General features: G+C 46.0%; 1 protein-coding gene across 4 annotated transcripts; it reads left to right on the top strand.

Moving 5' to 3' along the window:
• Positions 1-14,712: 14,712 nt before the first annotated feature.
• Positions 14,713-74,783, top strand: LOC141272222 (ubiquitin-conjugating enzyme E2 variant 1). Of its 4 annotated transcripts, XM_073682701.1 has the most exons (8): positions 14,723-14,931; positions 23,898-24,017; positions 28,149-28,240; positions 28,588-28,732; positions 29,101-29,313; positions 66,433-66,581; positions 72,096-72,221; positions 73,981-74,783. In XM_073682701.1, exons 1-8 carry the CDS (start codon positions 14,769-14,771, stop codon positions 74,125-74,127), a joined length of 1,155 nt encoding a protein of 384 aa, XP_073538802.1. In that variant the 5' UTR covers positions 14,723-14,768; the 3' UTR covers positions 74,128-74,783. The 4 variants fall into 4 exon arrangements, with proteins under 4 accessions (XP_073538798.1, XP_073538802.1, XP_073538800.1 ...); XM_073682697.1 differs by lacking the exons at positions 66,433-66,581; positions 72,096-72,221; positions 73,981-74,783 and adding an exon at positions 30,350-34,253 and having other exon boundaries at positions 14,713-14,931; XM_073682699.1 differs by lacking the exons at positions 14,723-14,931; positions 23,898-24,017; positions 28,149-28,240; positions 28,588-28,732; positions 29,101-29,313 and adding an exon at positions 52,175-52,212.
• The last annotated feature ends 69,396 nt before the right edge of the window (positions 74,784-144,179 follow it).

Consider the following 144,179-nt stretch of genomic DNA (forward strand, 5'->3'; position numbering starts at 1 on the left):
TCCTCATGTGGCTGGAGAGTCTCCACTTGGCTTTAGGGAGGCACGGCCAGACTCTGCAGGAATTTAACCCGCTGTGTCCTGCAGAGTTTTGCTTCCCTGAACCAGAGGTTAATGGGGATTGTATGAAATCAGAAAAAATCTCTGCTTTCCTGCATAATAAGGTGTACTTGGGTTATATCTGGTACTGCCTCTAAGCTCTAGTGAGGTGCAAATCCACAACGAATTATGTGGAAATTGGGGCAGATTTGCCTCTGATTTTCATGTGAGTTATGAAAATGAAAATTTTGAAATCCACAGAAAAATATACAATACATTGTACTTAATACACATCAGCTGCTGCAGAACCTTATAATATACATCTCAGCTGCCACAGAAACTCATAATACACACCTAAGCTGCCACAGAAACTCATAATAAACACCTCAGCTGCTGCAGAACCTTCTAAAACACACCTCCGCTGCTGCAGAATCTCATAAAACACACCTCAGCTGCTGCAGACCCTTATAGTACACCCCAGCTGCTTCCAAACTTAATAATACACACCTCAGCTGCTGCAGACCCTCATAGTACACCCCAGCTGCTGCCGAACTTAGTAATACACACCTCAGCTGCTGCAGAAACTTGTAATGCACACCTCACCTGCTGCAGACCATCATAAAACACACCTCAGCTGCTGCAGACCCTCATAGTACACCCCAGCTGCTACCGAACTTAATAATACACACCTCAGCTGCTGCAGAAACTTGTAATGCACACCTCACCTGCTGCAGAACCTCATAATACACACCTCAGCTGTTGCAGAACCTCTTAATACAGACCTCAGCTCATGCAAAACCTCATAAAACACACCTAAGCTGCTGCAGAACCTCAAAATACACACCTCAGCTACTGCAGAACCTCATAATACACATCTCAGCTGTTGTAGAACCTCATAATACACACTTGAGCTGCTGCAGAACCTCATACTACACGCCTCAGCTAGTGCAGAACCTAATAATACACACCTTAGCTGCTGTAGAAACTCATAATACACGCCTCAGCTGCTGCAGAACCAAATAATACACCCCTCAGCTGCTGCAGAACCTTATAGTACACACCTCAGCTGCTGCAGAACCTCATAATACACACCTCAGCTGCTGCAGAACCTCATAATACACACCTCAGCTGCTGCAGAACCTCATAATACACACCAACTGCTGCAGAACCTCATAATACACATCTCAGCCACTGCAGAACCTCATAATACACACCTCAGCTGCTGCAGAACCTCATAATACACCTTATCTGCTGCAGAACCTAATAATACAAGCCTCAACTGCTGCTGAACCTCATAATACACACATCTGCTACAGAACCTCACAATAACCGCCTCATCTGCTGCAGAACCTTATAGTACACACCTCAGCTGCTGCAGAACCTTGTAATACAACTCAGCTGCTGCAGAACCTTGTAATACACCTCATCTGCTGCAGAACCTTATAGTACACACCTCAGCTGCTGCAGAACCTCATAATACACCTTATCTGCTGCAGAACCTAATAATACAAGCCTCAACTGCTGCTGAACCTCATAATACACACATCTGCTACAGAACCTCACAATAACCGCCTCATCAGCTGCAGAACCTTATAGTACACACCTCAGCTGCTGCAGAACCTTGTAATACAACTCAGCTGCTGCAGAACCTTGTAATACAACTCAGCTGCTGCAGAACCTTGTAATACACCTCAGCTGCTGCAGAACCTTATAGTACACACCTCAGCTGCTGCAGAACCTTGTAATACACATGACTCTCTCTACATCTAGAAATAGAGATTTATGAACCCCTTAAATGTAATTTAGTTGTTGCCGAAAGCAACAAATCTCAGCTCTGCTATCAATTTCTATAAAATTATAAGTAAACAAAGTCATATATAGTCGCTATAGGCAACAGTTTCCTTTGATATTATATTGTTATATGTCTCCCCCACACATATATTTTCCTCCCTCAGACCTTACATTGCTGGATGCCTGGTGTCTGGAAGCTGCTATAATTTACTGTGGCCACAAGATGGAGCCTCTGTATAAATGAACGCTCTCTATACCTCGCATTACCAGGCAGTGTCCCTTCCCTCCGATCTGGGGTCGTGGCTCCTCCTCCTGCAGCCATGTCCTCCCTCTTCTGCCTCCTCCGCGGTCTGGCTGCTACTGCGCGAAGATTCCGTTTATATTGTCACTAGTCGATTGTGACGTCAGCCCATGGGCGGGCAGGTAACTTTCAAAGGGGCGTGGTTTACGGACGAGCTGCTTATACTGTGCTAATACTGTTACTGTGCAGGGGAGGGCTGCAGTGTAATGGCTGCAGAAATTTTGGGCATAATCCTGTGTGCACCAGTCACAGCTCATCAGTCACTGTATATAGTGCTCATCAGTCACTGTATATAATGCTCATCAGTCACTGTATATAGTGCTCATCAGTCACAGTATATAGTGCTCATCAGTCACTGTATATAATGCTCATCAGTCAGTGTACATAGTTCTCATCAGTCAGTGTATATAGTTCTCATCAGTCAGTGTATATAGTGCTCATCAGTCACTGTATATAGTGCTCATCAGTCAGTGTATATAGTGCTCATCAGTCACAGTATATAGTGCTCATCAGTCACTGTATATAGTGCTCATCAGTCACTGTGTATAGTGCTCATCAGTCACTGTATATAGTGCTCATCAGTCACTGTATATAGTGCTCATCAGTCACAGTATACAGTGCTCATCAGTCACAGTATATAGTGCTCATCAGTCACTGTATATAGTGCTCATCAGTCACTGTGTATAGTGCTCATCAGTCACTGTATATAGTGCTCATCAGTCACTGTATATAGTGCTCATCAGTCACAGTATACAGTGCTCATCAGTCAGTGTATATAGTGCTCATCAGTCAGTGTATATAGTGCTCATCAGTCAGTGTATATAGTGCTCATCAGTCACAGTATATAGTGCTCATCAGTCACTGTATATAGTGCTCATCAGTCACTGTGTATAGTGCTCATCAGTCACTGTATATAGTGCTCATCAGTCACTGTGTATAGTGCTCATCAGTCACTGTGTATAGTGCTCATCAGTCACTGTATATAGTGCTCATCAGTCACTGTATATAGTGCTCATCAGTCACAGTATACAGTGCTCATCAGTCACAGTATATAGTGCTCATCAGTCACTGTATATAGTGCTCATCAGTCACTGTGTATAGTGCTCATCAGTCACTGTGTATAGTGCTCATCAGTCACTGTATATAATGCTCATCAGTCACTGTATATAGTGCTCATCTGTCACTGTATATAATGCTCATCAGTCACTGTATATAGTGCTCATCTGTCACTGTATATAATGCTCATCAGTCACTGTATATAGTGCTCATCAGTCACTGTATATAGTGCTCATTAGTCACAGTATATAGTGCTCATCAGTCACTGTATATAATGCTCATCAGTCACTGTATATAGTGCTCATCTGTCACTGTATATAATGCTCATCAGTCACTGTGTATAGTGCTCATCAGTCACTGTATATAGTGCCCATCAGTCACTGTATATAGTGCTCATCAGTCACAGTATATAGTGCTCATCAGTCACAGTATATAGTGCTCATCAGTCACTGTATATAATGCTCATCAGTCTCTGTATATAGTGCTCATCAGTCACTGTATATAGTGCTCATTAGTCACAGTATATAGTGCTCATCAGTCACTGTATATAGTGCTCATTAGTCACAGTATATAGTGCTCATCAGTCAGTGTATATAGTGCTCATCAGTCACTGTATGTAGTGCTCATCAGTCACTGTATATAATGCTCATCAGTCACTGTATATAGTGCTCATCAGTCACTGTATATAGTGCTCATTAGTCACTGTATATAGTGCTCATTAGTCACAGTATATAGTGCTCATCAGTCACTGTATATAATGCTCATCAGTCACAGTATATAGTGCTCATCAGTCACAGTATATAGTGCTCATCAGTCACTGTATATAGTGCTCATCAGTCACTGTATATAGTGCTCATCAGTCACAGTATATAGTGCTCATCAGTCACTGTATATAATGCTCAGCAGTCACAGTATATAGTGCTCATCAGTCAGTGTATATGACTCGCCCAGGGGGAGTATGGGGGAAACTCTATACCCGGGCCTGTACCTTCTTGGGATGTCACGGCAGTCGGCTCCCGGGCCCGTACCCTGGGGTCACTCTTTAAAAAGGGGTTTTAGTGTTGTTTAACAGTTTGTTTCGTGACGCCACCTGTGGTTTCCGGTAATAGTTACCGGCGCTGCTGCAGACCTCCGGGGGTGATGGAATGGCAGCCGGGATGTTTCTACTCCCCACAGGCAGAGCGGGCCCCCTGGGGCTGTGGTGATGGATGGGATTGCAGGGCGTTGTGGCGTAGAAGGGATGATGGCACGGCGGCAATAACCGACAGACGGTGGAGTGCAGTCATCCGATTTTACTCACAGTTCTTTTTAGATTCCTCAGGTACACCGTACAGGTTACCGCTTCCCGCGTCGCGCTGCGTTCACCAAGCAGGGGTTCAGAAGTCCCTCCGGCAATTCGAGAGTACTTATCGGGACCCCCTTTCTATATATTCCTTTCCTCAGCCGACTTTCCGCGCTGGGTCTCTCCCTCCTGCCCTGCGCCTCACAAACTGAGCCCCAAGATGGCGTCCTCGGATCCTTCAGGGACACCTGGAGTTACCTGGTCCTACACGGCTACCTTTCTTGGCTGCTAGAATGCGAGTATGGCAACTGCACCATAAAAGAATCAGAAGCCTCTGGTTTCCTAGCCGAGACTTGAAGTGACACGACTAGCCCAGGGACCGGTTCCCTTCTTGCGGCCAGGTCCCTCTGACACTTGACAGATTAGAGCGTACGGGTGGCTTCCTGCTCCTTCCGTACCCCTGGGACCCCTTCAATTACCGGAGCCTTCCTCCTCTGCTCCCCTCCTCTTTCTCTCTTCTGCTGGACCTCATTTACTAGGCCCACTCTGGAGCAGAGCTCCTGTAGAGCACCTGCTTCTCTCCTTCTTGCTTACTTTCTCTTTCTCACTCCCTCCTAACTAAGATGGCTCCCCCTTTTTATACTCCTAACAAATGCTCCCCTAAACTGCTTCCTCCACCCACACCCACTACTTGGTTCCCCCTCACTCTGGTTCCCCCCACTCCAGCCAGGGAGACGGCTCAGCAGAACACAGTGCATCTTGCCCTTCCAGCCGGCCTGGAGCAGTGTAGTGTTGGATGCAGGTGTCGGGGTCCCGGGCTGTACTCCTTTCCTTACCAGAGAGTGAGGCACCACCAGTTGTAGTACCCCTGTGGCGACTTAACCCTCAGGGGCGCCACATATATAGTGCTCATCAGTCACCGTATATAGTGCTCATTGGTCACTGTGTATAGTGCTCATCAGTCACTGTATATAATGCTCATCAGTCACAGTGTATAGTGCTCATCAGTCCACAGTATATAGTGCTCATCGGTCACTGTATTTATTGCTCACCGATCACAGTATATAGTGCTCATCAGTCGCTGTGTATAGGTCTCACCAGTCACTGTATATGGTGGTCACCAGTCGCTGTGTATAGTGCTCACCAGTCACTGTATATGGTGCTCCTCAGTCGCTGTATATAGTGCTTAGGGCTGCCACCAGGAATTTCAGGGCCCCATACTGGCAAAATTTTCGGGCCCCCTTGAGACTCCGCCCAGCCTCCACCCCAGCTCCGCCTCCACCCCTTGAACCTTCCACAATCCCACCGCCCACTCTTGGAAAAACTCCACTTCTGCACCACGTCACAGTTCCCATTGAACACCATATCACATACATAGCCAGCAGCTTTTGTTTTGGCCAAAAGATTTTTTAAGCCTCCAGCATGAAAAGAAGACTTTTGGTCGGTCCCTACTAGTGTTGAGCGAGTGTGTTCTGTTCCGAGTATGCTCGGGCGAGCACCGAGTATTTACAGCTGCTCGGTGATATGTTTGAATCGCTCCCGTGTGCATGATTTGCAACTGTTTGACAGCTTTATTACATGTGAGGAATGTGTAAGAAATAGACATTCCTCACATGTAATAAAACTGTCAGTCACAAATCATTAACACAGGAGCGATTCAAACATATCACCGAGCAGCTGTAAATACTCGGAGCTCGGCCCAAGCATACTCGCCGAAAGGGTTAATAGAACATACTCGCTCAACACTAGTCCCTACTCTACTCTAACCTATTAATATCCAACACTCTTTTTAGGTATATTTTTTATTTATTTTTCATTCAATGGGGAAAATAAGTATTTGATACACTGCTGGTTTTGCAAGTTTCCCCACCTACAAAGAATAGAGAGGTCTGTAATTTATATCGTAGGTGGATTCCACCTGAGAGAGACCGAATCTTATAAAAATCCAGAAAATCACATTGTATGATTTTTAAATAATTAATTTGCATTTTATTGCATGAAATAAGTATTTGATCACCTACCAACCAGCAAGAATTCTGGCTCTCACAGACCTGTTAGTTTTTCTTTCTTTAAGAAGCCCTCCTACTCTGCCCTCATTACCTGTATTACTGTATTTTTAGGACTATAAGACGCACTTTTTTCCCCAAAATTTTGGGGGGAAGTTGGGGTGCGTCTTATAGACCGAATGTAGCTTACCGCAGGGAAGGGGCAGCGGCAGGAGTCGAGACGAAATCTCAGTGCCGAGATCTCAATCTGCGCAGGCACCGCCTCCGGCAGCCATTTTCCGCATAGATAACATGGAAGTGCGGGGGCTCAGGACTCTCACAAAATGCCAGCGGAGCCCCCGCACAGCCGAGGACCATCAGACACCCCCTCTTACCACCCTGGGACATGCAGCGTCGCACCTCCAGACATCCCATCCCCCAAGCACAGGACCCACAGCATCGCCTGCAGAGCATCGCCCACAGTATCACCCAACTCCTGCCGCCAAGCAGCCCCTTCTTCCAGCTTGGGATGGGACTCCCAGCATTGCCCCACAGAGTTGCAGCTCCGAATACCTCCTGTGTCCACGCTCCATTACCGCCTCCGCTCCTCGCCGGTAAGCTGAATTCGGACTGTAAGACGGAATGCTATTTGATGCATTGAATTTTTTTCTTTATTTTTCTCCTGAAAATTTTGGGTGCGTCTTATGGTCCGGTGCGTCCTATAGTCTGAAAAATACGGTAGTTGCACCTGTTTGAACTTCTTTCCTGTATAAAAGACATCTGTCCACACACTCAATCAATCTTTCTCGAACCTCTTCACCTTGGCCAAGACCAAACAGCTGTCTAATGGCACCAGGGACAAAATTGTAGACCTGCACAAGGCTGGGATGGGCTACAGTACAATAGGCAAGCAGCTTGGTGAGAAGGCAACAACTGTTTACACCAGGGTCCTCAAACTTTTTAAACAGGGGGCCAGTTCACGGTCCCTCAGACCATTGGAGGGCCGGAATATGCACATATCTTATTTTGAAGTAAAAAAAACAATACAGGAACAAATACAATATTTAAAATGAAGAACAAGTAAAGTTAAATCAACTGGTATTTCAATAGGCAGCATAGGTCCCCAATAGGCAGGTAAATGTCTCCAATAGGCAGGTAAATGTCCCCAATAGGCAGGTAAATGTCCCGAATAGGCAGGTAAATGTCTCCAATAGGCAGCATAGGTCCCCAATAGGCAGGTAAATGTCCCCAATAGGCAGCATAGGTCCCCAATAGGCAGGTAAATGTCCCCAATAGGCAGGTAAATGTCCCCAATAGGCAGCATAGGTCCCCAATAGGCAGGTAAATGTCTCCAATAGGCAGCATAGCTCCCCAATAGGCAGGTAAATGTCACCAATAGGCAGCATAGGTCCTCAATGGGGAGGTAAATGTCCCTAATAGGCAGCATAGGTCCTCAATGGGCAGGTAAATGTCCCCAATAGGCAGCATAGGTCCTCAATAGGCAGGCTGTTTCCACCTTATAATGTCCTATGCAGGCTGTCCCCCCCCCCCTTATAATGCCCCATGCAGGATGTCACCCCCCATATAATGCCCCATGCAGGATGTCCCTTTCTCCCACCATATAATGCCCCATGCAAGATATCACTCTCCTGTCTTTATAATGCCCCATGCAGGATGTCACCCCCCATATAATGCCCCATGCAGGATGTCACCCCCCCCATAAAATGCCCCATGCAGGATATCACTCCCCTGTCTTTATAATGCCCCAATCAGGATGTCACCCCCCATATAATGCCCCATGCGGCATGTCACCCCCCCCATATAATGCCCCATTCAGGATGTCACCCCCCCCATATAATGCCCCATGCAGGATATCACTCCCCTGTCGTTATAATGCCCCATTCAGGATGTCACCCCCCCCCATATAATGCCCCATGCAAGATATCACTCCCCTGTTGTTATAATGCCCCATGCAGGATATCACTCCCCTGTCGTTATAATGCCCCATGCAGGATATCACTCCCCTGTCGTTATAATGCACCATGCAGGATATCACCCCCCTCTCTTTATAATGCCCCATGCAGCATGTCACTCCCCCATATAATGCCCCATGCAGGATGTCACCCCCCCCCCATATTATGCCCCATGCAGGATGTCACCCCTAATATTATGCCCCATGCCTCCATACATTAAAAAAAAAAAAAAAAAACCTCATTTCTCACCTGCTGCCGCTGCTCAGGTCCAGACTCCAGCGTCGCTGGCGTCTTCCCGCTCTGCGCTGCCTGTGACGGCTCAGGGGAGGGCGCGGTGGAAAGATGTCACTGCACCCTCTGACCTGAGACGTCACAGGGAGCGCACAGCAGGAAGACAGCGGATCTGCAGAGGCACGGGGAGAGGTAAGTATCCAGCTGCCGGGGCCCTGAGCAAGCGGGAGGGAGCTGGCGCTGACACTACTCTCCTCCGCCCACAGCCCAGCGGGCCGAATAAAAATCCTCCGCGGGCCGTATGTGGCCCGTAGTTTGAGGACCCCTGGTTTACACAATTATTAGAAAATGGAAGAAACACAAGCTGACTTTCAATCTTCGTCGGTCTGGGGCTCCATGCAATATCTCGCATTGTGGGGTAAGGATGATTCTGAGAAAGGTCATGGATCAGTCCAAAACTACACTGGAGGACTTGGTCAATGACCAGAATAAAGCTGGGACCACAGTCTCAAACATTACCATTAGTAACACACTACGCCGTCATGGATTAAAATCCTGCAGGGCTGTCCCGCACAGCGTGGGAAAGACTAAGTGCAACATGAAGGGATGAGGGGAAGGAAGCCCAGACACTAGGTTAAAGGGGAGTGGAGACCCCTAGGCCGATCTAATGACACCCTGCTGTCCCTATATTGGTTCCACACCAATCGCCGAGCAGGAAACCTAACCCCTGTATATCCCTAGAGCTAGGCCCTAGATAGGGAGGGGGGTGAGCACTGGTCATTCCCCACTATAAACTAAGGGGGAAAACTTAGCTTGAGCAGACACCAGAAAGATAACACCAAACGATCTCCAAGGGCACCAGAGAGGAAGCTAGCCGACTGCTGTAGCTCGAAGCCTTCACAAGGGAAAATGTGAATATCACCGGAAACTCCCTGAAGCAGACTGAGAGTTTTTAAACACCCAGACCAGGTGTGTCAATCAGAGCAGGAGGGAGGTTGCCGCTGGGTCCAAAAGTGAGAAGGATTTAGGAAGATGTCTGCAATGCCAAACGCAGTGACCTTCTGTAGCTAGATGCAGAGCGACTGTCTGTCACATCTGACACACCCGTGACAAGGGCACACAAGGTTTCCCTGCTAACGCCATCACATGTCCAGGCCCGTTTGAAGTCTGCCAGTGACCATCTGGATGATCCAGAGGAGACATGGAAGAAGATCATGTGGTCAGATGAGACCAAAATAAAACGTTTTGGTATCAACTCCACTCGCCATGTTTGGAGGAGGAAGAAGAATGACTACAACCCCAAGAACAACGTCCCAACCGTGAAGCATGGTGGGGGAAACATCATACTTTGGGGGTGTTTTTCTTCAAAGGGGACAGGACAACTTCACGGAATTGAAGGGAGGATGGATGGAGTTATGTATAGCGAGATTTTGGCCAACAACCTCCTTCCCTCAGTAAGAGCATTGAAGATGGGTCATGGTTGGGTCTTCCAGCATGATAATGACCCGAAGCAGACAGCCAGCGCAACTAAGGAGTGGCTCCATAAGAAACATTTTAAGGTCCTGGAATGGCCTAGCCAGTCTCCAGAAATGAAAGCCAATAGAAAATCTTTAGAGGGAGCTGAAACTCAATGTTGCCCAGTGACAAAAAGATCTGGAAAAGATCTGTATGGAGGAGTGGGCCAAAACCCCTGCTGCAGTGTGTGCAAACTTGGTCAAGAACTACAGGAAGCGTCTGACCCCCGTAATTGCAAACAAAGCTTTCTGTACCAAATATTATGTTCTGTTTTTCTATTGTATCAAATACTTATTTCATGCAATAAAATGCAAATTAATTATGTAAAAATCATACAATGTGATTTTCTGGATTTTTTTTAGATTCTGTCTCTCACAATTGAAGTGTACCTACGATAAAAATTACAGACCTCTCCATTCTTTGTAGGTGGGAAAACTTGTAAAATCGTCAGTGTATCAAATACTTATTTTCCCCACTGTACAAGGGACAAATACCACCACACCATGACCAGACCACATATTACCACGACATAGTTTGACCGAAAACTACAATACTAATCATTAATAAAAAAAAACAAAAACACAATACTAATATTACCATGAGTAATAGTAATCTGTACATAGTATACAGTGTATAGTGTCAGTGTACTGATAATATAGTGATTACCAGTGACTTTATACACAGGAGCTCTGTATACAGTGTATAGTATACAAGTAATACAGAGATCACCAGTGACATTATACACAGGAGCTCAGTATATATGTAATACTGTGATCACCCGTGACATTACACACAGGAGCTCTGTATATACTATATAGTGTGTAGGTAACACACTGGCTCATTAGTGACGTCTCTAGCTGAAGTCCTTCATCTTCGCTTTTCTTCTTCATCCAGCACAGATCGCCATCACGTCTTCCAGCCACGACTCGTCTCTGCATAAAATAACAATTATCTAGAGCAGTGTTCCCCAACTCCAGTCCTCAAGGCCCACCAACAGGTCATGTTTTCAGGATGTCCTTAGTATTGCACAAGTGATGGAAATATAGGGGTGAGGAACTTTTTTTTTGCCGCGTGCCATGTGGATATTCACACCGTCCTTCAGGGGGCATACAAATCCCGCTAATTCCGCCCTGACGATGACACTGTTGTCAGGACGTTGTTTCATTGCATGCAGGGGCCAGATAAAAGGTCATCGAGGGCCGTAAATGGCCCACGGGCCTGAGATTCCCCGCCCTGCCCTACAGTAATAATATTCCCCAACCTGGCCCCCTTATGTCTCACTCCTAGCCCCTTGTGTCTCATTCCTAACCCCAGCCATATGTTCTCCCATCCTGCCTCTATTCTGCCCCTTTATGTTCTCCCATCCTGCCGCATCTGACGTCTCCATCCGGCCCCATGTGTCCCAAAATCCTGCCCCATCTGTCCCATTATTCTTCCCCATGAACCTGCCCCATTTGTCTCCGTCCTGCCCGTGTCCTAAGATCCTGCCCCATGTGTCTTATGATCCTGCCCGATCTCTCTCGATCCTGTCCCAATATAAGTGAATAAATGTATTTTATTCACTTAAATAGCTCCATTCTGCAGCACTTTACAGACATTATCATCTGTCCCATTGGAGCTCACAATCTAAATTCCCTACAAGTATGCCTCTTTTCACTATAGATCAGAGCTGGACAATGTGCGCCGCCTGTGGGCTACATCCGGCCCTCTGGTTAAGTGTGGCATGCGGAAGAGCTGAAACAATAGCCCACGGGCCACGGCGTGCCCTGGTCCGTCTGTTATCATCACCACTATCTGCATTCTCGGGATGCATATAATACCTACAAGCAATTACACAACAACAGTTGAGGACAAAATATTATTTTTATTAAATCAATAAAAACATTAGACTAAAAATGTAAAGAAGCAAAAAGATCCTACAGGAGGAAAATTGTGCAAGGGATACAAACTAGTTACAAAAATATGCAAAGTGGTCACCTCCACTGCATATCATCACTATGTAGAAATAATGCATAAGGAGGGACTACATACAGCTCATAATAACAGCTCAGTACATGATAATTACCACATAGAAAAAATATATATATTATTATAATAAAGTGACAGTGCATATACTTAGTAAAAATTAATTAATAATTCTCTTGACTAAAACATGAAAAAATATTAAAGGTGAGCTAGATACAGTACCCATTAATACAAATAAAGTGACAGTGCGAAGTACAAAAAATAGTATCTCAACCTGGGTCAAGCAACCAGATCCTAAGTCTAGTAGGAGTAGTGGTGTCTTACATCATAAAGTGCCCATATGCACATGGTTAGCTCCATAGCCAGATAAAGAATGTCATAATAGATGTGGATCAAGGAATTACATACCACTAAGCAGAGAGTATCTCAAAGGAACACTTCCCGACGCGCGTTTCGCCTACTGCGGGCTTTGACGAGGGATGGTGAGTAATGGTGCGCATTGACCTTAAATGTGTGCCACGGCCAATGGCCGCATTGATTAGGATATCAGAGGGCAATAGGGAGCAGCTGAGGGTAGCCAGATGTAGCCATGCATGACTACCGGCGCCACCTCCAAGCCGCATGATTCGAGCGCGGAAGTGACGTCGGTATGCGTTCCACAGTGGAGTGCAAAGGGCAGAAGTGTCGTCAATCTGTGTTCCAAAGTGGAACGCAAAGGACCATAAATTTGTAAATCAGTGTATAGAATGCAATAATACAGCAAATAAGATAAATAAAAATGAATTGTAGAATAAATAAACAAAAAATCAAAAATGACACATTTATTTAGATATTATGAATCCTCGGGATGCAGACAGCAGTGAATACATTGGAGGACAGGGCTGCTGGCTCTTTGTTGCACCAATCAGCATGTGAGACAGCAGTCATGATGACGTCACTTCATCATGTCTGCTTCGCGGGGTAGTCAGTGCATCAGAGACCGGACTAGTATGCCGAGGTGAGTATGTGTTGGTTTCTTTTCTCATATGTACATGGGATGTTTGCATGTATATAGGGGGCTATGTGGGGGCTCATACTGCATTGCAGGTCAATACTGTATTTAAAATGCTATGTGGGGGCTCATACTGTATGTATATAGGAGGTTAAGTCGGGTCTCATACTGTATATATCGAGGCTATGTGGGGGCTCATACTGTATATAGGAGGCTACATGGGTGTTCACACTGTATATAGGGAGTTATGTAAGAGAAAATACTGTATTTAGGAGGCTATGTGGGGGCTCATACTGTATATAGCGAGGCTATGTGGGGGCTCATGCTGTATATAGCGAGGCTATGTGGGGGCTCATGCTGTATATGGGAGGCTACATGGAGGCTCATGCTGTATATTGAAGGCTATGTGAGGGTTCATACTGTATATAGTAGGCTATGTGATGGCTCATACTGTATATAGCGAAGCTATGTGGGGGCTCATGCTTTATATAGAGGGCTTTGTGGGGGCTCTTGCTTTATATAGACAGGCTATGTGAGGGCTCATACTGTATATAGGAAGCTACATGGGGGGTCATACTGTATATAGGAGGGCTATGTGAGGGCTCATACTGTATATAGTGAGGCTATGTGAGGGGTCATACTGTATATAGCAGGCTATGTGGATGCTCATTGTATACAGGGGGCTATGTGGGGCTCACACTGTATACAGGGGGCTATATAGGGGGATATCAACAGACTTAATTCTGCTCAATATTGAGTGGTATAATTAAAATTAATATATTAATATGGTGTAGACTTTCAGCCTATTGGTTCTGCCCTCCACAACAGTCACGGTCTCATGTGGCCCTTTGGGAAAATTAATTGCCCACCCCTAGATGATGATGATGTGCCACCCTGTTGCCCATAGTGTTACCAGCAGCTCCTTTACATTTGGGGCCGTATTTATTTAGGTCTCTGGGGTCCACAGCAGCCACCATCAGCTCCTGAGGCCTAAATAACCCCAGCAGTCACTGTAGAGTGGGAAGTTCTGAAGCTTTCTGCTTCAGTTCTCCGCCATTTTCACTATCTCTTCTTGCTGTCAGTGAATGGAAATAATCCTTGTTATATTCAGGCCTGACTGTGTGACACAGCTGCCACCCGCGCAGCCACCCCAGGCTCCGGCCGGATACAGCGACGAGCCCCATAGACTACAGCAGGACGCCACTGCCGATGGAGGTGTCAGCTCCTCGGTCCAGCCGCGCTCTTCTTTCTGCTCAGCCTCCGATGCTGTGACGTTTATGTGAGGAACGTGACATCTACCCACTCGCAGGGCGCGACATCATCCTCCACAGTGGCCAGGACTGGGTGGTGTCAGCGCGAGGATGGGACGTGGCCCCGATCACAGAGACACAACATATCCCACCCTTCGCGATCACGGGCAGCCGCCCACTGAGCAGTTCTCTGCGCCACCACCCTGCCTCAGGACCCTGCTGCCTTCCCATTGGTTAGATGTCACATGCATACCTTGCGTGGGAGCACCCTGATTGGCCGTAAATTCACGTTCCTTTCTCCCCGTTGGCGAGAGTTTCCCGCCCCTCTTCCGCTAACGCCAATCAGTAGACGAGCGAGTGACTGAGGCCACTGCGATTGGCTGGCTGGGAACATGGCGAGGACGGCGCACGGAGGAGCCGACAGTGACCCCCGGCTCTGCCCGATGGCCGAGGAGGGAGAGCTGCCGGAGAGCGGGCAGCAGGAACGGCCGGAGCCCCCGAGGTGGGGCCCTCAGCACGCCGGGGCCAGGGAGCTAGCGGAACTTTACTCACCAGGTGAGCAGCAGGCGAGAGCTACTACCCCGAGTGGGGCGGACACCCTGGGGCCGCTCACATTTCCGGGCCCCTCGTCCTCACCTCACACACCCTCAGTCTCCCCCCTGGCGGGCTGTATCCTCCGCCGGAAATCGTCCTGAGATGCCGGTGTCTGCCCTGAACATGGAGAACAGCTGCTGCAGAACCTCCTCACTGTCCCAGAGGCAGCGGCTGCCACGTGAGGGATTACAGTTTCCATAGCAACAGGTGTTTTGTCATAACTTGTCCCCCTTCCTCAACAAGACCCCAAGACGTGTGTGTGTGTGTGTGTGTCTCCCCTACGTCCATGGGACACGGCACCCTGTGTTTCCCCCCATCTCTTCCGGGGACATGTGTGTCCCCCTCCTCCTCCGTCCCCGGGACGCGGCACCGTGTGTGTGTCCCCCTCCTCCTCCGTCCCCGGGACGCGGCACCGTGTGTGTGTCCCCCTCCTCCTCCGTCCCCGGGACGCGGCACCGTGTGTGTGTCCCCCTCCTCCTCCGTCCCCGGGACGCGGCACCGTGTGTGTGTCCCCCTCCTCCTCCGTCCCCGGGACGCGGCACCGTGTGTGTGTCCCCCTCCTCCTCCGTCCCCGGGACGCGGCACCGTGTGTGTGTCCCCCTCCTCCTCCGTCCCCGGGACGCGGCACCGTGTGTGTGTCCCCCTCCTCCTCCGTCCCCGGGACGCGGCACCGTGTGTGTGTCCCCCTCCTCCTCCGTCCCCGGGACGCGGCACCGTGTGTGTGTCCCCCTCCTCCTCCGTCCCCGGGACGCGGCACCGTGTGTGTGTGTCCCCCTCCTCCTCCGTCCCCGGGACGCGGCACCGTGTGTGTGTGTCCCCCTCCTCCTCCGTCCCCGGGACGCGGCACCGTGTGTGTGTCCCCCTCCTCCTCCGTCCCCGGGACGCGGCACCGTGTGTGTGTCCCCCTCCTCCTCCGTCTCCGGGACGCGGCACCGTGTGTGTGTCCCCCTCCTCCTCCGTCCCCGGGACGCGGCACCGTGTGTGTGTCCCCCTCCTCCTCCGTCCCCGGGACGCGGCACCGTGTGTGTGTCCCCCTCCTCCTCCGTCCCCGGGACGCGGCACCGTGTGTGTGTCCCCCTCCTCCTCCGTCCCCGGGACGCGGCACCGTGTGTGTGTCCCCCTCCTCCTCCGTCCCCGGGACGCGGCACCGTGTGTGTGTCCCCCTCCTCCTCCGTCCCCGGGACGCGGCACCGTGTGTGTGTCCCCCTCCTCCTCCGTCCCCGGGACGCGGCACCGTGTGTGTGTCCCCCTCCTCCTCCGTCCCCGGGACGCGGCACCGTGTGTGTGTCCCCCTCCTCCTCCGTTCCTGGGACGCGGCACCGTGTGTGTCCCCCCCTCCTCCTCCCTCCTCCGTCCCCGGGACGCGGCACCGTGTGTGTGTCCCCCTCCTCCTCCGTCCCCGGGACGCGGCACCGTGTGTGTGTCCCCCTCCTCCTCCGTCCCCGGGGCACGGCACCGTGTGTGTGTCCCCCTCCTCGTCCGTCCCCGGGGCGCGGCACCGTGTGTGTGTGTGTGTCCCCCTCCTCCTACGTCCCCGGGACGCGGCACCGTGTGTGTGTCCCCCTCCTCCTACGTCCCCGGGACGCGGCACCGTGTGTGTGTCCCCCTCCTCCTCCGTCCCCGGGGCGCGGCACCGTGTGTGTGTCCCCCTCCTCCTCCGTCCCCGGGGCGCGGCACCGTGTGTGTGTCCCCCTCCTCCTCCGTCCCCGGGGCGCGGCACCGTGTGTGTGTCCCCCTCCTCCTCCGTCCCCGGGGCGCGGCACCGTGTGTGTGTCCCCCTCCTCCTCCGTCCCCGGGGCACGGCACCGTGTGTGTGTCCCCCTCCTCCTCCGTCCCCGGGGCGCGGCACCGTGTGTGTGTCCCCCTCCTCCTCCGTCCCCGGGGCGCGGCACCGTGTGTGTGTCCCCCTCCTCCTCCGTCCCCGGGACGCGGCACCGTGTGTGTGTCCCTCCTTCGTCCCCGGGACGCGGCACCGTGTGTGTGTCCCTCCTTCGTCCCCGGGACGCGGCACAGTGTGTCCCTCCTCCGTCCCTCCTTCGTCCCCGGGACTCGGCAACGTGTGTGTCCCTTCTCCGTCCCTCCTTCGTCCCCGGGACGTGGCACCATGTGTGTCCTCCATACCTGGCCATAACTTCTTTTTTTATTCTTCCATTGACTTAGACGTATCAGGATTTGTGTTTTGCAGGACAAGTTGTATTTTTAACGTCACCTTTTCATTTCACCATATAATGTAGTGCAAAATAGGGAAAAAGCTACTTGTTGGTTGTGAAATGTTGCAGAAAAACCTCAATACTGTCAATGTTGTCTGGTAAAAATGCCATTCACTTTTTTCTGCGGGTCAGCACTCAAATGGTGATAGCAAATTTATAGAAGTTTTTTTATTCTGATTTAATTTTATTAATTTTTTTTTTCTAATCTGCAGGCACCAGGTTATAGAGCAGGAGGAGATGATGAGATTAAGGGATATTTTTATAGAAATGTTTCAGTAAAACTTGCATTTTATTCATTGAAATCCCTGGTGTTTGTATTCATACGAGTCCAGTGGGCGGTCCTATTCAGTGACTGACAGTCTTCTCTTTATGACGGCATGCCGAGATAGCTGTCAGTCACAAATAGGACCGCCCACTGGACTCATGAGTAGGACCGCCCACTGGACTCATGAGTAGGACCGCCCACTGGACTCGTATGAATACAAACACCAGGGATTTCAATGAATAAAATACAAGTTATACTGAATCTTTTTCCACAAACCTATATATCATTCTGCTCAGCATCTCCTTCTGTATACCGTGCTGTCCACAGATCGGACTACACGTACCACATGTGACAGCTTCTCTCCAGATATAGTGACTGTGGAAATGCCACTCTGTTCTTGTCTTCTACTCCTGACACATCCAGAGCTGCAGTCACACGTCTGCTTCTTATCCTTGGACCGGTCATCTGACCCCACCATATGCTGCTCTTTGGTAACATGAAACAAGCAGAATTGTGAATGCTGCTCTGGGTGGGACTAGACTTGTTTCTAATTGAAAGGAAAGGTTCTGGATATAATGTGAAATTATGCAAAATGTTTAAAGGTGTTTTCCATTTTCAAGTGTCTCCAGCACATGGGGCTCCATTATTCCCAAATCATACCTTTATATACCTGTATGTATAGGAGAAAACTTATTTTGGGAATTGCTGTCTGCATCAGGGCATATTCCTGATCTAGGCGGTTGTCACCCGTACGTGTAGGAGGTACGTTCTGGAGGACATACAGCGCCTTCTCCTTATTTATAGTAGCATAAGGTATGTGTCTGGCTTTCCAGCTGCCCCTCTGACCCCCGTAGAGGTGCACAAGGCTTGTGGTTGGGCGTGGAAGCTCTTGAGTAGGTGACAAGTGGAGCAGCCGGTTTTGCAGTGAGCTTGCTGCTTTTTCGTGCCTCATGCAGGTGGAGTCCCCTGTAGTGCAGCGCTCTGTTTTTGTTTCTTGGAGAAGAGGTGCAGGTTGTTTGCACACTGGAGATCCTTGGATACAGGAGCAACACCTCCTCCTCCTCCTGATTCTCTCAGTACAGTTCAGTCTGTGGCCTCAGGGCCATTGTGTCATATATAACCTGACTGTACAACCACACATACATGACAGGCAGCATCTGGCCACTCTTCAAGAAATGCAAATCCTAAGTATTAGGCAACTTGTCTCAAGTCACCTTTAAATCTTCCTTTTGTGTCTTTACTGGAGCCCAGAAGTACTGCTATAATCAGGGGCTTACGGTGGTGATAGGCATCGGGGCTCCTGTACCGTGTGACTTCTCGTACCTCTCAATGTGACTATATGTAGAGAAGTGCCTCAGCCGAGGGGTTAAATAGTGATACCCGACCCATTAATAACAATAAAGTGGGAGTTAAGCAATCATACAGGACCTTTTAATAACTATGTAGTGCTGCAGCAGACAAGGGGTTAAGTGATGATACCAGACCCATTAATAACTATGCACTAGCACGTTACTTTCTTACATACAGGACAACAATTGTACAACATTCTGGTATTAATGTGCATTTAAATAACCGTATATGATTGATCTACTCTCTCTGGACATTGTTTGTTACCTTCCTGGGTGTGTGCCCATTGTTTTTATGGTTATTGGTTTGTTATCCATTTTTGTTATCACCTGATTGTCGATAAAATACAATTTTGATCCACAAGTTCTGATAGATTTGGGCATTTAGGGTCGTTGTTTTCCTTCTTCTTTTTCCCTGCCATTAATAACTATGTAGTGCTACAGCAGGCGAGGGGTTAAGTGGTGATGCTGGCTCCAGTACTGACTGTATGTAATGAAGTGCTGCAGCAGGCGAGGGGGTAACTTAGGATGCCAGATTAGTAATGAGAGGTTTGCACACTTGGATCATTTCACATCTGGCTCTAGGAGTCTTGCTGCAGACATGTTCAGGGGACAACTCCACTGGCGGGAGAGTAGACCCACAAAGTGTGAGGTGACGCTGCCATGAGGTCAGTGACAGCTACTCATGTCCTGGTGGCCAGACTGGTCCAGTCCTATTATGTATATTCCAGGGTGAAAGTCTCTGCAGACTGTTACATACAGTTGAAACCAGAAGTTTCCATACACTATATAAAAAGACACTTATGGATGTTTTTTCTCAATATCTAACATTAAATCAGAATAAACCTTTCCCATTTTAGGTCAATTAGGATTACCATAATGTTTAATATTTGCCAAATGTCAGAATAATATGAGAGAATGTTTTAAGGCATTTTTATTACTTTCTGCAAAGTCAAAAGTTTGCATACACTAAGATTACTATGCCTTTGAACAATTATGGACTGCCCATATGGTGATGTCATGTGTTTGGAAGCTTCTGATATATATATTTTTTTTAGTTAATTAGAGACACACCTGTGGATGTATTTTAATGCACACCTGAAACACACTGCTTCTTTGTGTAGCATCATGAAAAAGTCCAAACAAATCAGCCAAGATATCAGGAAGAGAATTGTGGACTTGCACAAGTCCGTGTCATCCTTGGGTACAATTTCAAGATACCTGAAGGTGCCTCGTTCATCTGTAAAAACTATTATACGCAAGTACAAAGAAAATGGGAATGTCCAGCCATCGTACCGCTCAGGAAGGAGACGGGTTCTGTGTCCCAGAGATGAACAGTACTTTGGTCTAATATGTGCATATCAACCCAAGGACAAAAGAAAAAGATCTTGTGGAGATGATGGAGGAAGCTGGTAAGATTGTGTCAATATCCACAGTGAAACAAGTACTGTATAAACATGAGCTGAAAGGCCACTCTGCCAGGAAGAAGCTATTACTCCAAAAGAAACATAAAAAAGGCAGATTAATGTTTGCAAATACACACAGGAACACAGACCTTAATTTTTGGAGACACGTCCTGTGGTCTGATGAAACTAAAATTTAACTTTTTAGGCATAATGACCATTGTTCTGTTTGGAGATAAAAGGGATAAGTTTGGAAGCCTAAGAACACCATCCCAACTGTGAAACATGGGGGTGGCAGCATCATGTTGTGGGGTTGTTTTGCTGCAGGAGGGACTGGTGCACTTCACAAAATAGATGGCATCATGAGAAAAGAAGATTACGTGGCAATACTGAAGCAACATCTCAAGACATCAGCCAGGAAGTTAAAGCTTGGGCGGAAATGGGTCTTCCAAATGGATAATGACCAGAAGTATTCTGCCGAAATGGTAACAAAGTGGCTTAAGGATAACAAAGTCAATGTTTTGGAGCGGCCATCACAAAGCCCTGATCTCAATCCTATTGAGAATTTATGGGCAAAGCTGAAAAGCCAGATGCGAGCACGGCGACCTACAAACCTGGATCAGTTACCCCAGTGTTGTCAGGAGGAATGGGCCCAAATTCCAACCAACTACTGTGAGAAGCTTGTGGAAGGATATCCCAAATGTTTGAGGGCGATGGGCAATGGTACCAAATACTAATGAAATGTATGTAAACTTTTGACTTTACAGTAAGTAATAAAAATGCCTTAAAACATTCTCTCTCATTATTCTGGCATTTGGCAAATATTAAAAGTTATGGTAATCCTAATTGACCTGAAACGGGAAAGGTTTATTCTGATTTTATGTCAGATATTGAGAAAAACATGAATGTGTCTTTTTATATAGTTTATGGAAACTACCGGTTTCAAGTTTCAACTGTAGGTTCAATTGTGTGGATCGGATGTGGAGGAGGTGACCGGCGCTGTTCACACTCATGTTAAAGTCCCTTAGAATCATAGAATGGTAGAGTTGGAAGGGACCTCCTGGGTCATCTGGTCCAACCCCCTGCTCAAAGCAGGATTCACTAGATCATCTCAGACAGATATCTGTCCAGCCTCTGTTTGAAGACGTCCATTGAAGGGGAACTCACCACCTCTCGTGGCAGCCTGTTCCACTCATTGATCACCCTAACTGTCAAAAAGTTTTTTCTAATATCTAATCTGTGTCTCCTCCCATTTAGTTTCATCCCATTGCTTCTAGTCTTTCCTTGTGCAAATGAGAATAAAGATGATCCTTCTACAATGTGACAGCCCTTGACATATTTGTAGACAGCTATTAAGTCTCCTCTCAGTCTTCTTTTTTGCAAGCTAAACATTCCCAAATCCTGCAACCTTCTGTCAGGTTTTAGTATCTTCTTACTTTCCTTATCCAGTAAACAACAGATCAGTCTGATGTTGAGGTAAAATGCATTTAGGTATCGCATCAGTCTGAGCAGAGCTGCAGTGTAAAGCACAAAGCAGCAGCCTCTGATGTGTAAACTGTTGGAAGATGCAGCTTACAGACCTGGACCAGTGGTCTGCTCCATGATAGATTTACCGCTGCCCCACAATGATTAGGAAAGCCATTTCCTGTATTCAGGACTAATGACCCTTTATGGGCATGTACATTACTAAACTAACAGTTCCCTAAAATAGTCCTGATAATTCATCCTGAGCGGCTGGGATTCCTCTCTGCTGCCTTGTGAATCCTCTCCTGGGTTGGCTGGGGAGGATGGAGTTGTACTTCCCTGTGTGTATGATCAGTAAGGTCCTGACTGTTAGGGAATTGCTATTTATGCTACGGACAGGCTCATTGGACTCGCTGAATGTGAGGGAGTTTTTCAGATGCCTGAGTACAGTGGGTTTTGTGGTGAAATGTCACCCGCCCTCGGCCATTAGTGCGGAGACTGGTTCCTGCAGGTCTGAGCTGTGACCTCCGAGCTCTGCATAGTCCGGTCCTGGCTGGAGCTGTGTATTGTCTTCTCTACCCGGAGCCATCAGATGTGAAGAGCCGCTGCACTGTGGTTTATAGCCACATATGCCCCATAGTGTGCCGACTGCTATCAGTTATTTTATAAGATGTTTTTTTTTATATTTTAGGCCCTGTGTCCTCCCACAGTTTCTTGCTCATCTTGACCCTTTTGCTTCATGTATAGAATGCCAAAGCTGCAGTAAAGACTGACACAGGCATAACTCTGCTTAATAACGCAGATTTATATACCGTCACGGCTCTTTGGAAACAGCGGAGTTAACGGTTTATTCCCCTCTTCATAAATGGGTATTGTCGGATAGTGCTTGTGAATACAAGCAATTTACTGCTTATTAAAATTTTCAGCCGTTCTTGAGATATTAACACTTTTCTTTACAGCTCGTTGCCTTGGAGATCGACCACCGCTGTTAAACAGCAGAACATGCGCAGTGCTTTCAAGCTTTTTTTTTTTTTTTTTTTTTTTTTTATTTATTGAGGGTGTAAGTGCTGTTTTTTTATGGCTGGCCAGAATCTCAGGAGCGTACTGCTATCTCCTAATCCCAGCCAGCTTCAGCGCAGTGCTTACAAGGTGGTCGGTCTCCCAGGCAGCAAGCTGTAAACAAAATAAAAGTCTTAATATCTTAAGGAAGGCTGCAAATTTTAGTAAGCAGTAAATGGCAAAAGTTCTTGTTTTTACCAGGGCTATCCGATACATTATCCATATAAGAAGATGGGAATAACCCTTTAAGGATTGCGCTGTGCTGTAGTGACACGACTCGCTGTCGCATTATCAGCTGAGATATTGGTCATGTTCTTCTGCTCGTGGCTTCAAGGTCGCTGTGTCCGCAACAGGCTGGATTACGAGATTAACAGGAAATGAGGCAGAAAAATAATGCAGAGTTCCTAGTAAATGTCCCCAGGGCTGTGACTAACTGTGGTAGAACTACAAATCCCAGACTGGCCATAGAAGCATTCCTCAGTACAATATAATGGCCCCGGCCCCGTCTCTTACCTATGTCACCTTGCCTTAGCTGCTGCACAAAATTGCACTACTACGGCACCAGAATGTACTTTTGTGGCTTTTGGAAGCCCATCATGTGCTCAGCATTGAAGTCCGGGGTCAGCGTGGGGACTTGGGACCGCTGTGGGGGTTCACATATTTTCTTACGTTAGTGCAGGATGGTATAAATAATATGTACAGGTCACAGACGTGAAACTCTGAGCAGGAAGTTTTGAAGGAAATAGAGGAAGCCCCCAAAGTGTCACTGGACTCACAGTGAATCCTGAATACGCCAGTGGTCATGGGGTCTCAGATGGGAGTTGCAGAAACAGCCAAGTAATCCCATTCCGTGTTTCAGGATCATTGGCCGGACCCCCACATCTACTGTTGGTGTCCATTATATATGCTCATAGAGCTGACGTATGGCAGCGAGCATCAGTGGATTGGGATGTTTTGGATGATGAATAAAGGGAAATCTTGGACACTTTTATATTAGTCAGAGCCTGTCCTTTAGGGTTAATCATGGATGAATCTCGTCATTTTGACAGTTCGGCTCCTGATGTTTATAATATGCAGGTTTACTGGCCGACGTATCAGACTAGTACAACATAACGTTCTAGGGGTCAGCCCTGTCATTGATCATCCTATAACCTCCGTTCTTTTTCTTTTTTCTCTGCAGGGAAGAGGTTACAAGAATGGGTTTCCGTCATCCTCTGCTTCCTCTTGATGTCCTTCAATTTCTGCAACTTGGTCCGTTATTTCAGCATTGAGCACACAGCCAGCATCGTCCTCAGTGTCGGTAAGTGAGGACGCTGATTGTGTCAGGAAGATGGTGAAAGATCCTAGATTGCACCCCCCCCCATCCTAAATATCACCTCTGTCTGCTGCCCAAACAGGCTCTGGGGGAAGGGTCAAAACTTCAGTGGTTCAATAGGTAATAAGGGGAGGCATCCCCCAATCCAGATTGTTGTAAGAATGCTACCTATCCTTGGGAACCATCCGAACAAACAATATGTACTGGTGTATATATACCTTTAGGGTTAGGGTTAAACCCCCTTTATTTGATGCCTCCTGTTTTCCCGTTCTTTCTTCTAGCGTTTTGCACATGGCCTCAGGGACACATGTCCATTTAGCTTCTGATCATTACAGAGCCGGGGCTCAGCTGTCATTGAGGTCACAGTGCTGATTTGAGGGGAGAGAGATGAAGTTTGAGCTTTGCCATTGGGAAGGACAAGACATAGGTACTGCTATCGGGGGTAAGAGGGAAAGGCATGAGGCCATGGTTCTGCTATCATGGGAGGTAAGAGGGAAAGGCATGAGGCCATGGCTCTTCTATCGGGGGGAGGTAAGAGGGAAAGGCATGAGGCCATGGCACTGCTATTGGGGTAAGGAATGAGGCCATGGCTCTGTCTTTACCTTGGGGGGGATAAGGTCAGGGCTGTGCTGTTGGGGATAGAAGGGGAAAATTGGATGAGTTTAGGGCTCTGCGTTGTCAATAAGGTCCTTTTGTGATTTTGGCCCAAACTGCAGCCATAAAATAAGAAGCTTCTAGTTCTCCAGCTATAGCTACACTTATTTTGGGATTAAGGGCCCAAATCTGGAGTTCAGACCTTGCTATTACTCCTCCTCCTCCAGACTGTACACATCTGGGCAGGAGACGTCACCAGCATTCGCCAAACCCGAATTCCTCCAATGTCTGCCTCCTCCCGAGTGTTTTCTTGGCTTATACTACTTTGCGTTGTGGCTTTGGAGGGCACCGGCTCTTCCAGGTGAGGGGGCAGGGATGTGATGTGCAGGAGTGGTGACAGTCTCCCAGCTCTCTGTCTGCGGATTCTGACCAATCGCAGGCGCTGACAGCTGCTGGGCATTCCTCACATTGTCACACACTCGTTACAGAAAATACCTGAGAAATGTCACCTGGTCACTAAGTAACCAAGAGCGAGACAACAGTAACGGCGACTAGGTGAAGAGATAATATGTTGCCACGCCTGGGAGCGATTACCTGAGCGCAGCACCTCCTCGCCCTGTAGCCTGGGGCATAGGAGAAGCATATAACATGCAGGTGGCATGCACGACGGGCTGCACCATGCAATGTGGGTGAGCGCAGCACTGGTGAAGTGACCCTGACCCCTCCACACCAGCTATATAGTATTGGCAGTGACACGCGGGGTAATCTCTCACTGGTGACACGTTGTCGTGATTAATTATTAACACTGGATGGAGCATGCGGAGCGGCCGCTGCAGCCTTCTGAGCATCCAAGTTCATTTCACACATGTGCTGAGTGAGATATGCGAATGTGGCTGAATGTGCAGACCGGGACCACTAGTCCGGGGATGGTCGTCCATAGCGATGTCCCACCCTGCCAAACTCTGCATTATAAGATGGTGACCTAAGAGGAACCGACCCCAGAAAGTGACCCCGGACCCATCATGTGCTACATTATATCCATTGTCACTTCCCTCTACATGTATGTGACACACTCCAGGGTGACCGTAACATACAACACGCATGTATTCCCCCCCCACCGCTGCCTGCATCTGGTCTTAAGGTAAAAGTTAAGTCCCCTCCGTGCAGTCCTGGGCTCGACCGTGTCCCTCTGTACTAGTAATGAATGAATTGGCTGACAGGAGTCCCTGGTGGGGCGTAATCTGCATCAGACGTTAACACAACTCCCCAAAGATCTGGCAGGAATTCTGCGATGATGCGTAATGCGAGCGCTCAGAGGGAGCAGGGAGGGTGCTCGCAAGCTTAACCCCTTCAATTCAAGCCTTACACAGTAATATCTGCTACATCTTTGTAAACCCTTTACTGATCCCCTAGCGTCTTAATGTGTCCTTTACTCCAGTCACCTCCAGAGCTGCACATGTGATCATGTTGGTGAACTCTACTGTGACCGAATCATGAGGCTCCAATGTCCTGTGGGATCCATATGTGGAAATATTGTAACAAACTTTCAGCTGTGAGAAGGATCAGGTCTGTACTTGTTCTCAAGTGCATAAACTGCTATTTCCATCTTTGTGGATGGATATTGTCAGATAGTGTTTTCAAACTCGAGCACTTTTGCACTTTACTGCTTATTAAAATTTGCAGCCGTTCTTGAGCTATTAACACTTCTCTTTTGTTTACAGCTCGTAGCCTAGGAGACTGACCACCGCTGCTGTAGTGCTGCACTGGAGATAGGAGGCAACGGCGCGCTCCAGCGATCCTGGTCGGCTTCAAAACTGTGCTTACAAGCTCAATATAAAAGAGCCTGTAAGCACTGCGCACAATCTGTGGTCGGTCTCCAAGATGATGAGCTGTAAAGAAAAGTGTTAATATCTCAAAAACGGCTGACAATTTTAATAAGCAGTAAATTGCGAACTTGTTTATTAACAAGCACTATCCGACAGTATCCATTTATGAAGGTAGGAATAACCCTTTAACTGCAAGCAGAGATTGCCTGACTATGGTGGAATGGTAGCGCATAGGAGGTTGCAGAAGATCTCTGAATGCAATGAGTAGGCATCATTTCTAGAAGGCAGGGTGGGCCGATATTTCCTGGTTTGTTTGTTTTTTCTATTTATTCAACTTTTTGCGGTCGTGGATGATACATAAGAGCTGAGTATTGTGGATGCATCACAGGACCTCGCCGCCCCATCAGCTGTATCTCTGCAGGAACAGCCATATAACTTCTTTATCTATTAATATGAACATTAGGCGCTTGTGCAACGTGCGGGACCGGACATGTCGCCTAATGAGAGGAAGAGAAGATGCGACCGATTTAAGATGAAGCGGCTTATCTTCAGGGACGAACTTTGCTGCCAAAGTGTAGATCAGTGTTCACATGGTTAAAATAATAGTGCACAAGAAGCTGATAACTTCTCAGACATTATACAGCGGGCAGTTGTCAGCGGTCATTTGGCTCCTGTTTTGTGGTTACAGGTCTCCATGTTAAATAGAGGTACAACGAAACCCTCGCCCTGAAACTAGCGCGTGTCAGGTGCCGACAGTACGGGAGCACGGTGTTTACTCTGTCTCCAGGACTGTGGTGTGCCGGGATGAGACACAGATCGCAGTGTTCATGAGATTATCTCCGGGGAAGCATTAGACTAGGCCGACAGTACAGATGTAATATTAATGAGCGCGGACCTCGGCCGAGCAGCTGCAGCGACGGATTTATTGTAATAATGCAGGATGATAGCGAGGACTATCGGGGTCCCTGACCATTACACTAATGCTGCATCCCACGATCTAGAATATCTTAAAAAAGAAAAAAAAAAAACCCTACGTGACCCAGAAGTGGCGGGAAAAGTAATCCGTGACGTCTCAAGTGAAAGTCGACATTCCCATGTTTGCTATCTACAATCTAACTTCCTACAATGCACCGCCAACTGCTGACGGGAGCAGTAGAATTATGAGTGCAGCTCTGGATGTGACTAGAGTACAGGACATGAGGCCGGATTACTGGATGGGAGCATTGTAATCCACTCCCTGATTATTACTCCCCTGCAGGCCTTCTACAGAGGAGGAGGATATCCCAGAGAGGATGTCACTGTTTGCTCTGGTTGTTCAGGGCTCCAGGTCCTTGTATATAACTCAATAGGTAAATAGTGAAATCGATATCTGTCCAAGAGATAAAATGTGCAGTGTAAACAGCGAAGTCCGATAAGAGGTGATAACCGGGTGTGAAGAGACTATAAAGCCATAAATGACATGCAGGAGATATGACAGCGGCTCATCCTTCTGGTACCAACCAGTAGTATGGCTGCCGCTAACCTCCCAAAAGGGTTGTCACACCGTTTTCCCAGACTCCTTGTTCAGACATTAATCTTCTTCGAATAGAACTAAAAAAAATAGTGCTGGTATTCTCATGATTTATTGATCGTCTTTCCGATAGTTAACCCTTTGTTTTATGCTCAGTTCTGTCCCTTACTTCGTTTCTCTCTTTAGTTGCAGGGATCATTACAGCTGATTTTGCCTCCGGGCTGGTGCATTGGGGAGCAGACACCTGGGGCTCCGTGGAGCTGCCGATCGTTGGAAAAGTGAGTGGTGCTTATAAAGCACGTGTTCTGTTGGTCCAGAACGTGTGACTTCCTTCTGACCCCAGGTTGTCTGGCCAGTGGAGATCTCTTTTCCGTTGCTCCCGGTTTCCCCTTTCCTGCCCAGAAAAACGGCTGATGACTGTGGGAGCAGGAAATACAAGCCATTTTCAGCAGGGGGTGTACTTACTAGTATTTTTCAATGAGATGAGTGACTGGTAATGTCTACGCTTCTTGGGAGGTCCGTGGGTCGTTCATGATTTTATTCACTATAGTTGATGCTTTACTCTGCAATCCATGCAGCTTCGCGCTGTTCTCCAATGTCATAATTTTTATTTCTCTCATTTCAGGCCTTTATCCGACCGTTTCGGGAGCATCATATCGACCCCACAGCTATCACCAGGCACGATTTTATAGAAACCAATGGCGATAACTGTATGCTGACCATCATTCCACTGGGCTGCATGGCCTACAAATTCCTCTTCCTTTCTCCAGGTACCGATGGCACACAGATTCTCATTTCAGGAGCAGATGTGAATATTCCTCACACAGCAAGACTTTTTAGTTCCTCTGTAGCCTCCTATGTTAAGTTCACCAGCGAGGCATGTACTGTGTTATTCCTTCACTGGTGTAATTTTGCATGATTTTTCCTTCTCCTCCAGAGCTGCATGCACAATTCTACATTTCTGTTAGCGAGTTCTTGAGGCTGCAATGTCTCACATGTCACTGGTCAGCAGTGCAGCCTATTAGGGGTTAATTCCAGAGCTCCCAAATTGTCACTGCATCTAAGGAGACTCCACCACCAGCACCATGATCTCATGTTCAGGCTTGGGCATCGTGTGACTCCTCTCTTACTTTCACAGATCTCCTCTACAGGACGTACGCCACCGAATGTTTCATCTTTGCTCTGGCGATGTTTGTGACCCTCACCAACCAGATTCACAAGTGGTCTCACACGTACTTTGGTCTTCCTTTTTGGGTAGTCTTCCTCCAAGACTGGCACATCATCTTACCACGCAAGCACCACCGTATCCACCATGTGTCTCCACACGAGACTTATTTTTGCATCACGACAGGTAAGGAATAAGGACCCCTCACACCATCTTTTCACCTGGAAGCGAGCAGAAAGGGGGCAGGGCACCAGTACCCTATATTAAAGGGTTTTTGTTCAGTTTCGGAAAACTCCCTTTTTCCCGGCTGCTGATAGTTAAAAAAAATAACTGGGCAGTGTGTGTAAAGCGCAGAGTCTCTCTTGCTGCTCTCGGTGCCGTTACGAGATGTCAGAGCTGCAAACGGAGAGGTCTAGGGCACCAGACGTCCTCCTTTTGGTAACATCATGAGTACAGAAATATCACATTTCAGCCACACAGGGCCTTTTTCAAGTCCTAAAAAGAGAGGTATGCATACGGCTTGAAAAAGACCTTGCATAGCTGAAACATTGTGATTTCTGTATTCTAATAAAGTTGCCAAAAGGAGGACGTCTGGTGCCCTGGTTCCTGGATTTCTTTGTACTGTTACAACCTTGTGGAGGGCTGCACCAAGTGAGCAGACAACAGAGTGGTCTCATCTATTGCTGCAAACGATCATTGAGATCAGTTATTTGCTGCAGTGCTGTCAGCTTGACGTCGGCACTGCAGACAATAACTACAGTAGTGGTGTAGACTCAGCGACGCACCCGGTGAGGGTAAGTATAGCTCAGTCTGCATCGCTGCTCCTGGTGTTATTGTCTACAGCGCTGCAGCCAATCAGTCAGATTAGCATCTCAGTTATTCGCTTCAGACATTAACAGGCATTTGGAGCAGCAGTATAAGCACAGTGATGGACCCGGGGTGAGTGTGTAAGGCACAGTTTGTTCTATAAAGCAAATTGTAGTGGGCGGAGAGGGGTTTTCATAAATTGGAAAAGTATGGTATTTAATACTGACCGCTCTTACACTCCATAGGGGACAGATTCAGGGGTGATCGTACCTTGCCACTGGCATTGGCTATCGGGTCAGATCCGGCACTGCACCCTGGTTTTCTGAATAAACTGTACATAGATGACAATAATATGCAAAGCTATGAATGTTCCGCCCTTTTCAGTGCTCAATGTCTGTGCGTTCGTCTCTCTAAGGTTGGCTGAACTACCCGCTAGAGAAGATCGGATTCTGGAAACGCCTAGAGGACCTCATCCAGGGCCTAACGGGCGAGAAGCCTCGATCAGACGACTTAAAGTGGGCTCAGAAAGTGAAGTAATCTCCAGCCAGCTCAGCCCATTCCTCTTAACAGTTGCCAACCTATAAAAGTGAAAACTAAAAGCCATTAGCCAAATATATAAAAAGACTCAAGTGGAATTAACGGACTAATAAGCACAAGAAGAGATTGTGCTAAACTCCATAAGACTCTAATCCAAGGACTCGCTCTCCGGGCGGCGCTCCCACCTCCCCCTCTTGAGCAGCTGACAGGACGCTCTGGGGTTTTTTCTGCTTTTCTTTTTTTCTCTTTTGCTGATGTCCTAGATGACCTTTCACCTTGCTGAGCATCATGTGGCCTCCACTTGAGCCAGAAAAGAGGAAGATTGTACTCTCTCTTGCACTATGGCGATGCATCAGTGAAGTCGATAACATTTGTTGTATCAACATGAAATCCGCTGTCGCAGGGGAAGCCTGAGACAAATATAAAAGTAGATTATTATTTTTTTTTTTATTATTATTTTTTGCTGTGCCGTTAATGAGTATATATTTTTTTTTCATGTGTGGAGAAGGGCTATATGTGCATGATACTGACAAAGAAACACTGCAGCCTCCAGATTGTCCGGCATGTCCATCACACCGCGCTGTTCTGCTCATCACTGACGCTAATCGGAAAGAAATCCTAATCTTACCTCCTGACTGCTCGTGACGAGGGAGCGAGGCTTCCGCAGAATAGGGACAGTACTTTTTGTTGTTTTTTTCAATTACTAAAACCAGGCAAAAAAACAAACCAATAAAAGTTGCAGCTGATAAGTGGCAGTGTTCCTGTACTTGTAAGAGGGCAGGGAGGCAGCAGAGGAGAAGCGAGTACAGGGGCTGCAGCTGATCTATAGGATGGGGCACGGTCACCCACAAACCCCCCAGTAAGCCTATAGGCAATCATTGCTGGTTTTAGGAGAATGCAAACCTCTCCTGTCTGTGGGCCGATTTAATGGTATTCTTATAGTTGAGACCCCCGCAATGTGCAGAGCAGGTAGGGAAATGTAGCATTATACAGCCTGGGGGGGATTGGTTGCTATAGAGGGTCTGGCTTCAGCTCTCCACCAGACCGGTGTGCTGGAGCCTGTACAGGTCCAGATTACCGCAAGGTGGTCTCCTTGAAATAATTCTTCCTTAGGAGTATGTTCCTTCTGAAATATGCATGTAAATAGGGATTCTGAAGCCCCATTCACAAGCATTAAATCCTCCTGCTGATTCAGCTCCTATGTCGATCAGTCCGGCTAATCTTCTGCTTTTCTGTCCTAAACTAGAGACGTGACACCCATTTCTGCAGCAGACTTTTTTTTTTTCTGCCACGAAAATGAGTCCTGTCATTTTGTTAAAGAAGCACTCCCATCAAAGTTTTTATCCTCTTTATTATATTGCAGTCATCATATTATATAGCACTGTGTACTTACAATTGCTCATTTTTGCCATTCTAGCCAGCTAATTCTTCTCTTTTCCATTAGGTCTATGACCTCATGTGATTAAAAACCGACTAGCTGAATCCTTCTAAGCTCTATGTAGAAACAGGAGGTCAATTTCCCCTGCATGAGTTATGAGTCACTGCAAAAGTCTATGGCAGGAGAGAGGGGGGAGCAGCTGGGTCAGGAGTTGGCGAGGGATGATACATACAGGGACTGGAGACTTCCTGTTACTACATAGAGCAGAGAAAAGAGAAGAATTAACTGGGTGGAAAGGCAAAATGAGCAATTGTAAGTACACTGTGCTATATAATATGATGACTGCAATATATTAAGAGAATATAAACTTTGATGGGCGGAGTGCTTTTTTAAGTATGGAAATGGAAAGCTTCGGATAATAATGGAGGCTATTCCTCCTATAAATCGGCTTAAGGAACCTAGAAATACAGCCTCTTATTTCCCTTACAGAAATACGTTTGATCACAAAAATATGCGTAAATTGTGTGTATTTTTGAGGCGTTTTTCTTTGAATTTTTTTGTTCCATTCATTTGAATGGGTGAAAAACTGAAAGAATTTAATGTGCTACAGATTTGATAAAAAAAAAAAGCTTTGATAGTTCAGACCTCCAAGGAAAAAATAATCAGTGTGTAGGAGATTTCAGAAGTCCTATTCACTTCACTGGTACTGTAAAATTGCGTTTTCGTCCTCCTAAAAAAACGTAACGTGTGAACAAGCTCTAATCCAGCACATGAACATACCCTTGTACTTATGTAGTGCATAATCTTCATTCCATGTGAATGAGTAAGGGTACGTTCCCAAGGTGCCAAAATACAATGGATTTGGATTTACGACTGCGGGTTTGCATGTGGACAATTACAGTAGCAACGTTATGGGATTTAAAAGAACAAAAAAATTAATTTATGCTGCAAAAAAAAAATATGCACTTTAAGTTAATTAGCGTTGTAGATTGAATAGTTACAGCATTTCTGCTGCGGATGACACTGTTGCAATACAAAACGTGATATGGGCGGCAAATATCTGTGGAAATTCTGCAGAGTATATGGCACATGGGAACGTACCTCGAAGCCTAAATATTAATGTAAAGCGCTATATTCCGGCCTTGTGCACATGAAGCTGAGCTAATGCCCTTGTATAATGTGCACCCACCGGAGAGGAGAAACCACCCCAGGCTTTCCTCCTCCTCCAGACTCCCATTCATATTCTAGGCTGAGAGATACATCTATAGAACGTAAAGAAAAACAGAGTTTATGAAGACGCTTTAGAAATCCTATTCCACATGTGACTTATGGGTTCCAATGTTTGATCTGTAGCGAGTGATCTTGGGGATTGCGTGGTCCCAAGTGCCAAATTGCTTCCTCTTTGCTCTGCTGTCCTGTGTTTCCAGAGATGGGAGAGATCCTTTAAACCCCCCAGAGTCGGCCCAGATTTTATTAACATATTAAACGAGATTATGATATTTTATTAACATATTAAATGCTAAAAGTTCTTATCCACATTCGTGAGTGACTCTGACCCCCTAATATAGTAGAAATCAGCGCAATATTGTAAATATGGACGCAGCCCCCTTACATAGTAATCAAGCACTTAGAAAGCTGAAATTCGGCCAAGCATCAGTTTAGTTTGGGCTGTCCCAGCCATTGCACTATGCAACTCTCCTGCTAGACCAGGACTCTGCCCTCATCCTCCTGACTATACACCTTCTATATGACGTTGCAGATGATCCTCAGACCTGTCCTGACTGTTGGGAGTTTAGCCACTTTCCGATATGCACTAGACCCTCCTCATTACTAGCACTGGGACACGTAGAAAAGAGTCGTACATGTTATTACGTTATGGCCGACGCTTTTCTCATGTGCCCAATCATGTTCTACACGACTTCCAGGGGTGACCATACGAGAGGGCTACTGACCCTCTCCTGCCTCTTGCGTGTCCGGTAACATGGTGGATATGTAGAATGCTGAGACGATTGGTTTTGGCTGTATGTCAGCTGTTTTAACCATTTCACTGTTGCTTGTGGCCTCGTCCCACAGAAGGCCGACTGTCAAACGTATCAGTCAGCACATAGTATCTCCTTTGAATTGCTTTCCTAAAAAACCTGCTCCATCTTGCGGCCAAGCGTGGCCAGCGACGTGAACTCCCGTGTGTGTGGTATAGATGGTGGTGAAGATTGATGGTCATGTTTAAGGTGCTTATTTCTTTCTTCTTTTTTTTTCCTCTTGTTTCTTATTTTTCTCCTTAATATGAAGCCTTAAAATCTTGACTTTTTCTGCGTAATGAGGAAGATTTTTAATTTCATGTTCTAAATGTAAATATATTTATAACAGAAAAAAAAATTAGACATTACTAACAGATTGTGGAAAACTTTTCTGTCTGGTGTTTTTATTTCGGTGGATGTGGGGGGGTCTTGGTGTAGTCCGTGGATTAGTGTGAGCGGATCCGGACCTGGAGAAGTCTATGGATTGCAGGGAAATCGCAAAGTAGAATAGCGGGGTCTCATTCACACAATGGCGTCCTGACCTGTCGATTCTCGCTGTGCCCCCATATTCTGTCTCCGAGTGGTAATGTGGTCTTGTGCATTAGGTCTCATTCACACCTCCAATTTTTCCAACTATGAGAAAAATGGACCGGTTATTTTGATCAGTGTCATCTTTTTCTTGTACGTGGCGAAACAACAACAAAAAAAATCTCCACCTTTTCCATACTGACCGTCTGTGAAAATTGGATTGAGTACGGTCATCCACAATCTAAATTGCACACCCGAGTACCGCCCACAATTATTTTTTTTGTTTTTTTTTCTTCTTTTTTGCTTCAAATTCTTCAAAATGGCGTATGTGTTTCATGCATTTTTAGCAAAATCAAAAAAGTATATATATATTTTTTACTTTGACACAGATTTTATAGTAAAGATTCTATTTCCATCATCCGCTAAAATGTTTGCAAAATTTGTACAAGATATTTCAGACGTATATAAAATCACTCCAGATGGTTGACCGGGACGATATTTGCGCACAAATTTCACGAGATTTTAAAAAGTTGCAATTGATGAATCGGCTGGAGAATGAAAACCATGGCCACAATGGCAAACATTTAAAAAAAAAGGCACAAATTGATAAGAGATCAAAAACACGCTAAAATCACCCACAAATGCAATAATGAATTGGGCCCCAACTATTTCAGCCCTTCTTCCATGAAGAGGGTCTTGACCCGTACAGCTGGCAGGAGACGGCCATGCTGCGCAGCTCTCCGTTGATTTGTAGCGGAGCTATGAAAATGGCCTATCCTTGAGTCACAGGGAGTCGCTCTTGAGCTTCAGACCTCACTGTCTGGTCTATGTAGCCACAGCGCATGCCATAGGGGCACATTTTGGAAGGGTGGAGCAGCAGTCATCAGGAGCGCACACATGAGCCGCAGCCTGTAGCCGCCGCCTCATGTGTGCGCCCCGATGTTGGAGGGAGGCCGGGCTCACAATCTCTGCTCTAGTTCATCCCAAGGTGTTGGATGGGGTGAGGTCAGGACTACTGCCGGTCATGTTCTTTCACACCAGAGTTCCTCAGCAGTGTCTTTACGGACCTTGCTTTGTGCACTGGGCACAGTCGGGGAACAGAAAAAGCCCTTCCCCAAACTGTTCCCACAAAGTTGGACGCTACAATTGACCAAAATGACAAGTATGCTGAAACATGAAGATTTCCTTTCATTGGAACTAAGGCCAAGGCCAACCCCGGAAAGTATGATCCATCACTGCACAGAACATGTTTCCACTACTCCTCCAGAGTGCAGTGGTGGCGGCTTTACACCACTCCATCCGATGTTTGGCATTGTGCTTGATGTAAGGCTGCATGCGGCTGCTCCCGGGGGCGCAGTGTTTGTACTGATGTTACTACCAGAGGAGGTCTGGACTCTGCAGTTATGGAGTCAGCAGAGCTCTGGTGTCTTTTCTGTTTTCAGAGTGACCCCGCTCTGTAACGTTACGTGTAGTGATAAGGTGTTATCCGACTATCTTGGGCATACTTGGATAATATGTTTGAGTTCCTGCGGTTACATGTTTTGCGGCAGTAGACATATACATCACATTTGGGGATTGCCTAACAAACAGATAATCCTTGCATGTGTTGCGTCTCTCCACCGCCACAAATTAGCAGAGCACGCTGAAGATACCTGGATAGGACCGAGCATGCTCGCTCATTACTAGTTACGGGGTCTCCACTTAGTGACTGAGTTGCTGCGGGTCCTTTCACTTCTCAGTAATATCATTCACAGGTGATGGGAGAACATGTAGGAGGGGAGAAATATAATGAACACCGGTGACTCCTATTACAGGACCGCGCTGGTATCAGGGAGCTCTGCACCGCCAGCCTTTCTGTCCCATGTTAGTAAAGGCAGATACATGGTGAGGGGTTGGAAGTTATACACTGGGGGCAAGGGGTCTGATGTTATACGCTGGGGAAAGCAAGGAGCCGCATGTTATACACCGGAGAGGGGAGGGGCCAGATATTATACACCAGGGAAGGGGGGGGTGAGGGGCCGGATGTTATACACTGGGGGGGCGAGGGGGCCGAATATTATACACCAGGAGGGAGCGGATTATCTATGCCGGGGGGAGCAAGGCGCCGCATGTTATACACTTGGGGGGTGGGGGAGGGGCCAGATATTATAAACCAGGGGGGCAGGGCGAGGGGGCCGAATATTATACACCAGGGGGGGAAAGAATGTTATACACCAGGGGAAATGGGACTGAATGAAAAAGCCGAATTCAATAATTAGGGATTTGTCCAAATACTTTTCTTTATAAAGTGGATGTAATGAGGGGGAGTCACGCGTCTTGTCCCCACAAGACAATCTACCCATGTGTCTAGTTGTGCTGTTTATTCTGTGCAGCATCATTGAATATTTTTATCTCCGTGCATTAGGGCACAGCCATGATCAATGACTCCAGCTCAGCTGTACTGACTATTGGATCCTGAAGTCGTCTGAAATACACCTCCTGTCCAATGAGTTGCTGAGGCTGCTGCTCTGCCCCATCTATGCTTTACACTGCAGCTTTGCTTATCCAGATTAACTGCTGTGTAAACACATTCCATGCAGGAACTCCGTATATCCTGATCTGATATTAGTTATGTTTCTGCACGGACAGAATCATTAAAACAGCAAGTGTGTTGCTTCTTGTGAGGAGGGATTAAATATCCTAAATTTGGGCCTTGGAGAATTGCTCATAATACAATTCCATAATATTAGTAACTCTGGTCTGAAGCTCCACTGTAATGTCACATTGTGCACATTTTATCGCCTTTTCTGCTCCATTTCTGGTGCTACTTTCCCCTTGTGAGGAACCGCAGAATGTGCAGAGCGCTGCTGCCAACTAGTGGAATATGAAGGGTAGTGCAAATCTCTTACATTTTACATTGTATAACACCCATTATCTCACTTTAGCCCTGCCCTTTGAAAAACACAGCTAGGCTATGTGCACAGGGAGTCTTTTTGCTTAGCTTTCAGACCAGAAACTGAGCAGAAACTCAATGTTTTTGAGGAGTTTTGAGATTTGGATGAGGATTTGAAGAATTTCTGCTTGGTTTCTGCTCCAAAATCTTCTAAAACAAACTCTGCATTCACGTAGCCTTAAGCTCTCAGCAGGACTGGACAGATTTATTATTGGGTTTCACCGTTTGACTTCATTAAAGGAGACCTCTAGAAACATTCCCTAAAACTGGTCAGCCATTACAGTGAGGCCAAGGTCCCCATCAGTCTGTACTTCCTGATCTCATCCCATGACCACTGAGGCAGGGTCATATACAGACCATATGGGTGGTTAAAGTCAATGCTTTATATACATTCAGCTCTGGCTCAGGATAGCACGCGTGCTGGGTCACGCGTGCAACAGACTTTAAATGCAATAGCTTAAACTGCGTTTAATAAGCAGTTATACAACGGCAGTTAGACAGGGCAGGAGACAGGTAAGGTGTATGTATAAGATATTAATACAAACATACTGCTTCTTGGTCAGTTCTATTGCGTTATGCATTGGTCATAGCAATCTGCTTCTTGTTTTAACTTCTGCTTTCTCACATCTCGTCTACCCTTTAACACATTCTGTGCACTCTTTCCATATCCACCCCTCCCTTCTCCCCTCTCCCATGTATAACTGAGGCTCTACTGACATTTCTCACCCACTCCAAACCATCCACTTCCTCCATACAGCACTCAAAACGTTCATACAAATCATTGCACCACCTGCTCTTTCTCCTTTTTCTCCTTCTAGTCGCTGGCGACATCTCCCCCAACCCTGGGCCTCCCTCCACTAGCATACACCTCTCTCCTCCAGCTGCATATAGAAACTCTGCTAATCTTATTAACATTCAGTGCATGCCCTCTCCTATTGCTTTCCATTGTGCTCTCTGGAACGCACGGTCTGTGTGTAACAAACTAACTTACAGTCACGATTTTTTCCTCTCTAATTCCCTTAACCTTCTGGCTATTACAGAAACCTGGATCCAGCAGTCAGACACCACTGCCTCTGCTGCTCTCTCATTTGGTGGGCTGAAATTTTCACATACCGCCAGACCTGGGAACAGGCAGGGTGGAGGTGTTGGTTTGCTCCTTTCACCACAATGTGCTTTCCAGGTCACCCCCCCCCCCCCCCCCCGGTTCCCTCACTTATGTTTCCTTCCTTTGAAGTGCACACCATCAGACTCTTTAAACCCTTCTCCCTGTGAGTGGCGGTTGTGTATCGCCCTCCAGGCTCCTCCCGCCAGTTCCTGGATCACTTTGCCACCTGGCTTCTTCACTTTCTATCCTGTGACATCCCCACCATCATCATGGGAGACTTTAATATCCCCATCGATGATCCCCTCTCCCAATCTGCCTCTCATCTACTTTCCCTAACCTCCTCATTCGGCCTCTCACAATTTACTAATTCTCCTACGCATGAAGACAGGAATACTCTGGACCTGGTTTTCTCCCGTCTCTGCTCGCTGCATGACTTTACTAACTCCCCTCTCCTGCTCTCGGACCACAACCTTCTTTCCTTCTCTGTCAAGAATTGTCTCCTCACCCGTGACACCCCCACACTTATAGGAATACACATACCATTAATACCCAGCAGCTTATGGACAATCTCCACACATCTTTAGCCCCCATCTCCTCCCTCTCCTGTCCAGACTTAGCATTGTCACACTACTATAATACACTGAAGCGCGCCCTTGATGAAGCAGCACCTTCTACAAACAGAAAGACCCGACACAGACAACGGCAGCCCTGGCACACAATGCAAACACTCTTTCTTCAGCGTTGCTCAAGGTGTGCTGAGCGTCAGTGGAGAAAATCTCTTTTAGCAGAGGATTGCATCCTCTATAAGTTTATGCTCAAAACCTATAACTCTGCCCTTCATCTGGCCAAACAATCCTATTTCACCACCCTCATCACTTCACTATCCAACAATCCAAAACGACTTTTTGAAACCTTAAACTCCCTCCTGAAACCTAAAGCACAGGCCCCGTCACCAACCTCAGCGGTGAGGATCTGGCCACTTATTTCCTAGAAAAAGTCAACCACATCCATCAGGACATCTCAGCCCAATCTCCTCAGTGCCTGGATCCCTTTCCCTGCCGCACTTCAAGCTCACTAGCCATCTTTGAGCCTGTTACAGAAGAAGTTACCCAGCTCCTCATTTATTCTCGACCTACAACCTGCAACAGTGACCCCATTCCTTCACATCTCCTGCAGTCTCTCTCACCGGTGGTCACCACTCACCTGACTAAAATATTTAACCTCTCTCTTTCTTCAGGTATCTTTCCCTCCTCACTTAAACATACCATCATAACCCCTTTACTTAAAAAGCCATCCCTGGACCAGAACTACACTGCTAACTACAGAACTGTCTCTAACCTTCCTTTCATCTCTAAACTCCTGGAACGCTTGGTCCACTCCTGTCTAATCTGCTATCTCTCAGATAACTCTCTCCTCGACCCTCTATAATCTGGTTTCCGCTCCTTATACTCCACTGAAACTGCCCACACTAAAGTCTCTAATGATCTACTAACAGCTAAATCCAAAGGTCACTGCTCCCTGCTGATTCTCCTGGATCGCTCCGCCGCATTTGACACTGTGGATCACCAGCTCCTCCTCACTATGCTCCACTCTATAGGCTTTAAGGAAACCGTTCTCTCCTGGTTCTCCTCCTACCTCTCTGACCGCTCCTTCACTGTATCTTTTTCCGGCTCCTCTTCCTCTCCTACTATCGGAGTTCCGCAGGGCTCAGTCCTAGGCCCCCTCTTCTTCGCTCTATACACTGCCCCTATTGGACAAACAATCAGCAGATTTGGGTTCCAGTATCATCTCTATGCTGACATCACCCCTACCCTAATACAAAATACCAAGGATTGTCTGTCTGCTGTCTCTAACATCATGTCCTCCCTCTATCTTAAACTGAATCTCTCTAAAACAACTTCTTGTGTTTCTCCCCTCTACTAACCCAACTCTACCTAACATCGAAATTACCTTGGAGGGTTCAACCATAACTCCCAAGCAGCACGCCCGCTGCCTTGGGGTCATATTCGACACTAACCTTTCCTTTACTCCCCATATCCGATCACTCAACTCGCTCTTGTCACCTGCATATTTAAAACATCTACAGAATCCGACCTTTTCTCACCTTTGAAACTGCTAAAACTCTGACTTTCGCTCTTATTCACTCTCGTCTGGACTACTGCAACTCTCTTCTGACCGGTCTCCCTCTAAGCAAACTCACTTCTCTCCAATCCTTCCTGAATGCGGCAGCCAGGGTCATATTTCTGTCCAGCCGCTTCACCGATGCCTCCATCTTGTGCCAGTCATTACACTGGTTGCCCATCCGCTACAGGGTCCAATATAATCTCATTCCTCTCACCCACAAAGCTCTCCACAGTTCTGCACCGCCTTATATCTCTGTCTATCGCCCTACACGTGCCCTCTGTTCTACAAACGACGTAAGACTAACATCCCCTATAATCCGAACCTCGCATCTCCGTCTCCAAGACTTCTCTCGTGCTGCGCCAGTTCTCTGGAATGCAATACCCCAGATGATCTGATTGATGCCTAGCCCCATGTCTTCAAGCGTGCTTTAAAAACCCATCTCTTTCAACAAGCCTACCTACCACCTTAACTACTCAGTAAATTAACTTTCCCCTGTTACCTCCTTCTAAATATCATTCAGAATCTGTTCCATACTCTTCATCTGTCTCCACACCCTCCATGCACAAGATAACTGCACTCGATAATTGAGTATTGCACTCAAACATACGGGCTGATGACCGGATCATACAGCTTTATATGAAAATCCGTATTTATTATAAATGCCAGACCTGAAATAACAAGCACTTTTCACCTATTGTGTCCCCACATTTCCTTTAGATTGTAATCTTGCGAGCAGGGACCTCACCCCTAATGTAACTGTTTAAACTGTCTTACCTTGTATTGAATTTATTGTCTGTACATGTCCCCGCTTAATTGTAAAGTGCTGCTGAATATGTTGGCGCTATATAAATAAAAATTATTATTATTATTGCTTTAGGTCTGCAATTAGGTGACTAATTTGGGTTTTTGCTAAATCTGAAGGGCTGTGCAAATTATCACCAGTCCTCCAGGTTGCAAAACTACCCTAGGTGATTGACAGCTCTTGCGTGCAGCCACCTTACCACAGTATATATCACCCAGGCACTGGTCATGGGGATGCCTCGTGTATAGTGCTGCCCTATAGTATTTGCCCTTTTCTGACGTTGCTCTGACTGTGCACACTTGCATAATAACTTTAAATGCGGTCACAGTTAGAGTCACACGCCATAACGGGTTTCTCGCCTCTGTAAGCGTGCACCTTGTAGCAACTTGTGAAAAATTAAAATCCATAAGACATCTCCAGATTTCACCCTCACATAGAAATCTTACACTTCAAACTTTTTGAAGCTGACCTCACACTAAACCTATAGGGAAGAAGGGAAAATTACATATAGCTAGGAAGTGAGAGACAGTAATTAAAACAAGGGAAATAGGGAGCGCGATAACGCTTTAACCTCTTGAAGCAAAGGATCCCTGCAGTATACAGGTAATTAAACAGGAAAGGTCTTCTCTGGGAAAATGACAACCAAGCTAAAATTTGTTTACCCTAGGAGGAGAATTGTGTTCCCCAGGATGAGCTTCCTTCTTGATGAAAGAAAACTGAACAATTATAGCTAGATAGCCGTCTTCGGGGTCCAGAAAGGAATATTGGGTTATGTATCGATAAGATATTTATGAGATATAGATTTTTGACATCTTGGATAACAGACGGATGTGACGCATTCACTCACGTCACTGTAGGGCCACTAGAAACCCTCCAACTGAATAACGAACCGATAGATGATGCTATACCTGTCATATTTGACCTCTGTATAATAGTAAAATCATGATAAAAAATATAAAGGCAATATCTAACCCCTGGGATCTTCAGAGGCAAAGATATCTTGTAAGTTGGGGATCTCATAAAATTCTGAAGGGCTGAGAACATCCCACAAAACGCCCCGCATGAGGTTATCAAGGGGAGGTGTGTGGGGGTGTAACTTAGAGCTAATAAAAAGCTGTATTTGTGTCTGAGTCAACTGTCAGTTCCTGGAAGGCACAGTTCACTGTAGGTTCTGGCTGTTTTACAATCGGAGTGCCTCCCTCAGCTAAGCTCTGAGCCATATCCGTGACATCAGGGTTAGTAAGTTTCTTTCATTATTTCTTTTTATTTTAAGTAATTTTGTATCTTATATTGTTTTGTTCCCATTTTGTATCATCTTGTATATTTTTTAAAAACACTGCCTACCTTTCTGAATTAAATATAAAATGTAATAGCTCTGTTCCTCTTGCTCTGTAAATCACACCCATGAAGCCATACCCTAACTGTAACAGGTGTGCAATCGGCCTGTATAAACAATTGGTAGTGGCAGCGAGTAGTTTCTTTGTTTATTGTGGTGTTGACAGTGATCATACCGGGTTATATACATATATTCCATGCGTTGGAATCGGAGGTGTATATACCATACATTCACTGTGAGTTCCCAAATAACCGGCCTAGTAGTGGAAGCAGCCACTGCCTCGTCCGTCACTCGTCAATCAATTGTGTAATTTTCCTGGCGATTAGAGGCAATGGAGTTGCGTTCCCTGACAAAACGGTAACAACGGTATATCTGCATGACCCACCCCTGGCTGTGAATCTTTGACAATTGGTGGCATCGGTGGAATCTGTTTGATCTCTCCGGTGGTATCTGTGATAAGTGGTAACAGTGCTGAGTTCAGCGTGATTCCCCGGCTGTGTATCTGTGACACAACTTAAAAGGGTTGTCTGGGCTAAATGCAGACTTGATCCCTGGCCTGAATTGCATTTTGCCAGGACAACCTCTTGAAGCAGGAGTAGGGTCACTATGGAACCTGATGGTGAAAACTTCCCACAAGAGGTAGTGTGAGTCGATTCACTGGACTAGGTCCATCGACCATGTCAGCAATCTCTGGCTAATGGACAAGAGCCCTGAGAACTGCCTCTTACCTGATGGCATCTGCAGCTCCTCTTTCAATTAGCCGGCCTGGTGCGACATCATATGTGCTTGTGATGTCACATGTGCTCATGATGTCACACCAGGCCGGCTTATTAAAAGTGGATGCTGTAAGGTAGGAGGAGGTGTTTCGCAGAGCTGCCATCCAGTGTCCACAGATTACTGACATAGCTGCTGGATAGGGATCCTGCGAATCGACTGGCCCCATCTCTGCATCCCACTGGTATTGCGACCTGTAGATTATTCCAGTTTTCCAATCACTGCAGTCACTGGTTGACGTACATCAGTCTCTCCATTCTAAGCTGAGTTCAGACCGGACTATTTCATGGTCCATATATTATTATACTTTGCTTATATAGCGCCATCATATTCTACAGCGACATTATCATAACTGTCTCCAATATATGGACCCCAATGCCCGGACTGACCGCAGGTCAAAACTTACAGCCTCATGGACTTATGTGAGGCTGTAAGTTTGGGTCATGAGACCTGTGACCAGTCTGGGCATCACAGTCTGCATATAGACCATGAAGTACAGCTGCTTGTGCCCAGTCTGAGGGGCTTGTTGGAGGGGTGTATGTTAAGAAAAAAAATTTGATGGCGCTTCACAAAAAGTTGTAGTAATGCCAACTGGGCTCTTTTGGGGAGACATTCTCATAAATTTCGCCAACAAAATATGCTGCATGTAAATTCACACTGCGGAGGTAGATAAAGGCTATGTGCACACAGAGGTTTTTCAAGTAGAACAACATATTTTCTAGTGGAAAAAGCCTCAAGAAACTCTACTTCTCAGGAGAATTTTTGGAGGAGTTTTTAGTTACCTAAAGCGTTTTTTTTTTTTGCAGTCTTTTAATTGGATAGTGACTACTTGGAAGCAGATTCTATTAGGATCCGCTTCAAAGAAGTGACACGTTTTTGTTGTTTTTAAAACCTCTTCAGGATAAAAAAACACCTAAACATAAGACCAGCAGAGAGGTTTGACAATAGAAATGAATAGAAAGCGTCTTTTAAAAGTGTTTTTTGAACAACTTTTCAGACACTTTTTAGAGTGGACCCATTCCAAAAGACTCCTCAAAAACCTCCATGTGTTGAGGAGTGTTCACACTGCATCTTTTTGGATAGGAAACTCCGTTTTTTTTTTTGTGGAGTTTTGAGTTTTTGAGGACGAATTGAAGAGTTTCCTCTCAGTTTCTATGAGGGGACAGGCGAGGCATTTGCCCCTGGCACAGCCAGCAGGGGGGCTCTAATGGCAAAGAAATAGAAGTTTTATGGTGGGTGGGAGGGGGGTAAAATTGTAAGGGCACAGTATAGAGAGGGGTAAATATTGTGAGGGCACAGTATAGAGAGGGTGCAGCGTGAGACAGTATGCAGAGAGAAAAAAGTGGGGGGAGGGGCATGGTATAGAAACTGGACAATATAGGGGGGACAGCATAACATGAAAGTATGCAGGGGGGTGAAAGTGTGAGGAGGGGGAACAGTATGGAACAGGTCAGCAGGGGGGCACTTAAAATAGAGACAGTGTGGTGGCTATAGCTTTTCAGGGTGGACAGTGTGGAGGTTATAGCTAATAAGGGCGGACATTGTGGCAGTTATACCTAATAAGGACCGACAGTTTGGAGGTTACAGCTAATAAGGGCAAACAGTGTGGCAATTACAGCTGATAAGGCAGGACACTGTGTAGATTACAGCTGATAAGGCAGGTCAGTTTAGAAATTATAACTGATAAGGTGGGAGAGTGTGGCGGTTATAGTTAATAAGAGGGGATAGTGTGGTGATTATAGCAGATAAATTGGGACAGTGTAGCAATTATAGCTGACAAGGCGGACAGTATGGAGATTATAGTTGATAAGGAGGGACTGTGGCAATTATAGCTGATAAGGTGGGACAGTGTGGAGATCCTAGCTGATAAGGCGGGAGAGTGTGGCTGTTATAACTAGTAAGAGCGGATAGTGTGGCAGTTATACTTCAGAAGGGCGAACAGTGTTGATTATAATTTATAAGGGAGACAAGTGCGGCAGTTACAGTTTGTATAGTCCCCCCTATGTCCCCCCGGGTGTGCATGCAATATTTTATAGGAGAGGGCAATGTGGAGGCTATGTACCATAAGAGGGACAGTGTAGGGGTCATATATTGTGCAGGGAGCACAGTGAAAGGCAATTATTCAGGGGCACAGCATAGGGCAGATGGTGATTGTGATGCTGCATTTCTGTAGTGATGATGGTTCTTGTGATGCAATCATGTACCGATAGTGGTTCTGGTGATGTATTTCTGTATTGTTGGTGGTTCTGGTGAACTATTCATACACTGATGGTGCATATGGTGATGTATTTATGTACTGATTGTGCTTCTGTTGATGAGTTCATGCATTGATTGTGGTTTTGACAATGTATTTCTGTACTGATGGTGGTTCTGGTGATGCATTCATGTACTGATGGTGGTTATGGTGATGTATTTCTGTACTGTTGGTGGTTCTGGTGATCTATTTCTACACTGTTGTTGGATCTGGTGATGTATTTTTGTACTGTTGGTGCTTCTGGTAATGTAATTCTCTTCTGTTGGTGGCTCTGATGATGTACTCCTGTACTGATGGTGAATCTGGTAATGTATTTTTGTACTGATATTGGTTCTGGTAATGTGTTAATGTACTAATGGTGGTTCTGACTATGTATTTCTGTACTGATGGTGGTTCTGGTGATGCATTCATGTACTGATGGTGGTTCTGGTGATGTATTTCTGTACTGTTGGTGGTTCTGGTGATCTATTCCTGTACTGATGGTGGATCTGATGATGTATTTCTGTTCTGTTGGTGGTTTGGGTGATGTGTTCCTGTACTGATAGTGGAACTGGTGATGTATTTCTGTAGTGATGGGGGTTCTGGTGATGTGTTCATGTAATAATAATAATATTTTTCATTTATATAGTGCCAACATATTCCGCAGCACTTTACAATTAAATAGGGACATTTACAGACAATAAAAACAATACAATGTAACACATTTCAACAGTTACAGGAGGAATGATAGCCATGCTCGCAAGCTTACAATCTATAAATCTATGTATACAATCTATGTACTGATGATGGTTCTGACTATGTATTTCTTTACTGATGATGGTTCTGGTGATGTTTTCATGTACTGATGGTGGTTCTGAGAATGTATTTCTGTACTGATGGTGATTCTGGTGATATGTTCAAGTACCAATGGTGTTTTTGGTGATGTATTTCTGTACTGTTGTTGGTTCCGGTGATGTATTTATGTACTGTTGGTGGTTCTGGTGATGTATTCATGTACTGATGGTGGTTCTGAGAATGTATTTCTGTACTGATGATGATTCTGGTGATATTTTCAGGTACCAATGGTGGTTTTGGTGATGTATTTCTGTACTGTTGTCGGTTCCGGTAATGTATTTCTGTACTGATTGTGGTGTGGTGATGCGTTCAAGTAATAATGGTGGTTCTTGTGATGCATTTCTGTACTGTTGGTGTTTCTGATGATGTCTTCATGTGCTGATGGTGGATCTGGTGAACTATTTCTGTACTGAGGGTGGTTCTAGTGATGTGTTCATGTACTGATGAAGGTTCTTACAATGTACAGTACAGACCAAAAGTTTGGACACACCTTCTCATTTAAAGATTTTTCTGTATTTTCATGACTTTGAAAATTGTACATTCACACTGAAGGCATCAAAACTATGAATTAACACATGTGGAATTATATACTTAACAAAAAAGTGTGAAACAACTGAAAATATGTCTTATATTCTAGGTTCTTCAAAGTAGCCACCTTTTGCTTTGATGACTGCTTTGCACACTCTTGGCATTCTCTTGATGAGCTTCAAGATGTAGTCACCGGAAATGGTCTTCCAACAATCTTGAAGGAGTTCCCAGAGATGCTTAGCACTTATTGGCCCTTTTGCCTTCACTCTGCGGTCCAGCTCACCCCAAACCATCTCGATTGGGTTCAGGTCTGGTGACTGTGGAGGCCAGGTCATCTGGCGTAGCACCCCATCACTCTCCTGGTTGGTCAAATAGCCCTTACACAGCCTGGAGGTGTGTTTGGGGTCATTGTTCTGTTGAAAAATAAATGATGGTCCAACTAAACGCAAACCGGATGGAATAGCATGCCGCTGCAAGATGCTGTGGTAGCCATGCTGGTTCAGTATGCCTTCAGTTTTGAATAAATCCCCAACAGTGTCACCAGCAAAGCACCCCCACACTATCACACCTCCTCCTCCATGCTTCACGGTGGGAACCAGGCATGTAGAGTCCATCCGTTCACCTTTTCTGCGTCGCACAAAGACACGGTGGTTGGAACCAAAGATCTCAAATTTGGACTCATCAGACCAAAGCACAGATTTCCACTGGTCTAATGTCCATTCCTTGTGTTCTTTAGCCCAAACAAGTCTCTTCTGCTTGTTGCCTGTCCTTGCAGTGGTTTCCTGGCAGCTATTTTACCATGAAGGCCTGCTGCACAAAGTCTTCTCTTAACAGTTGTTGAAGAGATGTGTCTGCTGCTAGAACTCCGTGTGGCATTGACCTGGTCTCTAATCTGAGCTGCTGTTAACCTGCGATTTCTGAGGCTGGTGACTCGGATAAACCTATCCTCAGAAGCAGAGGTGACTCTTGGTCTTCCTTTCCCGGGGCGGTCCTCATGTGAGCCAGTTTCTTTGTAGCGCTTGATGGTTTTTGCAACTGCACTTGGGGACACATTCAAAGTTTGCCCAGTTTTTCAGACTGACTGACCTTCATTTCTTAAATTAATGATGGCCACTCGTTTTTCTTTACTTAGCTGTTTTTTCTTGCCATAATACAAATTCTAACAGTCTATTCAGTAGGACTATCAGCTGTGTATCCACATGACTTCTGCACAACACAACTGATGGTCCCAACCCCATTTATAAGGCAAGAAATCCCACTTATTAAACCTGACAGAGCACACCTGTGAAGTGAAGACCATTTCCGGTGACTACCTCTTGAAGCTCATCAAGAGAATGCCAAGAGTGTGCAAAGCAGTCATCAAAGCAAAAGGTGGCTACTTTGAAGAACCTAAAATATAAGACATATTTTCAGTTGTTTCACACTTTTTTGTTAAGTATATAATTCCATATGTGTTAATTCATAGTTTTGATGCCTTCAGTGTGAATGTACAATTTTCAAAGTCATGAAAATACAGAAAAATCTTTAAATGAGAAGGTGTGTCCAAACTTTTGGTCTGTACTGTATTTCTGTATTGATGGTGTTTCTGGTGATATATTTCTGTACTGTTGGTGGTTCTAGTGATGTATGCCTGGACTGATGGTAGTTCTGGTGATGTATTTCTGTACTGATAGTGGTTCTGGTGATGTGTTCATGTACCGTTATTGGTTCTGATCCTTTACACATATAACAATCCATAACTTGTCAGATAATGTACAATCTTGTGTCTCCAAACACAGACAGCCATCTCATGCCCTCTCCTGCTAACACTTTCTCTGCTCCTCCTCACTGCCAGCGATATCTCTCCAAATACTGGTCCTCCTCACCACATCCCTACAGTCACTTCTACCTCTCATCCACGATGTATCACAAATTTCCGTAACCGTTCTAACCTTATACCCATCCGCCAAGCCCCCGCTTCACCAGTCCCACTAACAGGAGCTCTATGGAACACTCGTTCTGTCTGCTACAAACTTTACGACATCCATGATTTTTTCATTACTAACAAACTTACCTTCCTCGGCATCACTCAAACCTGGCTCATCCCCTCAGACACAGCCTTTCCAGCTGCACTTTCTTATGGTGGATTCCACTGTACCGACACACCGTCCTCCCCGCCCAAGCGGCAAACATGGTGGAGAAGTTGTTTTTCTCCTGTCAGGTAACTGCTTCTTCACCCCAATTACACTGCCACCCTCCATTACCCTCCCTTCTTTTGAGGTGCACATCTACTCCCCCTTCAACCTCCAACTGGCTGTCATTTACCACCCCCCCAGCGTCAACCACCACCTTCTAGATCACTTCACCGCCTGGCTACTTCAATTCCTCTCCTCTGACATCCCCACTATCATCATGCGTGACTTCAACATCCCCATTGACAATTCCCTCTCAGCTGTCTCTAAACTTCTATCTCTCACTTCCTCCTTCGGCCTCGCTCAATGGTCTTCCGCAACCACTCAAAAAGAGGGCCACACACTGGACCTCATTTTCACCCGCCTCAGTTCCTTATCTAACCTCTCTAACTCACCTCTCCCTGTTTCTGACCACAACCTCCTTACATTCTCTACCCTCTCCTCTCCAGGTGCACAATCCCCACTCCACAAACGTGCACACCCTCGCAGAAATCTTAAACACCATGATCTACACTCACTCTCTGAATCCTTTCTCCCTCTTACAGACATAAGTTCCTTACATAATGCAGATGCTGCTGCCGCTTTATATAACACAATAGCTGCAGCTCTTGAATCGGACACCCCTCTCACACATACCAAAGTTCGCAAAATCAACAGGCAACCCTGGCACACCAGCCTGACTAAAAAACTGAGGTGGACTTCCACGGTTGCTGGGTAGAGATGGAAAAGATCCACTTCATCGTATTCAAACAGTCCCTCACTACTTTCAAGTCCGCTCTCACTGCAGCAAAACAAACCTACTTCTCATCTCTCATATCCTCCCTGTCGCAAAACCCTAAACAGCTATTCAACACTTTCAATTCTCTCCTCTGTCGCCCAGCACCTCCTCCCTCTCCACTCATCTCTGCTGAAGACTTTGCCTCATTCTTCAAGCAGACGATTGATAACATAAGAGAAAGCTTTGGCCTACAACCCCCACAGCCCCTCCTCATAACTACTCAACTCTCCTCCTCCAAAACCAGCTTCTGCACTATTACAGAAGATCAACTTTCCGCTCTACTCTCAAGATCACATCTCAACACCTGAGCACTCTACCCGATCCCGTCCCACCTCATCCCAAACCTCACCACAGTCTTCACCCCAACCCTAACCTATATCTTCAACCTATCACTAACAACTGGTGCTTCAAACATGCGTCAATCACACCCATCCTCAAAAAGCCCTTTCTTGATCCATCCTCTGTGTCCAGCTATCACCGCTTATCACTTCTCCCCTATGCCTCAAAGCTACTGGAACAACACGTCCATCTTGAACAGCCCTCCCACCTCTCCTCCTGCTCCCTCTTCGACCCGCTTACAATCTAGATTCTGACCGCATCACTCCACTGAAACTGCCCTGACTAAAGTCATCAATGACCTACTAACTGCCAAAGCCAAGCGACACTACTCTATCCTCCTCCTCCTGGACCAATCCTCTGCTTTTGACACAGTGGACCACTCCCTCTAACTAAAAATTCTCTCATCTCTTGGCATCACAGACTTGACCCTATCTTGGATCTCCTCATACCTAACAGACCGGACATTCAGCGTCTCCCACTCACACACCACCTCCTCACCTTGCCCCCTATCTGTCGGTGTCCCGCAAGGTTCAGTCCTAGGGTCCCTGCTCTTCTCCATCTACACCTTCGGCCTGGGACAGCTCATAGAGTCCCATGGCTTTCACTATCACCTCTATGCTGATGACACACAGATCTTCCTGTCTGAACCCGAAATCACCTCCCTACTAATCAGAATCCCACAATGTCTGTCTGCTATTTCATCTTTCTTCTCTGCTAGATTTCTAAAACTTAACATGGACAAAACAGAATTCATCATCTTTCCCCCATCTCACTCAACCCCCACCCCAACAGACCTATCCATTAAAGTAAACTCAAAAATATCTCCTGGAGCCACACATTCCCCAACGAAGAACCTGGAAAAACACTAGTGCATGCCCTCATCATCTCCCGCCTTGACTACTGCAACCTACTGCTCTGTGACCTTCATTCTAACACTCTTGCACCCCTCCAATCTATCCTAACTTTGCTGCTCGACTAATCCATCTGTCCCCCGCTCTCCCCTCTGTTCAGTTCAAAACCTTAACCATGATATACAAAGCCATCCACAACTGTCTTCTCCATACATCTGTGACCTAGTTTCCCGGTACTTCCTGCCGCAACCGCTGATCCTCACAAGATCTCCTTCTCTACTTCCCTCTTATCTCCTCTTCTCACAATCACATACAAGATTTCTCTTGTGCATCCCCCCCTACTTTGGAATGCTCTACCCCAACATATCAGACTCTCACCTACTGTGGAAACCTTCAAAAGGAACCTGAAGACCCACCTCTTCCAACAAGCCTACAACCTGCAGTAACCACCGCTCCACCACACCGCTGCACGACCTGCTCTACCTTCACCTACTGTATCCTCACCCATCCTTTGTAGACTGTGAGCCCTCGCAGGCAGGGTCCTCTCTCCTCCTGTACCAGTCGCTGACTTGTATTGTTTAAGATTATTGTACTTTTTTTTGCTATGTATACCACTTTTCACATGTATAGTGCCATGGAATAAATGGCGCTATAATAAAAAATAATAATGTGACACATGGCTATGTTCATAAAGTACTGTGCTGTCTGACAAGTTAATGAGTACTATGTCTGTATTTATGTAAGCAGCATTAATAATTATAACATTAAGCACTGTGGTATCTCAAATCCTAACAGCGTGTCATTTATTCATTGTCAGGATTTGGCTCTGCGTGACGATTCCAGCGGTCATCACATGATTGATCGCTCATTTGCAATTTTCATTCTTACGATCATGTGCCGACTAGCATTTCTTCCTGGTTGTCTCAAGGACTGTCATTTTTCACTCAACAGTGAGAAAATGGAAAAGAGCATCTCATCTTCACGTGACTGTGAGTACGCAAATCACATATGAGAGGTCACATGACAACTACGCCAACCGCATGAGCTGTGCACAGGATGGGCGGCCAACCTGAATGTTTCCCCATGTGCAGGAAAGCCTAGATCTGCTTCTAGTTTCCGAAAAAAACTCCGTGTGAACACACCCTAAAAATGCTCCAAAGAATGAACATTCGCATGTAAAAACAACTCGCAGTTCCTATTTTCAGTCTTTTGAATGTATTTTAACTGCTTCAGTCTTCCAAAGATGCCGAGTGGCTAAAAGGAGTGACCCGATTGTTCTTCAGGCGTCTTCCAAGCTGCTCCATATTTACAATGCAAGTCGATCGGAAGGATAATAATAATAATAATTTTATTTAATAATAATAATTATAATAAATGGGGGGGGGGGGACACCATAATGGCACCTGGGCGTCTATTTTGAGCATTTTGTGTTTTTGTCTCAAAAAATGCTACCGTTTTATTCATTGATTAATGTATTTAAAATAAAAACATCCAAAAATCGCCCCCTCCCCCCAAACCGACGCTTAAAAAAAAATATACAGAAAATATGACAGAAAAATGTTAATAAAACGCTTCAGGATAAGAAAACACAGGCTGTTTCCACCTGGGGTTAAAAAAAGGTGTGAACGCAGCCTTGTGTTGGGTATGTCAGCAGATGTTATCCTATCCATTTGCAGCTGTGACAATGTGTTGTCCACTGTCCAGCACCACTGTGGCTGTTGAGTGATTGTGGTGAATTTCCCCACTCATCAGTCCTTCACTGATAAACTACAATCCCCAGCATGCCTTGCCGGTGAATTGTATGGTTGATGCCGCATGGCATACTGGGATTTGTAGTTGAGCGCCTGATAGTATTGGCCAGCTGCCCTGCCCTCTTCCAAAATGGCTTCCATCGTCGGGTGACGCTCTATCTCTCTCGCGGCTGCTCTCTATGGTTTCGTCAGCTATGGCGCCAGCCCCACCCCCCTCTCCCCTGTGACAGCCGGCCTGTCGTGACATCACCGAGAGGCCGGCTCCGGAGCACAGCGAGCGCAAGATGGCGGCCACCACGGGCTCAAGTGAGTCGGGCGACGGGGGAAAGCGGGGAGGAAACGGCCTGTGAGGAGAGGACTGGGTCCCGGGAGGGAGCAGCGGCCGGCAGAGGAGGATGGGGCCCGCTCGGCCGCGGAGGGGAGCTGTGTGGCGGCTCGGGGAGGCTGAGGCCTGGTCTCCTCACAACGCAGGATTGTGCTCTGTCAGGAGCCGGGCCCGGGGGCCGCTGCTGACTGCGGAGGGTTACTGGGGGCCACACATCCAGTGTTCTCTGTGCCTCAGCGCCCTGTGGGTGTGGTGAGGGGCCCTGCGGGGGCCCCCGGGGGCCTCCCCTGTTCTACAACCGGAGAGTCCCCCGGGGGCCTCCCCTGTTCTACAACCGGATGAGGGGCCTAGTCTGTGAGCCAGAAAGGTGGGGCCCCCAGGGGCCAGGTGTCTGTATGCAGAGCCCCTGGTGCTGTGCCACAATCCTGTGTCCTGGAGGAAAGAGAAAGTGGGGATCCAGCCTGCGGAGGGCGTCGTGTCCGGTATTACATGGGACTGATCCTCCTGCAGAGCTCCTAGTCACAGATGTACGCCAGGACGACTCTGGCTCGGCTGCCGAGCACTGGCTGCACCACACACTGGAAACGCCCTGATGGACCCCCGGTTGTAAAAGCAGGGGTCCCGAGTACATGGGGCTCTGCAGGGAGATCCAGGGGTAAGATTCTGTAACCATCAGTGGAAGGGCCACGAATCGGGGGTCACTGTAGGACGATGTGATATATGGAGTGGCCCCAAGGGCTTAAAGCAGATTTCCATCCCTAAACAGATGTAGGTGCCGCCTCCAGGAGCCTCGAAAATGAGCCTGCACCTGTCACACAACCACGTGCTGAGGACATGATGTAAATGTTTAAGATGAGGACCCCTTTAATAACACAACATGAGCTGGTTCTAAATCTCAGAGGAAAGAAAACAACTGACCGAAACGTATAAATTCATAGTAAAAATGTAGGCAGATGACCTCCGATCTGTTTTGTGTATACAGCTTGTGTGCAGACGTGTGTCACCATGGTAACAGACTACAAACAAACCTTGTGTAGTCTGATCCTGCAGTTGTGGTTAGGCCGGGCTCAGACTGAATACACACCGCAATGCCCGGCTGACCGCGAGTCTCCTGACCTGAAGCCACAGCCTAATGAATGACTATCATACTGTAGGTCCGGGGTATTGCCGTCTGTATACGGACTCTGAAATGCGGGCTTAGGCTTTCCATTTCTAGGAATATAAGAGCAGCAGAATTAAAGAGCTTGTCCTCTACTCACACTATTTCTGAATCCCTGTTTCCTCCTAGTAAAATAATAACACTTAGGGCTCTTTCAGATGTCTGTGATCATCTGTCTGATCGCAATGGCTGGACTGACTGTGCGTCTCCCAAGCATGACAGCTTCATGTATTTCTATGAGGTGCTCAGGGACGGCAGATGCACGACCAGTATTGTGATCCGACCGATCATCATTGATGTCTGTTATGCTCGCCTCCGGTACCATTCCAGCTGTGTCGGTACTGTCTTTTTAAGACAGTCCCATCAATGGGCTTGTTCACATGTACGTGATTTGTTATGGAAAACTTGTGTTTTTTTGCACTTTCTTAGAATGAAAAAATGCTGCAAAAAACACTGAAAGAATTGACATGCTGCAGTTTTCCAATTCAGTCAGGTTAAAAAAAAAAAAAAGAAAGAAGCGCCCATGAGATTTCAGCAATCTCACAGCTTATCTGGTACTGTAAAAAGCAGTTTTAATTTGCATAAAAGCCTAAGGATGCAAAAAATGTGCCTATGTTCACACGCAGCGTTTTTGCTACAGAAAAGAAGCTACGTTTTACATCACCAGCAAAAGCTGAGATTTCAGAAATCTCATGTATGCTTGTTTTTTTCTTTGACTTAATTTGAGAATTGCAGCGTATTTGTAATGTGTGGATGTAGCCTTATTTATTTTTCCTACAGAATTCAGAATCTTTTATAAAAATCATAACCACAAAATATTCACCTCTTGTGCTGCTTTCTCGGGTGGTGTTGGTGCATCTTGGCCTCCGGTGTCTTCCCTTTTGTCCCACATGAGACAATAGCAGTGGCATAGGGCAAGACATTACTACAGAAGGCCGGGATGGAAACACTGCAGAGAAATCGGCAGTAGGTGTGAGCATTGTGTATTGGTTTTTTAAAAAATATTTAAGGGGATTTTCATTTTATTGTGGACTTTTTACTGCAAACCTGCTGGTAATACGCAACAAAAACAAAATCTGCAAAAAAAAAAAAAAAAAAAGTTTAATTGCATGTCCTGACTTCTGCAATGAAACCGCAACAAAAATGAACATAACTGTGGCCGAAAAAATCCACCTGGAAAATACCCAGATCAGAATTTAATTGCTCATCCACTTTGCTGCTGCTCTCAAACATTGTGGATTCTCCACTCAAAACTGAGAGTAAGAAGGCCACAATTCCGGTACAAATTGACTTACCCTATCGGTTTTGGGCTAGCAGAAATCCATGCGCTTGCCACTGAAACATCCTCATTCCTGTGTTTTCAGTTGTAGAAACTACTGCAATAAATCTGTCATGTACACATCTGGGGCACTGACAGTGTACAGCCGTGTGAATCTGTACGCCAAAATTAGGAGTGGAACCTACACTGAGAAAGAATAGTGGAAAGTTTGGGACCTCTTCTGTTTTGGCCCCACTTCTGGGTTTGGTTTATGAATACTACTAATACTTTGACGATGACCTAAGGCTATGTTCACACGCTGCTTTTTTTTTTTCTGAAGGCACAAATGATTCTCTTGGCAGTAAAGAAGCTGCTTACAAAAAGCAAATCCTGGTGCTGATTATATGTCATTTGTCTAAGCACATGTTTAATAAAGTTCGTTTTATTTACCAAAAAGGCAGCAAAATTTCATGGTTGGTTTTCTTTGCAGTGTTTTGGTACTTCATCATTGTTTTCTATGGTGAAAGAATTGACATGCTGCAGACTTAGGAAATGCTGCAGACTTAGGAAATGCTGCAGACTTAGGAAATGCTGCAGTTTTCCAATTTAGTCAGGAGAACAAAAAACAATCATGTGCATGAGATTTCTGAAATCTCATAGCTTTTGCTTGTATTGTAAAAAGCAGCTTTCTATTTCCGTAAAAAAACGCAGGAAAAAGCCACTACAAAAACGCAACGTGTGAGCATAGCCTTTGGATCTTCCATAAGAACGTGTTGATGCACGGAAGTGAATACAAGCACTTCCTGTCGATCTTTAGTCTGTCCTTTGTTTTTACACCCCTTTTATTAAGCCCTTCCTAGAGAAAAAAAAAACAAACAAATTTTGTGCATCGGTTTTTTTAAAGGGGTTGTCCGGCCTTAGGCTACAAGTCTGCAGTCTCTCTCTGTGACTGCAGACTTGTGTATCTTCTCAGTGCGCACACTGAGGTCAGTGAGGATTTGCCAGTAGTGGGTGTGTGACTGCAAGTACACAATTTCCATACATGCGGTCACGTGCCGACTAGACGTGCACGTCCTCGCTCAGTGCAAGTGTTATTGAGTGAGGCCGGACATGTCTAGTCGGAATGTGTCTTGAAATATGCAAATCACATACATGTGGTCAGGCGCTCGCCTCTCCCGGTACCGGAGAATCCTCACAGTGAGGATAGACAAAGTTTACGTAGTGAATGCAGACTTTTACCACAATGCTGGATAACCTCTTTAAGAAAATGAGTGCCGTGTATTTTACACAGAGGCTGATTTTAAACTTCTTTGACTAAAACAATCTTGTCTGAGGTTTTTTTTTTTGCAATTCCATCAAGATCAGATAACGCCCAAATAGCTGCCGCCGACCTGTAAGGTCGTATGTATATGGGTGCCATAGTCCGCAGCGATGGAGCGAGTTGCAGATCCAGTGTCACTAGTCCTGTGTTTTGGGATGTCTGTCACAGTTCAGAGGCAATGTAATAGGAAACTGCAGAAATGGCAGATTTCAGATTAGCCCCAGTGGCTCCATGTCAGTATAACATGAGAGAGGCTTGCGTTCATCCAGAGCTTCTGGTCCGGTGTTATGGGATTGTTATTTATGCATTTGTCTATTCTTTACCCTTTCTAGTGTTTTTTATACGTTGTAGAAATTGCAGGAAATCCAAGAAGCCAATGATGTCGTCTTGTTTGTTGATCCTGTGTTCCCCTCCCCCCTCCGTACTTGACATGTATGGAGATTCTCTGGATGCCAGTGACTTCAGCATCTGCCACCGCCCCCTGATAAATGACGCCGTCCTTGTGTAACTGTGGTTTCCTGTACTACACATACCTCTCGTCTGAGGCTCCATGTAACACCTGTGTATGCACACAGGACATGCAGTATATGCATGTAATTACACCTCTATAGGCACAGGACAGCTCCTGGCTCTGTTTCTGGGTCACGCAGAAGAATAGTGAGTGCAGCTCTGAAGTATAATGCAGAATGTTATTAAGGATAAGTAATGTGTTCGTCGTGAGACTTCACTATTTGGACTATGGGCAGGCTAAGCTTACAGTTCTGTAGCTTAGAGAGCCACCTTGACTTGTACATGGCTGACAGTAAGACATGTCGTGTACGGTAGGACACTGCCTGGCTCACTTGCTCCATAGTTTCCGGTGATGTTGCAGAGTACTGGGAATGTTGCTCTTCCTGCCACTTGGGTGTTAGTCCTCTGAATCCCTCTTTGTTCTTGGTGATGATGATACTTCAGGAGCTGAGTCAGTCACGATGAGTGGTGGTTGACTGGGAGTAAGTGGACAAGTTTACTGGTGACTAATGGTTCATCCTGTGCTGCATTGTTGTCTTTATTTTGCTACTGTCTCCCCGCCTTGTGTCACCTGGTGCTCATCATTCACCTGTCAGTCTCCATATACTGTCAGTAGCTGTCGGCCAACACCTTTTCCTCTGGATTCCATTGACATGTGTTATCAATGGGGATAAAGGAGTAAGCTACTGCCGCAAACCTCTGGTGGCGGCTCATCCTGATGGAGAACAAAAGGATGGGTATGTAATTGTAATGAGTGCAGCTCTGGAGAATGATACAGGATGTAACTAAGGTTCTGTACAGGATAAGTAATGTAATGTATGTACAGCGACAACTAAAAGTTTAGCATTTTTTTAAAAGTGTGATTACTTCTGTTTGCTTGTTGTGATGCCATTTTCCTGGTGATGTATTGAAAGTGCATGAAGTTGTCATCATACATGACCTTAATTTTAACCAAAATGCTTTTGAATATAGTCATGGTCATTTAATTAAAGAAAACTGACGACCAAAAGTTTTGCATATACTATTTATTGATCACAACATAGAGAGTAATTCATTGTTTACAATGCCATAACTTAGTACTTGTAGCATAACCTCTTGAATTAATTACTGCACTACACCGCCGTAGCATTGAAGCCACTGGGGTATTCAAGACATCTTGAGGGATCTTGCTCCATTCCATTTGCAAATCTGCAAACAATTCATCTTTATTGCTATGTGTACAGGCCCCAACTCATGGCCCTAACTCATCCCAGTTGCTCTATAGGGTGTAAATCAGGTGATTGGCTTGGCCACTGCAACAGACGAACATTTTGTTTTGCGAACCAGTTTTTGACTACAGCCCAGCATCCACCGCGGGGACCACGTCACTGATGTCACGCCTCACTTGACGTGACATCAGTGGGGTGGGGGTGGGGGGGGAGTCATGTGATGCCTGTGAGCGGCCAACGATAGCGCCGCTCACAATCAAGAAGGACACAGCAAGGTATTTACAAAAGTCTTATAATCACAGGGTTAATATATTGGGGAACTCTTAAAAAGTAGTGGACAACTTCTTTGTTTTCTAATTGGGCGGTATATATAGTGCTTGCCATCACTACCAAACAGATTGTACTTGGATTCATCTGACCACAACACCTTAGACCAATCTCTCTTTCCATTGGCTGTGTTCTTTGGCAAACTCAAGTCAGAGCTTCCGGTTCCTTGCAGAGATGAAAGTCGTCTTGACCGGAACTCGTGCATTCAACCCTACTGATCTTAGCCATCGCACCACAGTTTGGCGACTCACTTCGTTCATTTCATGCGATATCTATACAGCACTTTTATGGACATCAGATACTGACGTTTTCTTAATAATGTGATCAACTCTGGAGGAAGTTTTCTGTGGTCGTCCACTTCTAGGTTTGTCAGCTGCCCCATAACTTTTTTCTTTCTTTAATATACCTGACACTTGACTATGAGAACAGTTGAATTCCAAATCTACCTCTTTTTGGCTTTTGCCTGACTTCACTCTCAGAATAATAAGCTTCTTGACATTTGGTGATAAATTTGTCTTTGTCATGTTTTAACCTAAAAACACACACATTAAAAAAAAAAAAATTATGTCAAATTCGACTACCCATAACAAAATGTGCAAAACATTTGGCCAAGGAAATGTTGAAAACGAACACATAAAGGGATAAAACAATGTCAAACACAATTTTCGTCCTTATAGCTGACAACCATTTGATTACGGTTTACTAAAATCACCAGGAAAATGGCATCACCACAACCAGACTGAAGTAATCACACTAAAAACAAAAAATGCAAAACTTGTGGTCGCCACTGTATGTACACAGTGACTGCACCAACAGACTAGTGAGTGCAGCAGCTCTAGAGTATAAGGGTATGTGAACACAGTCAGGAGACACTACGTGCTTATCCAGCGTTCAGATGTTACAGCATAGTGGATGGGATTTGTAGAAATCCCATGTCCACTATGCATCTCTGAACCTGCGGATCACTCGCGGAAACTGACATGCAGCGCGTCTTTCCAGACTGCAACATGTCAATTTCTCCGGCGGGTCTGCATGCGGGCTTTCCCCATAGACTTAACCTCTATGAGGAAAGTCCGCATGTGAAAAAAACAAATTGCTCCGCTCAATTGCATAAAATGAGCAGAAGCCGCCGGCGGCTATTCCGGTGCGTTGGGTCCACAGGCTGCTCTGGACAGTGTGCACATAACCTACTACAGGATTTAACCCATGATAAGTACAGGATAAGTAATGTAATGTATGCACACAGTGACTCCACCAGCAGAATGAGTGCAGCTCTGGAGTATAATACAGGATGTAACTCAGGATCAGTACAGGATAAGTAATGTAATGTATTTACACAGTGACTCCACCAGCAGAATAGTGAGTGCAGCTCTGGAGTATAATACAGGATGTAACTCAAGATCAGTACAGGATAAGTAATGTATGTACACAGTGACTGCACCAGCAGAATAGAGAGTGCAGCTCTGGAGTATAATACAGGATGTAACTCAGGATCAGTACAGGATAAGTAATGTATGTACACAGTGACTCCACCAGCAGAATAGTGAGTGCAGCTCTGGAATATAATACAGGATGTAACCCAGGATCAGTACAGGATAAGTAATGTAATGTATGTACACAGTGACTCCACCAGCATAATAGTGAGTGCAGCTCTAGAGTACAATACAGGATGTAACTCAGGATCAGTACAGGATAAGTAATGTATGTACACAGAGACTGCATCAGCAGAATAGTGAGTGCAGCTCTGGAGTATAATACAGGATGTAACTCAGGATCAGTACAGGATAAGTACACTGTGTGCAGAATTATTAGGCAAATGCGTATTTTGATCACTTTGATATTTTTTATACATGTTGTCCTACTCCAAGCTGCATAGGCTTGAGAGCCAACCACCAATTAAGTAAATCTTGTGATGTGCATCTCTGTAATGAGGAGGGGTGTTGACTAATGACATCAACACCCTATATAAGGTGTGCTTAATTATTAGGCAACTTACTTTCCTTTGGCAAAATGGGTCAGAAGAGAGATTTGACGGGCTCTGAAAAGTCCAAAATTGTGAGATGTCTTGCAGAGGGAGGCAGCAGTCTTGAAATTTCCAAACTTTTGAAGCGTGATCACCGAACAATCAAGTGTTTCATGGCAAATAGCCAACAGGGTCGCAAGAAGCTTGTTGGCCAAAAAAGGCGCAAAATAACTGCCCATGAATTGAGGAAAATCACGCGTGAAGCTGCCAAGATGCCATTTGCCACCAGTTTTGCCATATTTCAGAGCTGCAACGTTACTGGAGTATCAAAAAGCCCAAGGTGTGCGATACTCAGGGACCTTTGAACAGGAAACCTAAGATAAAACGTCAAGAATGGGCCAAGAAATATCTAAGACTGATTTTTCAAAGGTTTTATGGACTGATGAAATGAGAGTGACTCTTGATGGGCCAGATGGATGGGCCAGAGGCTGGATCAGTAAAGGGCAGAGAGCTCCACTCCGACTCAGACGCCAGCAAGATGGAGGTGGGGTACTGGTATGGGCTGGTATAATCAAAGATGAACTTGTGGGACCTTTTTGGGTTGAGGATGGAGTGAAGCTCAACTCCCAGACCTACTGCCAGTTTCTGGAAGACAACTTCTTCAAGCAGTGGTACAGGAAGAAGTCGGTATCATTCAAGAAAAACATGATTTTCATGCAGGACAATGCTCCATCACATGCATCCAACTACTCCACAGCGTGGCTGGCCAGTAAAGGTCTAAAAGAAGAAAAAATAATGACATGGCGCCCTTGTTCACCTGATCTGAACCCCATAGAGAACCTGTGGTCCATCATAAAATGTGAGATCTACAGGGAGGGAAAACAGTACACCTCTCGGAACAGTGTCTGGGAGGCTGTGGTGACTGCTGCACGCAATGTTGATCGAAAACAGATCAAGCAACCGACAGAATCTATGGATGGAAGGCTGTTGAGTGTCATCGTAAAGAAAGGTGTCTATATTCATCACTAATTTTTTGGTTTTTGTTTTTGCATGTCAGAAATGTTTATTTCTAAATTTTGTGCACTGATATTGGTTTACCTGGTGAAAATAAACAAGTGAGATGGGATTATATTTGGTTTTTATTAAGTTGCCTAATAATTCTGCACAGTAATAGTTACCTGCACAAACAGATATCCTCCTAAGATAGCCAAATCGAAAAAAAGCCCACTCCAACTTCCAAAAATATTAAGCTTGGATATTTATGAGTCTTTTGGGTTGATTGAGAACATAGTTGTTGATCAATAATAAAAATAATCCTCTAAAATACAACTTGCCTAATAATTCTGCACACAGTGTAATGTATATACACAGTGACTTCACCAGAAGAATAGGGAGTGCAGCTCTGGAGTATAATACAGGATGTGATTTCACAGCAGAAAAATTACCATAAATAAAAAAATAAAAGTTTAATTTAAAAACTTACATTTACTAATATTTTATTTAGTAGAAAAGTGACACATTCCCTTTAAAGCAGCGGTCACAACCTTTTTTTTTAGTCTGAGGGCCACATTGTCATGTTTTTGTACTTTAAGGGTCCGCAGTGAGCCTCATGTACAGTTTCGCATACGTCTCCCATGTTACACATGCAGCGCAGCTTATATTTTAGTCACACTGCACAGATGTTGGTACAATGCCCACACCCATTTGCATGGCCCTTGCCACATCACTAAGCTCCAGCTTCTTCTCTTGACTGAAATACAGTTTGTAGTAAATTAATTTCCCTTTTTCTTCATTCTTAAGAGGAATGAGATGGCTGTATGGAGGCTGTGTGCAGGAGGAACACCTCACCGTCCTGCTGTAGACATTGAGATGAGAATAGTGAGTGAGCTGCTTCTTGCACAGCAAGGGTAGGACTGTGTGATAGGAACCGCTCATTAACGAATGAGCACTTGGTTACTGCCAGGGAGAGCCCACATTAGTCAGTTCTGCCTCCTGTTATGAATAAAATATGAATACAGCTGTCCAGTAGAGAAACCTCTCTCTTGTCCACAGCAACCAATCAGAGCCCGGCTTTTATTTTTATAAACTGCTCTGGAGAAATGAAAGTTGCGCTATGATTGGTTATGGGAAATGAAGTTTAGAGTGATCACATGGGCAGCAGAGAAGGACCCGCTGCCCACAGAGCAGTGAGTCACAAATATGGAGGAGCTGGACCCTGAAAGAGATGTCAGAAATAAGCCGAAGAGAGGTTATAAGGCTACAGGGAGTTTAAAGATTAATTAAAATAACATTTTCTGTGATAATACCTTTAAGTTTTCTGAAATGTACCTGCAGGGCCCTGTATATACACCCCTGTACCAGATATACTAAGGACACCTGCATTGGTGACAATCCTTCATTCTGTACACTGCAGGCTCTATTCTGTTAAATGATTCCGCCTAGACATAGGGTTTTTATTATGAAGTGTCTGAACAGCTTCATGGATACAGTGGTTTACGCCCCCTTTACATTTGGTGCCCTGGTAGTTGGCGACAGTTCGACTGCGATATGCTCCACTTCTTGTTGTACTGTACACAGGGGTGAGGCACCATAGCTGGAGCTCCTTGGACATTGCACCTGACTCTTCTATGCATGTTATCACTTTCTGCTTCAGTTCTCCTTGTTTCACTTCCTTATTTTGTGGTTTGGGTCTCGTTTCCTTCCCTGTGAGGCTCCATTACATTCATGCTATGTGTAACACATATGATGAGATTAAGCGGAGTGTATCCACTGCAAGGTCCGGGGTTGGCTCTGCAGAATGGGACAGAAGGAAACCCGCTTGAAACAAGACCTACTAACACACATGGAAATAAACAAATCCTGACTGTGCCTCCCCCATCTCCAAGAATGAACCAATTGCCTACCAGCCTATTCTCTGCAGCTGATCAGACTGCAGCCATCTACTCTGTTCTTATCCTGTACTGATCCCGAGTTACATCCTGTATTATACTCCGGAACTGCACTCACTTTTCTGCTGATGCAGTCACTGTGTACATACATTACATTACTTATCCTGTATTATACTCCAGAGCTGCACTCACTATTATGCTGGTGCAGTCACTGTGTACATACATTACATTACTTATCCTGTACTGATCCCGAGTTACATCCTGTATTATACTCCAGAGCTGCACTCACTATTATGCTGGTGCAGTCACTGTGTAGATACATTACATTACTTATCCTGTACTGATCCCGAGTTACATCCTGTTATTATACTCGAGAGCTGCACTCACTATTCTGCTGGTGCAGTCACTGTGTACATGCAATACATTACTGATCCTGTACTGATCCTGAGTTACATCCTGTATTATACTCCAGAGCTGCACTCACTATTGTGCTGGTGCAGTCACTGTGTACATACATTACATTACTTATCCTGTACTGATCCCGAGTTACATCCTGTATTATACTCCGGAACTGCACTCACTATTCTACTGGTGGAGTCACTGTGTACATACATTACATTACTTATCCTGTACTGATCCTGAGTTACATCCTGTATTATACTCCAGAGCTGCGCTCACTATTCTGCTGGTGGAGTCACTGTGTACATACAATACATTACTTATCCTGTACTGATCCTGAGTTACATCCTGTATTATACTCCAGAGCTGCACTCACTATTCTGCTGGAGGAGTCACTGTGTACATACAATACATTACTTATCCTGTACTGATCCTGAGTTACATCCTGTATTATATTCCAGAGCTGCACTCACTATTCTGCTGGTGGAGTCACTGTGTACATACATTACATTACTTATCCTGTACTGACCCTGAGTTACATCCTGTATTATACTCCAGAGCTGCACTTACTATTCTGCTGATGCAGTCACTGTGTAGATACATTTTTTATTTAGTATTATACTCCAGAGCTGCTTATTACGGTGACACTGTTGTATGTGGATATTACCTCTGTATAGGATCTGTACAATGGGATTGACACTTCCGACATTCATGTCTGAGTACGGACTGCGATGTCTGGACCAGCCGCGGGTCTCCTGACATGAATTCAGCAGTTGCATTTATGAAGCTGTTGAGTTTGGGTCAAGAGACCCACAGCTGGTCCAGACATCGCAGTCCATACTCGGCAGGGCTGTGTAGTCGGTAAGCCAAACCTGCGACTCCGACGCCTCAATTTCCCTTACACCGACTCCGACTCCCACATATATTGCTTATATTTAAGTGAAAAATTTATTGTAGTACAATGTGAACATCAGACATTTAATCATTTTTATGATACAATAATCAAGATATTTAGATAGAATATAATGATGGATAGCTGGAGGGATGGAGTGTGATAGACAGATGACCGCTACAGATAGCAAATAGTACATTGCACATATCGCACATATAGTTCACACACATTGTACAGAGAGCACATAATAATCACCTACAATATTAGCATTAGTTACCTTCCTGTGACAGAGATGAGCAGTAGTACTTTCACTTTCTCCAGCTCGGGGCCCAGGAATCGGATCCTATGCAGGGCAGGCACCCCTCCCCCTCCTCTCTCTGCTGAAGACGGCAGAAGACTGGACAGAGGAGGGGAGATTGCCCCCTGCAGTCTGGAGCCAGTGCAGGTCGGAAGCACTGCAGTATACAAGTGAGTTTTGATAGGTGCGTGCCCCTGCTTCTGGGGTGGTGGGCAGCTGCCCCTCTCTGGCTACGGCCATGATTCACACACAGCATTTTTGCGGATCCGTTTTTTGCAGTAAAATGCAGTGTCTCTGGGCATCCCAGCAAAGTCAATGGGTTTCAAGATATGACATTCAGACACATCGTTTTGTGAGGATCAGTTTTTGGGCTCAAAAAACGCAGCAAAAACGCTGTGTGTGAATGTAGCCTTAGATCAGGAATAGAACAACCATTTATAGGACATTTCATAACTTTCCCAAATTCCTATGAAAAAATATTCCCCACAAACTGCATTGAACTACTGTGCCCAATTTATTATATATTTTAGGAGTCGGTCCATTTTATACCGACTCTACCAAAATGAGCACCAACTCCGACTCCACAGCCCTTGACATGAATGTCAGATGTATGAAACCGGCTTTAGTGCGTTCAAAGAGCACCACACGAAGTCCGGCGGCAACGTTGTGTAATAAACCTAGAGTTGTTTCTATCTTTTTTCTGAGAGGTCAGACTGGACGCTGTGATGTGCATTGTATTGTGTGTTAGATGGGGTGGGTCTCCAGGCAAATAACTTATGAGTATGAAGCTAATGTCCCTGATGATGACGCGTCTCTCCATGTGACTATATCACCTCTTACGTCCCTCATAAAGTGGCAGAGCCTGGTCAGCAGAGGGCGTCGCTCTGATCTTATCTTTCTCTTTTTTTAGGCGTCAAAGTTCCTCGTAATTTTCGACTTCTGGAAGAACTTGAAGAAGGTCAGAAAGGAGTTGGTGATGGGACAGTTAGCTGGGGTCTGGTAGACGATGAAGACATGACACTCACAAGATGGACTGGTATGATTATTGGACCACCTAGAGTAAGTATAAGTCCCTCTATGCTGTCATGTCCACGTCCTACTGTGAAGATACATGGCTGTGTGCAGGAGCCAGTGTGGCTGTACATGGAGCTGGAGGGACTGTGCTGCCATACGGTGCTCCATGCCTCATGTGGGGGATCTTTCCCTCATGCCTCATGTGGGGGGGATCTTTCCCTCATGCCTCATGTGGGGGGGATCTTTCCCTCATGCCTCATGTGGGGGGGGATCTTTCCCTCATGCCTCATGTGGGGGGGGATCTTTCCCTCATGCCTCATGTGGGGGGGGATCTTTCCCTCATGCCTCATATGGGGGGGGGATCTTTCCCTCATGCCTCATGTGGGGGGGGGATCTTTCCCTCATGCCTCATGTGGGGGGGGGATCTTTCCCTCATGCCTCATGTGGGGGGGGGATCTTTCCCTCATGCCTCATGTGGGGGGGGGGATCTTTCCCTCATGCCTCATGTGGGGGGGGGGATCTTTCCCTCATGCCTCATGTGGGGGGGGGATCTTTCCCTCATGCCTCATGTGGGGGGGGGATCTTTCCCTCATGCCTCATGTGGGGGGGGGATCTTTCCCTCATGCCTCATGTGGGGGGGGGATCTTTCCCTCATGCCTCATGTGGGGGGGGGATCTTTCCCTCATGCCTCATGTGGGGGGGGGGATCTTTCCCTCATGCCTCATGTGGGGGGGGGATCTTTCCCTCATGCCTCATGTGGGGGGGGGATCTTTCCCTCATGCCTCATGTGGGGGGGGGATCTTTCCCTCATGCCTCATGTGGGGGGGGGATCTTTCCCTCATGCCTCATGTGGGGGGGGGATCTTTCCCTCATGCCTCATGTGGGGGGGGGATCTTTCCCTCATGCCTCATGTGGGGGGGGGATCTTTCCCTCATGCCTCATGTGGGGGGGGGATCTTTCCCTCATGCCTCATGTGGGGGGGGGATCTTTCCCTCATGCCTCATGTGGGGGGGGGATCTTTCCCTCATGCCTCATGTGGGGGGGGGATCTTTCCCTCATGCCTCATGTGGGGGGGGGATCTTTCCCTCATGCCTCATGTGGGGGGGGGATCTTTCCCTCATGCCTCATGTGGGGGGGGATCTTTCCCTCATGCCTCATGTGGGGGGGGGATCTTTCCCTCATGCCTCATGTGGGGGGGGGATCTTTCCCTCATGCCTCATGTGGGGGGGGGATCTTTCCCTCATGCCTCATGTGGGGGGGGGATCTTTCCCTCATGCCTCATGTGGGGGGGGGATCTTTCCCTCATGCCTCATGTGGGGGGGGGATCTTTCCCTCATGCCTCATGTGGGGGGGGGATCTTTCCCTCATGCCTCATGTGGGGGGGGGATCTTTCCCTCATGCCTCATGTGGGGGGGGGATCTTTCCCTCATGCCTCATGTGGGGGGGGGATCTTTCCCTCATGCCTCATGTGGGGGGGGGATCTTTCCCTCATGCCTCATGTGGGGGGGGGATCTTTCCCTCATGCCTCATGTGGGGGGGGGATCTTTCCCTCATGCCTCATGTGGGGGGGGGATCTTTCCCTCATGCCTCATGTGGGGGGGGGGATCTTTCCCTCATGCCTCATGTGGGGGGGGGGATCTTTCCCTCATGCCTCATGTGGGGGGGGGATCTTTCCCTCATGCCTCATGTGGGGGGGGGATCTTTCCCTCATGCCTCATGTGGGGGGGGGATCTTTCCCTCATGCCTCATGTGGGGGGGGGATCTTTCCCTCATGCCTCATGTGGGGGGGGGATCTTTCCCTCATGCCTCATGTGGGGGGGGATCTTTCCCTCATGCCTCATGTGGGGGGGGATCTTTCCCTCATGCCTCATGTGGGGGGGGGATCTTTCCCTCATGCCTCATGTGGGGGGGGGATCTTTCCCTCATGCCTCATGTGGGGGGGGGATCTTTCCCTCATGTGGGGGGGGGATCTTTCCCTCATGCCTCATGTGGGGGGGGGATCTTTCCCTCATGCCTCATGTGGGGGGGGGATCTTTCCCTCATGCCTCATGTGGGGGGGGGATCTTTCCCTCATGCCTCATGTGGGGGGGGGATCTTTCCCTCATGCCTCATGTGGGGGGGGGATCTTTCCCTCATGCCTCATGTGGGGGGGGGATCTTTCCCTCATGCCTCATGTGGGGGGGGGATCTTTCCCTCATGCCTCATGTGGGGGGGGGATCTTTCCCTCATGCCTCATGTGGGGGGGGGATCTTTCCCTCATGCCTCATGTGGGGGGGGGATCTTTCCCTCATGCCTCATGTGGGGGGGGATCTTTCCCTCATGCCTCATGTGGGGGGGGGATCTTTCCCTCATGCCTCATGTGGGGGGGGGATCTTTCCCTCATGCCTCATGTGGGGGGGGGATCTTTCCCTCATGCCTCATGTGGGGGGGGATCTTTCCCTCATGCGGGGGGGGATCTTTCCCTCATGCCTCATGTGGGGGGGATCTTTCCCTAGAGAAGCAACGGTTCTAGGGGAGAATCGTTCTTTAATGTGGCATCCAGTGAAGTAAACATACAATAATTTTTTTTGATTATAAGAAGCACTTTTTTCCCCCCAATATTTGGGTGCGGAATTGGGATGTATCTTATAATCCGAATGTAGCTTATTGACCGAGGAGGAGCGGGATCTCAGGGGTGCAACTGCAGGAATCTTCTGGCGGCAGGAGTGAGGCAGTGCTGCGGGTCCCAGGCTGGTAAGAGGGGGTGTTCGGCAGTGTGGGGGCTCTGTCGACATTTTGTGAAAGCCTGGAGCCCCTGCACTTTCCATGCTTTTCAATGCTGTGGACTTCAAGAAAATGTCCGCCACTAGAGGTGCCCATTTTCCTGGAGTTCACCACATTGAATAGCATGATAAGTGCGAGGGCTCCAGGCTTTCACAAAGTGTCGGCAAAGCCCCCACACCACCGAACATCCCCTCTTATCAGTCTGGGACCCGCAGCATTGCCCCACTCCCGCCGCCAGCTTCCTGCAGCAGCGACCCTGCTATTTGGGACACTGCTCCACCTCTGCCGCTGCACCTAAGGTAAGCTACCGTAAAAGCGGATTATAAGACCCACAGCCATTTTATTAAAACATTTTTTTTTCTATTTTCCTCTACAAAATTTTGTGTTGCATAATTTGGGTCGTCTTATAGTCTGCAAAATACGGTATATATGAAATCAGATGCTCCAGTGGAGCCTCATAGGAATCTATATGAGTCTTTACAAATCCTGGGATGGACAGTACTGACACATATTTGCACTCCAGATCTAGGCCAACGCATTTGCTTCCACCATAAGGATCCGTATGAAAATATATATAATAGTACATCCTGATATAAACCTGTCAAAGACTTCACAATAGAATCCACAAAAGAATTGACTATCTAATGTGGTGACGAAAAAACTAAACCCTAGCTGCACATTCTTGGAGTGGTGTAAACTGGATATACCGGTTCTTGCTTTTAGGAATTCAAGATTATATATCTCTTTTTTTCACATTCAGATCCAGAGCTGTACTCACAAATTTGTTGACTCTTATTGGAAACAGTCAGTTTGTCTCCCACCCTGCTGTCAGTCATGAGAACGAATAGCTCAGCTCTGTGAATGCAGCACTGTGTGATTGGGTAGAAGATAAGTAAAGGACTGACAGTCACTAATTATTCGGCCCTGCGCTTGTCGCCTATACTTTTGATGCTTTGCACAAAAAAATCTCTTATTGGTATATGTCATGGTATATTGTTTTCCAAGTGTCATATTTGCAGGAATAACTCTCCCTACCCCTCCCTTCACCCCATCCCACCCATAAAGCTCTATAATCTTGTTTGTTTTAAACCCAAATTTAAGGGGTTAAAACGTATGCGATTACCAAATGTGTGGTTAAACATTGAGGGGTATGTTACTAATTGTGATGATCGAGCACTAAAATGTTTGAGTGCTTGTTACTCGAATCGAGCAACTCGGATGGGCTTGAGGAACGAGTATAATGGAAGTCGAACTTGAGCATTTTTCCGGCAGACCCTAACAGGAGGGCTGGGGAGGGACAGGAAAATCGCTGAAATAGATGGAAACAGCGCTGAAATATAATGGGAACAGCATGGGAAGACGCCTGGACGCTTCTCTGACTCCCATGTCGCTGCTGAGAACTAAATTAATTAAAAAAACAACGTATTTTTCATTACCAGCCAAGGTAAAGCAGACAGCTGTGGGCTTATATTATCAGGCTAGGAAGGTCTCTTGGCCCCTTCCAAGCTTAAAAATACAAGCCTGCTGCCACCCCGAAATTGGCGCATCCATTAGCACCCAATTACCCTGGTGCGGTGGCAATCTGGGTACTATTTTTTGGGGTTGATGTACAGGTGATAGAAATGGAGAGGTGTCTATCAGACCAGCTGTAAGTCATCAGTCAGTATATAAATGTAGGTCTATATCCCTGTAGAAGCCTTACAATGATGGTGTCAGCAGTACAGCATCTCACATTGTTACTGGGTAGGCCTGTCATTGATTGTGTGACCTAAATAACCTGTAAGGAGCAGATCCGTTTTAGTGACTAGACCACCCCCCCCCACCACTGGTGATATTAACCTCTGCATTTCCTTATACCACCAGGGAAGTTGTAATTGGTGTAAAATATATATTTTTTTATCTCGTCTAAACCTGAGGTGCATCTTTTGCTCTGGAAAAACACGGGAATTCTTCTTAAGAGTTCTGTGCCGTTTTGTTCTTTTATGAAGCCATGCAGCTCCCCTGCTTCTTTTTCGCTACACTAACCGCTCAGAGACACTGATTGGCTGCAGTGGTGTAGACAAGAACATTTACCAGGAGTAGCACTGAGATCTTGGTACTGGATCCGGGGAGGGGGAGTAAAGTGCATTTTTTTTTAAACAAACTGCAGTTGAGTAAAGGGGTTTTCTGAAACAAAAAAACCCCCAGTAATTCCAGTTTCACACATCTCTTACACTGTTCTGTGTATGGACCACCATGTACTGACTGTCAGCGGTCTCCAGTACTTAACAGCCTAAATAATATAGTCGCAAATGGGGGAACTTGTGGCAAGAGACTTCTGTCCGGAACCGCCAACAAGCCCCATTGCACAGGCTCTAGTTTCCTTACTGTTCATGACATGCACAAGCCCATAGGATAATAGTATATGTCTAGTGGGTGTCAGATGGACGTTTCGTCACTTGCTTCTCCAGCCAGGGCCATAGCTTTCACAGGGCAGATATGGAGGCCGGGGGACACTGCTTCACATGGCAAAAAGAAAGCAGATCGTCTAAAGATAATTTAATAGCAAGTTGCATATTTTGAGGATTGAAACCCATTTGGTAACATCCTACCTAACTGGTCGGCGCCATTATATTAGATGGATACCAGCCGTATACATGGACCCTGCCTCTTCTTGGACCCTCGTCTACGGTGTTATAAATGGTCTATATTACAGTTTTCCCTGCCGGCGTTTGTCACTTCCTTCTTCTGACGTAGTACATGCGTATGTGATTTACCGGTCTTTCTGATAATGTGTTTTTCTTTTTTCCCTCCTAGACAATCTATGAAAACAGGATATACAGCCTTAAAATAGAGTGTGGTCCTAAATACCCAGAATCCCCTCCGTTCGCCAAATTTGTAACAAAAATTAATATGAATGGCGTGAATAATTCTAATGGTGTGGTGAGTAGGACGCTTGTCTTCTGTTCCTTCACGTAAGGGCGGCATACATTACAGAAAGGGTACGATGATTTGTGGCTCCAGATGACCGGGTCCTACATAAATAGTGGTAGTCATACGTGTGCACAGAACTGCTCCGCTCCCTTGTAACACACATATATCACATAGGCTAGTGGTGTGTGCAACATACATCTCTGCTGTCCCTGTGAGCATCGTCTCGTTCGTACCGACATCCTGGTTCATATTATCCTCTGCCCCATGACGGCATAGACAGATATTAATCACTGCTGGCTGCAGTCACTGGGACTGAAGATAGTGATGTTTGTGTATAAATGATGACTTTACATAAGATAAAGAACATTAATGAGAAAACAGGACCGGACACTGATGCACCAGTTGTATATAGATACTTATTAAAGGGGAAGACTGCTTTTTACACTCCATAATATTTATTACAGTAAAAATGAATTCAGCCTCTCACCGAAGAGACTTAAAAGGAATCTTGTCAGAAGGTTTTGCTATGTAATCTGAGAGCAGCATAATGTAGAGGCAGAGACCCTGATTCAAGCGATGTCACGGAACTGTTTTTTTGCTGTTTAAATAAAATCAGTGTTTTATCAGCAGGAGATTATCACTACAGGACTAGGTGTCTCCTGCCTACTGGTCCAGCCACGCCCCCACCACTGATTGGCAGCTTTCTTACAGTATACACGTGGAGCTGCCAATCAGTGCTGTGGGCGAGGTTATACAGGGCTCTGCTAGATCTGCAGCAGAGAAACTGATTCTATCATAACTGCTGCAACCAGTAAATTAAGAAACACATTGCTGGAATCAGGGTCTCCGTCCCTATGCTGCTGTCAGATTACATTTAGCATTGTTAGGATGAGATCTATATCTGATGAGTAACTGCGCAGAACAGGCGATATGCCTTTCACCCCTTAGTGACTGCCATTGCACGCTTTACATGGGCCGCTAAGGAGCATTAGTCCGCTGCATCCACACAACAGAATGGCTGACATCGGAGGACCCTCATATTCCCAGCCATTTAGCTCTTAGAGCAGTCTCCCTCTATCTATAAACCCCGGCATCTATCTGTAATCCCAAGGATTCCTAGGTCACCCCCTAATGGAGGTCGTCAGGTCTGTCACTTTGCACTCCTATTGGGCCCAGCTTCTGGCAGTTTTACATTGATAGGCATTATGTATTGCAATACAGAGTATTGAAACATATTTTACAAGTGATGAAACGAATACTTGCTCGGTGCATAAAAGAAAAGGAGGGGGCTAAAATAACAACCAGAAATAAAAATATTATTAAATACAAATCACCCCCCCCCCTTCTCAGCTTAAAAAATAAATAAAAAAAATAAGCTTATTTGGTATCGCTTCATCCACAAACATCCGATCAAACTATAAAAGTAATCTACTTTATAGACCAAATTAGTGAAGACTCTGATTTTGTTTTGCAAATAATAAAATAAAGGAAATATTGATCCCACCAAAGGCTATAATGTTGAAAAATAAGACTTGTGAATGTGGCCTGAATACAGCACTATCTCATGCAGACGACTATGGGGTTGTCCTGTGGTGGCCATTAGCAGTCAGAATAACTCAGGAACGTCTCGTGTCATAGTTGGAACTTTTAGAGGCTTTTCAAGGGTCAGTGAGAAGAAGAGCGGAAAATAAATAGCGTAAAGGAATTGGAGACTGAGTTTCAAGCTCTGACCTCTTCTCTTGTACCCCTTCCTTCTTTTTTGCTTTAGGTGGATCCCAGAGCCATATCCGTTCTAGCAAAATGGCAGAATTCCTATAGCATCAAAGTCATCCTGCAAGAACTGCGGCGTCTAATGATGTCCAAAGAAAATATGAAACTTCCGCAGCCCCCCGAAGGACAATGTTACAGCAATTGAGAAACAAAACAAACAAAAAAAAATTAAATGAAACAAAACAAAAAAAAAAAAAAACGAGAAAAGAGAAAAATTGTTCATGCCCAATTAAAAAGGAATTTAAGCTCTCGTCATTTTCCACAGTAGTAAAAATTTTTAGATACATCTTGTAGACCTCAGACGTACTGGAAGTTTTCCCAAGATAACGCCAGTTTATCTTGAGATTCTGTAAATTATACTAATATTTTTTTCCCCCTCTCCCCTTTCATTTTTAAAAGAGAAATCTTAAGTTTGTGCTATAACGATAATTATGTCTGCATAGTCGACGTTCCGGTGTCAAGAGAAAAAAAAAAAAAAATCTATTTAAATTCTTCCTGTTTGCGAGCAGCGTGGCACATTATCTGACTGTGAAGCCTGTATCACACAATCACATTATTGCTGCAGTTTATTTTTTACGATTTTCTTTTCCTCGCTATAGACTTTTTAGTTTCGAGCTGTTCAAGTCCATCGAGGCGTCGATTGTTTCCTCATTTCAGATTTTTTTTTCTGCTATATTTTTTATTTTTATTTTGTGTCCAGTTTTCAGACTGGGTTTCATGGACTACTAATGAGAATGCGTGCTAACTTGGGTCATCCCTACCCTCCCTTTGTGTCGTCTCTAATAAATGCTGGATGTGGCAGATTGTGAGTGTGGTAATTTCATTAAACATTGCGGCTCCTGATGGGTGGCAACATTGATCTTGCACTGGTCTGAGCATATGCGATGACTTATGGGGAAACCTACCTTAAAGGGGTCTTTCAGGCTTGGGGGTTCAAGTCTATGGTCACCTTTATGTGCAGTGTGCTCGTTGTCAGGATTCTCCAGGAGCCGTCAAACACACATGGTCACATGCCGACTAGATGTGCACAGCCTCTCTCAATACAAGTGAATTGAACGAGGCTGGACACGTCTAGTTGGAATGTGGCTGGAAGTGTACTACCATGCTTGTGGTCACATCACCTCCCGATGCTGGAGAATCCTCACCCCGCGCACTGAAATCGGCAGCATGCCAGCTCTTTTACCCATAAAAACAAAGAAATGGGAAAAAAAAAAGCTGAAAAACAGGCTTTTTGCATGCACTTTTTCCACCCAGGAGAGCAGGTTTTGGCTGTAGAAAAAAAGCAGCAAAAACACTGCATGTGAACATAGCCCTAAGTCTGCGTTCCCCCAGTAAGTATCTGGTGCGCTTTTGATGCTGCCGTATTTCTGCACCAATTAGCTAGTTACAGTTACTTGTTTGTTTTTCATAGCATTTTAGCATTTTTAGTCCGTATTTCTAGTACATTTATTCATGCTGCGGATTTTCTCATTTTTGTGATGTCATGTTTTAACTTAAACTTTGTTTTGGAAACTTACTGTTTTCTGAGATTTGATAAAACCTTATTGATAGTCATGTTCTGACTACATATGTTTTTTACTGTGTTTCTGCTGTTGGAAACAAACAACCCATGTGCTTCTTTTAGCTTCAGATTTTCCACATCTTATTCAAGTGTAAGGGTAAAATTTGCAAATAAAAGGAAATTACAGCTAATTAAATTGGCATGCTATGGATTTCAAAATGACACTGCAACATTTTAAAAAAAAAAATCTGAAAAAATGAACACATGACATTGGACTGTAAATCCCATCTCATTGCTGGAACAGCACGAAAAAATGCACTAAATACTCATAGTGGGAACTTAAAACTCTATGGAGGAAATCTGCATCTAAGTCATAACCGACCTGCAACAAAAATTGGTAAATGGCAGATTTAAAAAAAAATTCTGTGCATTTTCTGCCAGCATATGGATGAAATTTAGAAAAATATCTTCCACTTTGCTGCTAGGGGAACACTATGAATTTTCCACTCAGAAAATCCAAAGTGTATTTGCCCAGTGTGAAAGTACCCTATAATTTCTCACTTTTTGGATATTTGGCATCTACACAATTTGGTTTCACAATACGATTAAAGAAGTGCAAAAAGTTTTTGTACCTTTCTTGTGGCCATATTTGACAGTAAAGGGAGAGGTTGAAGAATGACAGAGGGATGAAAAGAATTGTGTGGTGCTCCCTCCTCGTTGGCACTAGAGTCTACTTGGAGTCTTCACCGCTATAGAATGGACATTTTGGGATCCAGCTCTTTGATGTCTTTCTACTTCGTCATATACATATTCATCATATACATTGTTGAAGGCCATGCAGAAAATAATAAAAAAAAAAAAAAAAAAAAACCTTGAAGAAAATTCATCAAGTTGCTTAAGGTTCACCATCTGAACATGGAAAAGGATATGTAGACAGAGCAGCTGATCCGTCAGCATCAAGGCCATGGTTTCCATATTTTCCAAAATTGTAATTTTCACATTTCTTTTGGTTTTGATCTGCCCTTATGTGACGTTTATCACAGGGTCTACCCTTACTGGATGAGGACACATCATTTCACCTACGGCTTCATACATAGGCTGCTCTGTCCTCCAATACTGGCTGCTGCGCACACTGTGGTCCGAGTATCTGCTTCTGGGTCTAGACATCAACTTTTGGATTCCAGACTAATACAATTGACCTGTACTGATGCGATGTAACGGGACCGGAGAAAGATTCTTGGAACTTCTGTTTAATTCTGAGAATTGCTCACACTTATACAATGTATAAAGCAGTGATCTTGAAAACGGTGAAAAATTGAAACACAAGGTCTATAAGAAAGTTATTGAAGGAATTGCGCACAATTGTAATACCCAAACCCAACAAAGATTTAGGTGGGAAGGGGATGTCTGATATCACTGCTAATTGTCAATTAGAAAAGCTTAGTGAAAATGATACCAGACAGGTTACAAAACTTTCTGCTGGAGATCTTCACACCAAATCAACTGGGCTTTACTGCACCGCCATATAGGTCCGTCTCAGCAGTCACAGTTTTGTCCAGACAAGATAAATATCCAACTACCGTGCTTCTTCATGCTGACAAAGTATTTATTTAATACCATGGAAATACTTAAAGGGAGTCAGTCACCCCAGAATGCATTTTAAACCAATTATACAATGCTTCAGGGGGCTTAGCCCCTATAAAAATCATACTGGCACTGTGCCTGTTACTGGTACATTGCTTGAGAAAAGCACTTTTAACGCCTATGCAAATGAAGTGGCTTAAGTGCACCCTTGGAGTGGCCAAGAGCTCAATGCACTGTTGCATCCCCAAAGTTTGTATGCCCTGCTTCCGATTAACACTCGTTTCCTGGAGTGAACGCTGCCCTTCTTCTATGTACATTGACTCTGCCTGTGATGGCCATGTGCATACAGTGGTAGGCACATTCTCATACCTGGCTCCTTTCTGCTGATCCCGCTCGGTGCGCTGAGAGAGAGAGTGGGTGAAGAACGTGCGGGTTCTTGACTTTGTCACATCACCAAATAGCTTCCACCAATGATAACATTTTAGCAGCTGATATAAAAAAGTGCCACCTATATATATGCGTTGAACTCTGAAGCCCCACATGAAAGGATTTTCAGATTTCAACACATGCAAAGAACATGGATTTTTTTTATATATATATATATATATATATATATATATATATATATATATATATATATATATAAATTAGTACAGACCAAAAGTTTGGACACACCTCATTTAAAGATTTTTCTGTATTTTCATGACTATGAAAATTGTACATTCACACTGAAGGCATCAAAACTATGAATTAACACATGTGGAATTATATACTTAACAAAAAAGTGTGAAACAACTGAAAATATGTCTTATATTCTAGGTTCTTCAAAGTAGCCACCTTTTGCTTTGATGACTGCTTTGCACACTCTTGGCATTCTCTTGATGAGCTTCAAGAGGTAGTCACCGGAAATGGTTTTCACTTCACAGGTGTGCCCTGTCAGGTTTAATAAGTGGGATTTCTTGCCTTATAAATGGGGTTGGGACCATCAGTTGTGTTGTACAGAAGTCTGGTGGATACACAGCTGATAGTCCTACTGAATAGACTGTTAGCTGCTTTTTTCTTGCCATAATATAAATTCTAAGTAAAGAAAAACGAGTGGCCATCATTACTTTAAGAAATGAAGGTCAGTCAGTCCGAAAAATTGGAAAAACTTTGAAAGTGTCCCCAAGTGCAGTTGCAAAAACCATCAAGAGCAACAAAGAAACTGGCTCACATGAAGACCGCCCCAGGAAAGGAAGACCAAGAGTCACCTCTGCTTCTGAGGATAAGTTTATCCGAGTCACCAGCCTCAGAAATCGCAGGTTAATGGCAGCTCAGATTAGAGACCAGGTCAATGCCACACAGAGTTCTAGCAGCAGACACATCTCTACAACAACTGTTAAGAGGAGACTTTGTGCAGCAGGCCTTCATGGTAAAATAGCTGCTAGGAAACCACTGCTAAGGACAGGCAACAAGCAGAAGAGACTTGTTTGGGCTAAAGAACACAAGGAATGGACATTAGACCAGTGGAAATCTGTGCTTTGGTCTGATGAGTCCAAATTTGAGATCTTTGGTTCCAACCACCGTGTCTTTGTGCGACGCAGAAAAGGTGAACGGATCGGATGGACTCTACATGCCTTGTTCCCACCGTGAAGCATGGAGGAGGAGGTGTGATGGTGTGGGGGTGCTTTGCTGGTGACACGGTTGGGGATTTATTCAAAATTGAAGGCATACTGAACCAGCATGGCTACCACAGCATCTTGCAGCGACATGCTATTCCATCCGGTTTGCGTTTAGTTGGACCATCATTTATTTTTCAACAGGACAATGACCCCAAACACACCTCCAGGCTGTGTAAGGGCTATTTGACCAAGAGGGAGAGTGATGGGGTGCTACGCCAGATGACCTGGCCTCCACAATCACCAGACCTGAACCCAATCGAGATGGTTTGGGGTGAGCTGGACCGCAGAGTGAAGGCAAAAGGACCAACAAGTGCTAAACATCTCTGGGAACTCCTTCAAGATTGTTGGAAGACCATTTCCGGTGACTACCTCTTGAAGCTCATCAAGAGAATGCCAAGAGTGTGCAAAGCAGTCATCAAAGCAAAAGGTGGCTACTTTGAAGAACCTAGAATATAAGACATATTTTCAGTTGTTTCACACTTTTTTGTTAAGTATATAATTCCACATATGTTAATTCATAGTTTTGATGCCTTCAGTGTGAATGTACAATTTTCATAGTCATGAAAATACAGAAAAATCTTTAAATGAGGTGTGTCCAAACTTTTGGTCTGTACTATGTATGTATGTATGTATATATATATATATATATATATATAGTGTGTATGTATGTGTATATATATATATTATCATTGGTGGCAGTGGTGATAATCACCTATTCGGTGATGCCATGAAGTCGGCACACGCATTTTCTCTGCGCTCTCCTCTCTGAAGCCGCTCACCAGACTTCTGGGTGTACCAGCACAGAGAGCGGCATCAGCAGAGAGGAGCCAGGGAGGCAAACACGCCTGACCACTGTGCGTGTCCTCAATGAACTGTATCCGTGTATGGCCGACACGGTCAATGTTAGTGCACAAGTGCCCACACTGGGGGTAGTGTTTGCTCCTTGTAAATGAGTGCTGTCCGTCAATATTAGGGGAAGTCCCCAAGATGCAAGATTCAGGGGCGTAATGGTGCACCGAGCTCTTGGGTGCACTGAAGCCGCCTCATAAGCATTAAAAGTTATTGTCTCGGGCACTGTAACATGTACAATGCTAGTATGATTTTCTTTTATAGGTCCCCTAAAGCACTGTATAGTTAGTTAAAAAGGCATTTTGGGGTTGATAGATCTCTCTAAACTCCTCTTTAAGGAGTATCTTTTTGTATCTTTTTTTTTTTTCATGGTTACAACACGTGCCTGTTATAATCTATAGTACTGGTTTACAGGTCTGTGTTTTTACATGGTTCATGTATCCGTGCAAAAAAACACAGACATGTCCATTTTTTTCCGGCAGCCAAGATGAGAAGGACCAGTGCAAGTCTGGATCCGCGAAAAACATGCACAGCACACAGCTGGCATCAGTGTAGTGTCTGTGTGCCAACATTGCAAAAGATAGGTGAAGCTTTGTAATTTATTCATTTATCCATCCGTGAAAAACACTGATGACACCAGTACCATTTTTTTACATGTGTGTAAACACGGATGTATGAATGAGGCCGAAAACATAGAGGCTTTTGGGACATTTTCCTGCTGTTTGTGTAAACTTTATAAACGCCAACAGCGACTTGAATATAAATGACCTTCTTCCTGCCCCTATTGCACTACAGAGAGGAACCAAAACAGGGCTGCCACCAATTCTGTCCAGTTTGCCTATTTGATTGACAGCTGGATCGACAGCGCATCTGTGCATCAATTGGATGCAAGCAATGACTGCATGACTCCTTACAGTATGAAACTGGCACCACGGCCATCTCTAATCACAGGTGTGCTACCTATAAGCTTTATTTTTTTCATGCATTCATCCTACATACATGCGGTCATGTTCCACCTAGATATGGGCGGCTTCGATCAATACAAGTCGGAGGTCGGACACGTCTAGTTGGAAGTATGTAAATCGCATACCTACGGTAACATGACCATCTGCTCCTGGCGCCAGAATCGGACAATCCTGACAGCGCGCGCCATGTGCACTGTGAAGATTCACAAGTCTGCAGTCGTATAGCGTGAAAAAGCCTAGGACATGAATCGAGCAGTGGTCTCGTATTCTCACTGCAACCCCATTTTAACGGGGATAAAAGTTCATTGTTCTGACGATGTGGGTCTCCACGGTTGAATCCCAACCGATAATCAAGTTATCACCTATTCTGTAGATAGGTGATATCTAGTTTTCACCGTACGACCCCCTATAATGTACTGTTCTAAGTGGCTGTGACTGTTCCGTACTGCACAGCACCATATTTCTACTAGTGTTGGTTATTGGTATTGCAGCTGTGTTCCATTCAATTGAATATGTCTAAGCCATAAGAACGGCCTCTAATGATTCTATGGTCACCTCCTGTCTTGTACATTGTGGAGAGGGAGGGTTGTGTATCATTTTTCTACTTTCCAGGGGACTTCAATTGAGACACAACCAGGCAGAACTCCCTGGACGGAGCCGGCGAGGCCTAGACTTCATCGACTTTCTGCCAGACGTTGTTTATTTTCATGTCAAAAATATGTTCATTGGGTTATGGGCTGTTCATTCTCCATTCAGCAGTGCGTTTACGACGTAAATCTTGGCTTAAATCTGAATCACCAAAAACAGGACTTTACCCCTGATGGACTCATAGGGTCCAATATATCAAAGTATTTGTGCCAGTTTTGGCATTTAACACTTTGAAATGTCTCAAAATCTTTTGCACAAAACTTTTGCAACTTTTGGTCTTTTCATGTCCGTCCTGGCCAGCTCCGTTAAAGAGGGTGAAGCATAGGCCGGACAGGGGAGTGGTGTCGCCCCATCCTGCCCATGCTTATGAAAAGTTACACAACTTCAGTGATTTAACTCTCCCCAGAAATAACATTTTGTATGTCTCTGAGAAGATGCGCCAAATTCAATAAGTGGCATGCGCCTATTGATGAATACAGCTCATCCTACTCCAAAATGCCCCTCAGCATGTATAATGTAATGAATCGGGCCAGTGGAGTTGAATGAGACAAAGGGAATCCGAAGTCTGAAACTTTAGACTCAGTTTGTTCTCCTTTCTGGCAGTGTATCTGTCTTCTCACAGAGGCAGAATAATGTCGTTTACTAATGTGTCAGTCTGAAACGCACATCTAGTTCAGTGTTTCATACTTTGTTTGCCTCTGATGGAGTCACCAGGGCGCTGCCAAAGTGTGAACGGCCTCTTAGTTATGGACATGCCGATACCACCCAGATAATGATCACCCCGAGGAAGTTGCAAAAGAAACAAAGCACATGTTTTTGGTGTTTTTTTTTTTAATATAATTATAGATCTTCTTGGTGTAGACCCCACTCCTAATTTTGGCTTACATAGTGATGCACAAATAAAGACTTCCAAAGTATTTTGCTAACTACCATGTTTTGGCATGGCACCAATCCCACTACTGGTAGTTCTCCTCATGGCTTCTTAAATTTTTTGTTGGAACCACTTCTTTGTTTAAAGGGATTGTCTCATGATCCCTGTTATAAGGGTAAATCATAGAGTGTATGGGGGGCTCCTGGTAGGTATGATGTCATGTGGTCACGTGTCTCTTCGGTTATGTGGATGGACCGCTTGCAGGCGTTTTCTGATTTCTTCTAGCGTCTAGACTAGAGCATTGTTCCAACGTTGAGTACGAGCATGGCGACGAGCGCATTCACTAGTCAATGACTGCTGGAAGAACTAGAAGCTCCACATGTTGTGAGACCGAGGGCAGGGGATATAGTGTCCACAGACGGTATAACATTTTGAGGGTGTATAATGAGGCGGTGGGTGTCTGTGGTGGAATCTGGGAGGTGTATAATGAGGAATGTGTCTGTCGTGGGTATTGGGGGTGTATAATGGGTGGTGTCTTTGGGGATGTATAATGAGTGTTGTCTGTGGGGATTTGTGTCCGTCATGGTATTTTTGGGGTGTATTATTAGAGGGGTTATATAAAATTGGGTGGGTCTGTGAGGGGATTTGCAGAGTATATAAAGTAGGAGGAGTTCTGAAGTGGACTTGTGGAGTGTACATAGTGAGGGTCTTTAATGAAATTTTGGATTGTAATAAGGGGTTTGTGGGGGGATTTTGCTTAGCATATAGTGTGGGTCCTTGTAATGTATAAAAAGGGTTTAGGAGTTGCATAAAGGGGGGGTTTCTTCTGTAGGTTTTCTGCAGTGAAAAGGTTCTGCAATTAGGTAGGCCTGTATTCTTTGTTATGGGGTCCTAAACAATGCATTTTTAGAAGTCTGGATTTTGTGAGTTTTGTTTTGTCCTCATTATTGGGGCCCTGTCCATGTGATGGACTGAGATGGGTTTTTAGATCTTTATTAGTTAGCGGATTTGTTCTCGGATTTGGTATCTTCTAGGTTATGTTCACATTGCGTTTTCGCCTATTGTCAGTGACTTTGTCGGGGCTTACGTCTGAAGCCAGGAAAAAGAATTTGGAAATTTGCTCTGTCGGGGCCATTGAATGTAATGATGCAGGCAAAGTCAAATTGTGCTGCGTCGTACATTATTTGAGGTGGATGTAAGGTGCCTGAGCGGGGTAGGCACCCTACAGGAAAATCGTGTTCCAATCCTGTTGTGCTGCTGTGTGTGGGGTGCATCATAGGCCATAGGCCTCCACTGGCTCCAGGCTTTCATCTTCCAGAACCACAGCACACAATCCAGGGGACAACAAATGCTTTATAACAGTCAAACGTTTACTAAGCAGTTTACGGTCATTACAGTGAAGCATGTGGGATAGGGCACAACAGGTTACAGTCTTTCCCTCAGGTACCGGACATAACTTCAGCTCTAGCACTCGGTCTGGATAGAGCATCCCTTTTCTTACTAACTCCACTAGCACTGGGAATTATGCTCCACTTAAGGCAGTGCATCCGGATTCCATTACCTTCCACCTTAGGAAGTCTGTGTCCATCTTTCCCTGCAGTACCGCAGGCTTGACATGCCCAAAGGCCCTGACGCCCATCTTGAGATTCCAGGACCAAGAGACGGGTCCGCACAGAATGGTTATATGGCAATCCACTGCCCTGAGTAATAGGCTCATGTAGTCCCTAGCAGCCCACTGTACTTGACCACTGCAATTACTTCACCACACTTCTCCAACTGAACTCAACTTCCTATTCTTGACACTAACCCCCAGTTCTCCTCCCCAATCTGAGCCGGCTGTTATAGTTAACCCTGTATAAGTTATACTGCAGCTTCAGGAGGCTTGCTTTCAGATAACACACATTATTGTAAAATATATTTAACCACTTGGGGTGCCAAAGAGTGGAACACCATCTTCTGCACTCTCACACGGACCTCATGATGTAGTTCATTGCATCTTGGTGCCGTCTCAAATATGCATGTTCTGCCCAAAATGATGTCTGACATGGCACAATTTGACTCCATCTGCATCATTACAGTCAATGGCCCCACCAGCGCAAACATCCCATTCCAGATGTAAACCCAGACAGAGACACTGACGAGTGGATAAAATGTGACCTAAATCCGGCCTAAGTGTGGTTTATATTTAGTAGTTCTTTTCTTCGGTCTTTGGTACTTGAAAATAGAGTCTAGAGAAATGATTCTTAGGACCCTGCTTCAGGGGCCATGTCAGTCTGTGGCCACCAGAGCAGAGTCCTGCGAACGTCCTCCTGAGTGCCGGTTTCTCCTATTTAGTAAGCTCTGCACAACCTCATGCATACGTCACACCCCAACGATGATATCGCTCTGGACTTACTAATTAGAAGGGATGCTATCCAGATAGGAAGAGGATTGCAAGGATCTGGTGATGCAGCCACTGGACTAGGCTCCTGCGAATAATTTTTCTCATCTTAACTCACAAGTGATCTACACTTTGTGCACAATTATTAGGCAATTTATATTTTTGATGATTAATTTTATTATTGAACAACTACTATTTGTTGGTCAATCCAAAAGGTTAATAAACCTGAATATTTAAGAGAGTAAAAGTGGGGTTTTGTCTTTCTTGACAGAATATCTATGTGTGCGCAAAATTATTGGGCAACTAAATGAAAAACGTAAATTTTCCATCTCAGTTGTTAATTTTCATCTGTTACACAGTGGTGGTCGGGCTCAGCCTCCTCACCTCGGCCATGTCTCTGAGCACTGAACATATTGTACTTCTGTGTCTTTCTCAGTGGTGGTCGGGCTCAGCCTTCCTTACCTCGGCCGTGTCTCTGAGCACTGAACACCTTGTACTTCTGTGTCTTGCTCAGTGGTGGTCGGGCTCCGCCTTCCTTACCTCGGCCGTGTCTCTGAGCACTGAACACCTTGTACTTCTGTGTCTTGCAGAGTGGTGGTTTGGTTCAGCCTTCCTTACCTCGGCCATGTCTCTGAGGAGTGAACACCTTGTACTTCTGTGTCTTGCACAGTGGTGGTTGGGTTCAGCCTTCCTTACCTCGGCCATGTCTCTGAGGACTGAACACCTTGTACTTCGGTGTCTTGCTCGGTGGTTGGGTCCAGCCTTCCTTACCTCAGCCGTGTCTCTGAGCATTGAACACCTTGTACTTCTGTGTCTTGCACAGTGGTTGGGTCCAGCCTTCCTTACCTCGGCCATGTCTCTGAGCACTGAGCACCTTGTACTTCTGTGTCTTGCTCGGTGGTTGGGTCCAGCCTTCCTTACCTCGACCGTGTCTCTGAAGACTGAACACCTTGTACTTCTGTGTCTTGCTCTGTGATTGGGTCCAGCCTTCCTTACCTCGGCCGTGTCTCTGAGCACCTTGTACTTCTGTGTCTAGCTCAGTGGTTGGGTCCAGCCTTCCTTACCTCAGCCGTGTCTCTGAGCACTGAACACCTTGTACTTCTGTGTCTTGTTCAGTGGTGGTCGGGCTCAGCCTTCCTTGGCCGTGTCTCTGAACACTGAACACCTTGTCCTTCTGTGTCTTGCTCGGTGGTTGGGTCCAGTCTTCCTTACCTCGACGTGTCTCTGAACACTGAACACCTTGTACTTCTGTGTCTTGCTCGGTGGTTGGGTCCAGTCTTCCTTACCTCGACGTGTCTCTGAGCACTGAACACCTTGTCCTTCTGTGTCTTGCTCGGTGGTTGGGTCCAGTCTTCCTTACCTCGACGTGTCTCTGAACACTGAACACCTTGTACTTCTGTGTCTTGCTCGGTGGTTGGGTCCAGTCTTCCTTACCTCGACGTGTCTCTGAGCACTGAACACCTTGTCCTTCTGTGTCTTGCTCGGTGGTTGGGTCCAGTCTTCCTTACCTCGACGTGTCTCTGAACACTGAACGCCTTGTACTTCTGGGCTTCCAGGGAGTTTTCAGCTCTGGAATGTCGCTTCACGTTTGATTCTTCTCAAATCTTTGGTAGATAATGTGTGTGTCTTTTTTTCTCAACATTTTTTTTGCGACCCTGTTGACTGCTTGCAACTTAACTTTTGATGGTTCTGTGATCGCCCCAATATCTTAGCAATTTCAGAAGTGCTGCAAGAGTTGCATTTTAAGAGTTAGTTAAATCTCTTATTTTGGCCCATTTTACCTGAGGAAAACAAGCCGCCTAATAATTCTGCACACCTTGATAAGGGGCATTGTATTATCAGTTCGCACCCCCTTCATTACACAAATACACATCACCTGATCTGCTTCATCCAATAAGCATTCAATGTTATACAACTCAGAGTTGGAAAATCTGCATAAAAATGATGATATGGTCAAAATACTCACCTAATAATTCTGCACACAGTGTATTAGACCAGAGCTAGTTTTAAAGGGAATCTGTCAGTAGGATCAACCCTCCTAAGCCGTCTATATGGACATGCAGGTCATAGGAAGCTGAAGCTTGATATATATGATCCAATATCTTATTCCAGAGAAATCCATGTTTTTCTTAATATGTAAATAAGCTGTTAAAATCTATGCGCCGGACATAGATCTCCCAGAGAATCTGCCTACAGAGCTTATATTAACTCCTTCATGGCATATGATGTATGGGTACGTCATAGGTCGTGTATCCCCCTTTGATGCGTCACATGACAGCTGATATGATCAGCTGACATGCGCCCCTAACAGCCGTGGGTGGAATTGTGATCCACCTGCGGCTGTTAGCATGTTAAATGCCGCTGTCAATCTCTGACAGCGGAATTTAACATCACGCTGGAAGCGCGTCATAAGACCCGCCCATCGGCGCCCATGTCACATTATGGCGGGGCGTCGATGGGATGGCATGACAACTGGGGGTTTGCAGAAGACCCCCGTGCTTGTCATTGCAGATCTCCCCTTGGCCGGCGTTCATAGGAGATGATGATTTTTGCTATACATAGCAGGGCTGCAGGCCTACTATGTGTAGTACAAGCGATCAGACGATCACAGCTTCAAGTCTCCTAAGTAGACTATTGAAGCAAGTAAAAAGTAGAAAAAAATGGTTTTAAAAGTATTGTAAAAAAATGTAAAAAATATAAAAGTTAAAATCACCCCCCCCTTTTGTCCCATTCAAAATAAAACAATAATAATAAAAAAAAATACACATATTTGGTACCACTTAGTTCAGAAACGCCATCAATATCTAAAAATAATTAATCCGATCGGTAAACGGCGTAACGAGAAACAAAATCAAAACGCCAGAATTATGGCTTTTTGGTCGCCACAACATTGAAATAAAATGCAATAACAGGCGATCAAAATATTGTATCTACCCCAAAATGGTATCAATTAAAAGGTCAGCTCGGCACGCAAAAAATAAGCCCTCACCCGGCCCCAGATCCCGAAAAAAGGAGACGCTATGAACCATGGAAAATGGCGCCATTTTTATTTTTTTTTTTACAAACTTTGGATTTTTTTCCACCACTTACCAAACATGTATAGGTTGTTTTTTATCATACGAACTCGTAATGACCTAAAGAATAATAACGGCGAAGAGGAGCAAAAAAACGAAAATGCAAAAACAGAAAATCCCATGGCCGTGAAGAGATTAAATGAAAGGCGAGTTACCAGTGTGAAATATGTGATGACTGACAGACTGCTCTCCTGATCTACATGTCTCACACTGGTGACGTCCCCTTTCATTTAAAATAAGGTCTGGAGGCAAAATCTCAGGGAGATCTATTTCCGGCCTATAGATCTTAACAACTCATTTACATAATAAGAATAACGTGAATTTCTCTGGAATAAGACATAGCATCACAGATATCAAGGTATAATTTTATTCAGCTTCCTATGACCTACTTGCCCATATAGACGGCTAAGGAGGGTTTGTCCTACTGACCGATTCCCTTTAAGTTGAATAGTATTCTATGTAGTAACTCCTCTTAATGGCCCCATGAGTGGACATAGCATATCACTGGTGCAACCTGTGCAGTCGCACAGGGACCCAAGAGGTAAGAAGGCCACTTCTACCTCCAAAGCTGATGGAATTGAGCATTATTATGAGCTTTTGGACTGCAAAGGGACCATATAGTTGTCTTGCACATGGCCCCTTTTCTGTCTGTCTGCCCCTGAAAGGCCCTCTTTCATGGTGAGTCAAATACTCACAAATAATACAATATATCTGTATCTGATCGACACATAGAACAGCTGTACTGAGGCTGAACACTAGAGGGCAATCTATGACCAAACATTTTAGGAGGTGCCTCTACTTTTCATAATTTTTATTTAAAAACTTCTTTAGAAAATCCCGAACGGATAATATACAGGGGTGCATGTGAGATTTTGGGATATTTTGCTATTTGTAGCAGGGCAGCTTGGAGAATAGATAGTTTGTTGAACCCTTTGACCAGTAATCATGTTGCATTCTGATCTATTTCTATATATACCATATACATAAGATAAATCTATAAATATATATTAATATTTACAAGGCATATATTCTCCACTAAGCGTAGGACTGATCCGGCACATGTCATGACTGCATACACGTCAGGAATGGATTAACCCGAGGCACTAGAACAGCAGCGTGCTACATAATATTATGGGGCTTCAACTATAAGACTTGTCCAGTCTTTTATTTAAAAAAAACCCCCAAACTGTAAAATAAAAAGTTCAGCAATTTTCTAGTAGATTTTGAGCACAATTAATTATTTAATTTGCGCCTGTTTTTTGTTGTTGAGTTTTTTGGTGTCTTTCACCTGTTTTTCATTTGTGCTTTAAAAAAACGCAAATTAAAAGAATAAAGTCTATTTTCTATATGTTCGACTGTTTTTTTGTCATTATGGGTGCAGTTGGGGAGGTTTCTGCTTATTCATTAATTGCGACTTTTAAACAGTCACAAAATGATTGTGCAAATGTTAAAACATTGATTTTATGTATGACATTTTTGCAGAACTTGCGACTTTTTGCCTTTAAAGGTCACATAAAGGTTTACAGAGGCGAGGGCTGGTCCTACTCATATGAGTCTAGTGGGTGGTCCTACTCATGAGTCTAGTGGGTGGTCCTACTCATGAGTCTAGTGGGTGGTCCTACTCATGAGTCTAGTGGGTGGTCCTACTCATGAGTCTAGTGGGTGGTCCTACTCATATGAGTCTAGTGGGTGGTCCTACTCATATGAGTCTAGTGGGTGGTCCTACTCATATGAGTCTAGTGGGTGGTCCTACTCATATGAGTCTAGTGGGTGGTCCTACTCATATGAGTCTAGTGGGTGGTCCTACTCATATGAGTCTAGTGGGTGGTCCTACTCATATGAGTCTAGTGGGTGGTCCTACTCATGAGTCTAGTGGGTGGTCCTACTCATGAGTCTAGTGGGTGGTCCTACTCATATGAGTCTAGTGGGCGGTCCTACTCATATGAGTCTAGTGGGTGGTCCTACTCATGAGTCAAGTGGGCGGTCCTACTTATTTGAGTCTAGTGTGCGGTCCTCATGAGTTTAGTGGGCAGTCCTACTCATATGAGTCTAGTGGGCGGTCCTACTCATGAGTCTAGTCAGCGGTCCTACTCATGAGTCTAGTGGGCGGTCCTACTCATGAGTCTAGTTGGCATTCCTACTCATGAGTCTAGTTGGCATTCCTACTCATGAGTCTAGTGGGCGGTCCTACTCATTTGAGTCTAGTGTGCGGTCCTCATATGAGTTTAGTGGGCAGTCCCACTCATATGAGTCTAGTGGGCAGTCCTACTCATATGAGTCTAGTGGGCGGTCCTACTCATATGAGTCTAGTGGGCGGTCCTACTCATGAGTCTAGTCAGCGGTCCTACTCATGAGTCTAGTGGGCGGTCCTACTCATGAGTCTAGTTGGCATTCCTACTCATGAGTCTAGTTGGCATTCCTACTCATGAGTCTAGTGGGCGGTCCTACTCATTTGAGTCTAGTGTGCGGTCCTCATATGAGTTTAGTGGGCAGTCCCACTCATATGAGTCTAGTGGGCAGTCCTTCTCATATGAGTCTAGTGGGCGGTCCTACTAATGAGTCTAGTTGGCATTCCTACTCATATGAATCCAGTGGGCGTTCCTACTGATGAGTCCAGTGGGCGGTCCTTCTCATATAAGTCTAGTGGGTGTTCCTACTCATATGAGTCTAATGCACAGTCCTACTCATATGAGTGTAGTGGGCAGTCCTACTCATATGAGTGTAGTGGGCAGTCCTACTCCTGAGTCTAGTGGGTGGTCCTACTCATATCAGTCTATTGGGTGGTCCTTCTATTGAGTGATAACTATCTGCATGCACAGTCAGTCTGGGAAGATTGTGTAGAGAAGGAGAAGCTGAGCAGAATATGTCAATTTGTTGAAAAAGATTCAGTATAATTTGTATTTTATTCATTGAAATAACTGGTGTTTGTAACATATGAGTCGAGTGGGCAGTCCTACTCATAAGAGTCAAGTAAGTGGTCCTGTTAGTGAGTGACAGGTATATCAGTATGCACAGTCATTCAGGGAAGACTGTCAATTACTGATAGGACTGCCCACTGGGCTTATATGTGTAGGACTACCCGCTGGACTCATGAATAGGATCGCCCACTGGACTCTTGCATACAAGCAGGGATTTCAATGAATAAAATGCAAGTTTAATTGAAACTTTTCCCACAAAAATGTATATCAATCTCATCAGCTCCTCCTGCTCTATAACATCTTGCCAGCAGATCAGGTACCATTTTCAACATGACAAGTTCCCTTGAAGCTCAGATCTTTGCGCCTTCTTTTACACCAAAGCTGACTAGATCCAAGAGCACCAGAGACAAATAAATCCTCCGGGGGTCATCTTCTGTCCAAGGACTGGGCCTTTGGCTCGATCCCGCTCGCGGTCGTTTTGTCAGCAGTTGTAGCTCAGCTGCAAGAGACGCTTCCAGCTGAGCCGTCCGATGTGTAAGCAATAACATCAGCTATTCTGGAGGTTTACCCCGGAGCGAGCCACGAAAAACTTCCCACGATCTTCTGTGCAATGCACGTTTCCTGCGAGAGCATCAGCGGTGTGTGTGCAATGAGCCTGGATATCCTGAGAGGGTCAGGCTGCCACCTGCTAGCTCCAGTTCCACAAACACGTCTCTCTACTCTGATCAGTGGCGCCAGCGAGCCGCACTGCAACGCTGTGTGATTATTTGTGTTAGCAGATCATACAGGCAAAAGGAGGGGGGAAGAGAACAGGAGAAACAAACGCAGACAAATTATTTTAATTGTGATCCCACCACACAGAAATCAGATCATTTAGAGGGGGAAATTAGAAGTGGAACCAGAGGGGAAGGGGGCGCCCACTCAATAAATAGAGCAATTTATAATATCGGAGTCCAGCAACCCTCCGGGGACGCAGTATACGTCATGCACTAAACTTCTTCGTCTTCCTCCTGCGGCGCTCGGCTTTGCTTCATTGCTAAGGCCAAACAATACAAATTATAAAGAACAGGAGGATTTTAGCAAAATTCAGATTTTAGTCATCACTTTTGGAAATTCTCTGCTTCACTTTTCGTGTACCGACCCTGAGTTACAGCATGTCTATAGTCACACGCAGAAGAGGGGGGATTAGATTGTGAGCTCCTGGGAACAGGGATAATGGGTGTGACAGGTGTACAGGTTGCCATCCTTAATGGGGTTTTCAAGTTTCAGAGAACCCCTGACCCCCCGGTTGCAGTTTGACTTTAAAAAAACAAAAACAAATGTTGCTTTACACTTCTTCCCCAGGTCCAGCCCTGCAGCCAATCACTGAGCTCAGCGGCTCGTGCCGTCAAATCAGTCAGAGCCACTGAGCTCAGTTATTATATGAATGATCAATAATAGTTATCGGCACATATTACTGTCACATAGTGTCTGAATAACGCTGCCATAGTGTTAATTATATAAATAAAAACTAAACAAAGAGCAATATTACCATCATGCATAGGAAGATAACGGTTCTACGTGGCGCTCTGCAGACTGAGCGAACACAGTACAGTGATTCACAGTTGACATCTTCTCTGATTGAAGTCATTCTCTTTTCCTTTCATCTCCACCCTGCCAAAACCACAATGGCGACTTCCCCTGACCATGACTTGTCATGTCTATGTTTACTTTAAAAATATCAAAGGGAATTCTCAAAAAAATTTCATACCTGCATCGCGGTAATGTGACCCTCAAGCTCATTGACATTGGTTGCATCGAGAACAGAGTTGCTTCTGCTAGGACCTCGCTCTGGCTGATACAACCTAGGGAGCTCAGAAGTGAGGGGAAGAGACTGAAATTGTCGCAGTGAAGTTGTACCTCTCCACTCAAGTCACCTCACAACTGAACTGTCTAGACTGGAATTGCTGATGATGGTAGATCCTTTCTTCAGCAACTCCATTCTTACAGACTGCTCCCCATGTCGCCTACTCTCTCACAGACTGCTCCCCATGTCGCCTCCTGTCTCACAGACTGCTCCCCATGTCGCCTACTCTCTAACAGACTGCTCCCCATGTCGCCTCCTCTCTCACAGACTGCTTCCTATGTCGCCTCCTCTCTCACAGACTGCTCCCCATGTCACCTCCCCTTTCACAGACTTCTTCCCATGTAAACTCCTGTCTCATAGACTGCTCTCCATGTCGCCTCCCCTTTCACAGACTGCTTCCCATGCTGTCTTTCTCTCACAGACTGCTCCCCATGTCGCCTCTCCTCTCACAGACTGCTCCCCATGTCGCCTCCCCTCTCACAGACTGCTTCCCATGCTGTCCTTTTCTCACAGACTGCTCCCCATGTAGCCTCCTCTCTCACAGGCTGCTCCCCATGTCGCCTCCTCTCTCACAGACTGCTTCCTATGTCGCCTCCTCTCTCACAGACTGCTCCCCATGTCACCTCCCCTTTCACAGACTTCTTCCCATGTAAACTCCTGTCTCATAGACTGCTCTCCATGTCGCCTCCCCTTTCACAGACTGCTTCCCATGCTGTCTTTCTCTCACAGACTGCTCCCCATGTCGCCTCTCCTCTCACAGACTGCTCCCCATGTCGCCTCCCCTCTCACAGACTGCTTCCCATGCTGTCCTTTTCTCACAGACTGCTCCCCATGTAGCCTCCTCTCTCACAGGCTGCTCCCCATGTCGCCTCCTCTCTCACAGACTGCTTCCTATGTCGCCTCCTCTCTCACAGACTGCTCCCCATGTCACCTCCCCTTTCACAGACTTCTTCCCATGTCAACTCCTGTCTCATAGACTGCTCTCCATGTCGCCTCCCCTTTCACAGACTGCTTCCCATGCTGTCTTTCTCTCACAGACTGCTCCCCATGTCGCCTCTCCTCTCACAGACTGCTCCCCATGTCGCCTCCCCTCTCACAGACTGCTTCCCATGCTGTCCTTATCTCACAGATTGCTCCCCATGTAGCCTCCTCTCTCACAGGCTGCTCCCCATGTTGCCTCCCCTCTCACAGACTGTTTTCCATGTCGCCTCCTCTCTCACAGGCTGCTCCCCATGTCGCCTCCTCTCACAGACTGCTCCCCATGTCACCTCCTCTCACAGACTACTTCCCAATCCCCATGTCGCCTCCTCTCTCACAGACTGCTTCGCATGTCACCTCCCCTCTCACAGGCTGCTTCGCATGTCGCCTCCTCTCTTACAGACTGCTTCCTACGTTGCCTCCCCTCTCACAGACTGCTCCCCATGTCGCCTGTGCTCTCACAGACTGCTCCCCATTTCGCCTCCTGTCTCACAGACTGCTTCCCATGCTGTCCTTCTCTCACAGACTGCTCACCATGTAGCCTCCTCTCTTACAGACTGCTCCCCATGTAGCCTGTCCTCTCACAGACTGCTCCCCATTTCGCCTCCTGTCTCACAGACTGCTCACCATGTCGCCTCCTCTCTTACAGACTGCTTCCTACGTCACCTCCCCTCTCACAGACTGCTCACCGTGTCGCCTGTCCTCTCACAGACTGCTCCCCATTTCGCCTCCTGTCTCACAGACTGCTTCCCATGCTGTCCTTCTCTCACAGACTGCTCACCATGTAGCCTCCTCTCTCACAGACTGCTCCCCATGTAGCCTCCTCTCTCACAGACTGCTCCCCATGTCTCCTCCTCTCTCACAGGCTGCTCCCCATGTCGCCTCCTCTCACAGACTGCTCTCCATGTCACCTCCTCTCACAGACTGCTCCCCAATCCCCATGTCGCCTCCTCTCTCACAGACTGCTTCACATGTCACCTCCCCTCTCACAGACTGCTCCCCATGTCGCCTCCTCTCTTACAGACTGCTTCCTATGTCGCCTCCCCTCTCACAGACTGCTCCCCATGTCGCCTGTCCTCTCACAGAATGCTCCCCATTTCGCCTCCTGTCTCACAGACTGCTTCCCATGCTGTCCTTCTCTCACAGACTGCTCCCCATGTTGCCTGTCCTCTCACAGACTGCTCCCCATTTCGCCTCCTGTCTCACAGACAGCTTCCCATGCTGTCCTTCTCCCACAGACTGCTCACCGTGTAGCCTCCTCTCTCACAGACTGCTCCCCATGTAGCCTCCTCTCTCACAGACTGCTCCCCATGTCGCCTCCTCTCACAGACTGCTCTCCATGTCACCTCCTCTCACAGACTGCTCCCCAATCCCCACGTCGCCTCCTCTCTCACAGACTGCTTCGCATGTCACCTCCCCTCTCACAGACTGCTCCCCATGTCGCCTCCTCTCTTACAGACTGCTTCCTACGTCGCCTCCCATCTCACAGACTGCTCCCCATGTCGCCTGTCCTCTCACAGACTGCTCCCCATTTCGCCTCCTGTCTCACAGACTGCTTCCCATGCTGTCTTTCTCTCACAGACTGCTCCCGATGTAGCCTCCTCTCTCACAGACTGCTGCCCATGTCGCCTCCTCTCACAGACTGCTCCCCATGTCACCTCCTGTCACAGACTGCTCCCCATGTCGCCTCCTCTCTCACAAACTGCTCCCCATGTCGCCTCCTCTCTCACAGGCTGCTCCCCATGTCACCTCCTCTCACAGACTGCTTCCCATGTCGCCTCCTCTCTCACAGACTGCTTCGCATGTCACCTTCCGTCTCACAGACTGCTCCCCATGTCGCCTGTCCTCTCACAGACTGCTCCCCATGTCGCCTCCTCTCTTACAGACTGCTTCCTATGTCGCCTCCCCTCTCACAGACTGCTCCCTATGTCGCCTGTCCTCTCACAGACTGCTCCCCATTTCGCCTCCTGTCTCACAGACTCCTTCCCATGCTGTCCTTCTCTCACAGACTGCTCCTCATGTAGCCTCCTCTCTCACAGACTGCTCCCCATGTCGCCTCCTCTCTCACAGGCTGCTCCTCATGTCGCCTCCTCTCTCACAGACTGCTCCCCATGTCGCCTCCCCTCTCACAGACTGCTTCCCATGCTATCCTTCTCTCACAGACTGCTCCCCATGTAGCCTCCTCTCTCACAGGCTGCTCCCCATGTCGCCTCCCCTCTCACAGTCTGCTCCCCATGTCGCCTCCTCTCACAGACTGCTCCCTATGTCACCTCCTCTCTCACAGACTGCTCCCCATATCGCCTCCTCTCTCACAGACTGCTCCCCATGTCGCCTCCTCTCTCACAGGCTGCTCCCCATGTCGCCTCCTCTCTCACAGGCTGCTCCCCATGTCGCCTCCTCTCTCACAGGCTGCTCCCCATGTCGCCTCCCCTCTCACAGACTGCTTCCCATGCTGTTCTTCTCTCACAGACTGCTCCCCATGTCGCCTCCTCTCTCACAGGCTGCTCCCCATGTCGCCTCCTCTCTCACAGTCTGCTCCCCATGTCGCCTCCTCTCACAGACTGCTTCCTATGTCACCTCCTCTCTCACAGACTGCTCCCCATATCGCCTCCTCTCTCACAGACTGCTCCCCATGTCGCCTCCTCTCTCACAGTCTGCTCCCCATGTCGCCTCCTCTCTCACAGGCTGCTCCCCATGTTGCCTCCTCTCTCACAGACTGCTCCCCATGTTGCCTCCCCTCTCACAGACTGCTCCCCATGTTGCCTCCCCTCTCACAGACTATAATAATAATAATTTTTATTTCTATAGCGCCAACATATTCCGCAGCGCTTTACATTTTAGAGGGGAATTGTACAGACAATAAAAAACATTACAGAATAACAATAGTCACATAAATTAACAGATACCAGGAGGAGAGAGGGCCCTGCTCGCAAGCTCACAATCTATGAGGAAATGGGGGAAGACATGAAATGTGGATAGTAACAATTGCTTGTATTGTATGGTCAACCATCAATGTAATAAATAAGGCAATCACATAACGCTGAATGAACCAGTCACCAACCAGTATGTGAACAAGTACAGACACAGAAGTCTATTAAGTGCATGGGGGTGTGTGAACAGATGATGCGAGGGTTGTGATTTGGAAGGAAATTTTGTGGGGGAAAAAAGGGATAGTTAGACAAGTGTGGTGAGGAGATAGGCCAGCCTAAAGAAATACGTTTTTAGGGCACTCTTAAAACTGTGGGTATTGGGAATTAATCGAAGAGTCCTGGGTAGTGCGTTCCAAAGAATTGGAGCAGCATGCAAGAAGTCTTGGACACAGGAGTGGGAGGTTCAGATTATTGAGGATGTTAACCTTAGGTCATTAGCAGAACGGAGGGCATGGGTAGGGTGGTAGACTGAGACGATGGAGAAAATATAGGGTGGTGTTGAAGCATGAAGCGCTTTGTGGGTGAGGGTTATGAGTTTATATTGAATTCTGCAGCGGATGGGTAACTAGTGCAACGACTAGAAAAGGCTGAAGGCATCGGTGTAGCGGTTGGCAAGGAATATGATCCTGGCTGCTGCATTTAGGAAAGATTGGAGAGGGGAGTTCAGTATGAGGGAGACCAAATAGTAGAGAGTTGCAGTAGTCCAGACGAGAATGAATCAGAGCAACAGAAAGAGTTTTTGCAGACAGACAGACTTCTCCCCATGTCCCTCCTCTCTCACAGACTGCTCCCCATGTCGCTTCCTCTCACACAGGCTGCTCCCCATGTTACCTCCCCTCTTACAGATTGCTCCACATGTCGCCTCCCCTCTCACAGACTGCTCCCCAAGTCACCTCCCCTCTCACAGACTGCTCTCCATGTCGCATCCCCTCTCACGGACTGCTCTCCATGTCTCCAGTCTGTGAGAGGGGAGGCGACATAGGAAGCAGTCTGTAAGAGAGGAGGCGACATGGGAAGCAGTCTGTGAGACGGAAGGTGACATGCGAAGCAGTCTGTGAGAGAGGAGGCGACATGGAGAGCAGTCTGTGAGAGGAGGTGACATGGGGTGCAGCCTGTGAGAGAGGAGGCGACATGGGGAGCAGTCTGTGAGAGAGGAGGCGACATGGTGAGCAGTCTGTGAGAGGAGGTGACATGGGGAGCAGTCTGTGAGAGGAGGCGACATGGAGAGCAGCCTGTGAGAGAGGAGGTGACATGGGGAGCAGTCTGTGAGAGAGGAGGCTACATGGGGAGCAGTCTGTGAGAGAAAGACAGCATGGGAAGCAGTCTGTGAGACAGGAGGCGAAATGGGGAGCAGTCTGTGAGAGGACAGGTGACATGGGGAGCAGTCTGTGAGATGGGAGGCGACGTAGGAAGCAGTCTGTAAGAGAGGAGGCGACATGGGAAGCAGTCTGTGAGAGGGGAGGTGACATGCGAAGCAGTCTGTGAGAGAGGAGGCGACATGGGGATTGGGGAGCAGTCTGTGAGAGGAGGTGACATGGAGAGCAGTCTGTGAGAGGAGGCAACATGGGGAGCAGCCTGTGAGAGAGGAGGCGACATGGGGAGCAGTCTGTGAGAGAGGAGGCTACATGGGGAGCAGTCTGTGAGAGAGGACGCTACATGGTGAGCAGTCTGTGAGAGAAGGACAGCATGGGAAGCAGTCTGTGAGACAGGAGGCGAAATGGGGAGCAGTCTGTGAGAGGACAGGCGACATGGGGAGCAGTCTGTGAGAGGGGAGGTGACATAGGAAGCAGTCTGTAAGAGAGGAGGCGACATGGGAAGCAGCCTGTGAGAGGGGAGGTGACATGCAAAGCAGTCTGTGAGAGAGGAGGCGACATGGGGATTGGGAAGCAGTCTGTGAGAGGAGGTGACATGGGGAGCAGTCTGTGAAAGGAGGCGACATGGGGAGCAGCCTGTGAGAGAGGAGGCGACATGGGAAACAGTCTGTGAGAGGGGAGGCAACATGGGGAGCAGCCTGTGAGAGAGGAGGCTACATGGGGAGCAGTCTGTGAGAGAAGGACAGCATGGGAAGCAGTCTGTGAGAGGGGAGGCGACATTGGGAGCAGTCTGTGAGACAGGAGGCGAAATGGGGAGCAGTCTGTGAGAGGAGAGGCGACATGGGGAGCAGTCTGTGAGAGAAAAACAGCATGGGAAGCAGTCTGTGAGAGGGGAGGCGACATGGAGAGCAGTCTATGAGACAGGAGTTGACATGGGAAGAAGTCTGTGAAAGGGGAGGTGACATGGGGAGCAGTCTGTGAGAGAGAAGGCAACATAGGAAGCAGTCTGTGAGAGAGGAGGCGACATAGGAAGCAGTATGTGAGAGGACAGGCGACATGGGGAGCAGTCTGTGAGAGGGGAGGCGACGTAGGAAGCAGTCTGTAAGAGAGGAGGCGACATGGGAAGCAGTCTGTGAGAGGAGGTGACATGGGGAGCAGCCTGTGAGAGAGGAGGCGACATGGGGAGCAGTCTGTGAGAGAGGAGGCGACATGGGGAGCAGTCTGTGAGAGGAGGTGACATGGGGAGCAGTCTGTGAGAGGAGGCGACATGGGGAGCAGCCTGTGAGAGAGAAGGCTACATGGGGAGCAGTCTGTGAGAGGACAGCATGGGAAGCAGTCTGTGAGACAGGAGGCAAAATGGGGAGCAGTCTGTGAGAGGACAGGCGTCATGGGGAGCAGTCTGTGAGAGGGGAGGCGACATAGGAAGCAGTCTGTAAGAGAGGAGGCGACATGGGGAGCAGTCTGTGAGAGGGGAGGTGACATGTGAAGCAGTCTGTGAGAGAGGAGGCAACATGGGGATTGGGGAGCAGTCTGTGAGAGGAGGTGACATGGAGAGCAGTCTGTGAGAGGAGGCGACATGGGGAGCAGCCTGTGAGAGAGGAGTTGACATGGGGAGCAGTCTGTGAGAGAGGAGGCTACATGGGGAGCAGTCTGTGAGAGAGGAGGCTACATGGTGAGCAGTCTGTGAGAGAAGGACAGCATGGGAAGCAGTCTGTGAGACAGGAGGCGAAATGGGGAGCAGTCTGTAAGAGGACAGGCGACATGGGGAGCAGTCTGTGAGAGGGGAGGCGACGTAGGAAGCAGTCTGTAAGAGAGGAGGCGACATGGTGAGCAGTCTGTGAGACAGGAGGCGAAATGGGGAGCAGTCTGTGAGAGGACAGGCGACATGGGGAGCAGTCTGTGAGAGAGGAGGCTACATGGGGAGCAGTCTGTGAGAGAGGAGGCTAAATGGTGAGCAGTCTGTGAGAGAAGGACAGCATGGGAAGCAGTCTGTGAGACAGGAGGCGAAATGGGGAGCAGTCTGTGAGAGGACAGACGACATGGGGAGCAGTCTGTGAGAGAGGAGGCTACATGGGGAGCAGTCTGTGAGAGAGGAGGCTACATGGGGAGCTGTCTGTGAGAGAAGGACAGCATGGGAAGCAGTCTGTGAGACAAGAGGCGACATGAAGAGCGGTCTGTGAGAAAGGAGGTAACATGAAGAACGGTCTATGAGAGTAGGTGACATGGAAGCAGTCTGTGAGAGAGGAGATGATATGGGGAGCAGTGTGGGAGAGAGGAGACGACATGGGAAGCAGTCTATGAGAGAGGAGGCGACATGGGGAGCAGTCTGTGAGAGTGGAGGCGACATGGGGAGCAGTCTGTGAGAGGGGATTCTCACAGGCTGCTCCCCATGTCACCTCCTCTCACAGACTGCTCCCCATGTCACCTCCTCTCACAGACTGCTCCCCATTTCGCTTCCTGTCTCACAGACTCCTTCCCATGCTGTCCTTCTCTCACAGACTGCTCCCCATGTAGCCTCCTCTCTCACAGACTGCTCCCCATGTCGCCTCCTCTCTCACAGGCTGCTCCCCATGTCGCCTCCTCTCACAGACTGCTCCCCATGTCACCTCCTCTCACAGACTGCTCCCCATGTCGCCTCCTCTCTCACAGTCTCCTTCCCATGTCGCCTCCTCTCACAGACTGCTCCCTATGTCACCTCCTCTCTCACAGACTGCTCCCCATATCGCCTCCTCTCTCACAGGCTGCTCCCCATGTCGCCTCCTCTCTCACAGGCTGCTCCCCATGTCGCCTCCTCTCTCACAGGCTGCTCCCCATGTTGCCTCCTCTCTCACAGACTGCTCCCCATGTTGCCTCCCCTCTCACAGACTGCTCCCCATGTTGCCTCCCCTCTCACAGACTATAATAATAATAATTTTTATTTCTATAGCGCCAACATATTCCGCAGCGCTTTACATTTTAGAGGGGAATTGTACAGACAATAAAAAACATTACAGAATAACAATAGTCACATAAATTAACAGATACCAGGAGGAGAGAGGGCCCTGCTCGCAAGCTCACAATCTATGAGGAAATGGGGGAAGACATGAAATGTGGATAGTAACAATTGCTTGTATTGTATGGTCAACCATCAATGTAATAAATAAGGCAATCACATAACGCTGAATGAACCAGTCACCAACCAGTATGTGAACAAGTACAGACACAGAAGTCTATTAAGTGCATGGGGGTGTGTGAACAGATGATGCGAGGGTTGTGATTTGGAAGGAAATTTTGTGGGGGAAAAAAGGGATAGTTAGACAAGTGTGGTGAGGAGATAGGCCAGCCTAAAGAAATACGTTTTTAGGGCACTCTTAAAACTGTGGGTATTGGGAATTAATCGAAGAGTCCTGGGTAGTGCGTTCCAAAGAATTGGAGCAGCATGCAAGAAGTCTTGGACACAGGAGTGGGAGGTTCAGATTATTGAGGATGTTAACCTTAGGTCATTAGCAGAACGGAGGGCATGGGTAGGGTGGTAGACTGAGACGATGGAGGAAATATAGGGTGGTGTTGAAGCATGAAGCGCTTTGTGGGTGAGGGTGATGAGTTTATATTGAATTCTGCAGCGGATGGGTAACTAGTGCAACGACTGGAAAAGGGTGAAGGCATCGGTGTAGCCGTTGGCAAGGAATATGATCCTGGCTGCTGCATTTAGGAAAGATTGGAGAGGGGAGAGTTCAGTATGAGGGAGACCAAATAGTAGAGAGTTGCAGTAGTCCAGACGAGAATGAATCAGAGCAACAGAAAGAGTTTTTGCAGACAGACAGACTTCTCCCCATGTCCCTCCTCTCTCACAGACTGCTCCCCATGTCGCTTCCTCTCACACAGGCTGCTCCCCATGTTACCCCCCCTCTTACAGATTGCTCCACATGTCGCCTCCCTTCTCACAGACTGCTCCCCAAGTCACCTCCCCTCTCACAGACTGCTCTCCATGTCGCATCCCCTCTCACAGACTGCTCTCCATGTCGCATCCCCTCTCACAGACTGCTCCCCATGTCACCTCCACTCTCACAGACTGCTCCCCATGTCGCCTCCTCTCTCATAGACTGCTTCCCATGTCGTCTCCTCTCTCCCAGACTGCTCCCCATATCATCTCCTCTCTCACAGACTGCTTCCATGTCGCCTACTCTCACAGACCGCTCTTCATGTTACCTCCTTTCTCACAGACCGCTCTTCATGTCGCCTCCTCTCTCACAGACTGCTCCCCATGTCGCCTCCTCTCTCACAGACTGCTCCCTATGTCGCCTCCTCTCTCATAGACTGCTCCCCATGTTGCCTTCTCTCTCACAGACTGCTCCCCATTTTGCCTTCTTTCTCACAGACAGCTCCCCATGTTGCATCCTCTCTTACAGACTGCTCCCCAAGTCGCCTCCTCTCTCACAGACTGCTCCCTATGTCGCCTCCTCTCTTACAGACGGCTCCCTATACCACTTTTCTCTCACAGACTTCTCTTCCATGCCCCTCTCTACCACAGGATACTCCCCTCTTACCTTCTTTCCCACAGACTGCTCCCTTCTTCCTCACAGACTGCTCCCTTCTTCCTCACAGACTGCTCCTTTCTCTTACTCAGTTCCCTCATTAGCTTCTTCAGCAGTTTCTTGCAGCAATAACCTCCTTAGGAGTAAGCTTGTCACTTTCAGGTCAGATATGTGATCTCATTAGTTACACACGTGGTCACAATTGTTGGTACCCTTTGTTTAATGAAAGAAAAACCCACAATGGTCACAGAAATAACTTGAATCTGACAAAAGTTATAATAAATTAAAAATCTATGAAAATGAACAAATGAAAGTCAGGCATTGCTTTTCAACCCTTCTTCCACAGAACTTTTAGAAAAATTAAACTCATGAAATAGGCCTGGACAGAAATGATGGTACCTAGCCTTGAGATTTCATTGTACCCTGCACAGATTCAAGACACCCTGTGCCAGATGCAGCAAAGCAGCACCAGAGCATAACAGAACCTACTCCATGTTTCACAGTAGGGACAGTGTTCTTTTCTTGCTATGCTTCATTTTTCTGTCTGTGAACATAGAGCTGATATGCCTTGCCAAAAACTTCCATTTTGTCTCATCTGTCCATAGGACATTCTCCCAGAAGCTTTGTGGCTTGTCAACATGTAGTTTGGCAAATTCCAGTCTGGCTTTTTTATGATTTTTTTTCAACAATGGTGTTCTCCTTGGTCATCTCCCATGAAGTCCACTTTGGATCATCAAGGACGGATTGTGCTATCTGACACTGACGTTCCTTGAGCTTAAAGTTCACCTTTAATCTCTTTAGAAGTTATCCTGGGCTCTTTTGTTACCATTCGCATTATCCGTCTCTTTGATTTGTCATAAATTTTCCTCCTGCGGCCAAGTCCAGAGAGGTTGGCTACAGTCCCATGGATCTTAAATTTCTGAATAATATGTGCAACTGTAGTCACAGGAACATCAATGTTACACGCACGCCGCTAGGTTCAGATAGGGGCGAGACAGGTTACATGAATTCTTTGGAATCCTGGGGGAACCGTTACTCAGGGCGACCATAGACCATGTGCTGCAGCTTCTCTCAGGCATACAGGGGTATTGACCCTCAGGCACAGACACATAGGTTGTTTCACTTGCTGACCAGACACACTTGACAAGAGTCCGGATAAACGGTAGAACTGTAGCCTTTTATAAGAAGCTGCACAGCCAGTGCAAGTTAAGTCTTATGAGCAACAGGCTCCAGTGACAAACAGTACAGTTTCCTTAGCAGCACAGCAGTTCACAGTCTTCCCATTAGTACAGGACAGCACAGTTCTAATGCAAAGGCACATTAATGAACACAGCATTCTTTTCAGCACAGTGAGATGGAGGAGGGGGAGAGGGTTTGCTGAGGGAGATGATCCCTGTGACACCATTTCTTCCAGTCCTTATCTTTCTGCCTGACAAAACTCTGCACTGCTAGTTCAGGAACTCTACCTGACCTGTGCTTAGCTTCACTCCTGCCTTGAATCCTTTTCACTTGCAGGGGCACTTCTGTGAGATACAGAACACACACACCACCTTTCTCTTTGGCTCCAGCCAGACAGTAAACAACTTCCACACAATCCCTCTGGGGCTCTGATAAAACCTTCCCTGTCTCTTGTGACTGTGTTAACCCCTCTAGTTGCTGGATGCTTTTAAAGCAACAGCTCTACTTCTGCATGTCACATCAAGCAGCTTGGAGATGGTCTTATAACCTTTACCTTCAACATGCTTGTGTAGCACCCCGAGGACTCGGCTGCTACAGGGGTATTGCACCTCGAACCAGAGGTGCGGTATTCCACTCCCGGGTAAGGATGGAGTGTGGAACGGGGCTCAGTTAGCTGCATACACTACACTCACCCCATTTCCGGGGGACAGATCAACGGTACTCCCACCAGATAGATGTGCAGGTACGACAGCGTCTGTCCCTGGCTGGAGTGGGGAGGGGGGAGGAATATCCCAGTGGTGTAGGAGCAGACAGGGGAGGGACTCTGGGCATAGGTAGGAGCCCATTGGGTGCTGGTCACCTGGGCTCGGGTGTCAGAAGGGAGTATAAAAGGTGGGCACCATGATAGAACGAGGGAGAGGTGCAGAGGAGTGCAGTCTGAGAGAGTTCAGCCAGAGAGGGCTGACAGGGAGCTGTGGCTCAGTCCGGGCCCAGCTCCAGAGCCAGGCCTGAAGTGGAGGCCTGAAGCAGAGAGAGAGAGAGAAGTAAGAGGAAGAAGGAACATAAACACCAGGAAAGGCCCAGAGACGCAAGAAAAGAGGGAACCCTAAGATTCCACGGAATAACGGGTGAAGGGTTGGCAGAACAGGGTACCGGATCCCAAACTGGTGGAGGCCAATTATCCTTAGCCAGGAACCGGAGGTCGTGGTCAAGTCTTGGCGCGACCCCTCACCATATCCACCAGGAAGGCATACCGTATAGGGTCAGGGAAACCGGGAAAGGCTTCGCCACCAGAAGGCCCGAGGGAGCCGGACAAAGGTGGGTCCCTGGTGGGGACGGCCAGTAGGAAGGAAGAGAGGGGAGCTCTGGACCACGCTCTGGAATTGCCTGGGAGTTGGCCGAGTCCCTGACCTGGTGGACGCAGCATGACTCGGGCGGTCTTGACTGCGCACAAGGGACCTCATAAAGAACTGTGAGTAAAGCATTGAAAACTGCAGCTGTACGTCTCACCGATTCCTTGTCGCATTAGCACTATTAGGACGGGGACTACTATAACATCACTACCATCATCCCCTCTTCGCCTGCTGCCCTGGGGCTATACCCCTCCCGTTGGGGGTTATACTATCCACGCTGCACACCCGTACCACCGGCCTCAGCGGTCTGCCCTGCAGCGGTGGCTTCATAGCCGCAATCAACGGGTGGCGTAGTCGAACAATATAACATCTTATTCTAAGTTCTGCCACTTGGTTTGACACCCTGGGCACGGACCGGGTCACCGCCACGAGGACTACTACCCCTATCAGATCCGGCTCCGGGTATTCCCCGCATGCGCAACGCTGCACAACATGGCCCAGGGGGTGCGTCACTTGTCTATAATTTTCTTTCTAATCTCCTGAGACAACTCTTTCCTTTGCTTCCTCTGGTCCATGTTGAATGTGGTACACACCATGTCACCAAACAGCACAGTGAGTATCTGTAGCCCTATATACAGGCCCACTGACTTATTACAATATTGTAGACACCCGTGATGCTAATTAGTGGACACAACGTGATTAAACATGTCTCTTTTGTCATATTATATTCAGGGGTACCATCATTTCTGTCCAGGCCTATTTCATGAGTTTAATTTTTTTTTTAATTCTTTGGAAGCAGGGTTGAAAAGCAATGTCTGACTTTCATTTGTTCATTTTCATAGATTTTTAATTTATTATTACTTTTGTCAGATTCAAGTTATTTCTGTGATCATTGTGGGTTTTTCTTTCATTAAACGAGGGGTACCAATAATTTTGACCACGTGTGTATATTTAGAGGATCCATTCTACATCCTATCGAAGCAACGTCCTACTGCACTCCTCCCTACCGTCCCAAATCCAGCTGGACATTTCATTCTCAAATTTGGGAAGCCGTCCTGCTTTCCAGGCGGTCGGGGTTATTCCAACTATATTTGCATCCTTAGGGCACAAATATACTGCTCAAAAAAATAAAGGGAACACTCAAATAACACATCCTAGATCTGAATGAATGAAATATTCTCATTGAATACTTTGTTCTGTACAAAGTTGAATGTGCTGACAACAAAATTACACAAAAATCATCAATGGAAATCAAATTTATTAACCAATGGAGGCCCGGATTTGGAGTCACCCCCAAAATTAAAGTGGAAAAACATACTCCAGGCTGATCCAACTTTGATGTAATGTCCTTAAAACAAGTCAAAATGAGGCTCAGTATTGTGTGTTGCCTTCTTGAGCCTGTATGACCTCCCTACAATGCCTGGGCATGCTCCTGATGAGGTTGCGGATGGTCTCCTGTGGGATGTCCTCCCAGACTTGGACTAAAGCATCCACCAACTCCTGGACAGTCTGTGGTGCAACGTGACGTTGGTGGATGGAGCGAGACATGATGTCCCAGATGTGCTCAATTGGATTCAGGTCTGGGGAACGGGCGGGCCAGTCCATAGCTTCAATGACTTCATCTTGCAGGAACTGCTGACACACTCCAGCCACATGAGGTCTGGCATTGTCCTGCATTAGGAGGAACCCACTGCCAACCGCACCAGCATATGGTCTCACAAGGGGTCTGAGGATCTCATCTTGGTACCTAATGGCAGTCAGGCTACCTCTGGTGAGCACATGGAGGGCTGTGCGGCTCTCCAAAGAAATGCCACCCCACACCATTACTGACCCACTGCCAAACCGGTCATGCTGATATCTCTATGCCCCCTATTAGTTATAACTAACGTGGGGCATATAAATCTACTATAGCTGCAGAGGAGGGGGGTGGACAGGCCAGTTGTTTTAGTTCTTGTAAACTTTAAAGCCACATGAGGGTGTCTATTTCTAGCAACCAAAAAAAAGTGATGTGGCATTACCCCGGCACCATGATATATAACTTGTAATTTTTTAGGCTGCATTCACAAGTTGCATTATTTTTTGCCACAAATGCCGTTTCTCAATGTTTTTGCAGCAATTTTTGAACATTACTACAAAAAACTGCACCGCAGTCACAACGTGTGAAAGCAGCCTTGGGACTCTGGTCCATCATAGATTTACGACGTCTTTGATCGGTTGCTGTCAGGATGGTGGGTTATATCTCCATATGGGGTAACACCAATGATCTTTGCCTGTGGGTCCATATATTTATTATTATGGTCCTTGTCGTGTACTAATGGCGTTTGGTTAAGGCTGAAACTGAGATTTATTACATGATTAAATGGAATGTGGAAGAGATGAACCTGAATGTTTTAATTGGCGGGTTTGTGTTGTACAAATCCCCCAGCTGGGAACACTTTTCTGTCTCCAGATAAGAGGTAAGGAAATGACGGCTCGCTCCTGATGTGGAGCCTTCAGATGAACAGCACTTTTCTCTTGTTGAAGCCACTAAAGAAGAAATAATTGTGTCCTGTCCAGATGCAATAATCTGAGGATTGCATATACCGGTGACATTACTGTGCCCAGCGGTAGATCTCACCCAGCTTTCCGCAACCCCTGAAATGTATATAATTCTATAGACTCTACTACTGCTCTTTGTCAGTCCTTACTACAGTTCTGCCATTCTATTCATGACCCAGAAAGCCCCAGTTGGACACTCTTAAAGGACTGAGATATTGATGACCTATCTGAAATAAATGAGCGTTGAGCAACAGTACTGGAGAATGGCCACTAGACAGTGAGTGTCAGGTTTCTGACCCCTGCCAATCTAATATTGATAAAGGTTGGTCATCAATATATCAGTGCTGGACAACCCGTTTAGGATTCCCCATACACATTAGAGTAAATTCTTCTAAACTCACTAAGTTCAGGGGAATTCGATGACCATCTAAAATGCATACAGGCCTCCCAACTCTTCGCTGACAGATGAAGGATTGGGCATTTTTATTTTACATGTCTAATCTTTCTGGCTGCTGCCAGCATTGCTTGCCTTCCTTTCCCCGCATGGTTGAGCATGCATATTGAACATGCATGTGTAAAAGTTGGTCAGGAGAGATCGCCATTGGCCCGCCGCTATCTAATGTGTATGGCCACTTCTATACTGTAGGTTCTCCCGGGATAGAACTGGGATTGCTTTGCCTTCTTGCTCATGGTCTCCTCACTGGTAGCTTTTCAATACTGCCAAGCGTACTAACACCGGAGACGATTGGCGACGTGTCTTTAATAATGGCGTCATGTGTTTTCCTTAGGATGCCGCGGAGACTTGAAGGGGTTTGGAGACTTGTCGCCTAATAAACTTGATTGATTGGCTGAGGGATAAGAAAACAGGTAGACGTCCATAGCAGCCAGACGGCCATTTATTTATCTACTGAGACCCGGCCCTCTCCAAATATACAAGTGATGAAAATCCTAAATCTCATACAAAAAAAAAAGGTCCTTGGAGGATTCTGGGAAGATTTTTCCCTTGTTTATTTGTATTTTTCTTTGAAACACTCATTAATAAATGTTCAAATGGACCCACAAATCTGCAGATCGGGGGTGGGGGAATAAGAGCGGAGGGAGTGGGGGGAAAGATTATATGTCTGGGTGATATAATAATAGTGGATCGCAGTGAGTGAAAGTTGCAGCAGCCCCACAGTCTATTTCAGGGATTACATACTGTAGACCCAGTGCCAAATTTTATTGCACCCCCCATTGTTGCAAAGTGCAGTATTCTCTGCACATAAAGTCCCCGTGGAGCCAAGGCCTTGTAATCCAGAGCAGTCACAAATTTGCTATTACATCATGTCTTAATGTGCATTTACACCTGCCGACCACAGCTGGTAAACAACCGCCGATCAGCCATATAATGGTCTGCGCAGATAGGGAGACCAGAAATCTACCATCATTCTGTTGTGTGCATAAAATATTATCATTATCGGCAGGACAATGTTGTCCCTGCTCTGTTGTATGGTATCCGAGGGCTAGGGGCTCCTTCCCTATCCCTAAAACTAGGGACGCCCTAGCTTTCCCTGCTCCCAGATTAATTCTAATGGTGAAGACACCGGGGCCATGTACCTTGTTGAGCTCCTAAATCAGCCTTAAATTGTCTCCACCCAGGGAAGTGGGGAGTAGTAGGGTATAAGAATACATAACCCAGACTAATAAGGGAAGACGTACAGGTATAAATTAAAATACCAATCATACAAATATGCACTCACAAACAATAGAGTAGAACACCGAGAGGTAAAGGAAGAAAAAAACAAATAGGAGAGGATGAAGATATGCACACAAACACCAGGCAACAGAATAACAGTCCAAACGCCTCCTCAAACAACCAACACCTCCTATTCCAGAACCAGGCAGTATAAAACTAACACAGGCAATCCTAATAGCCAGAGACGAGTATATATAGGAGAGGGGAGTGGCCAACACTGAACAGCTAAGACCATCAAAGCTGGAAAGCTCCAGGAGCTCTCAATTGAACAGATTAACTCCTGCACTGCTAGCAGAAACTTGCACCGTTTAATATGAAGGTGAATTGCTTCTAATCAGTGCAGGAGTATGTGAAATCAAATGCTGCGGTCTTCTGGCCCCTGTCGCGGTAAACCCGTGACAGATGTTCTGCCAATATTGATGATTTTATTGCTGGCATGAATAATAATAATAATTTATTTTTTTTTATTGCGCCAACATATTCCGCAGCACTTTACAAACAATACAGAATAAGCATTTCTCAAATCAAAAGGAGTGAGGGGCCTGCTCGCAAGCTTACAGTCTATGAGGAAATGGGGGAGACACAAAAGGTAAAGTGTACATATATTGTATAATGCGGCCTTGATATACTAAATAGATAAATAATAATACATGGACTGGTCGCCAGCCAGTATGTGTACAGTCCTGACCGAGGCTATTAAGTACATGTATGATATGAACCTGAAATTGAAGAAGATTTTAATAAGGGGGAAAACTGGGACGGACAGATAGTGTGTATAGGCGATACGCCAGTCTAAAGAAATGGGTTTTTAGGGTCCGCTTGAAACTGTGGGTATTGGGAATTAATCGAACTGTCCATTCCAAAGAATTTGCGCAGCATGCGAGAAATCTTGGAGACGGGAGTGGGAAGTTCGGATTACGGAGGATTTTAGTTTTAAGTCATTGGCAGAACGGAGGGCACGTGTAGGGTGATAGACTGAGACAAGGGAGGAGATGTAGGGGGTGCTGAAGCATGGAGCGCTTTGTGGGTAAGCGTGATAAGTTTAAATTGAACTCTATATTGGATGGGTGACCAATGCAATGACTGGCACAGGGAAGAGGCATCGGTGTAGCGGTTGGCGAGGAATATGATCCTTGCTGCTGCGTTAAGGATGGATTGGAGAGGGGAGAGTTTAGTAAGAGGGAGACCGATTAGTAGAGAGTTGCAATAGTCGAGATGAGAATGAATAAGAGCTACAGTAAGAGTTTTTGCCGAGTCAAAGGTGAGAAATGTCCTGATTTTTGAGATATTTTTGAACAATCCAATCACCCATTTTGCTTGTTTATGGGGTGATTACCGTCATGTTTACATGTGACGAAAATGTGGCAAATGAGCATTATCAATTGTGTGATACACAAGGACCTGTTGAAGCACCAGTTGGTGAGAAACGGCTGTCGTCCTGTAAGCATTCCATTCACCGCTGCAAACCCTATGTTTTAATTTTCTAATAAAGAAGAAACGTTTTAAAGGACGGTGAGTGTGAGTTTTCATCCATTTTTTCATGCATTACTCTCTCTTACTTGTATGTAAGTTTAATCTTTTTATCTGATCAGGGGTGGTCCTTAACTGGAGTCTTCTTGAGTACCACCCCTGGTTGGCTAAAAAGCCTAGATTTATATACCGGGAAGAGGAGGCCATATCTCAGGAAAGGAGAGATGCAGTAACACATGAAAAATAACATTAGATTCAGGAAAACAGCGACATGTAGAAAATGTAAAAAATTATATATTTATGACAGTTGACAGGTTCTCTTTAGGCCTTATTCAGAAATCAATTTTTTTCACATAAATGAAAAAAATGGATCAATTTTCATCAGTGTGCGGGATCAGATTTTCATCAGTGTTTGGTCAGTGTGTCATTTTTTTACCAGCGATTTTCTTCTACTTCTTCTACACATTACAATATTAAAAACTCGCGTTGAGGCGCTTGCGCGGATCCCCAGCTTGTTCCACAGTGACAGCATGTCTCAAGGTGTAGCACTCTTTGAGGCTAAGTGCTCACGATGCAGAAATGCTGTATATTTTTTCCACTTTTCACTGGCAGGAAAAATGCATACGGATTTTAGATGCGTTTTTCCTGCCAGGTAGAAGCGTTTGTCAAGCGTTTTTGCATGCATTTCTGCATGCGGGTTATCAAGCGCTTTTCCAAGCGATTTTAGCATCACTTGGAAAAGTGCTTGACAACTTGGTCACATTATATAAATCCATGCAACCGCCATGGATTTATATAGTGTGACCAAGTAATAGTTAAAAAAAAGAATAAAAATGGTAAAAAATAAAAATTATACTTACCTTCCGATCGTCCCCGGTATTTTTTCCGCTCCGTCTGGTCTGTTGTATGGGTCGCGGTGGTGTGAAAGGACCTGTGATGACGTCATTGAGTCATGTGACAGGTCACGCGACCGCCGACGTCAGCGGTCGTGTGACCTGTCACATGACTAAATGACATCATGGCAGGTCCTCACACCACCGCGACCCATACAACAGACCGGACGCATTGCTGAGGAGACCGGGGGCCATCGGAAGGTAAGTATAATCTTTATTTTTTACTTTAAATTCTTTTTTCAACAGGTACTATGGTACCCGGGCCCGGAGGAGAGTCTCCTCTTCTCCAAACCTGGGTACCATCCGCACATAGAATCGCTTAATATCCGTGTGTACAAATGTGCCGACACGGATAATATGCGTTTCAATGCAAGTCAATGGCGGCGATTACGCTGTGTGTCCGCAAAATTAATGGACATGCTGCGTATTTTTCCGCAATGATAATCCGCAGCGGAAATTTCCGCAGCATGTGCACGGCACATGCGGATTATCATTGGGGACCATGGGGCACTTACAGTGCCTACAAGTAGTATTCAACCCCCTGCAGATTTAGCTGGTTGACACATGTGGAATTAACTTGGCATTGTGACATTTGTACTGTAGATCAGCCTGGAAGTGGGAAATACAAAAACAAAATTTGCTGCAGTGCTTTTTTTGTTTGTTTTTTTTAAAACGTTAAAAGTTAATTCAGAGTGTCATTTATTATTCAACCCCTCAAACCACAAGAATTCTGTTTGGTCCCCCTAAAGTATTAAGAAGTAGTTCAGGCACCAAGAATAATGAGCTTCACATGTGTGGATTAAAGATCTCTTTTGCCAGCCTTTTCTGACTATTTAAGACCCTCCCCAAACTTGTGAACAGCACTCAGACATGGTCAACATGGGAAAGACAAAGGAGCATTCCAAGGCCATCAGAGACAAGATCGTGGAGGGTCACAAGGCTGGCAAGGGGTACAAAACCCTTTACAAGGAGTTGGGCCTACCTGTCTCCACTGTTGGGAGCATCATCCATAAGTGGAAGGCTTATGGAACTACTGTTAGCCTTCCACGGCCAGGACAGCCTTTGAAAGTGTCCTCCCGTGCCGAGGCCAGGCTTGTCCGAAGAGTCAAGGCTAACCCAAGGACAACAAGGAAGGAGCTCCGGGAAGATCTCATGGCAGTGGGGACATTGGTTTCAGTCAATACCATAAGTAACGTACTCCACCGCAATGGTCTCCGTTCCAGACGAGCCCGTAAGGTACCTTTACTTTCAAAGCGTCATGTCAAGGCTCGTCTACAGTTTGCTCATGATCACTTGGAGGACTCTGAGACAGACTGGTTCAAGGTTCTATGGTCTGATGAGACCAAGATCGAGATCTTTGGTGCCAACCACACACGTGACGTTTGGAGACTGGATGGCACTGCATACGACCCCAAGAATACCATCCCTACAGTCAAGCATGGTGGTGGCAGCATCATGCTGTGGGGCTGTTTCTCTGCCAAGGGGCCTGGCCATCTGGTCCGCATCCATGGGAAGATGGATAGCACAGCCTACCTGGAGATTTTGGCCAAGAACCTCCGCTCCTCCATCAAGGATCTTAAGATGGGTCGTAATTTCATCTTCCAACAAGACAACGACCCAAAGCACACAGCCAAGAAAACCAAGGCCTGGTTCAATAGGGAAAAAGTCAAGGTGTTAGAGTGGCCTAGTCAGTCTCCTGACCTTAACCCAATTGAAAACTTGTGGAAGGAGCTCAAGAATAAAGTCCACATGAGACACCCAAAGAACCTAGATAACTTGGAGAAGATCTGCATGGAGGAGTGGGCCAAGATAACTCCACAGACCTGTGCCGGCCTGATCAGGTCTTATAAAAGACGATTATTAGCTGTAATTGCAAACAAGGGTTATTCCACAAAATATTAAACATAGGGGTTGAATAATAATTGACCCACACTTTTATGTTTAAAATTTAATAAAACTCAACTGAACAACATAACTTTTTGGTTTGTAAGATTTATGCTTCTGTTCATAAAACCTACTCTCGTTTGCAGTTTGAAGGCTCTAACTTATTTGCATCTTATCAAACCAGCTAAATCTGCAGGGGGTTGAATACTACTTGTAGGCACTGTATTACCAAGCGGTTTTAAGCATTTTCGCTGCGGAAATTCCGCGGCAAAAACGCTTGAAAAACGCATAGTGGGCACACAGCCTTACTGAAGATTTGTTATGCTTATTAGCTCTTAATTTACCAGGTAGTTGCTTATGTGCTCTGCTTACTCTGCCTACCTATATCAGTAGTTAACAAAAACTTACACACATTGCTTTTTTGATAATTGGACTATATAAGCTTCCAGGCATATTTTTTTGTTATTGACTTTAGCTTACCATTGGCACTATCTGTTATAAATTGATATCTGGAGAGTATTATTTCTTATACTCTTTGTCAATATGTAATACTAATAAGCATACTGTCTCTGTAAATCTTCTAGTGAACTCTGCTGAAGATCCTATGTGTCTTTTACTATGGGCATTTACTATTTATCATCTTCCATAACAATTTTAGCAATTGGTTCTATCTCACCTTATACAGTACAGACCAAAAGTTTGGACACACCTTCTAATTTAAAGATTTTTCTGTATTTTCATGACTTTGAAAATTGTACATTCACACTGAAGGCATCAAAACTATGAATTAACCAGGGGCGGAACTACCGCCCGTGCAGCCGGTTCATTGAACGGGGGCCCCGAGGGAGAGGGGGCCCCTTCAGCCTCCAGCAGGGCCGCCATCAGGGCATGACTGCCCTGACTCCAGTATGGGGCCCAGCCGGTAGGGGCCCCCTTGGGGGCCCCCCTCTTGTGCGTCTCTCTCCTCATGGGGCCCCCGGCCCCATGCTAAGCGCCGGGGCCGGGACATCTCAGCGCTGCGCTGCTGCGGCAGCGCTTTCATGATTCCCCTGACTTCTGGTCATGTGACGGCACCGTCACATGACCGGAAGTCAGGAGAACCTGGTGTCAGCGATTTGGACGAGCGCCAGGATTCTGCAGGGATCGCATGGGGGTAAGTATAACAAGTTTTTTTTTTTTTTTAAATACAATTTACTAGGAGTGGGGGGAATGGGAGATGCACATGTGGTGGAGGGGGATGAGAGAGGTGCACATGTGGGGGAGGGGGATGAGAGAGGTGCACATGTGGGGGAGGGGAATGAGAGAGGTGCACATGTGGGGGAGGGGGATGAGAGAGGTGCACATGTGGGGGAGGGGAATGAGAGAGGTGCACATGTGGGGGAGGGGGATGAGAGAGGTGCACATGTGGGGGAGGGGAATGAGAGAAGTGCACATGTGGGGGAGGGGGATGAGAGATGTGCACATGTGGGGGAGGGGGATGAGAGATGTGCACATGTGGGGGAGGGGGATGAGAGATGTGCACATGGGGGGGATGAGAGAGGGGCACATGTGGGGGAGGGGAATGAGAGAGGTGCACATGTGGGGGAGGGGAATGAGAGAGGTGCACATGTGGGGGAGGGGAATGAGAGAGGTGCACATGTGGGGGAGGGGGATGAGAGAGGTGCACATGTGGGGGAGGGGGATGAGAGAGGTGCACATGGGGAGGGGGATGAGAGAGGTGCACATGTGGGGGAGGGGGATGAGAGAGGTGCACATGTGGGGGAGGGGAATGAGAGAGGTGCACATGTGGGGGAGGGGGATGAGAGAGGTGCACATGTGGGGGAGGGGGATGAGAGAGGTGCACATGTGGGGGAGGGGGATGAGAGAGGTGCACATGTGGGGGAGGGGGATGAGAGAGGTGCACATGTGGGGGAGGGGGATGAGAGATGTGCACATGGGGGGATGAGAGAGGGGCACATGTGGGGGAGGGGGATGAGAGATGTGCACATGGAGGGGTGAGAGCTGCACATGGGGGAATTGGGAGAAAATGAGCTGCACATGGGGGAATTGGGAGTAGGGGGATAATGAGCTGCAAATAATGAATGTGGGGTGGGGGACAGTAAATGATAAATGATGATGGGGTGGGGAGAGCAGGACATGATATAATGAATTGGGGCAGGGGGTGCATGTAAATAATGAATGCGGGGAGCAGGAAGTATAGAGTAGGGGGCGTTGCGGATGCAGGAGTGTAACTGGTAACAAATTGGCGGAAAGAGTAGAGGTTCTAATTAAATTATATATTAAGTGCCTATTTACAGTTAATGGGGGCACCGTGGTGGATTACAATTTATATTTGGAATGGTAGGTTGTATAATAACTAACCATATATTGATGGTGGATGCACGTCTGTATTCAGCTGCGTAATGTAGAAGTTGGGGAATGTGCTCTAGATAACTGTGTTATTTTATGCAGAGACGAGTCCTGGCTGGAAGACGTAATGGCGGTCTGTGCTGGATGAAGGAGAAAAGCGTAGCTGAAGGACTTCACCTAGAGACGTCACCAGTGAGTCAGTGTATTACATGTACACTTACACTATATACTATGTACCGGGCTCCTGTGTATAATGTCACTGGTGATCACTGTATTACCTGTACACTGACACTATATACAGAGCTCCTGTGTATAATGTCACTGGTGATCACTAGATTACCTGGACACTTACATTATACATACCATGTATAGAGCTCCCATGCATAATGACACTTATGGTAATATTAGTAATGTGGTGGTAATATTAGTAATGTGGTGGTAATATGTGGTCTGGTCATGGTGTGGCAGTTTTTCCCCCTTCTGTGTGGTATTATTCGGTCACTATGTTGTGGTAATATGTGGTCTGGTCATGGTGTGGCGGTATTCCCTGTATGTGGTATTATTGGTCATTTTAAAAAAAAATGTATATGACACATTCCCTTAAAGAAAACTAAATAAAAATATATCTAAAAAGAGTATTGGATATTTTAAGAAAATTTTAATAGGTTAGAGTAGGGCCCTGCCAGAAGAGTCTACCTTATCGTGGTGGTGGCTTTAAAAATCTTTTGGCCAAAACAAAAGCTGATGGCTATGCATGTGGCACCGTCTGGTGGCAGCGACGTGGACGAGCGCCAGGATTCTGCAGGGATCGCATGGGGGTAAGTATAACAAGTTTTATTTGTTTTAAATACAAGTAGTTAACTAGGAGTGGGGGGGATGAGAGATGCACATGGGGGGGATGAGAGATGCACATGGGGGGGTGAGAGATGCACATGGGGGGGATGAGAGATGCACATGGGGGGGATGAGAGATGCACATGGGGGGGATGAGAGATGCACATGGGGGGGATGAGAGATGCACATGGGGGGATGGGAGATGCACGGGGGGGATGAGAGATGCACGGGGGGGATGGGAGATGCACGGGGGGGGGATGAGAGCTGCACATGGGGCGGATGAGAGCTGCACATGGGGCGGATGAGAGCTGCACATGGGGGGGATGAGAGCTGCACATGGGGGGGCGAGAGATGCACATGGGGGGGGGTTATGTTTAGATAACTTTGTTGCCTTATGAAGCGCAGGGGGGGGGGCCCAAAAAATTTCTTGCACAGGGGCCCACTACAGTCTGTGTCCGCCCCTGGAATTAACACATGTGGAATTATATACTTAACAAAAAAGTGTGAAACAACTGAAAATATGTCTTATAGTCTAGGTGCTTCAAAGTAGCCACTTTTTGCTTTGATGACTGCTTTGCACACTCTTGGCATTCTCTTGATGAGCTTCAAGAGGTAGTCACCGGAAATGGTTTTCACTTCACAGGTGTGCCCTGTCAGGTTTAATAAGTGGGATTTCTTGCCTTATAAATGGGGTTGGGACCATCAGTTGTGTTGTGAAGAAGTCTGGTGGATACACAGCTGATAGTCCTACTGAATAGAATGTTAGAATTTGTATTATGGCAAGAAAAAAGCAGCTAAGTAAAGAAAAACGAGTGGCCATCATTACTTTAAGAAATGAAGGTCAGTCAGTCCGAAAAATTGGGCAAACTTTGAAAGTGTCCCCAAGTGCAGTTACAAAAACCATCAAGGGCTACAAAGAAACTGGCTCACATGAGGACCGCCCCAGGAAAGGAAGACCAAGAGTCACCTCTGCTTCTGAGGATAAGTTTATCCGAGTCACCAGCCTCAGAAATCGCAGGTTAACAGCAGCTCAGATTAGAGACCAGGGCAATACCACACAGAGTTCTAGCAGCAGACACATCTCTTCAACAACTGTTAAGAGGAGACTTTGTGCAGCAGGCCTTCATGGTAAAATAGCTGCTAGGAAACCACTGCTAAGGACAGGCAACAAGCAGAAGAGACTTGTTTGGGCTAAAGAACACAAGGAATGGATATTAGACCAGTGGAAATCTGTGCTTTGGTCTGATGAGTCCAAATTTGAGATCTTTGGTTCCAACCACCGTGTCTTTGTGCGACGCAGAAAAGGTGAACGGATGAACTCTACATGCCTGGTTCCCACCGTGAAAGGAGGAGGAGGTGGAGTGATGGTGTGGGGGTGCTTTGCTGGTGACACTGTTGGGGATTTATTCAAAATTGAAGGCATACTGAACCAGCATGGCTACCACAGCATCTTGCAGCGGCATGCTATTCCATCCGGTTTGCATTTAGTTGGACCATCATTTATTTTTCAACAGGACAATGACCCCAAACACACCTCCAGGCTGTGTAAGGGTTATTTGTCCAAGAAGGGGAGTGATGGGGTGCTACGCCAGATGACCTGGCCTCAACAGTGACCAGACCTGAACCCAATCGAGCTGGTTTGGGGTGAACTGGACCGCAAAGTGAAGGCAAAAGGGCCAACAAGTGCTAAGCATCTCTGGGAACTCCTTCAAGATTGTTGGAAGACCATTTCCGGTGACTACCTCTTGAAGCTCATCAAGAGAATGCCAAGAGTGTGCAAAGCAGTCATCAAAGCAAAAGGTGGCTACTTTGAAGAACCTAGAATATAAGACATATTTTCAGTTGTTTCACATTTTTTTGTTAAGTATATAATTCCGCATGTGTTAATTCATAGTTTTGATGCCTTCAGTGTGAATGTACAATTTTCATAGTCAAGAAAATACAGAAAAATCTTTAAATGAGAAGGTGTGTCCAAACTTTTGGTCTGTACTGTATGTCTTTTCATTTATGTGATAATATATCTTTAATAAAATTTATTATATGTATTATAAAACTGATCCTGCAGTTTTTTTGATTTTTTTGTTTAATCATAATTGACTATAATAATCCCTTAACATTAAATTTTATAAATACTGCTTTGGGACTTATTAATTGGACCATATCTTACAGATCAAATTATCTTTTCATTTTTGGTTGAGCACACGGGTGGCATCTGTGAGTTGTCTATCAGGAACCCATAGACTTGTATAGATAATTTTGGCAAAACAAAAGCAACACCAGATTCAGGAGAACAGTTTCATTTACACCAGTTACAAAAATTACATATTTATAAGTGACCTTGTCTTTAACCCCTTTACAACTCAAGGTGATTTGCACGTTAATGACCAGGCCAATTTTTTACAATTCTGACCACTGTCACTTTATGAGGTAATTACTCTGGAACGCTTCAACGGATCCACTGATTCTGAGATTGTTTTTTCGTGACATATTGTACTTCATGACTGTGGTAAAATTTCTTCAATATCACTTGCGTTTATTTGTGAAAAAATCTGAAATTTGGTGAAAATTTAGCAATTTTCAAAATTGGAATTTTCATGCCCTTAAATCAGAGAGATATGTCACACAAAATAGTTAGTAAATAACATTTCGCACATGTCTAATTTACATAAGCATAATTTAGGAACCAAAATTTTTTTTATTAGGGAGCTATAAGGGTTAAAAGTTGACCAGCGATTTCTCATTTTTCCAACAAAATTTGCAAAACCATTTTTTTAGGGACCACATCACATTTGAAGTCACTTTGAGAGGTCTTTATGACAGAAAATACCCAAAAGTGACACCATTCTTAAAACTGCACCCCTCAAGGTGCTCAAAACCACATTCAAGAACTTTATTAACCCTTCAGGTGCTTCACAGAAATTTTTGGAATTTTTTTCACAAAAATGTTACTTTAGACCTAATTTTTTTTATTTTCTCAGCGGTAAGAGGAAAAAATGGACCTCAAAATTTGTTGTGCAATTTCCCCTGATCACGCAGATACCCCATATATGGGGCTAAACCACTGTTTGGGCGCACGGCAGGTTTCAGAAGGGAAGGAGCACCATTTGACTTTTTGATTGTAAAATTTGCTTGAATAATTAGCAGACGCCATGTTGCGTTTGGAGAGCCCCTGATGTGTCTAAACAGTGGAAACCCCCCACAAGTGACACCATTTTGGAAACAAGACCCCTCAGGGAACTTATCTAGATGTGTGGTGAGCACCTTGAACCCCCAGGTGCTTCACAGAAGTTTATAACATTGAGCCGTAAAAATAAAATTTTCACATTTTTCGCACAAAAATGTTTTTCAGCCCCCAATTTTGCATTTTCATAAGGGTAACAGGAGAAATTGCACCATGCAGTTTGTTGTGCAATTTCTTCTGAGTAAGCAGATGCCCCATGTGGGGGAAAACCACTGGTTGGGCATACGGCAGGGTTCGGAAGGGAAGGAGCAGCATTTGACTTTTTGAATGTAAAATTTACTTGAATAATTACCGGATGTGCCTCTGATGTGCCTAAACAGTGGAAACCCCTCGCAAGTGACACCATTTTGGAAACTAGATCCCTCAGCGAACTTATCTAGATGTGTGGTGAGCACCCTGAACCCCCAAGTGCTTTACAGAAGTTTATAACATGGAGTGGTGAAAATAAAAAAATCAAACTTTTTCCACAAAAATGATGTTTTAGCTCCAATTTTTTTATTTTCACAAGGGTAAGAGGAGAAAATGGATCCCAAAAACTTTTGTGCAATTTCTCCTGAGTACGCCAATACCCTATATGTGGGGAAAATACAGTGTTTGGGTGCACGGCAGAGTTCAGAAGGGAAGGAACTCTGTGTGACTTTTTGAGCTCAAAATTGTCTGGAATCGAGAGCGGACGCCATGTCACGTTTGGAGAGCCCCTGATGTGCCTAAATAGTGGAAACCCCCCACAAGTGATCCCATTTTAGAAACTACACCCCTCAAGGATTTTATCAAGGGGTATAGTGAACATTTTGAACCCAGAGGTACGACACAGAATTTGATAACATTAGGACATCATATTGAATAAGTTGTCATTAGTCTTGAGCGCAAGTGCTCACTACTTGAGTTTGCATCGGGTACTCAGGTATGCACCATGTATTGCGAGTGCTTGAGTGACATGCTCGAGTCCCCGCCCACATGTTTCACGGTTATTAGACACCCAAAAAAAAACACGCGGGGATCGCTCATGCATGGCAGGCATTCCATCAGAAGGTAAGTATATATTTTTTATTTTTTACCATTCTTTTACGGTCACACTATATAAATCCATGCTGGTTGCATGGATTTATATAGTGTGACCAAGTTGTCAAGCACTTTCCAAGTGATGCTAAAATCATTTGGAAAGCGCTTGTCAACCCGCATGCAGAAATGCATGTGAAGAACGCTTCACATCCGCATGTCCCTGGCAGGAAAAACGCATGTACAATCCGCATGCGTTTTTTCTGCCAGGGAGATGCAGAAACGCTCAAAAAAAATCCGGAGCATTTCTGCATCGTGGGCACATAGCTTTACATTTACATTAATTGTATGACTCAATATGGAGCACACGTAGCCATCTATACACAGCGGGAGGCCGCACATAGCCATCTATACACAGCAGGAGGCCACACATAGCCATCTATACACAGCGGAAGGCCGCACGTAGCCATCTATACACAGCAGGAGGTCGCACGTGCCATCTATACACAGCGGGAGGCCGCACGTAGCCATCTACAGTGGTGGCCAAAAGTATTGGCACCCCTGCAATTCTGTCAGATAATACTCAGTTTCTTCCTGAAAATGATTGCAATCACAAATTCTTTGGTATTATTATCTTCATTTAATTTGCTTGCAAGGAAAAAACACAAAAGAGAATTAAGCAAAAATCAAATCATTGATCATTTCACACAAAACTCCAAAAATAGGCCAGACAAAAGTATTGGCACCCTCAGCCTAATACTTGGTTGCACAACCTTTAGCCAAAATAACTGCGAACAACCGCTTCTGGTAACCATCGATGAGTTTCTTACAATGCTCTGCTGGAATTGTAGACCATTCTTCTTTGGCAAACTGCTCCAGGTCCCTGATATTTGAAGGTTGCCTTCTCCAAACTGCTATTTTGAGATCTCTCCTCAGGTGTTCTATGGGATTCAGGTCTGGACTCATTGCTGGCCACCTTAGAAGTCTCCAGTGCTTTCTCTCAAACCATTTTATAGTGCTTTTGGAAGTGTGTTTTGGGTCATTGTCCTGCTGGAAGACCCATGACCTCTGAGGGAGACCCAGCTTTCTCACACTGGGCCCTACATTATGCTGCAAAATTTGTTGGTAGTCTTCAGACTTCATAATGCCATGCACACGGTCAAGCAGTCCAGTGCCAGAGGCAGCAAAGCAACCCCAAAACATCAGGGAACCTCCGCCATGTTTGACTGTAGGGACCATGTTCTTTTCTTTGAATGCCTCTTTTTTTTTCCTATACACTCTATGTTGATGCTTTTTCCCAAAAAGCTCTACTTTTGTCTCATCTGACCAGAGAACATTCTTCCAAAATGTTTTAGGCTTTCTCAGGTAGGTTTTGGCAAACTCCAGCCTGGCTTTTTTATGTCTCGGGGTAAGAAGTGGGGTCTTCCTGGGTATCCTACCATACAGTCCCTTTTCACTCAGACGTTGACGGATAGTATGGGTTGACACTGTTGTACCCTCGGACTGCAGGGCAGCTTGAACTTATTTGGATGTTAGTCAAGGTTCTTTATCCACCATCCGCACAATCTTGCGTTGAAATCTCTTGTCAATTTTTCTTTTCCGTCCACATCTAGGGAGGTTAGCCACAGTGCCATGGGCAATAAACTTCTTGATGACACTGCGCACGGAAGACACAGGAACATTCAGGTCTTTGGAGATGGACTTGTAGCCTTGAGATTGCTCATGCCTCCTCACAATTTGGTTTCTCAAGTCCTCAGACAGTTCTTTGGTCTTCTTTCTTTTCTCCATGCTCAATGTGATACACACAAGGACACAGGACAGAGGTTGAGTCAACTTTAATCCATGTTAACTGGCTGCAAGTGTGATTTAGTTATTGCCAACACCTGTTAGGTGCCACAGGTAAATTACAGGTGCTGTTAATTACACGAATTAGAGAAGCATCACATGATTTTTCAAACAGTGCCAATACTTTTGCCCACCCCCTTTTTTAGGTTTGGTGTGGAATTGTATCCAATTTGGCTTTAGGACAATTCTTTTTGTGTTTTTTCATTGAAGATAAATTAAATGAAGATAATAATACCAAAAAAATTGTGATTACAATCATTTTCAGGAAGAAACTGAGTATTATCTGACAGAATTGCAGGGGTGCCAATACTTTTGGCCACCACTGTGTACACAGCGGGAGGCCGCACAGCGCCATCTATACACAGCGGGAGGTTGCACGGCGCCATCTATACACAGCGGGAGGCCACACAGCGCCATCTATACACAGCGGGAAGCCGCACGGCGCCATCTATACACAGCGGGAGGCCGCACAGCGCCATCTATACACAGCGGGAGGTTGCACGGCGCCATCTATACACAGCGGGAGGCCACACGTTTCCCCCCCAGAGACAGCAGGAGGCCGCACGGCGCCATCTATACTCAGCAGGAGGCCGCACGCAGTCAAGCACGAACACAAACACACACACACACACTCACCATCCCCCGGCTCGGCTCCAGTCCTGCTCTTTTCCGGTGCAGCACTGCAGGCCAGGTGCGCACTGCGTGACGTCACAGCTAGGAGACACGGCCGCGCATAGGGCTGTGTCTCCTAGCAGTGACGCGGCCGGGCCAGCACAGGGAAGTTAACTGCTGCAGTGCTGGCCCGGCCGAAGAAGAAGCTGGGAGAGCGGTCCGGGGCCCCCCCCCCCGCCACTTTCTGCCGGTATGTGCCGCGTCGCCGCACATATAATGAGGACAATCTGGCCATAGACACCCCGCCCGGAGCCCCGGGCCCCCTGGAGGTTCGGGGCCCCGGGCGGTAGCCCAGATCGCCCTCATTATAATCCACCTATGCAGGTAACACCTCTATACACAGCAGATAACACAGGATCCACCAATCACAAAAAGTGATGTCATTGCTCCCCTGCTCCCCCTCCATTCACAATGACCATTGTACATGCTCATTAGAGACTTCAATATTAAAGATAGGGTCAGAAACAACCATTGTGGCTAATGTACATGTGTTGTTTCCTGAAATAACAGGAAGTTTAGTGTCTGTGTGACAATTGCATGATTTCTATTTTTTTTATTTTTAATACAGATTGTACTATGTAAAAAAGATAGCTAAAAAATGTTTAAAAAACACATTTAACGCAAAAACCTGATTTAATCAATAGGTCGTTTTCTGATGAACAACTCCGGTCTTGATGAATCAGGCACATAACTGCTACCTAATCTTATACTTATCCTGAGTTATCAACCAGTTTGATATATCATGTAATTATGGTGACCTATTGCTGGCCTATACATAGACGTGTCGTTCATAGTGACTTTACTACACTTGTCCACCAAGGTCCCATGTGTTGTCAGTATGGATGACCCCTCCCCCATCTCATAAACTAAATGAAAGAAGGTGACATAGGTCGAGATGAATAACCCTTATTAAAGCAAGCTGAACAAAGGAGCTGACACTCTAGTCTGCGGCATGGTCACTGATCACACCCTTCCCCTGTATCACATGAATGGATGGACACTCTCTACTTTATTTGTTTAGTATATAAGCCTCCTAATTGCCTGAATCAGTTTTTCTAATGGAGATCAGTCAAAATGTCCGCCCAGCGTGTGTCCCGGGATCAGACAATAGTGCGACATCATTAAACAGGCCGTCCATTGTACAGGACATCAGAGTCATGAATGGGCCCATGCAGGGCACCCGTAGTCCGGGGTCTCAGCAGAAACTGAAAAATTAAAGGGGGAAATGCTGCAACCCACTGATGCCAATCATAGTCACAGATGAATAAAATGGTGGCATTAGTGTATGAAGTGGCTCGCAGAAAATTATCACCCATTGTGCACCAGCCTGCTATATTTACTCAATGTTGGGAGTTGTAGTTTCATGACAGCTGGAGTCGGAGATTGGAGAAAGTTTCATGCACGTGCACGATACCTGCCATGTGTCAGATGGTTGCATTATCGGCTGACCTGCCTGGTGTGCTGCAGTGGATCTCTGCACATGCCGAAATAAGAGAACCACCACAACCCTGCTATTGGGGGCCTCCATATACTTGACAAGCTGTTTGACTAGATTTATAAGTTATGGCTGTACCATGGCTGAATCAGTGCAGATACTATGATCGGTGCGGTTTTAATTAAAATTTGAAAAATTTTAAATTGTTTGCTCCTAAAATCTATTTATTTGGTTGATGGCCATGGTGTATAACCACATAGACAATGACCATCAAACTTCCCAACATAGGACATACTGCTGAGCCAGCATCATCCGCAGCAGGTGCAAGCTGCATTATACAGCCAGCACCTTCCTCAAACAGCAGCGACTGGAACTAGCTACGATTGCTGCTGTTTAATCGCTTAAAGTCACTTTCAATGTTGGTGCTGCACCGATTCAGGTGCCCATTGTCCACCCTACCATCCCTACGACAAGACTACAGGGTGCTTCAGGGTTAGCGTAACAGCTAGGGGTGTACTGAAAGCCCCCATCGCCACCACCTTTGTACTTCCACAGTCGGGTTTGTTTTAGAAGATTGTCATTTCTTCTATATACATCAATGTTATAGTATAATGGAACAACTGATCAAATGGTCATGGGTTCAAGATCTCTAAGGAGACTAAAAAAATAAAGTAAAAAGTTAAAAAAGTTTGAATCATTGTTTTTTGTCAGATCAAAAATAAAGAAATAAAAGCATATTTGGTAGCACTGAATCTGTAAAATTCTTATCTATGGAAATATAAAATTATTTAAAGTAAAGGCTCTAAGGTCACATTCACATGTCAGGATTATACATCAGCATTTGTAAGCCAAAACAACAACAACCACAAGTAGAAGAGAAAAAGTATAATAGAAACAGATCACCACGTCTGCATTTTTGACCCATTCCTGATTTTGGCTTACAAATACTGGTGTGAAATACTGACTAAATACTGCTGTGCGAACACGGCCTAACAAAAAAAAAATCATACAGCAATTGCCAGATTTTTTTTTTTAGGCGGCCACACCTCCTCCAAAAAAATCCAATGAACTGCAATTTGTTTGTCATATTGACCCTAAAATTATAACAATAAAAAAGTCAGTAAGCCACACAAAAAAATCAAGCCTTAGTACAGGTAGGTCCATTGATGGAAAAATCAAAAACTCAGGGGTCTCAGAAAATGTCAACACAAACCAAAATTTTTTTTGCAAGTGCTACATTTTTTTAACCACTAAATAATTTTATTTTATTTATTTATTTTTTTAACTGCCTTCGGCTTGATCTAAAGCTATTGGGACTTGAAGGATGAATGATCTGTAGGAGGATCAATCTTGTGCAAGTCTAGATAAGTCCACCAGGGCCTTCTTCGCCGTTATCTTCATATTATCAAGCCATTGGGTTGTTGTTCTTCCTCTTCACCTTGTTTCTTCTATTATTCCGACCATGATGTCCTTCTCCAGTGATTACTCTCTTTGTATGATGTGTCCAAAGTAGGCAAGTCGTATCTTGGTGATCCTTGCTTCAAGTGACATGCCTGGCTTGTTTTGTTCTAAAATTGATTTATTTGTTCTTCTTGCCATCCATGGTATTGGTAATATCCTTCTCCAGCACCACATTTCAAGGGTGACAATTCTTTTTTTGTCTTGTTTCTTTCTCGTCCAGGTTTCGCATCCATATGTTTCCACAGAAAAGACCATGTATGTATGAGTCGAGTCTTGTTCCTGGATTTGAAGACCTTGTCCAGTGACTTCATTGTTGATTTGCCCATAGCTATTCTCCTATTAACTTTTAATGTCGTCTCTGCATCTTGAGTGATCATCGATCCAAGTACTGTAGGTTGAAACCCTTTCCAACTTCCAGTTTGTCACCGTCCATCTCAAATGTGTCCCGGTCGTACCTGGCAGTAGTGAATATCTTGGTCTTCCTTGTATTGAGTAGGAGTCTCATATTCAAGCTTTCCATTTTGACAATCCGCAATAAGTCCTTCATTCCATCCACGCTTGTTGCTATCAATGTTGCATCATCTGCCTATTTAAGATTGTTGATGATTCATCCAGCAATTTTGAGTCCTTCTTCTTTTCGGCAAGTCCAGCTTTCCTGACAAAAGATTCTGCATATAAAATATTATAATAAAAAACCTATTTAAATTCATTGTTGGTTTTGGATGTTTATCATGATTTGAACTGGTAATACTGCACCTTCTCTTGGATATGGGAATGTGAATATTTATGCTTTCTCTCTGTCTATGTGTAATGTGTGCACATGGGCAGATGTTACAGGTGAGGACTTTAGAGACTTTCCTAGGCCTAGAGTATACAAAATGGTGGAGAAGTACTAAAACGGTTTTGCCCATAGCAATCAATCACATTCCAACTTATTACTATGGGTTTAGTGCAGGTTTTATTCAGTCTCATCTGTTATCTGGATGCTATCAACAACTTTTCCTATAGGAGGCTGGGTCATTGATTGCGCCAGCTTGGAGTACCCGACATAGGGGTCGTACAATTAGGGCTCCTTGGGCTGAGTACGCCTCTAGTCCCTCTATCAACTCTAGGGTAATATAATTTCTTAAAGGTACAAAACTGAGGGCTTTAGAGAGGTCCTCATCAGGCTCCAGCAGATTTCTCGGGTGGTCCTATAATGTAGGAAGCTGTCTGCTTTCGTTGGGATGCATCTTGAAAGCTCCAGGCCCAGTGTCAGGTACAAGGCCAGCTACTGGTTTATGTGGGCCCTTGGGCTGCTCTTCATTTTTGATTTTTCCTCCTCCTCTTCCAACAGCTCTTATGTTTTAATATTTCAGTATATAATTGTATTAGGGCTTGCTTTTTTGCTGTACAAGGTTCCGTTTTTATTATTACCATTTTGGGGGCCACAACTCTTCAATATTTTCCATTTTTTTATTCTGTTTACCATAATATTATATTATTTCTGATAGTTACACACAATGTAATATCAAATATGTTTATTTTTTTATATGAACTTTATATATACAGTACAGACCAAAAGTTTGGACACACCTTCTCATTTAAAGATTTTTCTGTATTTTCATGACCATGAAAATTGTACATTCACACTGAAGGCATCAAAACTATGAATTAACACATGTGGAATTATATACTTAACAAAAAAGTGTGAAACATCTGAAAATATGTCTTATATTCTAGGTCCTTCAGAGTAGCCACCTTTTCCTTTGATGACTGCTTTGCACACTCTTGGCATTCTCTTGATGAGCTTCAAGAGGTAGTCACCGGAAATGGTTTTCACTTCACAGGTGTGCCCTGTCAGGTTTAATAAGTGGGATTTCTTGCCTTATAAATGGGGTTGGGACCATCAGTTGTGTTGTGCAGAAGTCTGGTGGATACACAGCTGATAGTCCTACTGAATAGACTGTTAGAATTTGTATTATGGCAAGAAAAAAGCAGCTAAGTAAAGAAAAACGAGTGGCCATCATTACTTTAAGAAATGAAGGTCAGTCAGTCCGAAAAATTGGGAAAACTTTGAAAGTTTCCCCAAGTGTAGTTGAAAAATCCATCAAGCGCTACAAAGAAACTGGCTCATATGAGGACCGCCTCAGGAAAGGAAGACCAAGAGTCACCTCTGCTTCTGAGGATTAGTTTATCTGAGTCACCAGCCTCAGAAATCGCAGGTTAACAGCAGCTCAGATTAGAGACCAGGTCAATGCCACACAGAGTTCTAGCAGCAGACACATCTCTACAACAACTGTTAAGAGGAGACTTTGTGCAGCAGGCCTTCATGGTAAAATAGCTGCTAGGAAACCACTGCTAAGGACAGGCAACAAGCAGAAGAGACTTGTTTGGGCTGAAGAACACAAGGAATGGACATTAGACCAGTGGAAATCTGTGCTTTGGTCTGATGAGTCCAAATTTGAGATCTTTGGTTCCAACCACCGTGTCTTTGTGCGATGCAGAAAAGGTGAACGGATGGACTCTACATGCCTGGTTCCCACCGTGAAGCAAGGAGGAGGAGGTGTGATGGTGTGGGGGTGCTTTGCTGATGACACTGTTGGGGATTTATTCAAAATTGAAGGCATACTGAAGCAGCATGGCTACCACAGCATCTTGCAGCGGCATGCTATTCCATCCGGTTTGTGTTTAGTTGGACAATCATTTATTTTTCAACAGGACAATGACCCCAAACACACCTCCAGGCTGTGTAAGGGCTATTTGACCAAGAAGGAGAGTGATGGGGTGCTACGCCAGATGACCTGGCCTCCACAGTCACCAGACCTGAACCCAATCGAGATGGTTTGGGGTGAGCTGGACCGCAGAGTGAAGACAAAAGGGCCAACAAGTGCTAAGCATCTCTGGGAACTCCTTCAAGATTGTTGGAAGACCATTTCCGGTGACTACCTCTTGAAGCCTTGAAGCTCATCAAGAGAATGCCAAGAGTGTGCAAAGCTGTCATCAAAGCAAAAGGTGGCTACTTTGAAGAACCTAGAATATAAGACATATTTTCAGTTGTTTCACACTTTTTTGTTAAGTATATAATTCCACATGTATTAATTCATAGTTTTGATGCCTTCAGTGTGAATGTACAATTTTCATAGTTATGAAAATATAGAAAAAAATTTAAATGAGGTGTGTCCAAACTTTTGGTCTGTACTGTATATATTTATTTTTTTTTTCCATTTTCTTGGTCCAGCTAGGAGACTTGAACCTGTATAACACAGCTGGCACCTGCACTGTATGGAATGGCCTCCGCTCCGGAACTAGCTTCATATATGCAGTGTGCACATCCACTGTAGATATATATATGGCGGATGACACTGGAACCTGGGCATAGTGGGTTCCAGCACTTGCCTGGTTTCGGCACTGGTCAGGTGCCAACCTGAAATCTTTGGAGGGGTGCTCAGCCAGGTTCAGGAATAGCAGTGGCATCATGATGGTGGAAATATAGCTTTTCTAGTGCCTCATTTTATATTAGGAGGTAAAGACCATGAGAACCGGTCATCCTCTGCCCCTGTAGGGAACGGCTAGCACTGGGCACCATTTTTTTTTTTTTTACAGGTTTATTACAACAAAAGATCTTCAGGGCATATCCACAGTATTTGCCATAACAGCCTTAGGCTGTGTGCCCACGATGCGTTTTTTAAGCGTTTCCGCAGCGGTAAAAACGCTGCAGAAACGCTTAAAAAACGCATGGTAGAAGGTCTGCCATGTCCCCCAATGATAATCCGCATGTGCTGTGCACCTGCTGCGGAAATTTCCGCTGCGGATTATCATTGTGGAAAAAAACGCAGCACTACCAATTATTTTGCGGAAGAGCTGCGTTTTCGCCACCATTGACTTGAATTAGAACGCGCCAATTCCGCAAGACTGCATCTGTACTTGCGTAATTGGCGCGTTCTAATGTGCGGATGGTACCCGGGTGTGGAGGACAAGAGACTCTCCTCCACACCCAGGTACCATAGAAACTGTAAAAACAAGAATAAAATAAAAAATAAAGATTATATTCACCTTCCGACGGCCCCCGGTTTCCTTCCCTGTGCTGGCTGCCGACAGATCGCGCAGGACTGAAGGACCTGTGGTGACGTCACAGTCATGTGGCGGCAGGTCTTTCAGTACAGCGTACCGCGATCTGCCGGCAGCCAGCACAGGAGCGCAGCAAGTCTGCAGGGGCCATCGGAAGGTAAGTATAGGTTTATTTTTTATTTTTTGACATTCTCTCGGGTCACACTATATAAATCCATGCTGTTTGCATGGATTTATATAGTGTGACCTAGTTGTCAAGCACTTTCCAAGTGATGCTAAAATCGCTTGGAAAGCACTTGACACCCGCATGCGGAAATGCAAGTGAAGAACGTTTCATTTCCGCATGTCCCTGGCAGGAAAACGCATGTACAATCCGCATGCGTTTTTTTCTGCCAGGGAGATGCAGAAACGCTCAGGAAAAAATCCTGAGCATTTCTGCATCGTGGGCACATAGCCTTATTATAGCTGGGGTTCAGTGCTCAGGGACAGATCTTTTTGGATTGGCATTTGGAGCAGATCCTATTTTGAGTTTGCACCAAGTACATTGGCACCCATTGAATAAATATACACGCCTTGGATGTGATCTGCTATTTTCTGTATTATGGTGTTTTTCATCTTGTAGTCCTTTTTACCAGTCAGCTCGAATTCAGATTCCAGCACAGAATCGCTCTGCCCTTTATAATATGACAAAAGGTGACCCGAGCACCCTGCTGTTTGTCTGACAGACAGATCCATCTCCCCTGATGACCTCCTTCTTCCCTCATTGAGTTTATTGGCACTGTTCCCGGTGTCTTGGAGTCTTCCTGTTATTGTGGACACTTTAAAGCCCAGGTGGGAATTCATGGCAGAGATAAGGTGCAAGGTGTGAAGTGTCTGTGGATTGTCCATCTTGGCATTCCTTGCTGAGTCATGTCTATAAATGATCCTTTTGGAAGGAAAATGTAATTGAGGAAAAGCTTTTTTGACCACTAGTCAAATTCTTATTATTTATTATGCATTTCTTATATGGCACCAACATATTCCACAGCGCTTTGCAGACATCATCACTGTCCCCATTGGAGCTCACAATCTAAATTCCCTATCAGTATGTCATTGGAGTGTGGGAGGAAACCGGAGAACCCGGAGGAAACCCACAGAAACACAGGGAGAACATACAAACTCCTTGCAGATGTTGTCCCAATGCCCCAGCCTTGCAAAGCAACAGTGCTAACCACCGAGCTACTGTGTTGCCCCTACAGCCATCCGGGCTATGGGCATGCATCACAATGTGGAAATCATCTGTTCATGTGATGGTTGGTATTACACACATAAGCCAAGGTACAGAACTCCTTTCATTGCTGCTGCTGCTGCACCTCTCTCCGGTAACTTTACCTGATCTGTCTGGTGCTCCTGGGCCGAGGCCGGCATGTTTTCCTCCATTCCATCTCACGTGGAGGTTCTTTTAGAGTTCAGCTCGGGGTGACTTCATGGTATCAGAGCCGTCTCTGTTAGATGAGTAGCTTCATTAAGGAATATTACAGCAGGCTGAACCCACAGGCTGAATGGCCATAAAGTGCCATTTGTTCTTGGAAAGTGCAAGCTGGGATACAGTAAAAAGACAGATTATGATCATTCCCAGCATCTACGTATAGACTTAAATCCCTGGAGTCAGACTTTGAAATAAGAGCCCAGTCAGGAGTCCTTGTGGTGTTACCTCTGATTTTAACCACTGGCTTTACAAGCTTTACAAGGTGCACCTTCTTGTAGTGTAGGAAGAGAGGGACAGATCTACCTGTCAGGACTGGTTTACATCAGACTTTTATGCACTGGTTAAAGCAAAATATGGAAAAAATTGCAATTTTTTTTTTTTAAACTGTACATTTTTCTCAAATACAGTAAAATACAAAGTAACCAACATGTTACAAAACAACATTCAGTAGAAGTATCCAGAAAGAGATACAATGCTTAACATAGATTCAATCACGGAGCACAAAAGTGTCCAATGACAGTCGTAAGTCTGAAGAGTCAGCTTATAAGACCACGGCCCCACTATCAGTATTTGGTCAGTATTTGGTCAGTATTTTTTCTCAGGAGTGGGAGCCAAAACCAGGTGAAGAACAATCAGAGAAAAGGTAGAATAGAAACAAGTCACCAATTCTGCATTTATCACCCAGTCATGGCTTTGGCTCCCACTCCTGAGAAATAATACTGACCAAATACTGACCAAATACTGATAGTGGGGCCATGGCCTAAAAGAAAGGGCCCGTATAGGCAAACTATCATGTGGCACGAAATAAGAAATATTTATTTCTCGGTGGTCATATAAAAGTCTGACAGCGCTAAGCGATGCCTACTAAACGATCTGCAGTAGATCTTTCAGCGAGCATAGGATGGCATTGTTCTTGGCAGCGTGAGTCCTGTTTACACAGGATGTTACGCCGCCGAGAATGATTATTTTTAAGCTTAAAAAATGATTCCACCCTTTGAAGGAGCATTTGCATTGCGCCTCAGCTGATTTCAAACAACTATCAGATCCCATGGAGTGGTGCAGTTTCTGGGGGGGGGAAAGCAAAATTTTGTTTAAAGAGAATCTGTTACTTCTCATAAATATGTAACTTTTTTTTAACCTGAAATAAATATCGCTGTTCTCCTCAATCTGGAGTTATTTTTTCTTTTGATCCTTTGCCCCTCTGTTCCTTAGATATGGGCCCGATTCATTATTTGCATTTTTAAACTTACTTTCCTTTTTTGTCTTTTGTCTTGTGGTATTCATTTCCGATTATTGCACCAAATTCTATCAAATTGGCACATGCAGCTCATGAATTTTGCAGAAATTTAAAAAAAAAATCTCTTTTTATTTATATTTTTATTTTGCAACTTTTTAGCACAAAAAGGAGCAAGTTTGGCAAAATGCTGTAAAAAGTGTAAAAAAAAGTACGTGAGTGCATAAAATCATTCCAAGGGGGGAACTGGAGCAATTTGAGCAAAAATGTTTCTTTTCAAAAGTCTCAAATGAATCAGCCGAAAACATCTAGAAAGAGCAAACCTCACCCAAAATGCACAAAAAAATTGATGAATGCTTAAAAAAGTGACCTTAAAATAGGTGCAAATAATAAATAATGAATATGGCGCAAACAAAAACACAGACACACACACACCTATACAAAATCAAAAAAGCGCAAAAGCAATGTTGAATTAGCACCATAGACTTTTTCTATCGGAGGCTTCTTAACAACCACGCCCAGTTGTCTAAAAATGTAAAAATATTAAATTCATAGACAAGGAAAAGGAGGAACAGAGAGGTGCAGAACCAAAAAATATTATTAAGTAAATCATGGATAAAACAATTGTGCAGGGTCTCTCTCTTTTGTCAAATCTGATATTGAGGGTGGAGAGACGCTCCTGCATGCCAGGTGAGACAGGTAGCTAGGGACCGTCCGATGCCAGAAAACTTTTGTTCATGTGTCCTATTACTTATAAGGAGTTTGTCAGTCCAAACTGACAGCATAAACTAAGCACAAAGCCTTGAAGGGCATATAACCACTATACAAATCCCACTTTAAATGTTCTACTAACTCCGTTCATTATTGAAGTTTAATCAGACATGCCAAGTAGTCTGCTTGGTGCACCCTTGGTGTGGCTGAGAGGCTCAGTGCACCGTTCCACACACTGGTTTCACTGCCCTGTGATTGACGGTGTTGGTTTGCCTGGAGAAGGCTCAATCAAGCTAGCACTGTCAATCACCAGTGAGTAAGGCGGGGACATGAAAGACCAGTGTGCAGAACAGTGTACCGAGCCGACTAATTGGCATACTTGATTAAACTTCAGTTTCTACAGAACAGAAACAGCAATTAGAACACTAACAATGTAATTTTTATGGGCACTAGATCCCCTACATAACTATGATTAGTTTATTAAGGTTGACAGACTCCCTTTAAAAATGTGCGTGATTTTCTGGGTGACATAAGGGTGCTTTACATGTTCCTGCTGCAGATATGTTTATTACATATTTATACTTGAAGGTCTGCCATTGATATAGATCAGGAATTTTCTAATGTACTATAGTTTAGATTTCGCAAGTCAGTTGCCGTATCGAAAACCTTCCCTGATCCTTGCAGGAGGTGTACATCTCCGACTATCCAAAAGCACTGCTTATTATGATAAAGCGGCCCATGCCAAGGCTCTTCATGCCTGTCCATCTGGATCTACTTGGCACGAAAATGAAATGTTTGGAGACATTCACTGCCGATAAGACATAGTTACGGGCTCCGAGATGCTGGCATTGACCTTGAAACAAGTTGACAGAGCTTAGTTTGAAACACATGTCCATTGGAGCTTTGACTTTCTAATGTGGACCGCATTCTTCTGTATGATCAGCTGGTAATACTCTGCAGCCGTCATCCTTCTCTCGTTTTCTCTATGGTCCACATCATCATGTTCTCTTTCAAGTCTTCTCGGCTTACGTCTTCTGATTCCGCTAATAGTATTCCTAAGATTTGTTTTATCGATGTCCTTCCTCTCCATCGGCTGCTTCTCCTTCATGTGCAAATGACACAGAAGGTTTTATAAAAAAAAATGCCCTTATTAATATTAATCATAAAGCATATGATGTCCATGTTCAGGTAATGATATGGGGGCAAGCCGTTTGGACACAAATACGGGCGCCCTTTGTGGGATTTGGCCATTGAAGCAAAATCCATTGGTAACAGGTGCGTAAAAATCAAACAGTGATGAAATAAATTTGGCAGTTTTGAACATAATGTCGTAAGATGCAATCTTTGTTAAGTCCTTCTGTAAATTTCTGCCCTGATAGCCCAGAAAGTGCCAGTCCCAGTGACACTCAAGCCTAAAAACATTGGGGAAAATGCTAAGCATTAGCAGTCTTTGGACTTTACCCAAGAAAAAAAACAAAAATGAGCATATACCCTAGAACAAGTAAATCAATGCTAACAGTACATGTAAATAACATCGGGTACTTAGTTACCCCACCATCCATCCCACCACGACAAGGTGTACCCATCGGATATGTTCTAACCTGTCTCTTGTATTTTTTCATTTTTTCTTGGGTTTTGTCTATGAAATGTCCACAGTGTGAACGTGCTCTTATACTTACCAGCTTATAGTCCAGCTCAGTTTTTTGGTTTTGCTGTTATCTCTTGTATTGTGTACAAACAGGTGGTGTGGCTCCAATTTCTGAGCTAAGTATTCCCTCTGTATAGCTTGCCATGGGTGGGTGTCTCAGTCTGGACCTGTCCTGCTCTATTCTTATTCACATTGATGTCGTTTGACACATGGTAAGGTTTTAATACTAGAGACAGATTAGGACCGTCTCGATGGGTACACCTTGTCGTGGTGGGATGGCTTTTATGCTTTTTTTACCAAAATAGCGTTAACTAAGTACCTTATGTTATTTAGATGCACTATTACCATTTACTGATTTACTTGCTATAGTGTATATGTCATTTTTGTTTATTTTTTTTCTTGGGCTTTGTCTATGAAATGGCCACAGTGTGAACATGTTCTTACACTTTGCACATATACCATCTTACAGTGCAGCTCAGTTTTTTGGTTTTGCTGTAGTCTTTGGACATTGGAGCAATGGATCACACACCATTTTTTTCTAGTGCTTGCTAAATGGAGGAGAACCCATCCTGCCCAGATAGCTGTAGATACCTAGAAAATGTAAAGGAAGAAGAAGAAATGTCTGAGGAGTCCGTTAAACTTTGGAGAAAAATAAACTTGACGTGAGACATGTACCGACTTTTTAGTGGAGGAACTTTCTTGGTTTAGACTCATTACTTTGCAAGAACTTTGCATTTTTTGCTTTTGCATTTTATTGATGGAGCAGTTTTGCAATGCAGAATCCCAAAACATCTTTTAATTATTCTGAAGTGGGGCGAAATAGATGAAGAAATAGTTCAGACTTTTCTTTGTCCTTCCAGATTGAGTAACTCACGAATCCTATGTATTAATAACCCATTTTACAGGCACCTCGTTCTTTTCTCCGAGAACAAGTTGTACTTTTTTTTTAATTTTAAAGGAATAAGTCGCCTTGTAAAAATAAACTGGTGTTTTCCAGGCTGAAACTCACTGACGACGTCTTTTGAACTCTGTGTCCATCAAAAGAAGAAAAAAAAGCAGCCAGTGCTGAGCAGATTAGATCCCCACTGTGACCGATTCCTTATCCTGAACCCAAGCCATGTCAGGGGCCTGATCTCCGGGAGCTGCAGCCCATCTCCCACAGTGAAGGTGTAAAGGTCATAGTCCTTACACTGAATTAAAGGACAAGAACGTCTTTTATGAAAACCACCCAGATCAGCAGAAGCCTTTAGTAAAAAAAAAAAAAAAAAAAGCCCTGAAGATATGGCCCTGAATTATTTTTAAATTCCATTGGGCACCTCATCGGTGAAAAAAATTGAAAGTGCACAATTTCCATTTGCTAATGTTTGGTAGACAACTAGTCTCTGTGTAAGACGAGCCCGGTGTTGGTTTAGGGATTCCTTAAATATTCCACATGGCAATGTTATTTTTTTCTCTCTTTCCATCAAATGCTTTTTTAATGATGCAGCGTTATTGGCTCGGTGTCTACTTATCGCTTGTGAGGGTCCATGCCTCCCACAGGCATCAAGTATAATCAGAGCCCTGTTCCCCTGTAGCCTGGCTGGGCACAGACGGACTGGCGGAGGTGAGCCCCATCTATAGAGCTATCTTGGAAAAATATTTTGTTCTTGCGTTTTACTGCTAACCCAGCTATGTCATAGACTTGGCCCGGTCCCGATTTCCGTGTTTGTCTGCCAAAGTCGTGTATATAAAATGTAAAGCTTTGCAAAATAATGAGGACACTATGTTTTGGTTGAGGGGAAATGGGGACATATTGTTAATTACTAGTAAGGTGTGTGTGCATCATCTGTTTACGTAGTGGCCTCGTGCATGTAGACTCAACCGGCACGGCCACCACCATCCATCGTTCTGTACACTACATAGACAGGCTGCAGAACGTGACATGCATCAATGTAATCTCAAAGGAATGATGCTGGCTGGATAATGGATGTAACTCAGGGTCAGTACAGCATCAGTAATGTAATGTATGTACACAGTGACTCCACCAGCAGAATAGTGAGTGCAGCTCTGGAGTATAATACAGGATATAACTCAGGATCAGTACAGGAAAAATAATGTAATGTATGTACACAGTGACTCCACCAGCAGAATAGTGAGTGCAGCTCTGGAGTATAATACTGGATGTAACTCAGGATCAGTACAGGATAAGTAATGTAATGTATGTACACAGTGACTGCATCAGCAGAATAGTGAGTGCAGCTCTGGAGTATAATACTGGATGTAACTCAGGACAGTACAGGATAAGTAATGTAATGTATGTACACAGTGACTGTACCAGCAGAATAGTGAGTGCAGCTCGGGAGTATAATACAAGATGTAACTCAGGATCAGTACAGGATAAGTAATGTAATGTATATACACAGTGACTCCACCAGCAGAATAGTAAGTGCAGCCCTGGAGTATAATACAGGATGTAACTCAGGATCAGTACAGGATAAGTAATGTAATGTATATACACAGTGACTCCACTAGCAGAATAGTGAGTGCAGCCCTGGAGTATAATACAGGATGTAACTCAGGATCAGTACAGGATAAGTAATGTAATATATGTACACAGTGACTGCATCAGCAGAATAGTGAGTGCAGCCCTGGAGTATAATACAGGATGTAACTCAGGATCAGTACAGGATAAGTAATGCAATGTATGTACACAGTGACTCCACCAGCAGAATAGTGAGTGCAGCTCTGGAGTATAATACAGGATGTAACTCAGGATCAGTACAGGATAAGTAATGTAATGTATGTACACAGTGACTGCACCAGCAGAATAGTGAGTGCAGCTCTGGAGTATAATACAAGATGTAACTCAGGATCAGTACAGGATAAGTAATGTAATGTATGTACACAGTGACTGCATCAGCAGAATAGTAAGTGCAGCTCTGGAGTATAATACAGGATGTAACTCAGGATCAGTACAGGATAAGTAATGTAATGTATGTACACGGTGACTCCACCAGCAGAATAGTGAGTGCAGCTCTGGAGTATAATACAGGATATAACTCAGGATCAGTACAGCATCAGTAATGTAATGTATGTACACAGTGACTGCACCAGCAGAATAGTGAGTGCAGCTCTGGAGTATAATGCAGGATGTAACTCAGGAACAGTACAGGATAAGTAATATAATGTATGTACATAGTGACTCCACCAGCAGAATAGTGAGTGCAGCTCTGGAGTATAATACAGGATGTAACTCAGGATCAGTACAGGATAAGTAATGTAATGTATGTACACGGTGACTCCACCAGCAGAATAGTGAGTGCAGCTCTGGAGTATAATACAGGATATAACTCAGGATCAGTACAGCATCAGTAATGTAATGTATGTACACAGTGACTGCACCAGCAGAATAGTGAGTGCAGCTCTGGAGTATAATACAGAATGTAACTCAGGATCAGTACTGGATAAGTAATATAATGTATGTACACAGTGACTCCACCAGCAGAATATTGAGTGCAGCTCTGGAGTATAATGCAGGATGTAACTCAGGAACAGTACAGGATAAGTAATATAATGTATGTACATAGTGACTCCACCAGCAGAATAGTGAGTGCAGCTCTGATCAGCTGTTGCTCACTGTGGTGATTGTGGGTGTGGTGGCTGCAGATCCTGCTGTGTGCTCCTGAGGTCTGTGAGAACCAACACCTCTCCACCTGGGGATCTGCTCTCTCTCCTACCCAGGGAGGGAGAGGGTTTCCTGGGATGAGTGATGGAGCCAAGTCCCAGGCTTCTGCTTCCCGAACTAGGCCAGCGGGGGGCAGGAGAAACCAGCAACCAGCCTGCACATCAGAGGACTCGGGGGTGAGACGCTCCACCAGGAGTCGCAGCAATGTGGCTCCTACTCCCCCCGGGACTGTGGAGACTCCTAGAAGCCGCGAGGCTTCCAGCATGGAGGTAAAGCCTGACAGCGTGCATGATGGCGCTCCTTCCCGGAGGAAAGCTGAGTGCTCACGGAAGTGAGGCCGACCTCACTGAGGAAGGTTGGGCGATTCTGTGTCCACCTATGCCTCCCAGGTCATGAGCCACCTCCGTGAGTATGAAGATGCGGGTAAGCTCGTCAGGAGGCTTCGGGAGGAGCTGCACTGCACAAACGCTAAAGCTGCACGGGCCTCCAAATCGAAGAAGGCTAAACTCCAAGCGGAGGTAAAGAGGCTCACCAGTGAGATTAATGTGCTGGAACTAGGGAAAGCTACCATCAGAGATCAGAGTGGTCCATTCAAGGAAAAACTAATTAATGAAGACTGATTCAGAGAAATGGCTGATAACAGAGAGCAAAGGCAGATGGGGCTGCAGCCTGAGAGCTAGGTGGATGATGAGGTGGATGATGAGAGTGATGATGACCAGCAGAAAGCCCCACCTGGCAGCCTGCAAAGTCACCCGCTGACCACGGGCAGCGAGCCCCCTGCAGGACAGGCGACAATGCCATCCGGCCGCAGTTCTGCCGGCTCTGGGGTGGACAGTGACAGCAGCGGCCAGGTACGGGCGCTAATGGCGGAAATAAATCTCATGGAGTCCTCAGTGTGCCTCCAAAACTTCCATCTTGGTGACGATCTTCCAGAAGAGGCACCTGGGGGCCACAAAAAGGCTAAGAAGATCAAGCCAAAGCAGCAGGAAGCGGTAAGATACGTATATGCCCCCCTCCCTGTACCCCCTGAGTCAGCGGCAGGCTCAGCTTGCTGTATAAGCCCCGTTGCCCAGCCCAGCCTGGGTTCTGCTGTGGATCCGGTGCAAAGGCGCGGGGAGATTACAGAGCGTGGTAGTGAGGCGCACAGCTCTGTCTCTGCTTGTAATAGCGGGGACGCAGCAGGAGGTGCATCACCCGAGAGGCTAGACAGTGAGGGCGGCCCGGCGGCGGGTGTTCGGTCAGGCCACGATACTGTGGTGCGCTCCTCAGTGGGAGGGGGGAGCAGCCCGGTGTCAGGAGCAGCTCCTGTAGCCTCGGCGCCTTTGAATGCTGTTGCCGCTGATCACTTAGTTGAGAAGCGGCGGCAGTGTGAGGGGGCTGTCGGGGCTGAGTGTTCCAGTCCTCCCACGAAAGTGCTATTTTGTGTTGGTGTCTCTGGTCCGGAGGATCCTGATGCTAGAGATCAGCGGCGCCTCACAGCAGCTAAAGATCAGCGGCACATTATACCGAATGCCAAACAGAAATTACCGACTGATGATGTGGAGGGCACACATAAGACCAGGGGTGAGGTCGCCTCCAGTTCTATGGAGGTGACTGAGCCCCTTGTGCCTGATGATGCTGAGGTAAAATGTCATCCACCATTGTTACTGGTCCAGCAGGAATGAATGTGGTGGTGGGTGTGAATGAGGCCAATTCATTGTCTAGTGGTGTGTTGCTGGTTTGGTGGAGGGTGAGATGGAGGTAGGTAATGGTGATGCTGTTGGGGCTGATGTAGTCACTGGTCCGGTTGCCCCCCCGGTGGTGGCAACGCCTGTCCAGTGTTATGCTAGTGTCACCTCCGGGGCAAATAGGGCATCCTCCTCCTCCTCGTCTCCGGGCTTTGGGGTCGGCATGTTGCAACGGCGCCTTCTGGAGGCTCTAAAAAAGGGGGAGAGATCACTAATGGTAGAGGGTCGAGAGGTTGATCTATCTTTCTTGATAAAAAGGGGGGGGATACAGTGTGGTCCCTCCCAACAGCCGGGCCAGGCAGTGTGTGTAGGAATGTGGTCCGTCTTCGGTGGAGGGGAAGTGATGCATGTCCTCCAAGGTCTAAAGTTGTGGAGCTCCTGCTGAGGATGGGCTTCAAGGCGATTGACATCTACGCCTTGATACACCCCTATTCCACGCCTGAGTTTGATGTCAGCTTTGTTCGGCCGGAGGGGCTTGAGCTCTTCTTGACAAATTATGAGTTGGCAAAAAATGAGCCCGGCTGCCGAGACTTTGCCGTTCAGGCAGTGTCTCGCCAAAATCAGATCAAGAAAGTGACCGTGATGACTCGTAACGAGTCACTTTCTTGTTATGACATCATGACGTGGCTTGGTCGGTATGGAGAGGTGATGGAGATGGCAAAGAAAAACAGCGACAAGTTTGGTATCTGGTCAGGGGCCTGGACGTTTATGGTAAAACGTAGGCGTTCAGGTGGTACGGTTGCCCACATTCCATCATCTGCCTTCCTGGGTAGGGATCGTATCCTGTTCTTCTACCAGGGGCAACCGAAGCTCTGTCACAGGTGCGCCGACCCCACACACTTCAGTGCAAACTGCACTGTGCAGAAATGTGCGTTGTGTGGGGGTGTCGGCCATCTTGCTGTCTCTTGTGTGATTAGGTGCCACCTGTGTGGTGAGTTGAGTCACCCATTCAGCCTTTGTCCTCGCTCCTTCGCTAATGCAGTCGAGACCCCGGTGGGAAAAAGCCGTGAGGCCGATTCTGCTGGGGAGTGGACTAGCAGGGGTGGGGGAGCTGAGGGGCCAGGGAATAAAAGCAATAAAAAGACGCCTGCCCAGCTGAGGCGTCTAGACAAGCGCAGACAGGAGAGGGAGCGGGGCGAGCCCAGGGCTACTGGGGCGGCCCCTGTCCTGGATGCCAGTGTTGCTGCTGAGGCCCCGAGGGATGATGAGTTGGATGAGGAGGTCAGGAGGATCCACAGGGAGGAAACCGCCTCTGCCTCAGAATCCTCCCATTATGAAAGTATGGATGAGGATAATAAGCGGTGGCTAGAGGACAAGCGTAAGCTCTGCACCAAAAAGAAGAGAAAGAAGGGAGATAAAACATCTTCTCCCGCTCTGACCAAGGTACCTAAGGAAGGTAAAACTGACTCCCCTCTAGTTGGTCTTTCTAACCAGTTCCAAGCCCTTGATAACATCTCTTCCTCTGAAGAGGAGGCTGAGGGTGAGGTTCCAGCTTCGGCGGAGGTTACAGGGGGCGCAGAGTCTCCTTCTCCTGCTGATGCAAGGTCCTTGGGGGGAGGGACTGGCCCAGAGTCCGGAGACGAGGATGAAAAAAGAAGGAAAAATGTGGGAATGGACACCTCTGTATCGTTAAAGAGGGGGAAGGATTCCTTGTCTGCGGCAGAGGATAAGGGGAGTGGGAAGAAGAAAGCCATCTAACTCAATCACCAATGATGGCGATACCCACTCCGTTGACGCTGGCGTCCATTGATGTCGCCAGCATTAAGTCAAATATGGCTAGATTTGCGGCCCTTGATTTTCTCAGCCGGGTTGAAGCTGACATTATTGCCGACGGGTTATTGAGTTAGAAATGGGGAGGTGCCTGATATTAGATGTCCTCATGAAGGGACAAGAGCTCCTGCTCATTAACATCTATGGTCCCCAATCTAAGTGGGACCGGAAGTGTCTCTTTACGAGGATCAAGCCCACCTTTTTATGAGTCGGCAGGTCGTCTTTGGAGGGGACTTTAACACTGTCACGAGGCCCCATGATAGAGGAGGTTCCAGAGACAAGCTGACTTATGATAGTGTCGCTCTTAATAGTATAGCTAGTGAGGCTCGCCTGGTGGATGTCCACATCCGGCACACCCCAGGCCACCAGGGGTTCACCTATCATAGAGGTAATTGTAGGTCCAGGATAGACAGATTTTATTTAAAGGAGGAAGCCATCTCCTCAGCAGTATCTGTTGTTGAGGTGGAGTTCTCCGATCACTGTTTGATTTTGTTTTCCCTGAATGTTACAGAGCCCCCCCGGATGGGAAGACGCTTTTGGAGGCTCAATTCGTCTCTCTTGGAAGAAGCGGAGATAAGACAGTCCTTTGAGGATTTTCTTCAGAGCCAGGTACCTTTACTGGATCTTTGTAGTAGTAAGTCAGAGTGGTGGGAGATGTTCAAGAAAAGGGTGGCGAGATTCTTCCGCCAGCTCTCGAGCCTCAGGAGCCTGGACAGGTATCGCCTGTATCAGGGCCTGAGGAGGAAACTCGAGCATCATGTCTCAACTGGAGGTAGCCGCGAGGAGATCTCCAGAGTGAAATCTTTGCTAATGAGGTGTCAGTATGATAGACACGCATGTTTGGTTTTTGAGAGGGATTATGGGAAGTACCGCTCGCCCGACCCTTACAGAAACTGCAAGATGTCAGTGAATAGTAAATTTGTTACAGGACTGGTTGACACTGCGGGGTCCCTGAAAAGATCCAGATCAGGGATCCTGGAAGTCGTCAGATCCTTATACTCACACCTCTTGGGGAAGAGGGATCTGGATTGGGATGAGATGTCGGCTTTTCTGGCTGAAGCCGTCCCCGAACCAGGGGTAGACCCCTCTCTTGGCGTTTTAACAGAGATGATCAGGGAAGAGGAAGTTAAGTTGGCGATTGAAAGGCTTGCCCTAAAGAAATCTCCCGGTCCAGATGGCTTGACATCTGAATTCTATAAGACCTTTAAGGACACCTTGGTTCCCCTCTTGATTGAGGTATTCAATGAGTGTCTTTCCTCGGGCACTTTGCCAAAGTCAATGAGGAGGTCTGCCCTGATCATCTTGTCAAAGGGTAAGGACCCATCTTGCATTGAGAATTGGCTTCCCATAGCGCTTCTCAATATAGACAGGAAGGTTTTGGCAAAGGTGCTGTTTAATCGGCTGGTAAAATTTGCGCCCCGACTCCTTTCGGGAGCCCAGCATTGCTCTGTTCCGGGCTTCAGTACAATTAGTGCTGTACTCTGTGTCCGAGAGGCGGTGGAGCAGGGTAGGGTTGGCCACTGGAAGGGGTACATGCTGTCATTGGACCAGGCAAAAGCGTTCTATCGGGTTAATCATGAGTACCTCTGGTCTGTCCTTCTGAGGTATGGCCTGCCGGGGGGGTTTGTTGATTGGCTTAAGACCTTGTACGCTGGGGCAGAGAGTTTCCCGTTTGTGAACGGTTGGATTGGCAGCTCTTTTGAGGTTGGATGTGGTGTTCGCCAGGGTTGTCCCTTGAGCCCGCTGCTGTACGTGTTTGAGATTGACCAACTTCTTAGGAGGGTGGAGCGTGGACCGTTGACTGGGATCGGGATGGATCAGGCAGCACCAGAAGCCACTCTGAGAGTGGTGGCGTATGCCGATAACGTCACAGTTTTTGTTTCCTCTGATGGGGAGGCAGAATGGCTGATGTCAGAGGTAAATCGCTGCTTGGAGGCATCCGGGTCTAAGATCAGCCGGGATAAGTGTGAGAGTCTCTGGCTGGGAGGAGGAGATCCTGGTTTTGAT

The sequence above is a fragment of the Phyllobates terribilis genome, unplaced genomic scaffold (assembly GCF_046119375.1).
Source record: "Phyllobates terribilis strain yellow unplaced genomic scaffold, ASM4611937v1 Scaffold_5__5_contigs__length_657084704, whole genome shotgun sequence".
Lineage (NCBI taxonomy): Eukaryota > Metazoa > Chordata > Amphibia > Anura > Dendrobatidae > Phyllobates > Phyllobates terribilis.

Coding starts and splice junctions, on each gene's coding strand:
- LOC141272222 (XM_073682701.1), top strand. CDS start 14,769: ATGGCGAGGACGGCGCACGGAGGAGCCGACAGTGACCCCCGGCTCTGC. Junction 24,018..28,148: donor CAGCATCGTCCTCAGTGTCG/GTAAGTGAGGAC, acceptor TTCTCTCTTTAG/TTGCAGGGATCATTACAGCT. Junction 29,314..66,432: donor TTATTTTTGCATCACGACAG/GTAAGGAATAAG, acceptor CTCTTTTTTTAG/GCGTCAAAGTTCCTCGTAAT.